General features: G+C 32.6%; 11 protein-coding genes, 1 long non-coding RNA gene and 1 other non-coding gene across 22 annotated transcripts in view; 8 read left to right on the top strand and 5 right to left on the bottom strand.

Annotated features, from left to right (window-relative positions):
* The window catches only part of LOC137822741 (VAN3-binding protein), a 3,811-nt gene extending 3,557 nt beyond the window's left edge, over nt 1–254 (top strand). For both annotated transcript variants that reach the window (XM_068627724.1, XM_068627723.1), the window contains one exon: nt 1–254. This exon is cut by the window's left edge and continues 21 nt beyond it. In XM_068627724.1, coding sequence (XP_068483825.1) covers nt 1–179 — 179 coding nt within the window. In that variant the 3' untranslated portion in view covers nt 180–254.
* LOC137822742 (lactoylglutathione lyase GLX1-like) lies at nt 59–3,316 on the bottom strand. Of its 2 annotated transcripts, none has more exons than XM_068627725.1 (9): nt 3,107–3,316; nt 2,831–3,008; nt 2,620–2,744; nt 2,449–2,513; nt 1,840–2,052; nt 1,706–1,753; nt 1,147–1,254; nt 897–1,037; nt 59–411 (listed from the first exon to the last, which is right to left on the bottom strand). In XM_068627725.1, the coding sequence occupies exons 1-9, from the start codon at nt 3,216–3,218 to the stop codon at nt 370–372; spliced, it is 1,032 nt and encodes a 343-aa protein (XP_068483826.1). In that variant the 5' UTR covers nt 3,219–3,316; the 3' UTR covers nt 59–369. The 2 variants fall into 2 exon arrangements, with proteins under 2 accessions (XP_068483826.1, XP_068483827.1); XM_068627726.1 differs by having other exon boundaries at nt 3,113–3,296.
* Nucleotides 3,317–7,677: 4,361 nt separating this feature from the next.
* Nucleotides 7,678–8,986, top strand: LOC137822743 (aquaporin TIP4-1). Its single transcript, XM_068627727.1, has 3 exons — nt 7,678–8,144; nt 8,217–8,455; nt 8,527–8,986. Exons 1-3 carry the CDS (start codon nt 8,018–8,020, stop codon nt 8,899–8,901), a joined length of 741 nt encoding a protein of 246 aa, XP_068483828.1. The 5' UTR covers nt 7,678–8,017; the 3' UTR covers nt 8,902–8,986.
* Nucleotides 8,987–11,502: 2,516 nt separating this feature from the next.
* Nucleotides 11,503–12,961, bottom strand: LOC137822739 (protein JINGUBANG-like). Its single transcript, XM_068627721.1, has one exon. The coding sequence runs from the start codon at nt 12,910–12,912 to the stop codon at nt 11,563–11,565; it is 1,350 nt and encodes a 449-aa protein (XP_068483822.1). The 5' UTR covers nt 12,913–12,961; the 3' UTR covers nt 11,503–11,562.
* A 4,959-nt stretch (nt 12,962–17,920) lies between these two features.
* Nucleotides 17,921–19,465, bottom strand: LOC137823016 (putative RING-H2 finger protein ATL12). The gene has a single exon (XM_068628086.1). It carries the CDS (start codon nt 19,390–19,392, stop codon nt 18,187–18,189), a length of 1,206 nt encoding a protein of 401 aa, XP_068484187.1. The 5' UTR covers nt 19,393–19,465; the 3' UTR covers nt 17,921–18,186.
* A 7,597-nt stretch (nt 19,466–27,062) lies between these two features.
* Nucleotides 27,063–31,930, bottom strand: LOC137822744 (carotenoid 9,10(9',10')-cleavage dioxygenase 1-like). Its single transcript, XM_068627728.1, has 12 exons — nt 31,588–31,930; nt 31,421–31,523; nt 29,273–29,532; nt 29,007–29,186; nt 28,812–28,890; nt 28,653–28,734; nt 28,524–28,586; nt 28,291–28,429; nt 27,926–28,175; nt 27,748–27,812; nt 27,513–27,674; nt 27,063–27,413 (listed from the first exon to the last, which is right to left on the bottom strand). The coding sequence occupies exons 1-12, from the start codon at nt 31,885–31,887 to the stop codon at nt 27,303–27,305; spliced, it is 1,794 nt and encodes a 597-aa protein (XP_068483829.1). The 5' UTR covers nt 31,888–31,930; the 3' UTR covers nt 27,063–27,302.
* Nucleotides 31,931–41,890: 9,960 nt separating this feature from the next.
* On the bottom strand, nt 41,891–47,236 carry LOC137822788 (carotenoid 9,10(9',10')-cleavage dioxygenase 1-like). The gene is made up of 13 exons (XM_068627786.1): nt 47,013–47,236; nt 46,770–46,907; nt 46,561–46,663; nt 45,112–45,371; nt 44,384–44,563; nt 44,216–44,294; nt 44,023–44,104; nt 43,424–43,486; nt 43,184–43,322; nt 42,815–43,067; nt 42,639–42,703; nt 42,408–42,572; nt 41,891–42,321 (listed from the first exon to the last, which is right to left on the bottom strand). Exons 1-13 carry the CDS (start codon nt 47,121–47,123, stop codon nt 42,169–42,171), a joined length of 1,791 nt encoding a protein of 596 aa, XP_068483887.1. The 5' UTR covers nt 47,124–47,236; the 3' UTR covers nt 41,891–42,168.
* Nucleotides 47,237–53,526: 6,290 nt separating this feature from the next.
* LOC137820981 (probable glycosyltransferase At5g03795) lies at nt 53,527–57,828 on the top strand. Of its 8 annotated transcripts, none has more exons than XM_068625344.1 (7): nt 53,527–53,828; nt 53,949–54,129; nt 54,221–54,357; nt 54,963–55,737; nt 55,836–55,966; nt 56,362–56,710; nt 56,881–57,828. In XM_068625344.1, exons 4-7 carry the CDS (start codon nt 54,970–54,972, stop codon nt 57,544–57,546), a joined length of 1,914 nt encoding a protein of 637 aa, XP_068481445.1. In that variant the 5' UTR covers nt 53,527–53,828; nt 53,949–54,129; nt 54,221–54,357; nt 54,963–54,969; the 3' UTR covers nt 57,547–57,828. The 8 variants fall into 8 exon arrangements, with proteins under 8 accessions (XP_068481445.1, XP_068481448.1, XP_068481450.1 ...); XM_068625347.1 differs by having other exon boundaries at nt 53,531–53,828; nt 53,955–54,129; XM_068625349.1 differs by having other exon boundaries at nt 53,554–53,828; nt 54,072–54,129.
* Nucleotides 57,829–67,928: 10,100 nt separating this feature from the next.
* On the top strand, nt 67,929–71,775 carry LOC137821747 (probable glycosyltransferase At5g03795). Its single transcript, XM_068626488.1, has 4 exons — nt 67,929–69,002; nt 69,096–69,226; nt 70,031–70,379; nt 70,933–71,775. Exons 1-4 carry the CDS (start codon nt 68,289–68,291, stop codon nt 71,596–71,598), a joined length of 1,860 nt encoding a protein of 619 aa, XP_068482589.1. The 5' UTR covers nt 67,929–68,288; the 3' UTR covers nt 71,599–71,775.
* Nucleotides 71,776–72,568: 793 nt separating this feature from the next.
* On the top strand, nt 72,569–73,325 carry LOC137821748 (uncharacterized). The gene is made up of 2 exons (XR_011082875.1): nt 72,569–72,744; nt 72,923–73,325. It is a non-coding gene; the product is annotated as an uncharacterized lncRNA (long non-coding RNA).
* Nucleotides 73,326–77,503: 4,178 nt separating this feature from the next.
* LOC137821659 (uncharacterized) lies at nt 77,504–80,823 on the top strand. The gene is made up of 5 exons (XM_068626359.1): nt 77,504–77,688; nt 77,853–78,043; nt 78,432–78,557; nt 78,664–78,734; nt 80,415–80,823. The coding sequence occupies exons 1-5, from the start codon at nt 77,535–77,537 to the stop codon at nt 80,665–80,667; spliced, it is 795 nt and encodes a 264-aa protein (XP_068482460.1). The 5' UTR covers nt 77,504–77,534; the 3' UTR covers nt 80,668–80,823.
* An 11,947-nt stretch (nt 80,824–92,770) lies between these two features.
* LOC137820845 (dehydration-responsive element-binding protein 3-like) lies at nt 92,771–93,882 on the top strand. Its single transcript, XM_068625127.1, has one exon. The coding sequence runs from the start codon at nt 93,065–93,067 to the stop codon at nt 93,647–93,649; it is 585 nt and encodes a 194-aa protein (XP_068481228.1). The 5' UTR covers nt 92,771–93,064; the 3' UTR covers nt 93,650–93,882.
* A 36,208-nt stretch (nt 93,883–130,090) lies between these two features.
* Nucleotides 130,091–130,190, top strand: LOC137823229 (small nucleolar RNA R71). The gene has a single exon (XR_011083088.1). It is a non-coding gene; the product is annotated as a small nucleolar RNA R71 (small nucleolar RNA).
* The last annotated feature ends 13,989 nt before the right edge of the window (nt 130,191–144,179 follow it).

Below are 144,179 nucleotides of genomic sequence, written 5' to 3' on the forward strand. Positions count from 1 at the left end.
ATGATATCCCAGCATGGCCTGGACGGGAGAGGGAAGACATCAATGAAAAGAGGGCATATTTTGGAATAAAAACAACAGACAGGACCATAGCATTTGAATGTGGAAGTAAAGGAGACAAACAGTTCTGGCTTGAGGGTATCCAGTATATGTTGAATTGCCGTGTCAAAGTAACATTATAAAAAAACATTAGGATTGACATTGGGATTGCTGAATATATGCCTTTTTTTCTTCCGCTTTCCCTCTCAGCGATTGGAGAGTTACTTTATAAAGGTGAAGAGTTGACAGTGCCGCTCTAAGATTTCGTTGACAACATTACTGAGACTTCAGTGATTTCAGTGCACATGTATGGAATCTAGAACCATGCTATTGTCACTCTAATTCCTTCAGAAAATCAACATTATCAACAAACACCTGCATGAAGCAATTAACAAGCCATGTTATAAAAAAAGAGGTTTGCAAGTGAACTTAAACATAATAGGAAGGATTCCATTAGTGCATTATGCTACACAAGAAGTCTTTCGAGGTAAATAGAGAAGGATCAGTAGAAAGATTTGGAAAAGGTCTGGCATATGAATTTTACAGTACAAATCTTTTTAGTTTGGTGCTGAACAAAAATCTTTAATTTATCTGTAAGTCATTCCTCTGGCAATTATACTATCTTCTTACGCATTACAAATTCCACCAAGCAATTCGTAAACTCTTTCATTGGTGCAAAGTATCTATCACTAGTTTTGTAAATTTGTTGATGACTAATCTCTGACAAAGAACCTAATTGGTGGCTTGGAATCACTCCTCAACCTCCAGTCTGTTGGCATTAACTCATCAACATAAACATTTATGACTTCATTGGTGGGATGTAGGCAAATTTTATTAGTGACAAGGTTAAAAGGTGATACCAATTTCCAACCATCAGGGTCCAAGCAAGCTACAATCTTGGTGTTGATACCAGGCAAGGGCCCAGGTTCAAGGATAATCTCCCCCCCACATAACTTGATTGCTTCAGCAGTCTTATAGACATCATTTGTGCCTATTGCAATCTGTTTAAACACAAAATGTGTTGAATTCTTACAATGCATACAGCAAAATTCGCGGAAGCCATACAAACGTCGTAAACTTTCTCTTGAAAACAGAAAGAATAGAATCTACCTGAGCATAACCATTTCCTTTGTTATAATCAGTGACGCCATAGTTATATGTTAGTTCTAGAACAGTATTCTTATCTTCAGGACCATAGCCCATAAAGGCTACTGTGTACTGGAAAAGAAAACACAACAGAGAATTATCACAGCAAGAAATTCACATTTACAAATATCCAAAAAAGTAATTAGCATAAAATACTCAAAACATGAACTAAATTTCTGAAACTTCCTAGATTTTCGTATTAATGCCTACCCTTCCAAAATAGTAAACAGTTTTCAACAGGGACAGACCTATTCTCATGTTCATGATTTAGGCAGTCTATTTATCAGATGAAATGCACAATTATAGATGTGTTTCAATGACCCTTACGTTCAGTTGAAAGTGAATCCGTTGTGAGTATAACATTCACTTGAACGTGCATCGGAAAATGTGTTTTGAGCAAAAACAAACACACACAATATAGTCAGCACATCACACACTAAGATTTCTCAGGAAAACACTATAAACATAAATAGAAGAGATTTATGTCAGGAACTCAAATAGCCACACGTAAAAGTTAAGTTACCTTGTCCTGAGGATTGTCCTTCTTGCGAAGAAGTTTCATTCCAACAGCCTTTGAAATCAAACAAAGACAAGGAAAAACAGTAAGGTCATAGTGATGAAGGAACCTTCACGATTAGAGTAGTAAAAACCACTCACTCTTTGATAGAAGGCTATGGCACGATCGAGATCGCCTACTCGAAGCATAACTTGGCATAGAGGTTCAGATGTAGGTCTTCTCTCCAAAAGTTCAAACTTATAACCATCAGGATCTTCAATGAAAGCAATTTCTGAACTGCCATTTCTAACAGGCCCTGGTTCTCTTGTAACCTTTCCTCCTTTTGCCTTTATTATATCTACTCTCTTGTAAATCTACGAAGTTTCAGTAGAAAACCATAACAATCTTAATTTTCTCAGAACAATTCATAAAGCATAGATTAACACTGACACCAAAAATAGTTGTAAATTCGAATAACAATTTCATTCCTTGGCGATAACAAAAGCATTTAACAACACAGCTTGACTAAAGACTAAATTAATTGTAGATAAAGGCTCTGAAGTCATTCAACAATTGCAACCAAAAAAATATAAACAACAAGGAACTTGAAAATTCAAAATCACAGCTGGAGATAAGTTGGTTTTCCACATTCAAGAAAAACAAAACCCAGAATGGATTAATGAAAATTAAACTGATTCTGTGTTTTGCATTGCATATGCAGTGACAGTTGTAAACAATATTGCATCATTATCTTTCATTAAATGGCTTACATCTTCAACTGCAACACCAAAATGACCAAAGCCACTTCCAATGTCATAGTTATCCACTCCATAATCTGTTATCTCCATAAATAGTAAGAATGATGAGAAGCCATTTTGTGATGATGTTCGAGCATACAAAATAATCACACAGAAAAGAGTGGCATTCGAATCAGAACTCACTGTAAGTAAGTTCAACTGTAAAATTAGAATCTTCGGGCCCATATCCAAGAAAAGCGTTAGAATATCTATCTTCAGGTATATCACGTTTTCTCAATAGCTTCATGCCAAGGCATTCAGTGTAGAACCTGCATCCCAGCAATGTAATCAAATTCCAAACATTTACATTAAAGTATCAATGAAGTATCATTTCTCAAATTCAAGTATAGCATACTTTATAGTCTTCTCCAAGTCCCCAACACGGTACACAACATGGAGAAATCTTCTGTTGTCATTTTTAACCCAATCAAACAAAATTTTCTCTGGTTGGGCTACATTTTCTGCAGCAGTAGCCTCTGCTACTTTCAACAACTCTGATCCTTTTGCACCAAGCAACTTAAATTGTGGGAGAGCTGAATAACCAAATGGAATATATAGCAGAGAACCAAGTTATAACTAATGATTTGAAGAGTTTGTGGGTAAAATGGAGAAGGAAAGTACATGTATGTACCAATACCACCAGTGGTGACAAGGTGAAAGAGAGCAAGTCTTCGTGAAGTAGACGATGAAGTGGTACATGGTCTCAGCATTGAAGCAGTTGGTAACATTAAGGATGATGCCATTGCTAATCAAACAATGCTCCTTTTGTCTGTAAATCAGTGTCAAATTCCACCCAACATCTGTCTCTCCTATCTGTAAGACTTTTAATATGCTATGTTCCAATTGGCTCTTGCTATATCCATCTTAGGCTTCTTCTTCCTGCACCTCCATTACTTCTTCAGCCACCTCCATAAATTTTTAAATTTCCAAAATTACCCTTCAAATGAAAAAAACAATGTTAACAATATGGATTATATAATAAAAATTACAGCTTCTACATTACGTAATTCAGAAGTCAAAAATTATAACTTCTGCATTACATACTCCAAAACCTATTTGACATCATACAATACCAGATTATGTAATTCAAAACTTATTTAAGAAAATAAATATACTGAATTATATAATCTGGAAGTAAAAAATTAAAAACTAACAATACCAAATTACGTAATTTGAAAATGGTAATTTTTAACTTCGGGATTACTTAATCTGGTAGGTTTATCTTCTTAAATAAGTTTTGGATTACATAATCCAATATTTTGAGTTGTTAAATAAGTTTCGGATTACATAATCTCTGAAAATTGTAATTTTTTTCTTTCAGATTACATAATCTGTAATATAAAACATTGTTTCTATTTTATTTTTTTATTGAAGAATAATTTTGGGAATTTAAAAATATATGGAGGTGGCTGAAGAAGTGATGGAGATACAGGAAGAAGCCGTCTCCATCTTATTGGGCTGTTATATTTGGAACATCATAAATTGGACTACTGGCCCGATATAGTTTAAAAACAGCCTATTTCTCTCTCTACCCCATAATTTCAATCTACACCCCCAATAAATTTGAAAATTTCAATTTATCCATGTGGAATTAAATCCATCATAGTGAGTATTAATTGTGTTGGTGTTGAGTGGTTGTACATTTAATTTTTTTAGTTTTCAAATCTATAATTCAAAATTCATAAAATTTTATGAATACAAATTTGTATTGCGGGTTGTATATTTAAAAAAATAAATTTATATTTTTGGATTGTATATTCTAAAATATAATCCAAAATAAAAATTTATATTCTATATTCAAAATGTTTCTATATTCAATTTTTTTTTATTTTAACATTTTTAATTTATTTTTATGTTTGTATCATAGTCGAGTGTAACATTGCTTTGCACTCATTCCATAAATATCTTTTAGCAATTATTGTTGAATATAAAGATGAAATCTTGATTTTTGACTAAAATATCAGATAAAATAGATAAGTTATCTTGTATGGAGGAATATGATATTATAGAGTTTGTGACAATTGAAGATGAATTGGTTCAAAAAAAACTACATTTGCCTTTTTAGAATACACAAGGTGAGTAGAATTTCATATCACTTATGTAAAAAATATGACACATTCTAACAAAGCAAATGAAAGGAACTACAAACACGATTTGGAGGTCACAAGTCGACAAACACATACATTACTATTGAGTTGTTAGCAGTTTATTAAGAATTAGACTTTAAACATAACTCAATCTCATAAATCTAGTTTATAAGGTGAGGTTTGCATACACTTATAAACTATAAAATGTTATAATTTTTATTCGATGTGGGATCTCCAACACACTACCAACTCTATGTGAGACTATATATTATGGGTAGTCCGATAACAGTCTGATAGCGGATGACTTGATAAACCTAACAAAATTTTGCTATGATAGAATCTAAATGAATCTGATATCATATTGAAAAGTGGAATTTAAGCTTAACTTAACCTCATAAAATTGGCTTAAAAGGTAAGGTTTGCACCCACTTATAAACTATGAAATAGTTGAGCAAGAAAATAACTTATTTGGGCTTTTAAAGAACTTAAAGGTTTACTTTTGAGATTAAATGTGCTCCTTCCAATAGTGATAAAGATCTTGTTTTAATAAATTTAAGTATTATTTTTTTAAGCTTCCATCATTATATGTCAATTTCATATTAATAAAAAGATTAAAACAAAGTGTAAAATGTTAATGGATATATACCAGCTTGAAAAGTTATTATGGATGCATGGAAATTTGTGATACATTTATGAAGTGTGTGAGACATTTTGAAGTTGTTTGTTTGCTATGATCATCATTCTCTGAATATATTAATGATATATAATTCATACGCACAAGAAAAAATCTGTTAAGTCATGGATATAAAAGGTGAAGCGTTTGGGGACTACAACATCAAATAGGTATGTTAGTTTGTATTCATTAGTTATTGTTAATAAACAGGTAAAACTTGTCAATTTGATATTCTTGTTTGTTTTGTAAATGCACTATTAATTGAAATTGATGTGAGTACTTTAAAATAACATGAGAGACTTGCACACTTGTTGGGATGCAGTAAACAACGTCATAAGACTATAAAATGAAACTAAGGCATCATTTGAGAAGAATCTACACATTGTGGTTTAAATATTTGCATAAAAGATTGCAATGGTTCGTATCTAAATATGTTTTGATGCATATGATTGAAGAGTTTGACCGAGTTAGATATGTTGGTATTAATAATGAATGTTGTGGTTATACTGAGACGTACGTTAATTGGATGCAAGTATTTATCCAATTACTATCCATATTTGTTAGTCTCGCAGCTAATTGACTTGATTCTTGTCTATTTTGTGGATTATTTTAATTTATTGATTTAAATAAATTCTAGTTAAAAATGTATTGTGATTTACGACTATCTTATAGAATACATTTATATGAAGTCAAAATAAATAATGTTAAAAAACAATAACAAGTTGTATAAAGTAAAAATATAACACAATTTCAAATTAAATGAAATATATTATTAAAATGATTTTAAATTCACATACAATTTTTCCTTGAAGTGGAAAACAAAAAAAATATAAATGCACAACATAATTAGCTAACTATTGGACTTAAGTCATCTTTCGCGTATAATATGTGAACATCCAATATAAATGACCCCTTCATCCATCACTTCATGGGCCAATAGGGGGCAATCTAGGTTCTTTCCCATGCTGAAGTATCTTTAAACATTTTTGTCCACAATCAACGACTTTTGTAATACTTTGACAATCTTCTTGAATATACCTTGTAGTCATCCAAATAACATATGTCAGTGAATATACTAAAATAAACAATAAAAGTAAATAAATAATACATATATAATACTATAATAACTTACCAGATTAGTATGGTTCTATTGTACACGAGTTTGTCTCTATCATCTTGATTATGAGGGTGACAATGTCTCCAGAGAATTTGTCTTACTCATCATGTTCTACTACATATGCATTGATCACATCAACACCACTACCATGAACAACTTGTTCATAATCTCTTCTACGGACCGACATCGTAACTCTCTATTTACCATTATCTTAAGATGCACCACCTCTTGTCCTAGTCAAAATTACATATTACATAATTCTTATATCAATAAAAAAATAATTTAGTAAAGTTATTTTTCAAAAGATGCATTTTAAGTGTACAAATCATAATATATTACGTTATTGAAAAATACATTACAAATTGTCTAATTCATAACACATTTCCAAGTATGGAATTGCATTTGGAATTGTGTAATCAGAAATATATTTTCTAATAAGATAATACATTCTGAATTATGCAATTCAAAATGTAATTGCAGATCTAAAAATGTGTTCTAGATTGTATAATTCAGACTATATACAAATTTTGAAAAATATATGGATTGTACAATCCAGAAACTTCCTAGAATGTCAATTCAAAATAAACATACACAATAACATGAATGAAAATCAACTATAAAAATCAACTTCTTCCACCAGTTCTAAGATGATTCCTGATAACAAAAAATGGTTATAACAGTGAGTCTAAAACAATAATTCAAGGAGGATCAACGGAAATGCCCTTTACAAACTTGCATGACTATTTCTTTCTCTAGTCCTCCATATGAAATGTGCTATAGTTTAACAGAACAATTAAAATTATAAAATTATACCTTAACATCTTTAAATATATTTTATTTTTTTAATTACATGATTTAAAATTTTTCTCTCAATTATGAAATCTGAAATATAATTCATAATTTTGAATTAATCAATTTAAAAGGAGACTAGTTTAGAAAGTTTCCAACTCATTAAAAATTTAAACTTAAGAAACAAGGATGAAAATATAGGACATTGAAGAAAAGTTATTGACCTTTATCGGATTGAGCTTAATTGGATGAACAATAACTCATTTATGAATAGTTAATAGCATTTATGTTTTTAATCAATTAATTACATTTAAAGTAATTAAAGAAAAAAGGCTATGCCTAAAAATCCATTGACCTGAGGTCGATGTTATTAAAGAAATGATTAGGTTTCGTCGCTTTCAAAGAAAAAGAGGTCCATTAAAAATACAAAGTCGATGTGGTACAATGAGCCATGAAGTGACATGAGAAGAGAAAGTAGAGGCATGGCACTACCGTCATCATGCCTACTTATTACTAAACTAAACCCAACCTTAACTCTTTCACACATGGCTGAAGTAGCCACCATGTGCAATGACAACGTTAGACCTAATTATCAACAATAAAATATTTAGACATTTCATGTGAAAGAAACACTGGTTGACAATTTTATTTTATCAATGTAATAATAATAAGATGCATCAATAATTGGGCTTAGAAAAGGGAAAATGTGATGAAAATATGGTGTTATTAATATATATAATTGTTGTTAGTGAATAAAGGTGGTGGTCAACGGGTGAAGTCCAATAGGGTTGCATTAACAGGGCTTTTCGGTGGCATATAAATAAAATGGCAGCATGTTTACGATGAGTGTGGAAATTGTTTGTGGAAGATAGAGGCATGGCGAAAATCGCTCTCGGAAGCGCCAGAGAGGCCACTCGGCCAGACTGCATTCAAGCCCTTGTCGTTGAATTCATCGCCACCTTCCTCTTCGTCTTTGTTGGCGTTGCTTCTTCCATGCTCACTGGTATGTATCTACTCTACTCTATAACAACGCAACGCAATAATCATTCATACTAACGTTACATATGTGTATCAGAGAAGCTTGGTGGGGATGCACTCGTGGGGCTGTTTGTTGTGGCCGTCGCACATGCACTTGTGGTGGCCGTCATGATCTCCGCCGCCCACATCTCCGGCGGCCATCTGAACCCCGCCGTCACCATTGGCCTCCTTGCCGGCGGTCACATCACCGTCTTCCGTTCCATCCTCTATTGGATTGATCAATTAGTTGCATCCGCCGCAGCTTCTTATCTCCTTTACTTCCTTTCTGGAGGACAGGTAACGAACGAAGCTCGTCAGATCTCTCTTATTTATTTATTTATTTTTGTTTACTGTTTCTTCGTTTGCAGAAAACTCCGGTTCATACGCTGGCCGCCGGAATTGGGTATGGTCAAGGGGTGATTTGGGAGATTGTGTTGACCTTTTCTTTGCTGTTGACTGTCTATGCCACCATGGTGGATCCAAAGAAGGGCCCACTTGCTGGGCTTGGCCCAACTCTTGTTGGGTTTGTAGTGGGGGCCAACATCCTCGCTGGTGGGGCTTACTCCGCTGCTTCTATGAACCCAGCGCGCTCTTTTGGGCCTGCCTTGGTTACTGGCAACTGGACCGATCATTGGGTTTACTGGGTTGGGCCTCTCATCGGTGGTGGGCTTGCTGGTTTCATCTATGAAACTTTCTTCATTGATCGATCTCACGCTCCTCTTCCTCGTGATGAAGAATTCTAATCAGTAGATCATCAAACACTATTTGTTTTAAAACTTCTCTTTATGTGTAATATATCTCCCAAAATAAGATCAACCATTTACTTCACCCTGGATCTTAAATCTTGTTTTAGACATATTTCTCTGCAAGTATTAGTAAAACTATTCCGTCCTCAGGTATGAGAGATAACATCGTTAGGGTCAATTACCGCATTCGAAGTATTTTCTGTTTTAGAGGTTCGTACTCCGTCACAATTTTATCCTGAAAAGACGTCACGTTAAGTTGAGGAAGTATATAAACTGCCATTGACCTCGACTTTTGAGTGATGTAGTACTATATTGACATACGAGAAAAAAAAACAAATTACATAAACCTGATGCAACAAGAAATGTTATAACAAAGAAAATGGTAAGATGAAATCACACAATCTTACTACTCTTAATCACCTCATTACATAAGCTTCATTTGTTTCTTATACATGTAATTGTTTTTTTTTTATATTCTTAATTTAACCAGATTAAAAAATATTTTATTTATAAACCAAATTAAGAGGGTTCTATATAAAGACTATCTAAAACATGCTTAGAAATTAAATTAAGAATATGTGTGCAATTTTGAGGTAAGGTAGATGAGATTTAATCAGACAGATTTTGCGTATATTAACCGATTTAATAAATATTGACGATTATAAAGGAAATTGATAATTTGATATAGTATTAAAAGTAAATTATATTTTAACCTATAACAATAAAATGAAGTATTTGGAAAATTAAAACATTAAAAAATGATTGTTCTATGATGTGTACATTACTGCAGCGTAGTCTCACGAAGCCAAACCCGGCGCCACATTTTCTTTTTTGTATACAATTGTTATTATTAAACACATCGTCCTTTTATAAAGCAATTATGAGTGTATTACTGAAATTAAATATGAAACTAAATAATCTATTTATATATTCAGTTACACGTGGCAATTTGTTCGTGTATCAAGTTTTTTTCCTTTACCTTCTAGGTCTTAATAAAACATTTTGTTACTAAATTATTATCTTTTTTATAATTTTGTCATTTATTTTTTTTTCAAACTTTAACTTACATAATTTTTATAAATTTTACTGATATGCTCATTTTAAACAAAATAATAACTTGCACGGGGAAGAAGAAAAATTGAAAACTAGAATGACTATTTTTTTATGAATTCTTACAATATAATATAATTTTTATGTACTTTTATTTTTTTTTCTATCACAAATTTAGCTACCGCTGATTGAGACCTTCTTAAACGTTGGATTCTTGAGTTGTTTTCTTGGACTAGCCCTTAAATGTTCTTTAAATGTGTGGGTAGTTTGATTTTTGGTTAATGTTTAATTAAGACTATTAATGCTCTCTTGTCTTCTTTATGTCAATAGCTAGAAGTAAGTTTCGCAAATGTTTAAAATGTTTGGGTGATATATAATGCTTTGAACTTTTTTTCGAAGTCATGTTTACATCATAATCATAATCTCAAACATAATCATAATTTATAAGATTCTACGTTCATGTTTTATATTTATTTATTATTTTTACTGATAAAAATAAATAAATTGAGTGGATCATTAAAATCTATAAAAATTTAAACTTTTGATAATATTATTCATATAACATATTTTTACTTTAATAAATATTTTTTATAATTTTTATTTTCAAGATAACTTTGCAGATAACTATTTTATTTTCCTTTCTTTAGCTTTCATTCCGAAGATATAATTCAGTTCTTTTCATTTTTGTAGGTAAAATATTTTTCTTTTTAAAAGTTTTTCCTTTTATAATCAATTTTTAGTTTAAAATTCATAGATGGTTGGTAAAAAAATTAAATAATACTAATATTTTTCTGTTACATTGATTTGATTATAATTAATTGAAGAAACAAAAGCTTTTTATTAGCGTAGGAAAATGATTGTTTGACACGGATTACTCCACCTACATTTCACTAAATATTAATATTTTAATTATTTTTAATTTTTGTAATTTTAATAATTATTTTAATATTTTACATTTTGTTTATATTTTCATTAAAAATATTTTTTAATTTTTTTTATTACAAATATTAATATTATATTATAGAGGTAAACACCAGGTGTCAAAAATATAAAATTACAACAGTTCTCTTCTTTTTATTACTAACATCTGGAGTAGGATGTCATATAGATTGTATAAAGTGACGATATTGATATCTTCAAAATAATAATAATTTGACAATTTAATATAAATTATTAATATATACTACGTAAAATTAGAAAATTTCACTCCATTTGGTTAGTATCCGGAAACATTCAGATTTTGACAGGAATTGTGGCATATTGATCAGAAACGGAATGGGTATCGTTATACGAGTGAGCTGCTGTGACGAAGAGAACCATTAATGGCAAGTCTGCACTCTGCAGTAGTTTGTTACCTCACCACCACGGATCAGCGTTGGTACGTAAGTGTTCATAAAGCAGATCAAAGTACACTGAAACAGACACTACCACTTACATATGCATGTGTGTGTATATATATAGATATAGATAGATATATATAGTTTGTTATATCTAAGCTAAGCGTAAGTGCAAGAAGAAGACGTGACAAGAGATGAAAGAGACATGCTTAGTTGTGGTTATCCTTATTGATTAATGATGATTATTAGTGAGTAATTAATTACATTAATCCTACTGAAAATAGCTACCTTGAAGTTTCTTCTCCACCCATGAAGGCGAGAGAACGGGGCTCATAGAGTAGTCCCTAATCTTCACCCTCTGGGCTTCACACTGCTCACTGTAGTCCATGCACATTTTTTCATCCGGCAAAACCTTAATCCTCCAGACTTTGAATGTTTGGTCCAAACTAGCACTGTACACCAAGAACCCCATCACAACCTTTTCCATCTCGAGGCATGCAGCCAAGCATCTAACTGGTCCTCTGTGTCCATCCAAAACCGTCAAACACTCGTGGTAGCAGCTTCCTTCCTCTCTCCTCCACACCCTAATGGTGGTGTCCTCTGACCCACTGAATATCATGTTCCCTACTGTGGCTAAACAAAGAACCGCGAAACGGTGACCCTGCAAGAACCCTCCATGGTTGAACCTGTAGCACAACCTTTCCTTCTCCCAGAAGTTTATCATCCCGTCGGAGGAACCCGAATAGAGGAAGCAGTGGTTGAACGAGCAACTCAACGCAAGAGCATTGACGGGGGAGGGTTGGAATTTGAGAGTCATGGTGAGAGTGTGCGAGTCTTCAGTGTACACCCTTCTCCATATCTTCACCGACCCGTCGGAGGAACCGGTGAAAAGACAACCATCGTCCTGGTTCACCAATATGGCGTTGACGTTATCCTCGTGTGCGCCGAACGAGTCAACGCATTTTCTGTCGGAAACGCGCCACGCCTTCACTGTTCTGTCGTGGGAGCCGGTGTAAAGGAGACCCTCGGAGTGGTAATACGCCATGCAAGAAACGGAATCTTTGTGCTTGGGCGTGTTCTTCCCTCTGGAGGGGAACATGAGGATGGAGGTTTTTCTAGGGAGAGTGCCTAGTTTCTTGGACTTGAAGCTATCCGAAGCGGTGAAAGTCCATATCCTTATTTTGTGGTCCTTGTGCGTGGAGAAAAGCATGTTGCTATAAGCGAGAATGGCTCTGACCTCACCGGAGCTGGCTTTGAGATACCCTCTGTCCATGCAATCCGGCTGCTTCCAGACACGGATTCTGCTGCTGTTGGAGCCGGTGAAGACCAAACCCTTTGAAGCAGCGATTGCGTAGATGTTACCTTCGTGGCGGTGGAGCGAAGCGATGCAGTGGTAAAGCAAAGAGGACGAGGGGGTTGGGATAGGGGAAAGTGTCCATGGTGAATCCGGCATGATAGGGAACATGCCGTCGGAGCTTGAAGGCCTTGGGGGACTGAACTGAAGGTCTTGTTCGCTTATCTCTCGGTGGGTTTGGAGATGAAGGTGAAGAGGGGATTGCGGTGGTTCTGGCTTTTCGTTGTCCATGAGGCTGAGGAGGGTGGCCTTGCCATAGAAATCCATGGCGTGTTGGGAAGAATATGTGCTTTGAATTAAAGAAACAAAAGTGGTAGCTATAGTAGTAATTGGGACATTACAAATTATCCCTCACAGTTGGGCTATAACAAACGTAATAAGGGTTTGGACGATGGGTGGAGTGTATTTATTAAGGTATAAATGTTTCTCAACTGTTCTCTCATTGTCGTGCTCCCTTCTGCATCATTCCACCATGTGACCCCTCTTTGCTTCACTTTCTCTTTTTCTTTTCCATGCCCCTGCAACTATAAGCAACCTATTATTCATTTCTCTTTTATACGATAAATATTTAATTTTACATTTAAGATTCAATCACCTAAAACAGCTTTATATTCAACTCATGAAAGAGGAAAACTCTGAATAAATTGATTCTCCAAATTTTAGCATGCAGCTATGCCCTTAAGCACTATATATTTAATTAGTTTAAAAATGTTTTTTTTCCATTAATATAAAAGTAGAATTTAGTTTGAATGTTATCACACTTGTTTTTTTTTTTTACAGTGTAAAATAGATTGCTAAAATTACTGATAATATATGTAATATTGTTACATCTATTTACTGTCATTTCTTTAATAAGTACTATAAAACTCATATAAAGTAGTTAGTTTTACTTTGGCAGTTAAGAAGGAGGTTCCAAGAGTTTTGGACACTATTATAATATCTTAATGAATTGAATAAGTTCTTGGTATTTCAACATATATAGTTAATATAGAAGGGAGTGATTTAGAATAGCTGTTTTCTGAATTTGATGGCTTGGTTGGACATTTCTGCTTGCTATGAACTGGTTTGTCGTGTGGCCTAGAGAGGGAGCAGAAAGGTGGAGATATGAATGGGGTAGTTCTCATCATTGTCATCAAGCTCATCACTGAACTTTCTCCTTTCTGTTGGTATGGATGGTGGAATTTTAATGTTTACTATTGAATTTCGTAGATTTATTGCTTAACTTCTTGTCACATGTCCAAGTAGAAACCACTATACATTTAATATTTACCTTATGAAAATGTCACCAGAAAATTAAGTCCACTATGAATTGTTTGAAAATACTATTCTTATGGAAGTTTATAAATTCACCTCTTATTTTTGTTTATCATCTTGTTTATATTAGTATGGTGTTTTTTTTTCTCTTTCTATTTTATAATTATAAAAAAGAGATTGGGTGTTGAGTTATGGTGCTACAATAGTATATATAGTATGGTGAGAAAGAAAGAACAGAGTGCGGCTGAGACTGAAATTGGTGTCAGAGTTGGTTGGTTGAGTTGCAACTGCTGTTATAGCATCGAAAGTTAAACAGTTGTCGGCATTTGATGCGGTGGATGAGACTACATCCAACAATCTACATTTTCATAAGAAAAATTTAAAATATATCACGAGGTAAATTTCGGGTTTTGCTACGTGAACTACTAAGATAAGTATTACAGTGGTGAAACACAAAAGTTTCTGATAATTATATGTTGGAGATGGTACATCTTCCATCGGTGTATTTTTCATCGGTATATAAGTGAATGCAAACCTCACCTCATGAGCCAGTTTTATGGAGTTGAGTTAGATTTAAAATTCACTTCGTAATATGAGATCAGAGTTATTTCTAGCATATCTTAGCGAGTGTTTGTTGAACTTATCAGGTCACCTGCTATTGAGTCGTTATCAGACCACTTATAATATATTATCTCACGTAGACAAAAAGTCAACTTCGTAATATGATATCAAAACCGTTTAAAGTTTATCCTAACGAGTATTTGTTGGGCCTATGGTTCCACCTACTATCGGGTCGTTATGAGACCACCCATAATATGTTGTTCCACGCAGCCTTAAAGTCCACTTCGTAATATTATATTTTTTATCTTATTTTTTATTTTCATTTATTTATATACAAGAGATTTAAATGCTTGATCCTAAACACAGACAGCAAGAAAGTTTTGGTAGAAATGAATAAGGAATGAATGCAGTGTGAATAGAGAAAATAAATTTGCCATGCTGTATGTACTTTGGGATACAGTTTCATTAAAAAATGTACTATTTATATTTTCCTTTGTAGAGAAACCACTGTAAGTTTCAACGATCACAAATTATCTATTTGTGTTCCATAACCGTGTTTAAGGATGATATATATCTGTTGTTTTCTTAGGGTGAAAATTTCAAACCTATCATGAAATGTGTGATGTGCAAACTATTTTTCAGTACTTTTTTTTGCATAAATTAATGTCTTTCATGAATATAATAAAATCAGAATATAAAATGGGCAAGTAAAAAAAATAGAAATTAATCCAGAAACATAACAAGAGGATATATTCTAAGCGTTAAAAAGAGAAGGAGAAAATACATTCCTTCATAGTTTGAAATTACTCCAAATAGTCAAATTGATAAGAAGGTATTGACAAGTCATCTCAATTATTTTTAAAAAATCTATTATTGCAAGGAGATTTTATTTCTATGTTCTAATACGGTAATATATAGTAAATAAATAAGGTCACGAATATGCAAAATAAAGAAGGCAAAATACATTATCCCTGAATGGCCAAACAAAAACTACATATAGGTTATGAACGATCAAACAAAAATTACATAGGTTATTAACAAAAATGATATGAAAAAACATTAAGGACATGTCTTTCATTCGCTAAGATATGTAGTTTGGTATTGACGTATAATAATCTTAAATGATATGTAGGGTTGCTAAAATTAACATCTCAATATCATTAATTTAAAATTAAAAAATAGAATAATTATTAGAGTTAAATTCACATATTAATGTTTATTCTCATTCATGTTTTTTTAGTTTTGTGTATGTATAGGACTCTAAACAAGGTGATGATTTAGTCTCAATAATTCTTCTTTCTTTCTTGTTTTGTATAATGGAGTACTCCATGTGTTTTTTCTATTTAATTTGTTTCCGCTAATAAAAAATGATTGAGAATTAAAATTATTAAATTCTTCTATGAAGTTCAAATTTCTATATGGACCGGTTAAGGAGTACTAATTTTAAATAATTTGTTGGAGCGAAAATTTGATAATATATATGAATGGTTAAGGAGTACTAATTTTAAATAACTTGTTGGAGCGAAAATTTGATAATATATATAAAAATATATGAAAATAAATATTATTTTATAACATATAATAATTATACTATTTAAATTAAGATCATTCCCAATTCTTTTTTTTTCTAAGTTTTGCGTAACCAAGTCAACAAAGAATAAAATAATAATAAAAAAATTCAGAAATATCACAACCAATGCATGAGCACCCACCCTCCTTACCATTGCTGCATTGCAAGACCATCTACAACAAACTATAACTACTGCATTACTCGAGAAGCTGTAAAGAGGACACCCTGATGTTACATGAGTTTGGCAAGCATAGTTTATATTTTAGCTGCATAAATAGATATTGCAGAAACACTCATAAAATTCTGCATTGAATCTGACCCATCACACAAACTAAAAGCCGTGGGATATCAAAAAATGTAACCCGTATAACATCTTCACAGAAAATCTGAAGTGGATTGGTACACTTTCCAGAGTTGGTTTTGCTCCAGCTGCATAAAGGGTTTAGGTTGGAAATCACATGAGATCGGGAAAAAGTGAGTTAAATGAGTTCATTAAAAGTGTTAAGTAACCACAAAATTTACTCAATTTAGAGAATATTATCAAATGGTAATCCTATAGGGAATATGTGGTGATCCATATTACACTTCCTGCACATATCCAGGAAATTTTTTTCTAGAAATGGAAAGTGAGTGTTGGTGTTGATTGTAGTGGGACATGAGTTAGGGACAAAGTAGTTTAATTGAAATCTTTAGAGGGCATGAGTGTAGAGAAGTGTGAAGTGGACACAAAATTTACTCAACTAAGAGAATATGGTGATCCTACAGAGAATATGTGATGACCCACAATACACTTCCTGCATATATCCAGTGAAACTTTTTCTGAATATGAAAAGTGAATGTTCGTGTTGGTGAAGGGTGGACTATGAGGTGAGAAGAAAGTGAGTTAAATGAATTCTTTAGAAAGCATGAGAGTAGGAAAGTGCGAACTAACTACAAAAATTCATTCAACTTAGAGAGTTGCAAATTTAGTGACTCTAGAAGGAATTTGTGATGATTATAATCGGATTTCTAATGGAAAATTCACTTAAAATTATTTTTTCAAGGATTATGATAGTTTTACGGCTATAAACCTCAAACAACTGCCATTTTTTATTTTTTTTATATTTTAAATAAAATTTGTTGAAAATAAACTCTCATGTACTTCTCTTTCGTTCATCACCGCCAATCCCTGCCCCAAATACCCTGGCCTGAACCCGGGCCTCAAGCACCACCGCCACTCTAATTACCACACGCGCCTGTCACGCGAGAGGGTTGCCATCACCGACGAGGCTGACTGTACCGCGATAATCATTGAGTCCAGCGTGCCGTACCTGCTCCTCAGCATGCTGTTTGAGTTCCAGTTTACCTACTCGAAGATCGTAAAGATGAAGCCGATCGCTAACGGAGGAGGCATCGAACGGAGGAGAGCGAAAGGAGCATGAACTGCTGCAAATAGAGCCATTAACAAGAAGGAACAATGGCGGTTAGACGGACAAGAGAAGTTAACGGAATAGGTGTGGGATTTATTTAAAACATAAATAATAAATTGAAATAAAATAATAATAAAAAACATGTAACAGTTAAAATTGATTATTTAATATTTTGTGAGGGGAAATAATCATTTTTTTTTCAAACACAAATATCATCATCATTTTCTTAAAAGGGTGATATATTTCTACATCTTCTTTCACCTTACATCTATAATAAAATATTAGTATTTATAATAATAAAAAAATAATTCTTTAATAAAAATATATCAAATTGAAAAATATTAAAATAATTTTTAAAATTAAAAAATAAAAAAAATTAAAATATTAATATTTATTGAAATATAAAAAAATTTGTTCTTAAAAGTGTGTTGATTGCATTCTATGTTGCACAGACACTAACATGGTCACTATACGACACCGACATAGAGATATTTAAAATTTCTAAAATGTAGGACAAGAAACACAAATTTGTTTCTTAAATTTATAATCATAATAATAATTTATACAATAAAATTTAAATTTTTAAAAAATTAATGTAATTTTTTTTAAAAATTATCTTAGAACCGTAATAAATTTATCATAAATCAAATAAATATTTTTAAATTATATATGTGTCTTATGAGTTTCATCAAACACAACACCGCCATTTAAGTGTCTCGTGTCTTAGCTTCTTAGATTGCAGCAACATCAAACATTTGAAGCAGGGGTTTTGTATTCTAATTCACTCCGATTCCTTTCTTGTTTGGCAATCCATTGGAGCGTTCTTCGTGCAATTGGCAACCAAATTCTCCCCAATCTCTCACTAGATCTCACACTTCCTCCGATCCTATTCTCCTTCTCCATTTCTGCATACCTCGGAACATTGACAATCTCAGACATGCACCTCTTCTCACTAGGATTCAGTTCAGTAAACCACTTTCCTTCCTCCTTACAACGCCAAGTTCCGTGAACCTTTCCACCGTCTTCGGTGGATTCCAGAGAACTGAAACAGAATCTCCTGCAGCTAACATCATTAAGCATCTGGCTGCTCAACGACAACATGTCCGAAGAGTTAAGATCACTCCACCTGCTCCTCGTAAAAACATCAGAGATAGTTATTTTATGGTTTGTCACATGAACATGTTTGTTCCACTTTGTGGCACCACTACCGCCACTGCCATCACCAATAAGCAGTTCTTGTTTTTTGCACTTCCCCGCATCCTTAAAGCCTCTTCTCGATGACCCTTGATGAGAAGGCTCTCTCTGAACGAAGATTTCAAGGTTTAGATCCTCGGTGAGATTTGAAGGAACTCGGAGGAAGCTTGAGCTTAGGGAGTAGTTGAGGTTCTTGATGTCCCCTGCTTCAACCCTGCGTCTACAGAGAGGGCATGTGGAGTGGCTTTCAAACCACTTGTCAATGCAATTCATGTGGAAAGCGTGCTTGCACTTTGGAAGCAATCTTAGAGTCTCCGTGTCCTCGAATTTGGAGAGACAAACGGTGCATTCTAGGCCTTCTTTGAACCCCTTCAGGGATGAAAACGTGAAGAAAGGAAGGGTTTTAACTACTTCTTTGTCAATACCACAAACTCTTAAACTTGATCGAGATAGGCCCTGAGAGTTTTGGAGATTTGAGTTTCGGGTAAGAAGTTGATGAGGGTTGACTCTACAGAACTTCACATATAAAAGTAAGATAAGTGTAATGGCAAACATGGTGGAGAGCACTGCTATCACAACCCCCTTGCTTGGATGAACGGTTTGAGGGTCTTGTGGCAGGTTCTGTTCTTCGTCTTCCTTGTCTTGAGATTGAACATTGAAGGGGAAAGAAAAAAGCATCATGAACATTATTGGCAAATGGTTCTTAAAGGGGTTGAACATGATGGTGTTACACATCTTCTGAAGTGGAGATGTTACCATATTTGGTTCTCTCTTTTTGATTTTTTTCTTCCTAAATAAACATTAGTGAGAGGAAATCAGAAATGACTGCTACTACAGGATAGGCATAGCATACTTCCACTGGTGTTAGTCCAATGGACGGATACAAGTTGTTAAGCATTCAATTCTGTCTTATTTTACTATAACAGTCCCTACCCTGCATGCTTTTATTGTTTGGTAGTATTTTTTGGTAGTGCTTGTCTTTGACAATTAATTAGAATATCTTCTGGTAGATGAATACAAAAGCATGCATCAGCTTGGAGCCCTCTCTATGACTGAAAAAATGTCTCCATGATTGACATATCATACTATCGCAAGATGTGATTAGCATGCATAGTTTGTTTATGTTAACCATTATTACCTCAATTGTTACTTACCATATTTAGTTTTTCTTTTTTAGTTATTGAGTTTTGTTTGTTTGACCCAATTTTTTTTGTCTGTTTTAGTTAGGTATTAATTTTTTTTTATATATACTATGTATTTTACTCTTTAATACATAAATAAATAAGAATTTCTTTTGTATTTTATTTTCTCTGTTTTTTTTTTTATGTTTAAGTCATTATCTCTTTTTCATTTGCAATTAGGGTTCATCAGAACCTCCCTTTCTCCACTGCGATTACGTGCGTTCCATTTGATGTACCACATCAGACAATGAATATTCATCTTCATTAACTGTAATATGGTATCAGAACCATTTCGAACTTATCCTAGCGAATATTTGTTGGGTTTATCAGGCCACCCATTATCGGGCCATTATCGGACCACCCATCATATGTTATCCCACGCACGAGCCTTCACTTTCGGCGTGAGGGAGTGTGTTGGAGATCCCACATCAACTAGAGATGAGGACAATTCATTGTATATAAGTAGGTGTAAACCTCACTTTATGAACGGATTTTATGGGATTGAATTAGGTTTAAAATCCACTTTTAATATAATCCTTCCCTATCTCCAAATTATTAGATTTTTTTTTGTCAATTATTCTCAACCATTATGATTTATTCTTAATCTAATCTTTTTCTAATGGTCCAAGTGTTAAGAGAAGTTCAAGATTAACTGTTAGTGGGTAGCTTATAAAGTGACTAAAGTTAGAGACAAGTAATCAATTCAAAAGAAATAAACGTGAATTAACAATGAGAGTTTACATCATACGGGGTTAATCTTATGATTACTCTTCTCCTAACTTAAACTTTAGCTACACCTGTTAAAAGATATAAAAATTACTAGGGATATCTTCATTAGTGTTTTTTTTTTTTTATCTAAATATCTCTAAGATTTTTTCCCTTTTTTTTAGAATATTTTGATAAGAGTACAAAATCGTATAACTAACAAAATATTAGGTTGCATTTACAATGACTTGTGCGATCATTAGATAAATAAAATATTATTTCCAAATTATAAGAAATAAAACAATAAGATAACTAAATATGTATCAATTGCATGAACAATTATAAATTGAATGAATTAAATAATTGGAGTTTAATTAAACTCCCTAACATTCAATCAATCATTTAATTTTATTCAATTAAAATTATGTTATCATCCAGTTATGAAAATTTTAAAATCTTACTCTCTTAAATTAGTCTAATTAAGGAATTTATATTAAAAAAGTTTAATGATGACCAATTCGCTTTACATTTTAATTGTCTTTTGTCGTATCTACAACTTAAAAGAAATTTTCAATTATAATATAAATAATAAAATCATATAACTATTCTATGTTTTTAATTAGAACAACACAAATGTCAAACATTAAACAGAAAAAGTATAATTTTTAATTAAATTTGAAAATAAAAGAATAATGATAATTAATAAGCATCATCAAGACCGAGGATCGTGTTTCCCATTATGAATATTTTTAATTTCTCCATATAGTGTTGGCACTCTAATCGATAGATAGAGTTGAAATGAGTGTAAAATTGTTTGGTGGACCACAGAAAATTCTGACTACCCATGCTATAACATCCAATTTGGTGTTAATGGATATGGAAACACCTTTTATAACCGTTCACTTGATTATACAAAATAGGAAGAATTTACATGGTAGAGTTGTTGAACGGGTTGGGATCGAGAGATTTATAGTCCTTCTCTCCTTTCTTGGTCGGCATGTACTTCAATTTCTCTCTCGCAAACTCATTCTTTCTACTTGTTCTATTTTTCGGTCTTTTTGTAACCCGGTTCAGATGATATCCGCAGAAGATACTCCGACACTCAAGTCAGTTTTAGTATTTGATACTCGGTAGTCAGAGCACACTCGGTAGTCAAAGCACTGTATGATAACGTACCTGATCCTTGGAATTTGTGCTATTTATATTATTTTAGTGGTATTTCTTATTGTGTCAGATTAGAGAGCTTTGATCATGTTTAGAAGTGTATTACCTAAATCTTGATTGCTGATTAACTTCATTAACTCTGCTGAAGCGTAATTGAATTTGTGGTATCGATCATGAAACGCCGAAAAATACTAGTTTTTTCAAAAGTTATTTAAAACCGTCAGTAATCTATTAATGACACTGGATGTTCTAGGAGAAAAACAAACTGCATATAATGCAATTAACATAGGTTAAAACCATCAAAATGTTAAATATAACTCCGTTAAAAATAACCTTTCTCATAGTGTTTGATGAGAATCAAATAAAGGAGGCTTTTATTAATGAAGGAAGAGGGCATTCACCCTCACATTTGAAGTTCTTTCTTATAGTCTTCTCAAAATTAAAAAAAGACATAAAGAGAGGATCAAGCCTAACGCCAAAGAAGTCTACAAGCTTTCAAGAATGGACTTCAATTAAATATCTCTCTTTATAGTTTCTTTTAAATTGTAAATAATAGAGAATATTGTTTAGAAAGGTGCTTAGAGGGAAACATTAGACACCTCTTTTGTAAAAGCATCTTTAGGCTTTAGTTTAGGAAAATTATAGGAAGCTTGGGGGGTGTGAGCTTAGTAAAGGAGTGTAGACGTAATAGGGAGGTGCCAAACTAAGAAAGGAAGTCACACCTTCCTCATGCTCTAAGTTGGCGCCACTTTTATGTCATTTAGGGGGTAATTTGAGTTTAATTAGCTTTTCATTTCAGCACCTCTTAGGCTATAAATAAAGGTGCTTGCCTTTGTAAAATGGAGATTGGAAATTGGTAATAGAGAAACTCTACTCAATTTGAGAGAGAATTGTGAGAACTTGTCTTCTCCTTCACCTTGTCTTATCTTGAGTGCATTTGGTTCTCTCAAGTGGCGGCACTAACTCACTTATCTTGGAGCCTTCACCATCTAAGTGGCGTGATCATCAAACCAAATCCTTCATCTCCATAAGTTCTTCTTTCTTTCATCTCCATATTCATATGAAGCATAAACATGTCTTAGTTTCTTTTGTTCAGTTCATCTTTCTTTTCTTGCACTTATGTTCGGCTATTTTCAATTGCTTCTGTTTTAATTCGGTTCATTAGCTTCTTTTCATGTTCTGTTCGGTTCATTTGCTTTCTTAAGAGTTTCAATCGGTTCATTTGTCTTTCTATACATTTTAATCGGTTCAATTGGCAATAGATGGATCTTCTATGTGAGTTTGGTGTTTGGTGCAAGTTTTGGTGAGTTCTTGAAACATAGAACATTGATCCAATTCTATTAAAAGTGCCTAAGCTATCTCCAACTCAAGTTGATTCCATAGAATGTCAAAGAATCATTTACATCTTGCTATTGGAATCATATCATGTGGTATCTAGAGTTTAGGTTTGTTCTTGTTTAATTTTGAATTGTGTTGCACTTTTAATTCAAGAGCTCTATAATTCTTGTTGTTTACCTTTCTGTTTTTAGGCTTATTTTGAGTTTTATTGTTGTTTTCTTAATTGTGCCTATCAAGTGTTTGTGTCTTTTCCTTTTTGTATCCATACAAGTTTTGTCATAGTCATGTTTTTCCAATAATTTCATCACTTCTTGTAGTACTTTTATTGATTTTTTTTTGTTTCTTGCTTTGGTGTAATACAGTTTCTGAGTTTAATTCTTGATCCTTTGTGCATTTTCTGTTTTAGTATTGAGTTCATACTTGTATTTTAGACCTATACAAGTTCCTATACATCATTTTCCATTATGTCTTTGCTAGTTCTTAATTCTGTTTTTCATTCCTGTTAGGATTCCTCTTTTTTTCTGAAGAACGTGCTCACTGTTTCGATTTATTGCAATTGATTTACTCAGTGGAAATTTCTGAAATTCTGGATTTGTGTTCTTTAAAGTGTTATCAGAAAGTAGAAAAAAGAAGTACTTAAAAATTCCAAGTACAAAAAAAATGATAAATCAAAAACAAAAAGTGTACAATTCTGCCGAAAAAAATACGATAATCTGGCAGCGATTTTCGAAAATTTATCTCAATTAATTGGCTTACTGTTTTTGAGTAATTCCAGTGCCATTGTCGAGCTAAGATCTTGAACTTTCTGTGGTTAAAATTTCATAATCCAGTTCGCTTTATATCGTTCCAGTTAAATTAGTGAACATTAAGCACAGTTTGCATAAAAAAAATATTTTCCAGTAGCTCTGTTTTTTTGTTTTCTTCATCTACTCTAGTGCTTTTCTTTAGGTATCTTTTGTGTGCCTTCTTTTTCATTGAGTACCTTATGTTCTTGGTTGTCTTTTATTCATTACTCTTTGAGTTTGTCATACATCTAGTATTCCTTTTGTTATAGCCTTTTATTGCTTGTCTTTCATTATTCATTGGTTTTGTGGTGAAGTACTTTGAAGATTGTGTGCTCTTGCTTTGACATATTTCATTTGAGATTACTCAAGGCCTCAAGATCAGCTTGGTCAAGGGAGTATTCTTTCTTTGGAGTGATTTAAGTGACACTTCACTTCAGCAGTTTGGTTCCAATTTATTTTTGCTAACTTTGTTTTCTTAACTTTGTTTGCTGTTTTCTTTTTACAATGGCTTCATATTACAGCAGTGGTTCTTCCAAACAACATTATTCTAGCAAAGCTTCTGCTCTTGATGAATTAAAAAAAGCAAAACGAACCATTAATCTCCAAGATGAAGCTATAAGAAAGTTGGAGGAAAGAATACAAAGAAATGAAATGAAGCAAACTAGGTCCTCTAAATCAATCAATGGAGAAGAACGTCATTCTCATACACCTTCATCTAGAGGTTCTTCCAATGATTATGGCCGTGAAGAAGAACATAGAAGAAGGAGACCTCAACCCCACTTTCATGGATATAGACCTCATGCTCATGAAGATAAACGTGAAGATGGCTATTACCGAGATGCAAAGGCCAAGCTCCCTTCGGTCAAAATTCCTAGTTTCAATGGGGATAGTGATCCTAATGTGTATCTAGATTGGGAGGCTAAATGTGAACAGATTTTTGACCTCCATGAGATCCTAGATGAGCACAAATATAAGCTAGCCACCTTAGAATTTAATGACTATGCCAAAGAATGGTGGCATAAAATTGTAATGGACATTATATATCGCAATAAACCTCCCGTGGTTTCTTGGAATGATTTGAAAGAGTGTATGCGCGTGAGGTTTGTTCCTCCTTCTAGGAAGGAACACTTGTTGAAGTTCCAAAGGCTTCCTCAAGGACATAGGATGGTAGATGAATACTTTAAAGATTTTGAAACAACTTTGACTAAAATGAATATGCATGCTAATGAAAAGTCAAAGATAAAATGGTTTGTACGTGGTTTAAGAAGAGATATTAGAGAATTTATAGAATTAAATGAGTACTCTTCTTTGAAGCAAGTGCTTCGCATAGCCATCTAGGTGGAATTATATCTTTTGAAAACCACGTCTACAAAACGAGTTTCTACTACAACTTCTTCTACTCCTAAGTCACCTACCAAAACTTCAAATATAAAATGTTTTAAATGTTTAGGTTTTGGGCACATAGCTCTTCATTGTCCACAAAAAAACCTTAATGACAAACAAGGTAAAACAAGACCTACCTCACGTAACAATGACAAAGACAAAGAAGGCCAAGTTGACACGAGTCTTATCCTTTCACCTCCAAGGTGTTTTCCTTCCTTATCTTTTTCATTATCCAAGGTTCCTATTTCAACACCATCTTGGTTAAAAAATGTTAGGGATGATTTCATACCTCCTAATGGTTTTCACCATTTAAGAGGTCTTTTTCCAAAACATATTGTTATTCCCAAACAAATTTTTCCAACTTGGTCGATTTCTAGAACCTCCTTTTCTGAAATCCCTTTTGTTTACAAATGCTAAGTCATGTTTACCTTTTTCTTCCACTTTTAATTGTAAAAATAAAATGACTTTGTTATGTGCAGGGATTCAGAATTCGTGGACGAATTCTCTCCAACTCGAGGAGTATGATGATAATCAAATAAATGAGGCTTTTATTAATGAAGGAAGAGGGCATTCACCCTCACATTTGAAGTTCTTCCTTCTAGTCTTCTCAAAATTAAAAAAAGACAAAAAGAGAGGATCAAGCCTAACGCCAAAGAAGTCTACAAGCTTTCAAGAATGGACTTCAATTAAATATCTCTCTCTTTATAGTTTCTTTTAAATTGTAAATAATAGAGAATATTGTTTAGAAAGGTGCTTAGAGGGAAACATTAGACACCTCCTTTGTAAAATCATCTTTAGGCTTTAGTTTAGGAAAATTATAGGAAGCTTGGGGGGTGTGAGCTTAGTAAAGGAGTGTAGACGTAATAGGGAGGTGCCAAACTAAGAAAGGAAGTCACACCTTCCTCATGCTCTAAGTTGGCGCCACTTTTATGTCATTTAGGGGGTAATTTGAGTTTAATTAGCTTTTCATTTCAGCACCTCTTAGGCTATAAATAAAGGTGCTTGCCTTTGTAAAATGGAGATGGGAAATTGGTAATAGAGAAACTCTACTCAATTTGAGAGAGAATTGTGAGAACTTGTCTTCTCCTTCACCTTGTCTTATCTTGAGTGCATTTGGTTCTCTCAAGTGGCGGCACTAACTCACTTATCTTGGAGCCTTCACCATCCAAGTGGCGTGATCATCAAACCAAATCCTTCATCTCCATAAGTTCTTCTTTCTTTTATCTCCATATTCATATGAAGCATAAACATGTCTTAGTTTCTTTTGTTCGGTTCATCTTCCTTTTCTTGCACTTATGTTCGGCTATTTTCAATTGCTTTTGTTTTAATTCGGTTCAATAGCTTCTTTTCATGTTTTGTTCGGTTCATTTGCTTTCTTAAGAGTTTGAATCGGTTCATTTGCCTTTCTATACATTTTAATCAGTTCAATTGGCAATAGATGGATCTTCTATGTGAGTTTGGTGTTTAGTGCAAGTTTTGGTGAGTTCTTGAAACATAGAACATTGATCCAATTCTATTAAAAGTGCCTAAGCTATCTCCAACTCAAATTGATTCCATAGAATGTCAAATAATCATTTACATCTTGCTATTGGAATCATATCAGTGTTGATATATAATTATACTTTTTGAAATATAAAAAGATAATTTCTCACATTTTTAAGAGATTTACATTAAAGATCTTCAACCAGATTTAAAATTGTGACTAAGGTAATTTGAACCTTTCTAATAAGTATTATACTCGTCTTAAGATATTGTGAAAAGAATTGAAGAAAGGTTAATTTATATTTAATTCAATATCATAAAATTGACTTGTAAAGTAAGATATATACTTTATGAATATGAGATGTACAAAATAAATATATATATATATATATTATATCTATAAATTTATTGTATAATAATCAACCACCAAAAACACAAAAGTGACACTATATAAAAAAAAAAAAAAAAGCAAAACAAGAAAAGCTGCTAATTACTCTAAGAAAAAAAAGTATAAACCTAATATTTTATTTTAAATAATGATAGCAAAATGGATAATAACACGATATATAAAACAAACATTAGTGACAATAGTTACTAATTAACTCGAACAACACATCTCAACCCACCACGGCTAAAATGAGATTGACACAAAAGCTCCATGAAATCCATATGGAACTCTGCAAGGTATTGCAATTTTGGCAACTGCCTCTCCTGAAAACTTCTTTGCGTCAATTATATGAACCTAGAAAAACAATAAAGAAATTAAGCAGATAATTTGAGTTTAGCAGGATCATAGATCAGTTAATTAATTTATACTTGCCACTAACTATTATTGACCTACTTGAGATATCCCAGTATCTTCATTGTGAACAAAAGTGATTATCCAACCATCATCTTCTTCAACGCCACCTTCCTTCCGGACAAAGGCAGATCCAGTGCAAAATACATTTCTTTCAAACCTATGATATTCTACCCTTATAAGCTCTTCTCTTCGAGTCTCTCCCTGGTTTACACATTTGAATTTTTAATAATTTTAAGAAAAAAAAAATATACAAAAGGAAAGTAATAATATTTACCATAGGTGATTCTGAACATGGTTCTCCAAAGTATAGCTTTGCTAGAGCTCCGTATTTAGGAATATCTAACATGAAACATAGTATGAATTATGAATCTAGGTTCATGGTAAATAAGGTTGTTGCAACTTGCAATGGTTGAATAGTTAAAGAATAGTGAAACTTTGTTTTAAAGAATTACCTGCAGCAAAACTTGCAGTGGGATCAACCACTTGGGTGTATCCGTATCTATTCTTAATTCCTGTAAAACTTGCATTAATCATTGGAAAATCCATAAATTCTTCTGCTCCAGTGAGATATTTCTCCTTAACCTCCCCACTTTTCATGTTTAATCTCCATTCATAACACCGAGAGAATAACTTAGATTCCCTTAAACCATCTTCAGGTCCTGGAATTATTGAGTCTAGTGCTCTACAACCCCACAACACAACCTGCTACAATGTAGAAAATTTCTCAACTTTGCAGCCAATTGCTAACTTGTTCGAGTATCTGAAGAAATTCTGGGTAAGTTTGTTTAATATCAATGATTTGTGGATAAGATACGACCTCATGACCATCCTCAAAGGAATTGATGAGATGAAATGTGCAATTAGGTTCCACCTCAAACCACTGGATTGAGTTAGCATCACCATAGATCGGCATTATCCCAATCCTGGCATATTTCTCCTTGTCGAATTTGATTAATCTACGTGCAATAACATGGAAATAGTTAACCTACAAATATTCTGCGAGGCCTTATCATCATAGTCAATATATGAGTACTAAATATATGTACTCACTGGCCTCTTCTAAGTAGTCTGTTTGAATCTACAATCAGTGGAAAATCCAATATCGCTATATACCTGCTAACAAAAACATAAATGAATGCACTAGTTTCATTATTTTGTTTGTAATGAATGTTATTATACCTGCTTGTGATACCTATGTCATGGCATAAACAGCTTCTGTCTAGTTTTACATCTGCTTTATGAACCAGTTCCTTTCCATCAGCTGAAAATGGTTACACTGATGGGTATGTTATCGATATTACATCCGTTTTTGTTATTAAGAATTTAAAGAATACATACCCGAAACTATTCCAATTTCAAGATAAGGTTTAGTTGCATCTACTCCAAAAATAACCAGTTCTCCTGTACCCAAAACTTTCTGCATTAAGAGTGTAAAAAGAGAAAATTTCAACTATCATTAAGTAAACTGACTTTTCTGTATAGTTAGGGAAGAAACTCTTGTATCTTATGCAGATATTATTAATTGAAAGAAACCTTGGGGTGACTTGCAAAAGGACGATTCCATGCGCCATTGACATCCCAGTATTTTAAAGTATTTAGTGTGAAGATGTCAATCTCTTGTGGGATGTGATTCTCCGAAATCGAGTACAACTTCTCTGAATGCTCAAACACATTGGTGTTGCTATAATCTTTATTTAGTTTTCCGAATCTCAGCTGTAAAAATAGTAAATCTTACATGCATGCATAATATAAAAGTTAAATTGTTTTTGGTACATATGCATTATTAAAAAAATGCTAACCCAGTTTAGAAGCATAGAACACATAACAGCCAATGAATCTCCTTTTACTGCAGGGAGAAACAAAGGGTTGGTACTTTGTTTCTCAAGGTTGTATGTTACAGTTTGAACGTATCTGTTGTTGTAGAAGATGGTGTAGCAGCCGTCATTTTTCCTTTTGAAATACAAAGCATGAAGCATTCCTTCTCCTTCCACCCAGACACTCTTTGTCCTCCCCATCATAGACTTGGATGATTTCAATCCTCCAAAGAGTGGGTTTGATCCTGTACATCATGTGGTGGGCCAAGTGACAAATGATCAATTAAATAAGTACAAAGCTTTCGATTTAACTATTTTTCCCTGCCACGGTGTGTAAAAGTAAATTCTGATTAAAGACGTGTGTTCGTGATTAATTAACAGCAATTTGTTCGGAGATCCCTTTTTTAATTTAATATGAGATTATATCAATGAATATTGATAATATTATTGTGAGGAATTGAATTATTGATACCCTCAATTAAGTCAATTAAAAAGGAAAATCATGAAATAGAAATCAATTTTTAAAGACCAAAATAATTAGTTGCAATAGTAACTAAATTAGAGACAATTTTAGAAACTAAATAAAAAATTGGTTTCTAAATTAGTTTCTATTATTGTTAAATAATTTCTAAATTGATATCTAATTAGCAACCAAGGTTTTAACTACCAATTATTTAGTTTCTAAATTTGGTCTCTAAAACCTTGGTTGCTAATTAGATACTAATTTAGAAACTATTTAACAATAATAGAAACTAATTTAGAAACCAATTTTTTATTTAGTTTATAAAATTGTCTCTAATTTAGTTACTATTGTAACTAATTATTTTGGTCTTTAAAAATTGGTTTTTATTTCATGATTTTCTTGTAGTGATAGAGAGAAAAAGAAAGAGTAGATATTCACCATAATGGTGAGATTAGAAATCTTAGTGAGATGTTAGAGAGACTTTGTAAACTCACTTTCATAGTGAAGGCATTTTTACCATAATGATGAGATTAGAGATCTTAGTAATATGCTACAGAGACTTTGTATTTCATTCTTGTTGTTGTGTGAGATTGAGTGTTATCCTCACTGATATTGTAATCCCACTTTCATAGTGGAGGCATTTTCACCATAATGGTGAGATTAGAAATCCTAGTGAGATGGTAGAGAGATATTGTATTTCATCCTTGTTGGATGAGATTGAGTCATAAAGTGAGGAGAAACAAATATTGTAATTCCACTCTCATAGTAGAGACATTTTCACCATAATTGTGAGATTAGAAATCCTAGTAAGATGCTAGAGAGATTGTATTCCATTTGACAAATTGTATTCCATCATTGTTAGGTGAGATTGAGTGCACTGATAAGAAACAAAATATTATAATTTTACTTTGTACTAGGTTCCGTGGGTTTTACTTCTCAATTTGAAGAAGGTTTTCCCACGTTACAAAATTTCTATGTATCATTATTCTATTTGCTTTATTTTCTATTATTTGTTTATTATTTTCGCAAGTATCCATCTTGTATCTACATCAAAGAGGGAGAATTAATTCTAAATTTTCCCAACACATGCAAACACTTTATATAATTTATGGCAAACTGTTAAATGTACAATCAATCGAACAATGATTACAATTTCATAATCACAAATAATGTTTTGATAATAATAATAATCTAGTTTTAAAGTAATTCTATTGTAAAGAAACTTGATTGTGACATAACAAATTGAGAATTGAAACGTTGATTTCACTCTTATTTATTGTTATATCAGTTTTATTCAAAAACTAATACTCAGACATTTCAATCGATGAAATTGACATACAAGATTTATTTTCAATTTGATTCTCTTTAAATTCTATGCATCCAGATAGAGTTAAAAAATTGATAGTAGTTTAAAAACTAATTGAAAGAAATATCATAAGGTAAAAAGTCGTAAAAACTAATTAAACATAATTACAAAAGATTGCAAAACTACATGACTGATTCTTTTATTTATTTTGATTTACTTCAATAATATATATAATAAGATTATGAAACCTATAAAATAAAAATATTAACAGCCCATAAACTGATCATTAATACAATAATAACGATAAATAATTTAAAAATAATAAAATCAGAATTAATAATCAACTACTAACAAATGTACATACCATTTCTAATGTAGACACCTTCTGGAAAATGATGTGGTATGTGGCCTTCAATATCAGTGATATCCATGGCTTCTCCTAATTCCTCCACAGGAGCAAAGTTAGCCTGCAAAATACTATAATTAATAAACTCATGCATATTATAATGATGAGTAAAACACTTGAACCACCTGAGACGGAAGCACTAGCTGGTCGACAAACTCAAAGGCTGAATCCACAATAGCGTTAAGAAAATTGGTTTTAATGTCTGTGATGGCTTTGGAAACATGAATCTGGAGCGGAATTTGAGGTATGGCTCTTAAGATCTGCTGCACATGAAGTGAACATGAATGTTTTATATATGGAAGTGACTTAGGTTTTAAAAATGAAGAGGCAGAGTTAATTGAATTTGAGGAAAGTCCCAGAGTAATGGACTGAATGGAGCGATTAGGTGAGAGAGTGGTGAATGAAGCTGACATATGCGTTTCCATTAATTATGAATTGTCTCTGGACACAACGCTACCACACTCTACCACCTCAATATAAATACTAAACCAAACTCAATATTTTGCATTAACTAAAGACAGATAATTTTACCATATCCATCAATGTCTTACAATTCAGTATTCATTAAAGGTATAGTGTAATATTTTTATTTATTTTTAATTTAAATTGATATTTATGAAAGCCATTAAAAAACTTTATCAGTGGGTTTGTTAGGGTTTGACATTGGTCGAATAATTATATGTTTTGTATATGAACAATATATATTGACATCTTGTTCCGTTATACAATTTCTTATTAATAATATAAAAAAAAATATTTTTGTCATTTTATATAAAATTTGAAATTTTAAACATAAAGAGGGTTGTATAGTAGAGTAAGGTTGTCAATGTATCATTTTTCTTTGTATATAAATGTTTGAGAATAGATATTATGATAGAGTAGTTCTTTTTGCGGATTATACTAGTTTTTTTATTTATTTATAAGTATGTTTTCTTATTGTTTTCGGAATGATAGAAAATCTAGTTATGTCCTGTTGTATTGTATAAGGATTTGTATATTCCTGAAATATTTTTATTATTTTTATTTTTATTTTTAAAAAGAAAACAATTCATTACTCGTCTTTGATTTTAATCTGTAATTGTGTTAAATATTTGAAAATAAAAGTTTATCATATACATTATAGTTATTAATCCCTTCCAATAAAATGATAGAGTCACAGTGGTGAGTAATAATTTTTTGCTAGTGTCTTGTTGTAGCGATCTTGTAGTGAAATGGTGGTGACTAAAAGAGAATATATATATATATATATATATATATATATATATATATATATATATATATATATATATATATATATATAAAAGAGCTAACTAAGAGATAAAAATGGTGGAGCACAAAAACAAATGTTCTAAGAAGACCTTTTTATGTCACTTTTAATTTGAATCGACACATTTTCTTTTTATATTTTCAAGTTCGTAATTGCTTAACTTACTATGATGGTTGAGTTAAAATGATCATAATAAATTATCATTAAATTTTATTTTTTCATCAGTGACAATAATACACCCTTAAGATCATCTTCATAACTAGTGTCTTAAGTTTAAACTTAGTTTTATATAAAAAAATCATTAATGTATGTTGTTGATGAACATGAAAATAATAATAAATTTAAAATTTCAAGTTCTAAAAAAATAGTTAAAATATTATATCAATATTTTGAAGTGTAAATGAAGTATTATATAATTATGAATCTTAATTATGATGCTCTTGCATTTAGTTAAAACTATAGTAAAAACATTTACATAATATTAAAAAAATAATAATGTTTAATGAAAAGAGTGTTGCAATTAAATAACATTAAAGATCACATTTTTTTTATTGATAAAAAAATATTTAACTTGTGTTGTATAAAAAAAGACATACTCGTACGAATTAAAGGAGAAAATTTGAAAATTATTAACAAAATTATTAAAAAATCTTAAATATTAATGATTTACTATTTAATAAAAATAAAAATGAAACATAAAATAAAATTAATATTCATACTTAACGTGTATAATACTAATAAATAATAAATAGAAATATTTAATAATATTCAATACAAATAACTATACAAGAATAAAATGTTAAAAAAATTATACATATTGTGAGGGGGATCAACCTATATTTTAATACACATGAACTAAAAATTAGAGAAAATATAACTCACCCACATGTTCATAACAATAATAATGGAGTATAGTCTTCTGACGTTACTAGTACATACATAAATATTCTGACGAAACTGTATAACTTATAATGAGACTGTTACTCAGGTCAAATTGATACAGTAATTATAAAAATAAATAAATTTAATATATAATTATAATAGTGTAAAAAATAAGACTGCTTTAATTTTAATTAAATTGTTGTATTTCTTGTATCTTTCTAACTGCATATGGAGCTTTCTCTGGGATTGGAATATTCCTCTCCAAGTTGCGTTTTTCAATTTTGATGTTTTGTTGACACTCTCTATATCAACTAACATAAACTTGACATCGCAGACGTGATATTGGATGAGGATGTGACAGTGAAATTTGTTGTAATTTTGTGGGAGTGATGTGACAGTTTTGTAAGAGCATAAGAGTTTAGCGTTTGAGTGCAGGTGCGGAAGTGGAAGCGAGAAAGTTTTGAACAAAAGGGAAGGTCGAACGAAAGGGAGAAAGAAGCAGCGACTTCGTCGGAGGGAGGGAGAAAAAAGCAACGGGAAACACATATATTACACCGGTTAGATGGCTTAACCGGTATAATATGGGCCATGTATTACAGCCACCCTATCATAATTGGTTACCCAACCACATGTTCTAGCACAAGCAAAACTAACACTACAAGAAAATCATGAAATAGAAACCAATTTTAGAAAAAATAAATAATTAGTTGCTAATAGAGACTAAATTAGAAACAATTTTAGAGACTAATTTTTTTTTTTTGATTTCTAAAATAGTTTATATTATTGTTAAATGGTTTCTAAATTGGTATGTAATTAACAACCAATGTTTTTGCTACCAAATTTAGAAACTAAATAATTGGTAGTTAAAACCTTGGTAGCTAATTATATACCAATTTAGAAACCATTTAACAATAATAGAAACTAATTTAGAAACCAATTTCTTTTTAGTTTCTAAAATGGTATCTAATTTAGTTACTATAGTAACTAGTTATTTTTTATATCTCAAATTGGTTTCTATTTCATGTTTTTCTTGTAGTGTAGTTACTCGTGTGCTCGTAAGTGATTACTTTTGTGACGTTTATAGCCACCCACTCTTCATGAAAAAAAATTCAAAAAGTTTTTGAATATGGGTCATATATTACACCGGTTGGATGGTTTAACCGGTGTAATATGGGTCATATATTACACCCATGGCAGAACTGGATACCGACCCTTCCAGAACTGGTTACCCAACCACAAGTTCCTCCACATGTACTGGCACACGCAAAACTGGTTAGTCGTGTGTCTGTAAGTGGTTACTTATGTGATGTTTATGGTCACTCACTCTTCATGAAAAAAAATTCAAAATTCTTTTTTAATAAGGGTCATATATTACACCGGTTAGATGATTTAACCGATGTAATATAGGTCATATATTACACCCATGGCAGAACTGGATACACATCCTATCAAAATTGGTTACCCAATCACAGATTCTTTCACATATACTGACACATGCAAAAATGGTTACCCGGTTGTCTGTAAGTGATTACTTATGTGACGTTTATGACCACAAACTTTTCATGAAAAAAATTCTAAAAGCTTTTGAATATGGGTCATATATTACACCGGTTAGATGATTTAACCAATGTAATATGTTCTTTTTACCCTATTTTAAAGTTCGCGCCTCACTGCTTATTCGCGTTACTACCATATTTTAAATTTATCACGTCATTGTCACATCTGAAGTGTCAAATATGTGTTACTGTCAAACGGTGTCAATATATCGAAACTCTTATAAAAAAACAATCCATTTCCCATTTCTATCTAATATATATAAAGTTTTATATTATGAACTCATGGGATTAAAATTTTAAAATATATATAATATCTAAACATCAATAACTTTTTACCAAGTATACATATTTGTCGATGAAAATAATAAAGAAAAAGTTTTTTTTTTTATAAATTGAACTTTATATTCTTATAGTTTTATATATTTTTAATTCATTCTCAAACTTTTTCAATAAATTCCTTTATGTTATATGCTTATTAAAGGTTAAATAGAGAAGTGTACTTTTTTGGGTTATATATTTTTTAATTAGGATGTCACCCATTGGAATAATTTAATTGAATATATTGACAAAAGAGAGTATCTTAATATCAATGAAGTGGAATCAGAGTGTCACAGGAAATGATGGAATTGTGACTTCGTATACTTTATCTAAAAAATTATTTAAAAAAGTTTGCATATTCTTCTTAACCATAGATTAACATATATTATGACGAAAAATGCACGCGCTCCTCTCTCATGTGACAATGATGCATGTGCTTTTGGCTTATGTATTTATCATTGGTGTTTGTTTTCTCTTCCGAGTTAATATTGTGATGCTTCCCGTGTGGTTTGTTTGTTGGTTTGTTTGGATATGAGCTGTGTTTTGTTTTCTTATGTTTTCTACATCCAAAGAAGACAATTTTTTTTCTTGCATTAATTGGAAAGTATCTTATTTGCCACTTCATTGTTTCTAATAAGCACAAAAACGAATCAAATTAGAAAGTTAAAAACCAAGTTATTGAATGTAGTTATTGGATTTGGCTTTATTTGGTTTTTGTATAAGCCAAGATAATAAGCTAATCTACAAATAGTAATTAACAAAACTACTTTGGCTTATAATGTTGCTATAACCGTTCCTTCTGCTGCATAGTTCCGTGAGTGTATGCTTTTGGCAGCTGCAAAAGCAACGTTTTTGGATATGGAGTAGAAGGAGGAGGATACACTAAAGTGAAGGTTTAGAGTGATATTTTCTAGGAGGTTTTGTTGAAAAAATTCAGAATTAATTATCCTATTTGGGGTATTCTCTTTTTTCTCTTTATGTTCTTCTTCTTACTTGCTTAGACAAAGAATGAGATGAATATTTTTATCATAAAAAAAATTAATGCTCATTACATTTATTTTTAATTTTTTTTATTATTTCCCATTATTATATATGTTATCATAATTATTATTAATGTTGAAAACAAACTGCATTGGAAGGGACTTGCTTGAGGTATCAAATAAGCTTTAACCACTACACTAGAAATTTTATTTTGTCATCTTATGATTTTTATTATACTTATTATCACTATTATTATTAATATTATAAATATTAATTATATATTTAGTTATTTTTTAAATAAATTTGAAATAAATTACATACAAATTTATCCGTATTTAACATTTTTAGTTATTTTTTAAATAAATTTAAAATAAGTTATCCGTATGTAACACTCTTTATTATTTTTAATTAAATTTGAAATAAATTACATACGAATTATATCCATATATAATAATTTCTGTTTTTTAAATTAAATTTTAAATATGTTATATACGGATAATATCCGTATGTAAATTGACTTTATATACGGATTTTTATTCATATGTAATAATCGGTATGTAATTCCAGATTTTCTTGTCGTGTACAATTTCAAAAAACTTTTGAATGACCATCATTGAATATATTTAATGGATTAGTTATCAATATTCATTGGTCATAATCTTCCATTAAATTAAAGAGAAATTTCCAACAATTCTCTTCCTTCCTCCTGACTTAATTTAGAGGTATCAATAGTTAATAATTAAACTTCTCCACAAAAATGTTACTTATATTGTCCCAGCTTTGGTTGCTCTGAGTGAAGCCATACAACTCACTCATGAGAACAAAGTAAATCTGCTGCTGTCATTAGGAAATGGAATAACAAAAAATTAGTTGGCTAATTAACAGTTTTAATGTTGTTAGTGAGGTTTATAATGTATAAACAAGTTCCTGTACTACTTGAGAAGACAGGAAAGATCTTGTTGGAGCTAAATGGTTTCAAGGTTTTTTAATTTGTCTTGGATACTGGATTATTTTTTTACTTCTTTTTATCAATAAAAAATAAAATAAAATTAACAAGAACATTTTTAGGAATGTTTTAACCTTGGTACAATAATCAATAATCACATAAAAATTAAGACATTCAAGATAACAAAACCAAACAAAGAACATAATCTGGTTTTGGTTTGCCATGGTTGCTGCAAAATTATGCAGAAAAATTGTCTGAAAAGTGCTTAAAACCCTTTTAATTTGCCATGGTTGCTACTAAAAAAATTTGAAAAACCAATGGATACTGGGTTATGCTACTGCTAGAGTAATGGTAGAACGGTTAAAGAAGCCTAAACAAGCTAGACTTTGTCCTTAGTTATCTTAGTTACACTACTAGAAGAAAATATGAAATAAAAACTAATTTTTAGAGACCAAAATAATTAGTTGCAATAGTAACTAAATTAGAGACCATTTTAGAAACTAAAACAAAAATTGATTTTTAAATTAAGTTATATTATTGTTAAATAGTTTCTAAATTAGTATCTAATTAGCAACAAAGGTTTTTAGAAACTAAATATTTGGTAGTTAAAACCTTGGTTGCTAATTATATACCAATTTAGAAACTAACAATAATAAAAAGAAACTAATTTTTGTTTTAGTTTCTAAAATGGTATCTAATTTAGTTATTATTGCAACTAATTATTTTGGTTTCTAAAAATTGGTTTCGATTTGATGATTTTCTTGTAGTGTTATGTAAGATACTCTTGAGTTTCTCATTCTTTTGTATAAAGATTGATTCGTCTTTAAAGTATCTTTTTGTTTATTTATCATTTTTTTTATAAACATCGAGATATTTTGATAAAAAAATAATGTTACTATAACCAAGTTAATATATTAAAAATATATGCTATTCTCCAAGCATCATGTTGATGAAGACAACTGCTAGAATTTGAAACTCATTAAACTGATCTCAATTTAGAATTATTATACTAGTTTAAAGGACAATGCAAAGTAATTATTTTAACACAAGTAGTGGTTATTCTAAAACAAAATTGTCTTTTGCCATGGTTCTCTTAATTCTAGTCAATTGATGGATATTATTAAAGTACAGTAATGGTTTTGGAAGCATGTTTTTGTAAGAAAATAAATGTTTTGTCCTTTTCGGATTGTTTGTATTTTTGTTGAAAAATAATTTCTTTGGTGTAGATATAAAATGGGCATGTCTAGAAGCAATAAATAAACAATAAAAAATAGAAAAAAATAAAATATTGATACTGAAAATCTTCAATCTTTTCAATTAAGAATTTAAAACTCACCGTCCTACTCCAGAAAATGTGAAACTATGAAAATAAGATTACAATATTTATTTCTCTCACTCGAAAGGTAACACTTAATCTTACTCGACAAATGATGTAATACAATATTTTCTTTATAATCTCTCACTAGTATTTATAATCTCACACTATAGTGAATATTAACTTTGTCTTATATTTTCTATGTTGTTCTTCTCACTTGCATATTAATTAAGAAAGAATTTCGATGAAAAATTGTACTTTACACTTTCAATAAAAATTCCACTCACTTAACAACTATTTAACAATATAATAATATACATTGCTATTTTAAGTTAAAAATAAAATAAATCTAATTAAAATTTTAATATTATAAATTGTATAATGGATGTATTTTAATTTATGGATGTGAAACTATCATCTTTTTTGACAACTTGAGGTTATTGTTAAGAATAAAAAGGAAAAAATAAAAAAAGTCATTGTTTGGCTCTTAATAAGTTGCTTTGAAGTCAACATCAACGTTGTGGGTTAACATACAATACAATGTCACCCTGTATATATTTTACTGTTGTTTCGTATATATTCTCCACTTCTTTTTGCCCTCTGTAGAGAGCAAAGAATCTTCTTATAGATGCGAAAATAGCAACAACAAAAAAATAAATGTTTCGAGAAGGAGTTAAAATAAAGCTCAAAACACTTATTTTAAATGTCGGTGTCGAATACACGTATTCGATACTGACACTCATAGAATAATATCCGTGAAATGTTCAATTCAAAGAATTTTTTACAATTTTAACACGATTTTAACACAATTTAAAAAAAAATACATTAATTTTTTAAAACTCAAACTTATTGTATGAATTTTTATTATGATTATAAAAATAAAAAACAAATCTTTTTGAACCAATTATGAAAAATATCTTTTTGCTCCAAAAAAATATCTGGAACATACTTGTACACATAAATCTTTATTGTCAATTTATATAATTTATAATTATATAAATATAGATCCGTGTTTCCATATTCATATATCATATACGTATGTCCGTGTCAGTGTCTATGCTACATAGGTTAAATACTTCAAATTGTTGGTATCAAAGAGATATTATATATTTTTATAAAAATTAATTAAATGCGCTAAGTGACATGTAAACGTCCTCCTCCTCCCCTGTTTGACTGTTATAATCTATCACATACGTTGATTTCAAGTTGTATTCCAAATTTCTCTCTCTTCTATTCTCATTCATATGAATTCCCTATGTGTAACTTGTTTATTTGCCTAGAAAATTCTTCCACCATTGATTATAAGATTGAAGTAAGTAACTACGATAAAAAAAATACATTTTATTTACATGGCATGTGATGCGTTCATTTGAAATATAATACCCTTCATTTTCAAAATAATTGAATGGTTAATTTAATATTCAGATTTCATTAAAAGAAAATCCTTAAATAAAAATTAATTAGTTGTTATATTGACTAAATTAGATACTATTTTAAAAAGTAAAACAGTTATTGGTTCATAAATTAGTTTCTATTATTAATAAATAGTTTCTAAATTTGTATCTAATTTACTAATGTTTTTGCTACCAAATTTAGAATCCTAATTAGATACAAATTTATAAACTATTTATCAATAATAAAAAACTAATTTAAAAATCAATCATTTTTTTAGTCTCTAAGATAATATCTAATTTAGTCAATATAATAACTAATTATTTTTAATCTTTAAAGTTAGTTTCTATTTAATGATTTTCTAGTAGTGTTTCCCACTTTTTTTTATCCTATTTTCTATTTTCTTTTCTTTTTTCTTTCCTCTAAAAGCATACTTTCATTCTCATTTCTCTTTATCTTTTTTATGTTTTGATTAATCTTTGTGGAACTCTAATTTGAACTTTGTCTTATGAAATTGTAATTGAAGTTTGTGACTAGATGGAAGGGAAGAAATTAACAAAAGGGATTCTGGGCACCATCACAATAATCGGTAATTTTCTTTGTGAAACACTAATTTGACATTTTCTTCAAAGCAGTTAAGAAAGCGGTTTTTTAATTTTAAAAATTTATTTTATTTATTATTTGTTAGATGTGGACTACTTTATTCAGAGAGAGTGGAGAAATTGGTAGGTTGTTGTTCTAGACTTATTTTTTTTTTTCAATTGCTATAATGTTTTGAATTTATAAAATTTGTGTGGGTTTACACGGAGTGTTTTTAATCTGATTGATTATGACATGATGCTTCTTAATACTTTTTTAATTTTCAATTTGATTCAAATTAATCACGAAACAGTTTGATTTTGAGTTTGGTCTATTTGTTTTGGAAACTGCTTTTTTTTTTCTTCTCTATTTTTAAAATTAAAAATATTTGTAAATTTACCATATATAACTAATATGTTGACTACATTTCCTTCCCAATACATCAATAGAGTAGGTGCACTTAATTTATATGTCTTCTCATGTATATTCATATTTATTAAAATATACTATAATAATAATAATATTTATTCAAATTTTAATATTAAATATATATATATATATATATATAAATGATCAAAATAGAGAATGCATATAAGAGAATTTAAAAATAAAATAAAAAGTATTAAAATATTAATTTATTATTATGTAAGGTGTATGTTTTCCCTGATTATGGTGTTAATATATTACCTTCCTAACCGTTACTATCCAATGATATTTAAAATTTTACCTTAATAATATATGCTGTATTTAATAATACATAAAATATAAGTTATTATAAAACTTCAAATTTGGTTTAAAAAATGTACATATTATAGTTTATATTAATTCTGTCCTTAGTTTGGGCCAGTATTATATAACATTGCCGAATGAAAACATATTTCCAAATCATTACAGAAATAAGGTAGAATATATTCGTAGCCTACAAATCAACAAGATCATGAGATATTTCAGCAAATGGATGTAGCCTACACTGATATGAGTGTGACTGTGGAAAGCTAGATTGTGATGGAAAAAAAGATTATAAGCTTCATAAAATCAGTTTTTGTTTCAGTTTAAGATACATAAAAATCCCCAGATACATAAAATCATTCACCGACAACATGATCAGATTGCCACGGTCTGCAAATGCTTCTTCGAGGTTTTTTTTCTTGGTCTACCATGATATAATCCAACTTGAACTGTTTAAACAGTCTAACAAAAAGCAAAAATCATATTTTGACATCCTCTATAATTTAAACATTCAGTTCATAATTTGATTTTAACAATTTAGTAATATGCAGATCATTTGTGCACAAAATATGTATAGACACATCTACAAGAAAGCATCTTCACTGCGAACCATAAGAGGAAATGGATATTGCAAGTAGAGATCTATGAACATGATGTAATAGATACAAAATTAAGACTTTACTTGGCGTTACTGTATTTGGCAGCTTGGATGGAGGAAAATTTTTGGAGAAATACAGGTTTTTAAGGCGCTTGTTGGTGATACACACTGTTGTGCTCCTGTGCCTGAAACGAATTTTGCATGAAAGCTCCATGAAACCCATATGGTACTCTGCGAGGCATGGTAATTTTGGTAACCATTTCACCACAAAACTTCTTTGCATCGATTATATGAACCTGAAAGAAAAGTGGATAAGAGGTGATTAGTGTATGTGTAATACTCAGCAAGACCCATCATAGGCTAAGGAGTAATATCAACTCACTTCTGATATGTTAGTATCTTCATTGTGAACAAAAGCTATGATCCAACCGTCATCTTCTTCAAGACCCCCTTCTCTGGGGACAAAGGCAGCCCCACTGCAAAATGTGTTCTTCTCAAACATATGGCACTCCACTCTTATAGGCTCTTCAGGTTGCTCTTTGACTCCCTGAATCACAAAATCCAAGTTATGAAATTGATATCAGTAAAACGTGTTGTGCAAGCATTCTCTTACCATGGAGAACTCTGTACATGATCCTTCAACGTAGAGTTTTGCTAAGCCTCCATATTTTGGCGCGTCTAAATGACCCAATGACATAGTCATGTTATAGAACGTTTATATAACAAATATGAAAGGCTATTTATAATTCTTGAGGGGAAAAAAAGACAAGAAAATCTTCAATAATGTACCTTGAGTAGAGCTTGCAATTGGATCGACTACTTGGGTGTATGCATATCTATTCCTCACTCCTATGAAGTTTCCATTGATCACAGGAAAATCCATATAAACTACGTTGGCTCCACAGATATCTTTCTCCTTGACTTCTCCAGTGTGCATATTCAATCGCCATTCGTAACAGCGAGATAACCACTCGTATTCCTTCAAACTTAGGACAGGTCCAGGAATTAGTGAATCTAGAGATCTGCAACCCCTCACCACAACCTGTTGATACACATTCATTTATATTTTCAAAATCTTTTCGCACCCCTTTTGATCACAAATCTAATAATTTCTTTTAGTGCATGTTTGGTTACACACAAGAGATTCATATAACTTGCCTCGTGCCCATCCTCAAAAGAGTTGATAATGTGAAAAGTGCAATTAGGTTCCACCTCAAACCATTTGATTGAGTTGGCATCACCATAGCGTGGCAGTATCCCAATCCTTGCGTATTCTTCCTTATTGTACTTTATTAATCTACACGCAGACAAGAGATACTCAGTTAAGGATATTTTTGTATAACTTCATCGTAGATTAAATTGAAGGCATGATCTCTCATACAAATGAGATGCACTCACTGGCCTCCTCTAAGAACTCTGTTTAGATCAATAGTTAGAGGAAAATCCATGATCACATTGTACCTGAAAAACACAAACCCACAAAATACATATTTTATAATGCAGATTTTAAATAATAATTAACTCCAAGGGATAAGTCTGCATGTTATGGCCTCCTATTGCTTGGTTTCTGTGTTTTTTTAGTGCTGCAAGTATGCCTCTATTGAACACACAACGCACGTTAACATTGGAGTTGGCACCTCATATTCTTGTGCTGTTACAATACTGTTGCTATAGGCTGGCTTCAACATACTACAGATTGAGAATCTGCAGTTTTTTTAGTGCAGATCTACCCTTTTACTTTGGCCATTCTGTTTTTGTAAAAGCTCTGACTGAAGGGTGTGTACCTTATCAGGTGTTTTTGAGTAATCAAACTCTAGCTGAAGGGCAGGGTGTTTATGAATGTAGTGCTTTTTGATATATTTTTGTGTTAACATGGGAACCATTCTCAATTGAGGTAGGTTTTTTTGGTAGAATTACTTGGAAATATATGTATATGGGTGGATCACCCCAGTTTTTATTGCTGATAAAAAAACTAGCACAATAGTCAGCAATGCTACCTCTTTGTAACACCAATGTCATGACAAAGAGTGGACCTATTGAGTTGGAGGTCAACTTTTCGAACCAATTTCTCTCCATCAGCTGAAAAAGGAGAGGAAAAGAAGCATGTACTTAAAATCTCAGATATTACTCACTACTGCAAGCAACTAATGAATACACTTTGTTTCTTTACTTTTACAATACAAGGAATACCAGAAATAATCCCAGCAACTGCAAAAGGTTTGGTTGCTGCAACTCCTAATGTAACTAGCTCCCCCGTATCTGGAGCCTTCTGTGATAGAACATCAAAGAATTTGAGAGCAAGAATACAATTTAGAGTGCTAAAACTATTGATTTGTTGATATGCATAAAAAGAAAAACCTTTGGATGACTGGTAAAAGGACGATCCCAGGCGCCATTGACATCCCAATTTCTTAAAGTTTTTAGTGTGAAGATATCAATCTCTTGAGGAATGTGATTTTCTGCAACCGAGTAAAACTTGCCAGAATGCTCAAACACATTGGTGTTGCTGATGTACTTGTTTGCTTTGCCAAATCGCAACTGTTAAATCCACAAAATCTACAAGATGTCACTAATTGTGGCATGCCAATATTTGATATTGTGTTTTTTTCTAACTGCACATAAATGCAACTAACTGCATAAATGCAAAGATAATGAATATCTTTTTCTGTTTGTTTCACTTAATATATTTTCCTATTTCAGTATTTTATTTCCTTCATTTCTTTGTTTACCTTTTATTCCATAACATCAATAATTAAATGCGTCCAAAATTTCATCAAATTGTTGCTTGATTCTTCATACTACTACGAAGTGAACTTTAAGCCTAACTCAACCCCATAAAATCGACTCATAAGATTGAGGTTTGCACCTACTTATATACAATGAAAGACTTTAATCTCTAGTCCATGTTAGATTTCCAACACTTCACAAATGAGTTTGATAATTAGACATGTAAATGCATGAATGTTGAGAAGAAACAAGCTTTCTATGTGTACTACTGCCAAATTTTAGTGAGATCCTCATTATATTATTTCTTGCAAGCAAGTGTACTTTAGTGTGCTAAGAATCATAACAACTAGTAGGCTGACCCAGTTTAGCAGATAAGCAGACAAAATGGCGAGTGAGTCGCCTTCAATGGCCGGTAGAAACGATGGTTTGCTGAGTTGCTTTTCAATCTTGTATGTATCGGTTTCAACGTGCTTGTTGTTGTAAAGGACCTTCCACCTCCCTTCACTTGACCTTTTAAAATAAATTGCGTGAAGCATTCCCTCTCCTTCCACCCAAATGTGACTTGACCTCCCAAAGATAGAATTTGTTGATTTTAACCCTCCAAAAAGTGGATTTGGTCCTGCAAAATATGTACCCATTAGCACTCTACACTGAACTTTAAAAATAGTTGGGTTGAATATATGACTTAGTTTTCTACATGTGTAGCAAAATCTCATATTAAGCGCAAATCCATAATATTTATACATGTAGATATCTTTAAGAGGTTTTACTTATAAAATTGAAACAGTGATCACAAGAATTAAATAATGAACTTAATCAGTAAATGAAAAGCAGACTTATCTGATGTTAATGGGGATTCTAGTATGCTCCTAGATTAACTAATTAATTAATCTAATCAAACAGTGACTTCCTATCTTACTGTACACTAGCCTTGACATTTTGATTATGTTGTATTGCAGCCTGCAACTGTAGCTTATGTCGTTTTCACTGTTTTCTCCGCAATCTTATTAGAAGAAGAATATAAGGACTGAAAGCAATGTAAAATTCTCATTTTTTCTCTCAGAAATGGAGTTTATAGAATTTATTGAATTATTAAGTACAAAGAAGGAAAAATGCCAAGGAGTCTAAGTTTTTTTTTACCAATAAAATGATATAATATGTACAGAAAACTTTGATACTCCAACTCTTATATCTTTTTATGAAAAGAAAATAAACTTAACTTAATCTTATAAAATCTAAGAGTTAAATTTATATTTATATATATCAAATATCTTTGCCTTTCAATCCAACACAAAGAAAAAGTTATCCTAATCAACCACTCCCAAAATAAGCACATGGGATCTTCAACCAACAAAGAAAAAGTTATCCTAATCAACCTCTTCCAAGATAAGCACATACTAGAAGCATATTCCTAAGAGAAAACAGCTTCAACATCCATATATTCCTCTAAGCCAGGTTGCTATTACAGGACACTACTTGGATCAAGAAACATCTACTCCAAAGTGTCTATTACAAAGAGGAAGACATCAACAAAAAAATTCAAAAGCATCTGATATTCAACTACCACCTGCAGCAGCACCACATACTTTCACTGCTAAACTAGGTTTCCGCTGACTTTTCATTCCAATACATAAATATTTTTTTCTCAGGATCTCCACACCATTTGTGTGTGCACATAATCTCGATCTGCAATAATATACATGCGTATAACTATGCTACATATAAACTTAGGGGCCTAGGGGGCTTATTTATTTATATATCGAAATGATGTTGAGTTAATAATACAAAAAGTTCAAAGGAATCCCCACCATTTCTAATATAGACACCCTCTGGAAAATCATCTGGAATTCGTCCTTGGATGCTGGTAACAAGTATGGCTTCACCCAACTCCTCCACCGGAGCAAAGTTACTCTGCACAGTTAATGGAACAATGTTGATTAGAGGCTTAAAAGAACCTATATATGTTGTGCTTTTTACATGAATGAAGCAGAAACACTTCCTTATCGTACATAGGTACCTGAGATGGAAGCAGCGGTTGGTCAACAAATTCAAAGAATGAATCTACGAAAGCCTCAAGCAATTTAGCTGCAGTGTCTGTGATAATCTTTTGAACATCAATTTGTAAAGGGACTCCAGGCAGAATTTTCTTGAGTGGCTACTCAATAAATCACACATTTACTTACAGTTAAAGTGGAAAAAGCAAACAAAAACCAATGTGTCGTAAGGGATACATACATACATAGTTAGATATTATGTTTACCTTAAAGGCAGGGAAGGGTGGAAGGTTGAAGTGAGGAGATTTGTCTGAGACATGGGAGGGTCTTTTCTGAATGGAGCAATTCAATGGGAATGCTTTATATGAAGTGGCCATGTATGTGTTGGTTAAAGTAGCTTGGTGCTTCTCACACTTTGGGTTAACTTCAACACATGTACCAAACTATGTCTAGAAAGCACTGGCATATCGTGGACATCTAAATATGGTGTACTGAAATTGAAATCTAGTGGGAATTTATATTTCTCTACCTAACGTGAGTTTATATTTTAGTAATAAATGCAGTAGTTATTATATATAATATATATCATAATGAGTTGTATTTTAAGTGAAGTGAGCAAGGTGTAAAAATGTGATTGAGCAATGGGCTCAGTGATGATAGCATTAGTGGTTCACTTCGATATAATAGGAACTCTAGAAGAGTTAATAATTAATAAGAAACTTTGGTTATGGTATCTAAATATATCATATTCAATGATACTCTTTCTTCTCCATTTAGAGAGTTACAAGTTGAGAAAGAATAATCATCTTTTGTTCATGTTTGTAGTTATCAAGTCTACCACAATTAATCCATATTTATTATTAGTTTTATTTAATAATGTAGACTCATGTGAGAAGGTGGATAAATTTTGAAAGATTGAATGTCACATGTCTTTCAGTATACAAATGTAAAAATAATATTTTCTATTAAGTTAGGTATCGTAAAATAATGATACAAAAATTTGGTTTTCTCATATTGAATAAAGGTAATAAGAATTATGGTTTTATTACAACAAGTGGTGATTTTCATTATTTAACTGTTAGGATTACAAATTTACAACTATTAGATTCTTGGATTAATATTTTATGAATGGTTTTCACTTATGGTTATATATTAAAATTTGAATGCCATACATGTATATATATATATTCAATTTAACTAAGGTGGAGAACGGGTTCGTTTGGGAGGAGATCAAGTAAATCAGCTTTTAGAGACGATTTCTAATAGGAGGATGGAGTCAGAGATAGGGGATAAATGGGTCAGGAAGGATAGTGAGACAACCGTGTTTTCAGTCAAGTCTACTTACGGGTTATTAAAGGGAGAAGACGAAGAGGAAGATTCAAGATTTTACAAATCTTTCTAGGCGATTAAAGCGTTGCCTTCAGCTCATGTCAGAACTTGGAGGGTGATTGAAAACAAGGTAGCCTCCCAGGTAAATCTGAAAAGACGAGGGATATAGATTGAGAGTAATCTTTGCAGCTTATGCAGGTTATCAGAGGAGACAACAAATCATTTATTCTTCGGTTGCAAGGTTGCTTGGCTAATTTGGGACCTATGTTATGAATGGTTAGGAATGAATTCGGTTGATCTTATTGTTCTCGGGTCACATTTTGAACATTTAAAGATTTTGGATGCACCTAATTCAGTTAATCTTACTATGGGTAATATTTGGATAGCTTTGGTCAGTGAGATTTGGAGACACAGGAATAATTGTTTGTTTAAAGTAGGAGTGGTTGATCATATTGAAGTATTTTCTCTTGCACAGGTCAAAGTTTGGTCTTGGATCAAATCAAAGATACCGTTAGTGAGTTTCTCGTTCTCTGAATGATGTCTTTAACCCTTGGTATATATGTACTCGATTTAAGGTTGATGCGTTGTTTTATTCTTCAGTTATTAGTGTTGGGAAAGGAAGTAGATGATTAATCTGTGGATTTTAAATACGAAGGTAGAAAAGAACTTTTATCTTTTATTCTCTGTATGAGGGTTTGACCACCTTTAAGTCAACCGATTTAATTTAATTTATTGTCGATGAAAAAAATCAATTTAATTAAAAAACATTTTTTATTCTTATAATATAAGGTCTTTTAAATTTTATATTATATCAACCTATTTCAATAAATACTTTTTTATAAAATTCAGATATTAAATTCATAACTTTATATATGAACCTTACAATAAAAATGTCCTAAAGTTTCATTAACATATGTTGCTCATATGAAACACTTCTACACGTACACGTGTTTCATATATGTTCGCTGACTTGGTTTAATGAGAATTTCCCTCTATTATTTATTTATATTTTTTTATCAGCAATAGTTATTTATTTATATTTACTGTTCATGTATTTGATATTTTACGAAAGGTAAATTTAAATATCAGTTCATTAATAGTCTTATTTATTTATGTGCAATATTTGAATTACAATTAAGAATTTTTAAACTGATCTCATAGAAAATTAAATTGCATGTAATTTTTAGGTTACTCGTTCATGTTTTATTTGTGATAAATGTATTAATAATAATGATTTTTTTATCGATAATAAAAAAATAAATAAATATGAACCATTTTAGGGGTGATTCAACCTTATGCATGAAACTCAACCTTTAATCTTCTCCTCTTATCTAAATTTGAGAAAAAAAATTACCTAAGATTTTCACTCATACACCTAAAAAGGGGAATCATGAGATCATCCCAATGCAAACCAAATGATCAAGGTACCAATCAGAAAAGGAAAAATGCGCAGAATATGACTTGAATGTAACCTCAAGACCAAACTTTAAGTTGAACCAAAGCAAACACTTCCTTACCTTTAATTCTCCTTTAAAAATTACATTATTTATTTTACACTTCCAATACATTGATAATAATGATTATCATGGTTTAATCATATTTGAATGCTGAAAGTTTCAGTGGTTGAATTATATAATATATGATATGGAACATTTTTTGGAAAAGTGAAAATAAATAACATGCATAAGTGTGTTTAAGAAATTCATGATGCAATTTGTTTGAAGAATTATGGTTACATGTGAGAGATTTTTTAGAATTTGTATTTGTTATATAATAAGAGCCTATACTTTAATAATAAATATATTAGTTATTTATATTTACTGGATTGAATTATGTCCTAATGATTTTTACTATGGTGTTATGGAAGTATGCTTCTTGTAATGGATGTAAATGATGAAGAGGACGTTACCATTGGAGTAATTGTAGATAGGGATATTCAATTAATTAATAAGAAATGGGCTAATTAGGTTGAAATGGAGGATATTCTTACAAAGATGTATGGAAACAAAGTAAAAAATAAATAGAATAAAATACTTACCAAGTCAAGAACTAGATCCAAGAAACAAGAAAATTTTTGTGGAGATGAGAATCTAAGGATAGGAAAATAATATGGGTCAAAGGAGAGATGAATAGGAGGATCTATACATGGTAAAGGGAGCTTACACAAAACTGTAAGAAAGCAACACAGGAGAACCAATTGACTCCTTCACCTTACTATGGAATATAAAGGCATTAGCATCAACATAATACTATGCTTGGAAGGTTATATTAAATAAGGTAACCACAAAACAAAATTGGATGCAGAGGTGCAGGGAAATGTAACAAACCATTACACACTTATTCTTTGAGTGCAAGATAGCACTGTAGGTATGGAAAGCTTGTGATAAATGGGTAGGTGTAAACAATCATACAAAATTTGTTATTACTTAGTAATAATTTCCAATTTCATAGATAAATAAGCACTTATATATAGATTTTACTTAAAAATTATTATTCTTAAGTAAATTCTTAAGTAAAATCGAGTTATTCACAACTTTTTTATATATAACAATTGTTTTCGTCGGTTGATCTTGGTCAGACTAGGTGGTGAGCTCCACTTGATTTATCTTCAATGGATGCTTTAAGATGCTATTGCTTTGTGAAAGAAAGGGTTCTACCGATTGATCTCATTCCGACAATTAAGTCAGTGAGAACATTTGAACTATAAAATTTGTTTTAGTCTAAAGTATTCAGAAAAAAACATACCTTTACCCGGGGTCTTAAACCCTTTTTATAGACATTCCTTCAACAATTTTCATCAACCAAAATATTGTTTCAACAACAAGAATATAATCTCAACAACAAGCATATAATTTCAACAGTAAAACATTATGTTAACATGCACCTTTGTTTTTCGGGTGTTATGTCACATCATTGCTAACAACTTTCATTTGTATTTAAAAGATATATACACTTTAACTAATTCAGTTATTCCTTCTGTTATTTTTACTTTAATTATCTTTTACGTAAAGGCTACCAATCATCTAGGTCTACCTCGTAACGTGCCATTGGGCCCACACCTGCCCCAGGCCGAGCTGGGTATAACTTCATCCAACCGAGCTTACTACGCTTAAGTACTTGCTTATCCGCTACCCTTGGCATGCTTAAGAGTTCTTTACAAGATACTCGAAATTTGGGTCTGATCTCCGTCTCCTCCCTGGCCTTTGTTTTAGGTTCATCCTTCTTGGCGACATACAAGACATACATCGGGTTCATTCTCTTTTCGATGGATGCCTCATTGCTCTTGATGGAACGATCTCGGCTATTTTCCTTGTGCCTGGGTTGCTTCGACCGTGAGCTGCCATTTTTCCTAAGCACGGCCTCTTCAACCTCGATATGGGCGGTAGCTCGTTCACGTACATCAAATAACGTCTCCCTCGGATTCCTTATTAGTTATTAGTGAATCGTTGAACGGGCTTGTTGTCATCCCTTGTACGAAAGGGACCACCACCATCTCTTCATCCTGGGTTCGAAGTCTTACTGAGACTGCACAAAATCTATTCAAGTATCCTTTTACCGACTCTCCTTCGCTTTGTCTGCCATTGAACATATCACACAATCATGGGGGGTTGACCTTGTTAGTCGAGAACCACTCTTTAAACAGTCTAGAGAATTGAGGGAAAGAGGTTATGTGTCCATCTAGGATCCTACTAAAGCATTGCAGGGTTGTCCCTGTGAATGTACCCTTGAGCATCTTACATCGAATTGCATCAGACCCCCTAGAGATGATCATTTGAGCCCTGAACGCCTTTAGATGACTTTTAGGATCTTTTACACCAGAGAGAAAAGGCGATCTTGGGTGTTATTGACACAGGCTCGTCCATGATTTGCTAAGAGAACGACTTGGCATCATCCTTGGATGACAAATATGGGGAACGTTCCGGGACGGGACGTCGACCCTGTTGGCGCAAGCTCCTCTGTAGCTCCTCGTTGGTCTTGTGCAACACCTCATTGGTTTGTGCATGCTCCTCCACAGTTATTCAGGAGGCCTCAATCTCTGCCATAAGGTGAGCCTGAAGGCGCTTTTAGTCAGCTCGGGCTTATGCTCGTAGCCGTTCTTGCTCGGCCTTGGCTTATTCTCAGATTCGCTTTTGCTCTCGTCGATATTCTTCGTTTGCCTCCTGGAGAGCCCTCATGGCCTCCATGATTTGTTGCAAGGCGGGGACCTTGCTTCCTTCAGATCCCATTGATCCTTGCCTCGTGTTCCTCATTACATGGAATGCTCAGTCGCAAATGTGGGTGAGATTAGGTTTTATCGGGTCTCATGGTGGGCGCCAAATGTTCTCGTTGGTTGACCTCGGTCGGACTAGATGGTGAGCTCCACTTGATTTGTCTTCAATGGATGCTCCGAGATGTTGTTACTTTGTGACAGAAGGGGCTTTAGATGTTGATCACACTCCGACGATCAAGTCCGTGAGAGCATTCAAACTATAAATATTGTTTCAGTCTATCAGAAAAAAAAAACATACCTTTACCGGAGGTCTTAAACCCTTTTTATAGACATTCCTTCAACAATTTTCATCAAGCAAAATATTGTTTATACAACAAGAATATAATCTCAACTAATTAAAAATAAAAAATCAACTTAAGGAAATTAGAAAATTAGACAAAAATTACAGTTGTTTTAAAGTTTATGAACTAAAACCACGGAAAAGAAATAAGAACTAAAATCACAAATCAGAAATAAAAAAATAAAAAAAAACGAAAATTTTAATTTAGTCTAATATTTTTCATTTGAACGTTAATATAATAAATATTTAAATTGTAACGTATTCGAACTATTTTTCTTTATTAAATCTCGTCATCTTTGTATAATAAAACATATCCATAAAAATGTTAAATACATATTTAAGTCATTCCTATCATTACACAACATTCTAATTTTAAACTAACATATAATTATTTATTGATGTTATTTAATTGCTTAATAATTTATAATAAATACCTAATTTTTTGGAAGGTTTGTTATAATTTATACAGAATAATAATACATTCATAACCCATACTTTTTATACTTAACCATTCTCAATATTATTATTTTAATATTTTTTCATATATTTAATTCTAAACTTAATCTTTATTATATATTTTTATGATTTATTTATGAAAGTATCATTTTCTATTTATATATGAATTTCTGATGTAAATAAAACGTCACATGTACACGACAAGAAGTTGTCATGTGAAATGAAAAAAACGTGATGATGGGTTAATCAATTACCAAAATGGATTTTATATTAAGGACCCACCGCTCTTAAACTCATCATGATACTCAAAATTCTTCTATTGAAAAAACATAAATAAAATATTTATAAATAATAGTGAAAACAATATTTTATCAAATAATAGCCAAATAAAAACAAACAAAACGTTAGCGAATAAAAATAAACAATTATGATAATGTTCAAATTTGAATGACTGCGACCCATAGGACAAGGTACCACAGAGTAGTAATTGCAAATTGTCGTTTGTTTTGAAAGTGGAGGTAGTGTTTTTACTTTTTACAGTTATTGATGAAGAAAGAGAGAGAAGGAAGAGAGTAACTACAAACTTTGGCTGCTGCTGAATCTTTGAAGTTGGTGGCGTTCGGCGTCTTAAAGGGATCACGGTCCACCAAGTTCAAGTCAGTCTCTGTTTTGCTTCGTCGCTTCAACTTCGAACATGAAGGACCAGAGTTAAGAAAAGAATCTTCCAACATCTTCTTTAAATGGCAGGTACAGTCTTTGACATTATTTTACTTGCTTTTTTTTATGTTCAACCTGGAACATAGAACAGCTAGAATGTTTATTTTAATTTCTTACATCCCAATTAAAAGTAAATATTTAATAATATAGTAGCAGGGACCTCGATCTGAAGTTTCCTAAAAGAGGGGAGAGGAATTAAAATGATCTTGGAATCGAATTTTACAACTGGCCCTTGAAATCCACAAGTTAACTGAAACGTGAAGTGATTACCAGGTGTTTGTGACTGTACTAGAGCAACCTGAGGAGGAGTTGAATGCTGTTTCTTTTGTTGGTGAAGTTATCTCATTGTGTTCTCAATTCTCATTTTCCTTCATTTCTGTCCTAGTTATTTGATTTTCTTTATCGTTTTATGCTTTCTGTAGGAGAATGAGAAGCAATTAATTTGGAGCTGGACTTTTACTGTTCATGAGGGTAGCATCAGAATAGAGAGATGGGTTTTGAGGACACCGACTTTGCACTGGTTCTGAAATTTTGAACTTTGCACTGCGTCTGTTAATTTGTATGCTACTTTTTTCCCTCACCCCTTTCACAGTGTTTTTTTAGTTTAGGGCCATTTGCTTCTATGAACTTCAACTTCAAATGACCATCTCACTTGTTGTAGACTTGTGAGTAAACATGCAGACGGTGGATTAGTTTCTTAATTAGGACATTCATAGAAAAGGGAATTCATATGTGGAATGCTGCACGATGATTTATTCCACTGATATCTCTGAAGTTGGCAAAACGAGAGTCTGTTTTACTTTACCTTCTTGCTAATGCCAATTTTTTGTGACACCATGCATTTAAATTGGGTGCATTTGAGAAGTTAAACAGTGTATTCCAATGCGCATGTACACTAACTATTTAGGTTCATTTTGTCTCCACCAATCTGTGTAAACTGGGTTTAAAGTGTGTAACAGTCAATCCCTTCAAAATATGATGGGAATTCCCTTGATCTGTTTTACACACTTCAAGGTTATCAACAATGGTGTTTTACACAACAATAACTTCCTTTAATATTTATATGTTCTATGAATATATACATACTTATGAAAAGATACAGCCTTTTATTAATTTTGAAAATCCCTCACAAATTACACAAAATTGTACCATTTTCTTTTGCAGAGTTGCCATGGCGATTGGACAGCGACAGTTGTTCAGTAATTTTAGCAGAATGGGTCAAGAGTTGTTTTCAATATTTAAGCTGGAAAAAAAGAGATTGTTAGGGTTTATCAGCATTACAATTGCAATAATTTTAGTATTCCAGTATTTGGAACTTCCGTATGGTGCTGTTCAACCCACTGTATTCTCTGGCAACATGACACCAACGTTGGATAGCACTAGATTCCAAGTTGTAGATGTACCATCCAACTCCGAAACGATTAAAAATATGACTTTTTTTAATCAAGCAAATTCAACTGGCGAAAATGCCCGTGAGATTGTTAATATAACCAAGACTTCTGAGGTAAAAGACACTATTTCAAGCACCGGTTTTATCTCGGAACCAGCAAGGGAATCAGGCAGATCTTTAGAATTTGGTGTAACTGATGAAAGTTCCACTGAAGAAAGTACTCAGAAATCAAATAATGGTTCTGCAACAGATCAGACAGGAAATCTAGGACTGAGTATTTACAACAATAATGTGTCTCATTCCCTTTCTCATTTGGCTCCTCCAAGTCCAACAAATGTGAGCCAAAATATTACGCCTCCAATGTTATCAAATGATTATGATGAAACTGAATTCACGGAGGATGAGAGGTTCAAGCTAGTAGGAAATAATTCTTCTATCAGCAGTATGCCTAAGGAGACTAAAGGTTCTCAAATACCACTTCTAGAAGTAACAACAATCTCTGAAATGAATGAGTTATTGCTTCAGAACCGTGCCTCATATCGTTCTATGGTAAATGATTTAATGCCATTTTTTTTTTCATTTTATGACTTATTAAGTTATTAATCATATTCTTGAGTTTTGTTCTAACGTTTCCACCTTCTTTCTAGAGGCCAAGGTGGTCTTTGGCTGTTGATCAAGAGCTGCTGCAGACCAGATCAGAGATTGAAAATGCACCAATTATAAATGATGACGTAAATCTTTATGCTCCGCTGTTTCGAAATGTTTCCAGGTTCAAGAGGTATCATTTGATCATTGTGGTTCTATATTTTGTTTCAAAAAACATGTTTCAGAAGCATCTCCGGGAAGAACAATTCTTATGGATAACTTTGTGATGATAGTATGAGCTGTAATTTTTATGGAAAGTGAGGGAGAGTCGCTATTTGTCATTCCGTTAAGTCATAACAAGTAAATTCATCGTACAAGATTTAGTATAATTCATAAAATTGCTCAATTTCTGGATGTTAAAATTTCTGCTGGCTATTCAGAGAAACATAATTGTTCCAAAAACATGGCAGATATGTGCATTTGTATAAATTGCAGCAAGAAACAATGATATATGAAGCAAGATTCTTATAGAGATATACTTTTTGTTTAAGATTGGTATTAATTATCTCTTCGCTGTCTAATTGCCAGGAGCTATGAATTAATGGAGAGAACACTCAAAGTGTATGTGTATAGAGAAGGAGCTAAGCCCATAATGCATTCACCGTATCTTCTGGGAATTTATGCTTCCGAGGGATGGTTCATGAAGCAGATGGAAGCTAGTAAGCAATTTGTGACCAAGGACCCAAAGAAGGCCCACCTATTTTACTTACCTTTCAGTTCTCGGATGCTAGAGGAAACTTTATATGTACAGAATTCACATAGTTCTAGGAACCTGGTTCAATATCTGAAAAATTATGTAGACATGATTGCGGGTAAACATAATTTCTGGAACAGAACTGGAGGTGCTGATCATTTCCTAGTTGCTTGCCATGACTGGGTATATGTGCTTTTCCCTACTTCAATGAATGTGTCTTTTCTTCTGTATCAGTTTCTTATTTGACAATCATTGATACTACTACCACTTTTATGGCATGCATTGTTAAATATCATATTAGTCTTCTCTGTCGTATCTTTTCATGAAATATGCCTCTTGCCTACACTATGCAGGCCCCTAAAGAAACAAAGAAAGACATGGCTAGGTGCTTAAGAGCCCTATGCAATGCTGATGTGAAAGAAGGTTTTGTCTTGGGGAAGGACGTGTCTCTTCCTGAAACTTATGTCCGCAATGCTCAGAGGCCCACTAGAAACATTGGTGGAAACCGAGTTTCAAAGAGGAAAACTCTGGCGTTTTTTGCAGGGGGTATGCATGGTTATCTTAGACCAATCCTGCTTCAGCACTGGGAAAATAAAGACCCTGACATGAAAATCTTCGGGACACTGCCAAGGTCTAAGGGCAACAGGAACTACATCCAGTACATGAAGAGCAGCAAGTACTGCATTTGTGCGAAGGGCTATGAAGTCAATAGTCCAAGAGTTGTGGAGGCCATTTTCTTTGAATGTGTGCCAGTAATTATATCAGATAACTTTGTGCCTCCTTTTTTTGAGATGTTGAATTGGGAATCCTTTGCTGTTTTTGTGTTGGAGAAGGATATTCCAAATCTGAAGAGTATACTCCTTTCCATCCCACAAAAGAGGTATCTTCAAATGCAGATGATGGTGAGAAAGGTGCAGCAGCATTTCCTATGGCACAGAAACCCTGTCAAGTACGATATATTCCACATGATACTGCATTCCATTTGGTTCAACAGAGTTTTCACAGCAAAAGCTAGATAGATCATCTTGGAGACGTCAAAGTAGATTGAAAGAAGTTTTTCTTTAAGGAGCAAAACATTCTTTGGAGGACAAGAACAGACGTGTTGGCAATTAATCAGGTCAGGTCGTTTTTGTGTAATTTTTTATGTAATTAAATTTGTATATTTACTGCCACGTTCTCTTGTATTATTCATACATAAATGTTTGGTAGTCTGTGATAGGTTAAATTCAGATTTTATTTGTTCAATTAATGGTGATAGTACAAGTAACATAACACTGACAAGCAAGTGCAGGTTTTTGTTCTATGTACCTTCTGCTAGTTATGCACAACACAATTTGTGTTGTGTGCTGATTGATAATGTAAGATTGCAAGTACAGATGCTCAACATAACAAGGTCAAATATACTATCACAACACCCATTTTGTTGTATAAATATGTTTTATTAATACTGACATCGCTTGTGTGACATTAATTGACGCTGCAGACATGACATTTGGTAAGGATGTGACATTGACTCTATATTATAATATATGACCCGTAGCACACACAAAACTGGTTACCCGTGTGTCTGTAAGTAGTTATTTATGTGACGCGCACGCAATACTGGTTACCCATGTGTGTGTTATGTGACGTTTATGCCCACCCACTCTTCATGAAAAAAATCAATTTTTTTTAATAAGAATCATATATTACATCGGTTAGATGACTTAATCGGTGTAATAACCCTACCAGAACTGGTTACACAGCCACAGGTTCCTCCATATATTCTGGCACACGCAAAACCGGTTACTTGTGTGTCTAAAAGTGGTTACTTAAGTGACATTTATGGTCATCCACCCTTCATGAAAAAAAAATCATTTTTTTTAATAAAAACCATATATTACATCGGTTAGATGACTTAATCGATGTAAAAATCATATATTACATCGGTTAGATGACTTAATCGATGTAATAACCCTACCAGAACTGGTTACCCAGCCTCAGGTTCCTCCACATATACTGGCACACGCAAAACTGGTTACCTGTGTGTTTGTAAGTTGTTACCTATGTGACATTTATGACCTACCCACTTTTTATGAAAAAAAAATCATTTTTTTTTAATATGGGTCATATATTACATCGGTTAGATGACTTAACCGGTGTAATATGGGTTATTCTGAGTAAAAAAAAAATATTACACTAGTTGTTACTAAGAACTGATGTAATATATTCTTTTTTACCCTATTTTGAAAGCTTGCGCTGCTCATTCGCGCGCAATCTCACTCTGACACGTCATTGTCATGTCTGCAACTTCAAATGTGTGTTATTGTCAGAAGATGTCAATATATCAGGACTCTTTGTTGTACAATGCCTTTTGACATTGTTAAAAAGGATTATTGCAAACTTTGATATTTTTTTATTATTGTCCACATAATTAATTATTTATATATTTAATTTTTATGCTATATTATAGAGTGAATTATGTTTCCTTTCATCTTATATTTATTAAAATATGTAATTTAGTTCATTAAATATTTATAAAAGTATTATAATAATATCAATTAATTTATATATTGGGGTGTAAGTGTCTTGCACCAAGCCCACTTAACTCAATCTAGCCTAATAACATTTTTGGTGAATTTGATCATTGTAATACACACAATTAAATTTTATTGGATAACATCTTTATGAATTTTAAATCGAATAATTAAACCAAATTATATAATAAAAGTATTAGTTTTCTAAGAATTTTACTATAAAAATCATTATATTTTTATTATATAAATATTATATATATATATATTCTAAAGTATAATAGTTATCTTAAAAAATTAAAAATTTCAAGGTATTGCATTTTATTCAAAGGTTATTTTTTAATGACTTAATCTAATAGTCAATTATGATTGAGTTGTGTTGGATAGGATTTGTTTGAATTATATTTAATTGAGTTGCATAACAAAATTAACGTACTGGTAAGGGTCGTATGACTGATTATATGTCTCGGTTCTCAGTCATGGACTGACTGATATCTCAGAACCAGTTACGCTTAAAATAGTCAGTAAAGTTAATCCACAATTAGGAATTAGGTAAGGCACCCTTAAATGCATTTCAACTTCCTAATCTGGCCTAATAAGGAAAGTCCGTCAAAAGTAATATAAATAGCACACATTCCAAGGTTCAAGTACGCCATCATCTACAAGGCTTTAATAACCGAGTGTCGGACACCTTTACTCACTTGAGCGTCGAAGTGCCTTTTGCAGGTACTCTCCGAGTCTGGATTATAAGAAGACCGAGAAGTAAGACGAGTAAAAAAGAGTGAGGAGCTTGCAAGAAAGGAAGTTGAATCCGACCGACCGAAGGTAGAAGAAGAATCCTCTCAATAGTTCTTTGGGCCCAACCCCCGTTCGAGAACAATTGGCGCCCACCGTGGGATTGAGAGAAATCGAGTGAAGAACGCTAGTAAACGGTATTAACCCGCAACATGACAAGTGAGAGGATGAACGAAGCTGACTAGTTGATGTCTTTGCAGAGAGAGATGACTGAGCTGAAGAGGAGGAATGAAGAGATTATAAGGAAGAATAAGCAGCAAATCCAAGCTCTCCGGAGGGAGAATGAGGATATGAAGAAGAAGTTGGTCGAGGGAGGACCATTCGTTATGCCAACTAACCTTATCGGTAGGTCAATCACATCCCCTCCCAACCCGAGGGCAATCGAAGAAACCAAGGACAAGATCCCCACCCAGGAGATGGATGGTGAGTCCTGTCCTAACAAGTCGGTCCACACGACCAGGACCCTAGATTCGGTGCGCCAACATCCTTTCACCAATTCTATCATCGGAGTTCCGTTGCCGGATAAGTGGAAGGGCTTCAACAGGGATCACTATGATGGCACGACCGACCCAAATGAAGACATGGACGCATACACTACGCACATGAGCCTTTACACCTCGGATGACATGGTCTTATGCCGAGTGTTTCCCACATCGTAGAAGGGAGGAGCTCTGAGCTGGTTCACCAAGCTCCCTCCCAACTCTGTCGATAGCTTTGCAACGCTGATGTCCAAGTTTGAGACGCAGTTTGCCACAAACTGATCGCACCCTGACGTCCATTGCCCTGGTTGGCATCCGCCAAGAGAAGGGAGAGTCCTTGAGGACCTTCATCGACAGGTTCGGGAAGGTTGCAATGAGCATCCGGAACCTTAGTCCGGACGTGGCCATGCACCACATGTTGACGGCCTTACGGTCAGACCGTTTGCTAACAACTTTTGCATGCAGTCGACCACTAGCTTGGACGAGCTCAGGAAGAGAGCTGCCAAGTACATGCAGTTGGAGGAACTGAGAAAGTTCCGTAACTAGGCCCGAGCGGAAGTCAGTGGCGAGAAGGGAAAAGAGGAGAAGGAGCGTCAGGGTCGATCAGTCGCTCAGGGAGATAGGCGCAAAGAAAACCGGGGCAGTCGGTTTGCAAGATACACCCCCCAGACGACCGAGAGGGGAAGAATCTTGGACGAGACCCTCAACGCTGAGCTGATCCCTTCACCCAGGAAGGCATCAAGTCCGGAAAATGCCAACCGTAATAAACGATGTCAGTACCACAAGAACAACGGACATTCCACCGAGGAATGTCAGGCTCTCAAGGATAAGATAGAAGAGCTTATCCAGGTCAGACATCTACGACGGTTCGTTCAGGGGGGCCGAGGCACAAGACGGTCCCCCCGGAGAGGCGAAACCACAAAACGAAAGAATTACTTTCCTCTAAGAGGATGAGGAGATGATCGCCGACCCAAGCGTCGACCGATGAGGGATGACCTTCCAAGAAGAGAAGACCTCCCAAGGGAGAATGAGAGGAGGGGTGACTGGGAAATCATAAACACCATCGTCGGAGGGTTTGTCGGCAGTGGAAGCTCCAATAACACCTACAGGAGGAACCTTAGAGCAGTGCACCAGGTGAACGCAGTGTCATTCCGACCGAGGATGTCACGCATCACCTTCACCAACGACGACTTTAAGGGTGTCGATCCCTCACAAGACGACCCCATGGTGTTCTCAGTCGACATTGACAAGTTCACCGTCATGAAGACGTTGGTGGACCAAGGATGTTCAGTAGATATTCTCTACTAGAAAACTTTTAAGGCGATGAGGATACCATAGGTTGAGATGATGTCGTATCATGACCATGTTGTCGGCTTCTCAGGCGAGAGGGTTGGTACTAAAGGCTACATCGAGTTTTATACCACCTTTGACGAAGGGAAGTCTAGCAAGACCATCAAGATCTGGTACTTGGTGATTGATGCCAGCATCCTCTTGGGACGACCGCCTATCAACCGGCTAAGGGCGATCGTCTCAACACCTCACTTGACAATGAAGTTTCCATCATTGTGAGGGGACATTCTCACGGTGCACGTAGATTAGAAACTTGCACAAGAGTGTTACGCCGAAAACCTTAGGGTGGAACAAATGCGATACAACCGGTCCCCTAAGAACAAGTCCTCTCAGAGACGAAAGTCTCCTCATAGACAAGTGGAGCTTGCATCGATGGATCACACGGTTGCTTTGATGGATCTAGATCCTCGAACGACCAAGGACAACCCCTTCTCGACGAAGAACACAACACCTATGTCGGCACAACTATAACAGCCGTCGAGGCCGAGCTAATGCACGTCATGTTGAAGAAGAATGTGGACCTCTTCACGTGGACAACATCTGATATGTTGGGGGTGAGCCCAGATATCATCATTCAAAAGCTCTCAATGTTCAAGGAGGCGCGCCCAGTAAACTCGCAGCACAGTAAAAACTGACTACATTATTTTTAAAAATTTATCTAAACTCGACCTTGCAGAGCGCATGATAGCGTGGTCCGTAGAGCTTTCCGAATTCGACATCCGCTACGAGCCAAAAGGTGTCATAAATTCTCAATGTTTGGCCAATTTCTCCGCCAAGCTCACACCTCTGTCGGACCTCTTGGCCGGATGGACTATATATGTCGACAACTCCTCAAACAAGACCGCATGTGGAGTGGGAGTCGTCCTCGAAGGACCTGGTGATCTTCTTTTGGAGCAAGCCCTCCAGTTTGGGTTCAAGGCCACCAACAACCAAACCGAGTACAAGGTTTTCCTCGTCGGGCTAAACCTGGCGTACGATATGGGAGCTCGCGAGGTAACTTGCAAGAGCGACTCCCAGGTTATGGTCGACCAGATCAAAGGGGAGTTCAAGGTAAATGAGCCTTTGCTCCAAAGGTACTACCATACGGTCAACAACAACATTGTTCGATTTCAGAAGGTAACGGTGGAACACATTCGTTGACAAGAGAACAAGAAGGTCGATGTGTTATCTCGATTGTCAACGACCAAGAAGAAGAGCCACCACAGGTCTTTTATGCAGATTTGGCTAAGACAACCTAGTGTGGCTGAAATCGAATGCCTAGCAATCACCGACGTCGAGGTCGAGACCTGGATGACCCCAACCATCTGATACCTTGGGCATGGCAAGTGCAAGCCGGAAGAAGAGAAAGTTATGAAGCAACAGTGTTCCAGGTACACCATGCTGAACCAGGATCTCTACCGTACGGCCTACTTAAGACCATTGCTGAAATGCATCACCAAGGACCTGGCCGAGTATGTCCTCAAAGAAATCCATGAGGAAATATGCGGCAACCACTTGGGCGCATGGACAATGGCTGCCAAAGTCCTCAAGATCAACTATTACTTGCCAACCGTTCAGGGAGACTATGTAGAGTTTGTGAAGAAATGCACAAAATGTTAGGAGTTCGATCCCCTACACCACCTAAAGCTGAAAGCACTACATAGTATGACATCCCCATGGTCGTTCGTCATCTGGGAGATGGACATTGTTGGTCTCTTTGCCACAAGGAAGGGTCAGAAAAAATTTCTCCTGGTCAGAGTGGACTACTTCACTGAATGGATCAAGGTTGAATCACTCGCATCCATTTTCACCAAGAGCGTGCTAAATTTTGTATGATGAAGTATTGTATGTCGGTTCAACGTTCTGCACACAATAATAACTAATAACAACTGACAATTCATTGACCGAGGGCTCCAGTCTTTCTACAAGAACCTCGGTCGAACACCCCTAGACCAATGGGCAAGTCGAGGCTGCAAACAAGGTCATCTTGAACGAGCTGAAGAAGCGACTCAACAAGGTGAAAGGCCGATGGACCAAGGATCTAGTGGAAGTCTTGTGGGCATACTGCTGTACACCCCAGATGTCCACACAAGAAACACCGTAGCCTAATGTACGAGATCGAATCAATGATTCCGGTCGAGGTAGGCGAGCCTACCATCCGAAGGCAACTATTTGACCTAACTCTAAATCAAGAGAGTCTCTCGGTTGCCTGAACCTGATCAACGAGCTTCGTGATAAAAACAAGATTCGGGAGGCCATATGCAAGCTTCGGGCAACAAGGCACTACAACACGAAGGTTCGACCAAGGAGTTTTCAGAAGGGAGATTTTGTGTGGCGAATGAGAAGCGAAGCGAGGAAGAATGAAGGTAAGTTCTCATCCAATTGGGAAGGACCCTTCCGAATCTGAGAGGTTGCAGTTGGGGGGCAGACCACCTAGAGTGGTTGTCGGGAAAAATTGTGTCGAGGATGTGGAATCTCACGCATTTCAAGTTTTATTACAGTTAAAAACAATAAAACTTACACACTCTTTCCTCACCCAACTATTTTTTTTCTAAGGAGGGTTTTCGGTCGGACAGGTTTTAACGAGACATTTTCTCTCCAACTTTTTGAAATTTAAAGTCAAATTCACTCATCTTTCAACGCTCGATTTGGTCTGGATGAAGCCATACCCTGCCAATATCACAAAACTTTGGTTCGGTCTGGATGAAGTTAACTGGCATACCATGCCGATACCGCTAAGACTCGGTGCAACCAAGGATGTAGCATTTACCGGCATACCCTGCCGACACCACAAAAATTTGGAGCGGTCAAGGACGTAGTCTTAACCAGCATACCCTATCGACACCTCCAAAACTCAGTTTTGTCTGGATAAAGCCTTAACCGGCATACCTTGCCGAAACCTTAAAACACGCACTACAAACACAATCGAACCGATCACTTAACTAATTCAATTTCCTTTGTTCAATTAAGTTATTCCAACCGAGAAGCTTAAATTGTTCAATTTTCTTTGTTCAATTAAGTTATTCCAATCGAGGAGCTTAACTTGTTCAATTTTCTTTGTTCAAATAAGCTGCAATATATAAGAAGACGACCGTTTCATATATGAAGAAAGCGAGGAGGAGGTCACACCCCGACCTCAAAGGAAAAGCAGTAAAAGGTCACATCCCAGTCGAAGGAAACAAAAACTAAAGCCTAACACTCAGAGGTCTTCGTCTTCAGCACCCTCGATCGGCGCAAGTTGCACTGCACTCTTCAAGATCCAACCCTCGAACACATTCATGTTGGGGTCAAAGTTTTCAGACGCTGGTGTCGTCAATAATTTTGTCCAACTCCGCCTCGATCGACCCCTTATCGAGCAATAGCTTAGAGTTCTTGGCAAGCAGTACCGAGTTCTTGTTATCTGCCTCCTCCAAGGCCTTCTTCAGTCGAGCAATCTCGGTCACTTTCTCTGCCTCCCTTCACTTGAGCTCAGCTGCTCGACCCTGGGCAATCTTTCGTTCGACTGCCTCCCGAGGAAGCTTCTCCGAGTAGGTAGTGTTGGTCGCAAGAGATTGCTTCAAGTTCCCTGAAGCCTTAGCCAGCTCGTGCTCGAGCCGAGAGATCTCTTCAGCATGACGGCTCCGGTCCTCGGAACCCAGGTAGGCCAGGACAAGTGCTCGTCACATCATTTTGATGTTGCCTTGGAGCAGGTTGTCCGAGGGGACGACCCAGATGAGCTCTCACGTCGGCATGGCCAGACCAATCTGGACCCCCTTCGCGAATTGTAAGTCACCCTCAGCACCGACAGGGGTGACATCAAAACTTCCAGGGCAAGCTCGACAGTAGGGAGGGGGGACTGGCCTGTTGAAGTCATTGGTTGACGGGGAGTCGATGTGGAGGGGGAAGTGTCGACATCGTGCCCGGGGAGCGGGTAGTTGTAGGGATGTTACCCCGTCCCTCACTCTTTTCTTGCCCTTGCCGAAAGGACCAACACAAGCGATCAGCCCCTTCCATGCAGGTAGGGCCTTAATGCTCAGACGACCCCATTGTTAAGCAGGTCATTCGACAAGGGCACTTCCTTATTCATTATATCTGCATCAATGAGAAAAGCGTCAGTTCAAGACTAGACATCCGACCGAGGTTAAAAGAAAACTAGCATACCCTTAAAAACCAGCCAGCGGAGTGATGACGTGTACATGACTATCAGCTTCCGTGTGGGAAGCTTTCTCAGGAGCATATCAAAGAGAGAGGGAATCTTTTGCTCCTCGGCACTCGAGGTTGGACGAGGCCATTCCTTGAACTTTTGAGCTTCCCAGTCCATAACATAGGAAGCCTCGATCGAACGACTTCATAAAAAAAGAATGGCATACCCTCCATTTGGATGATAACCTTGAAGAATTTTTTCTTTGAAGTTTTTATATGAAGTGGTGAAAGAACCAAAAAGAACGTTACCCGACTGACTGATCAGTGAATGCCACAGAACAGGCTCGCCCGGGTGGGATGTGTAATAACTCAGAAAGCATGAAGGGGTAGGATGCAGACAGAGAACGTCACATATCAAGCAGAAGGCCTGAATGGATGCCCAGGTGTTTGAGTGAAGCTATGTGGGAGCCACATTTAGCGCCTGAAGGACGACTATCGTGAAGTTATCAAAGGGTAAGGAGACGTGCAAATCCAAAAATAAACATGAATACATATAGAAGGAAGACGACTCGGTTGGAGATCGACCCAGACATATGGTCTCGATAGATATACAAGGCTCAACAGACACAACATGTTTCTCATTTTTTAATCGTCAGATCTCATCCATTTTTTTATTTAATTGAAAACTTAATTCAAAATAAAAGTTTCTGTTTAAGTAACTATTTAAAAATTATAATTAAAAACAATTATTTCAAAATTTCAATTATAAATAATTATTTAAAACATCAATACAAATTATTTCTTTTTATTAAAATTTTCAATTTTTTCCTGATATAACTAAAGAGTTAATTTAAATAATACATAAATAATTTTAATATTTTTTTCAATGAATTTTGCATAAAAAATACTTCCCCAGTTAGAAAATATTTCCTGTTTTATTATTATTTAAAATAAAAATTAATCATAAATTAACCAAATTATTCTATTCTTACATTTTTCGATTTGATTCCAAGTGCATACAACATAACATCAAAAAAATTGCTACGAACCATAATCAAAAATAGAAATCATCAAAATATGGAATCAGTTAATTATTTTAAATGTCTTTCGGATACATTTTCAAATAAAAAATATGTATTGCAAACTGTCAAAATGTGTCTCTAGTCTTTAAATTTTATTTAACAAAATAACAAATAAAAGTAAGAGAAATATACTGAGGCTCGAACACTTCTCTTAAATGGTGTGTCCGTGTTAGACACACGTATCAGATATCGAGTTACGACACTTGTAGGACGGTGAAATGTCCAAATCCAAAAATATTTGTTAGAGTTCTGACAATTGTAACAGTTTTAAAAAGAAGAAATACATTAATTTTCTAAAAACTCAAACTTATTGTATAAATTTTTATGATAATTATAAAAATAAAGAACAAATCTTTTTGAACAAATCATGAACATCCTTTTGCTTCAAAAAAATATAAAACATACTTATGCATATAAATCTTTATTATTAATTTATATAATTCATAATTATATAATACATAGATCTGTATTCTCGTGTCCTACATTTTAGATATTTTCGTGTCCATATTTGTGTCGTATTAATATCCATGTCAGTGTCTATGTTACATAGTTTATCAATAGATAAGAAGATTTTTGTAAAAAATTATAAAATAAATAAATAAAAGTGGTTTATCACTTCGCAGTTATAAAAAACCGCTATAGATTTACTTATAATTATCAAATTGTTTATTAAAATTTAAAATTAAAGAAGATTTTAATTGTTTTTTATAAGGTATCTATATCATTAAAAAACAAGATTTTTTTATAATTAATTTTTTACACAAATATTTTTCATTTTCCCTTTTATGTTTTCTACCCTTTTTATATATAGGTTTTTTTAAAAACTCAATTAACTATTCTCAATAAAAATATAACAAAAATAATTTATTTTGTGCATAATTTTTTTATAAATTTAATAATATTTTTATTTTAATAATTAATAATTTTATTTTTTTGTTATCATAAAGGAAGAAAAGTGGATACACTGAAAAGGCATCTGTTCTAGTAGTAAAAATAAATAAGATAAAATATCTTTGATAAAAAGGTATAGTAAAAATATATGTTCTTTTTATTTAAATATATGATTTCACAATTAAAATTTGGACTGTGTCGGAATTATTCGCATTCTGGTTCCTTAATTTACTCTGATCTTCCATTCTTATGTTCCTTCATTCCTTTCCTAATCCTTAACGTACGACACAGATAATCACAGACACAGATCTCATCACCAACCTATGCCCTTTGTCGTTCCGTTACTCCAATCATCCTGTTACACCTTTCTCCTCTGTTTCTCTAAACTAATAAATCACTCTCTTCTCTCACTTTCACCTCCCAATTGAAAACCTTCTCAAAAGTTATTAACTTGTAACTGTCAATCTCTATGGGTTTGCTTCCATTTCTTTCTCTGATCTCTCTAGAATGATGAGTTAGCCAGCCCTCCTTTCTTTTCAGAGATTTTTTCATGGATCGGGGGTTTAGATTTCTGTGTAAGGCTGAAACTACGAGATTAGTTTCATTTGTAGGAATAACAGTGGCTATAGTTTTAATGTTTCAGTACTCTGAACTTCCTAGTAGTAAATTCTTATCTACTGTTACTACCAAGATTAGTAGTTTCAGAATGGATACATCTTCGGCTAATTCTAAAGTTGAGGGTAACAACATGCTCCTAAATGGTTCAAATTCAAACTCTAAAGATGCACTGCAAGATAATGCAGTTAATCCTCAGGGCTCCCTCTTTCAGAATGGTAGAGATTCAATTACTGCCCCTGCCCCAGAGAAAGCTAAAGGACTTGATAGTGTTGTCAATTTCACAACCAGAAATGATGGTTCTCCAATGGGTAGTGCTCAGGGAATGCAGATTAGTTTGACATCACAAGGGGCTGCATCGCCACAACCTATGGTGCCATTGCCCAACAGAACATCCTTAGATTCAGAAACGGATTCAAGAAGTCCTGTGGTATCTGTCATTTCAGCTGCAACTTCGGTGAAATCGGATACGACTGGTTCGGTTTCCAAGGATGGAAACTCAGGTTCTTTGCATGGTAGTAGCAACATGACAGTCAATAATGGTAAGCCTGTGAGTGTAAAGAATGCCAAAAGGAGACCATCTAAAGTTGTTTCAATATCTGAGATGAACTTGTTGTTGCAGAATAATCATGCTTATTCCCAGCAGGAGGTATGTTTAGGATGATGATTGGCCATGTATGCAAGTGTAGATTGAATTATATCATTAGATGAGTTTTCTAATTTATTCAGCTATTGTTTGTAGAAACCAGCAAGGTCTTCAGCTGTTGATCTAGAAATATTGCATGCAAAGTCAGAGATTTTAAATGCACCCATCACTGTGAATGATTCAAGACTTTACCCACCATTATACAGGAATGTCTCCATGTTCAGAAGGTATGGTAAATAAATATCGTTTTCAGTGCGCGGAATCTACTATTGAGCCAAACCACTGCAATATGGTTGAGTGGCCCAAATTCTGATTGAATTATGTTATTATCCTGATCTGACTTATCAACTAATTATTTCTGAAGAGTGAACTGAATCTAATCAGTTATAAAAGAAGCAGCTTAATGTATATCTTAATGGAAGACTGCGTTTAAAATCTATGAAGCACCGACAGGGCTCTCCAATGACGTAGCTCCGTGTCCTACAACACTTCTTACACACTCCAATGAAGTGTTGAATTTAGAAAAACATTTCTTTCTGCTACATCCCTCCTCCAAAATATTGTTAATGAAGGTAGACACAGTGTTTGTGTCGTTGTGTCCGTGCTTCATAGTTTAAAAGGGGTTGACCTGTTGGAATATTGTATAAATGCATGAATCTGGTTTAAGCTCACCATTTCCTATAGATTTTTCACCTTTATATACCTCTGAGTTTGATAATTGAACATTTGAAGTTTGCACTTGCTAATTTGGTTTCAATGAAATGTGTCATTCATTGCCAAGCTAGCTTTTTCCGTGTCACATACAACACAATTAAATTAGCAGAATATATGACATACACAAAGATATGTAAGTAGGTTACATCAAGTTATTACGTGGAAAGAGCACAAAGAACAAGACTTAAGATAGGAAGATTCTGTTTACATATTGTTTAATTAATTTGTATGCATTCCTTTGCCTCCTATAAGTTGAGTACCTTGCTGTGAATGCTCTTCCTACTGGAACTTCAACTAACAATGTGTGCATTCTGCAGAAGTTATGAACTAATGGAAAAGATGCTCAAAGTTTACATCTACCCGGATGGAGATAGACCAATCTTTCACGAGCCCTTACTAGATGGAATATATGCATCTGAAGGATGGTTCATGAAATTAATGGAAGCAAACAAACAGTTTGTCACTGGGGACCCTGAGAAAGCTCACTTGTTTTACATACCTTTCAGTTCTAGATTGTTGCAGCAAACTCTCTATGTACGTAACTCACACAAACGTTCCAACTTAATTGAGTACATGAAAAATTTTGTGAGCATGATTGCTGGAAAGTATCCTTTCTGGAATAGAACTTCTGGAGCAGATCACTTTGTCGTTGCTTGCCATGATTGGGTACGATTCTGTGTTTATGCAAATTATGATTAATGCATTTTCTGCTTTTTCCTTTCCCTTTCATTTGTGTGAAATTTGTAAAAGTTATTAATTTTTTTTCAAATGAATTTTAACTAAAGTCTTTTTTAATAATGATAATGATTCCTTATTATACAATTTATAATGATGTAATATATAAATTTGTGTGTCCCTTATCTTATATTTTAAAGATTACATGTGTGAAATTGTCTATGTCGTGAAATTGTCTATGTCGTGTCTGGTGCTACATTAAAGATTACATGTGCGCCTTTGTTCCATTCTCCCTCTTACTTAAATTGCAATCTGTAACGTAGTCTCACTCATGTTCAGGAAAATTCTCCCCCAATGTAACCTGTAAAATGTTTGCACTAAAAGGTTGTGACAAATAGCAATTGCAGCAGTTCATATTATTAGTTATGGACTAGTATTTCCAACATTCACATGCCTACACCATTATGATTGAATCATTAATTTCTGTTGAAGCAGTATCACCAGTAATTGAGTGGAAGAGTATTTAACAAGCACCATTTCTCAGGCTCCTGCAGAAACAAGAGGGCGCATGCTTAGTTGCATCAGAGCACTCTGCAATGCTGACATTGAAGTAGGATTCAAGATAGGCAAGGATGTTTCTCTTCCAGAAACATACATAAGGTCGAGTGAGAATCCTGTCAAAAATATTGGAGGCAACCCTCCTTCTCAAAAGCCTATATTGGCTTTTTTTGCAGGAGGATTGCATGGTTATGTTCGGCCTATTCTGTTGAATCACTGGGAGAACAAAGAACCTGACATGATAATATCTGAGACCCTGCCACATGTCAGGGGCAATAGAAACTACATCCAGTTCATGAAGAGTAGCAAATTCTGCATCTGTGCAAGAGGTCACGAGGTTAATAGCCCGCGTGTGGTAGAGGCTATATTCCACGAGTGCATTCCAGTTATCATATCTGACAATTTTATTCCTCCTTTGTTTGAGATTTTGAACTGGGAATCTTTTGCTGTGTTTGTCGCGGAGGAAGATATCCCGAATTTGAGGAACATACTGCTATCCATTTCTGAAGAGAGATACTTAGAGATGCATAAGAGGGTGAAAAAGGTGCAAGAGCATTTTATCTGGCATGCTGAACCTGTAAAGTATGATTTATTTCATATGCTTCTTCATTCAATTTGGTACAATAGACTTTTTCAAACAAACCAGACATGATCATGTATGAATTTAGTAGAAAGCTCATTTTGTAGGATTGATAACTTGTGTTTGGTAAATGGCATGAGTTATACAAATGAAGCAAGAAGAAAATGATTGGAGAGCAGAACGCATAATAGTGTTTGTCCAGAACGATGTTATTGTTTGAAGTGAAATCATGAAGATCGTTGTCTTAAATACTTTTCAAGTTATTTAGCCAGAATATAGTCGTGTTTATTATTGACATTAGAACAGAAAACTCACTTGCTATTCATGAACTGCTTATAAATGAAGAAGCAGCTCAAACACCTTGTTTCCGATTTGCAGGACCATGTTTTTAAATTTCATGCAGTACTGTTAAACGCAAAATTTTACCAAAAAATAATGTTGGATGCAAAAGTAGTGTTGTACCGGTATAGGCGAGGCCGACCCCTGGTCTCCTTGACCGAGACCTGATCTACTTGGCCGAGACGACGAGGCCGACGGTCTACCTGGCCGAGACCTTAGAAGACTTGGTCGAGACGACCGAGACCAGGGGAATTTGGTCGAGACAACCGAGACCAGGAGAACTTGGCCGACGGCCGACCCCTATTACCGTTAACGCTCAAATCAAAGTCAATGAAGTTAATCCATCATTAAGAATTAGGTAATACAACCCTAAGCGGTATCCACTCCGATAAGCGGGCCCAACAAGGTAGGCCCATTAGAATAATATAAATAGCACGCTCCCAAGGAGTAAGGTATGTCATTTATTACTGTTCACCTACCTGAGAGCTGACCACCCGCTTGACTGACTTGCATCGGAGTGCCTTCGCAGGTACCCCACCATCCGGTGTTCACCCGAGATCGAGTGCCGAAGGAGAAGCAGGAGGATGGGAAGAATCCCAGCTCATCACCCAGCAATCTGACCGACCAAAAGAAGGAGAAGAAGACTTCAATAGTTCTCTAGGTCCCATCTCCCTAGTAGGAACAATTGACCAAGGGTCGGCCTCGCCCATACTGGTACAAGTGTCATGAGTTTTTGAAGATTTTTGTGCATCATAAGAAAATTTATGTACTGGCATGGACCGTCCATGCCATAGTTCGGTCTCCTTGACCGAGCTGATGGAGCCCAGTACGTCCGTGTAATTCGACCGACACACCCAGTCCATTAATGCTCAAATCAAGGTCAGTAAAACCAAACTACCATTAAGAACTAGGTAATACGTCCCTAAGTGTGATCCACCCACTCCACTAATTCGACCCAATAAGGTAAGTCCATTAAAATAATATAAATAGCGCATATTCCAAAAACAAGATACGTCATTAGTGCCGAATATCCCTTTTGCTGACTTGAGCGTTAAAGTGCTTTCAACAGGTACCCCATTCGACATTCACCTGAGATAGAGCGACCGAGATCTGAAGGAGTAGCACTAAGACAAGAAGGAGCAAACTGAAGTTCTGGTAGACTGCCTGATAGGAAGGAAGGAGACGAAGTCAGTCAGTTCTCTAGATCTTATCTCCCTAACCAGAACAATTTCAAATACAAGTAAAAAGTAAAATATAAAAATATGAACTAAAAATATTTAAGAAATATCAATTTAATTGGTAAATTTCTTTTTTAGTGGTTTGATAAATATTTTAAGAGTAAGTGATGTATTGGAGGTACTCAAATACAATGTTTTGAATTCAAATTTGTTGAGACTTCAAATTTGTTAAATTTGTTGAGATAATATTGATATAAATATTGTTTATTTTAGAATTTAAAACTTTATTATTGTATTTAAATTATGTTTAACCTTAACTCTTAAACTATGTATTTAAATTATATTTAATCTTAATTCCTAAATTATGTACTTAAATTATACTTAACTTTAACTCCTAAATTATGTATTTAAATTATGTTTAACCTTAATTCCTAAATTACGTTAGACTTTTAATATTATAATAATTTTATAATCATTCTATAATTTTTTTAATCAATAACGCCTTACGTAAGACTTGTAATACTATAATAATTTTATAGTCATCCTATATTTTTTTTTTAAAATTGATTAAAAAAATTTAATCATCCACTAAACATTAAACAAAGTAAAAATCTCTTAGATAAAAACTTAATTAAAGAAACGTACTTATTTGATTAGACATAAAAATTATGAAAAGAAGTTAAAAGAATTAATATAATTAAAGAAACATACTTATTTGGTTTGACATAAAAAAATTATGAAAAGATGTTAAAATAATTAATATATTAGAAAGAGTAAATACAGTAAAAAAATTATTTCCAGAATTTAGCACTAAAATTCGTCGTATGTAGATAAATTTTCAGAATCAGAGTTTTCTAAATTTATGAAATCTATGACTGACAATGACCCTCATCTTGACTGAAAAAAATGGATAAAATATTAAAGTAAAAATAAATGAGATCTTCATTTTTCTTTATAGAAAATAAAATCTTTCTTTATAATTAATATAATTGATTATATTGCAATGAGATGTTATTATTTTTAGTGACTATGGGTCAAAATGCTGATTATAAATTCTTTTATTTTCGTTTTTTAGGACAGTATTTTCCTTTTCTTATAATAATATAAATAATTAAAATAACGTCACTACTAAAATAATGTAATTTAACATTAAAAATAATTATAGAAAATTTTAAATTAAATATTTTTAATAAACTAACCTTTGTATTATTTACAATTTTATTTATTTTCAATTAAATATCCTTTATTTTCACTTTATTTTTTTAATATATTTCTTCAATTAAACAACTTCTATTAATTTTTTTATCTTTAATCTCTTCATTCTTCATCTTAAACTTTTTGTAGCTTATAGGGATAGATAGAAATGTCATATATATATATATATATATATGATTGTTTTTAAAAAAATTAAGACCAAATTAGTATTGAATTAAACCAAATTAATTGTATGAAAAAATTTCTAAATTATTTTAAAAAATAATTAATCAAATTATTTTAGGACATATAAACGTATTCTCTTATTTATGATAATAAAAACTTATTACGTAGTTCTGTTTTTATATTAAGCAGGTTTTCCAATCTTTCACCTAGTTAAACTAAATCATTCAAAATAATCTATCATAATGTTCTATTTATTTAAACTGTTAAATAAATACTTAAATGATTGCAAAAAAATCAACAAGGTAGTTAAGATAAAAAAAAAAATATCTATTCAATAATTTGTTAAAAACTTATGTATCACAGATACGGATACGAACACTAACACGACACGGATACGAATACGGAGATACGTATAATCTTGAAAGTGTAGGATACGGGGACACGGATCTATATATTATATAATTTTGAATTATATAAATTGAAAATAAATATTTATGTGTAAAAGTATGTTTCAGATTCTTTTGGGAGCAGGAAACTATTTTTCATGACGGGTTCAAAAGAATTTGTTCTTATTTTTATAATCATAATAAAAATTTATACAATAAATTTGAGTTTTTAGAAAGTTATTGTATTTATACCTTTTAAAATTGTGTTAGAATCGTGCTAGAATTTTCAAAAATCCAACAAATATTTTTTTGAATTAAACACTTCACCAATAAGTATCATACGAGTGTCGACACAGATACGTGTGTCCGACACGAATACACCATTTAAGAAGAAGTATCCGATCCTCATAGAAAAACACAATTATCAAGTATCTACAACACAACTTACTTAAAAAAAAATACTGTAATTTATAATCTTATATAAGATTTTGGCTTGAAATAATACCTGATATTCTTTATCTCTTTTTTAGCAGATACTCATTACCAGATTTTCATAAAAATTTCTATCAATATCTTACCGGAAAATATTTTATATTATCATTTTTTTTATAATTCCATTTAACAACCATAATATTATTATTTTATTTCAAAAATATAATTATAATAATTGTTATTAGAAGATAGATTTTCTCAACTATTTAAGGGGTACTTTACATTCACAATCACACTGTTTACCTATACACGTTGATAACTAAAAGTAAAGTTTTCACTGCAAGTTCTCCCAATAGCGACTAAAGAGAAACTTGTTATCTCCATACGTGTGCGGTAAATAAACTTCTTATGATCATTATTATTACGATATTAAGAGAAGAAGGAATGAATTTTTGAAACATCCCTACTTAAAAGAAACAGATATTTTTTTTGTAATTTTTTATTAGAAATTTAAGATAAGTTAAAAGTTTAGGCGGAAGATTATGTTTTGATTTTATATATGTTTATAATTTATTAATGTAAAAAAATTTAAATTAAAAAAAAAACTAATATCAATTTTGGATTTTAAGTATGAGTTTGATCTAACTAAAAATAATCTTAAAAATAATATATAAGAAAAAGAGTTTATGTATTTATTGTCTTGAAACTTTGTGTTGTTGTCTTAATTTTTTTTAAATATTCATAATTTATTGATGTTGAATTACTCTTACTTTTTTTATCGAAAAGTTCTAAATATTCATATGAAAAAGTTTCAAGTATTCAATATACAAAATGTTTATAACTTATGCGGAATCACCCATACATTTTCTTCACATACAAAAAAATCTTAGAATATGTTTTCAATCATAAATAATTAGATTTATTATATATAACATTAAGAAAGATTGTCTTTATAATTATAATTATTTGTGCAGTGTGTTCATGTTTATTTTACCATTTTATTTGTTATGTTTGTAATTATTTTATATAACTTTTTTTACTATTTTTATCTTTATAAACATAATTAACTTTATTGATTTTACTACCTATAAAAAAAGTATCCACAAATGAATAATAGATATTTATATGGATTTAATATAAATTTGGTAATACTTTTTCATTTTAATATTATCATAATATGTTTTTAAAATATATTATATTTTTATTATTATAAAAAATGACGGTCACTTACTATTTTTACTAATATATACCTATATATAAAGGGGATTCTCCATTATAACCGCTTTTTGGTCTACACATTTTTTTTCTGATTCTAAACCCTTATTTAATATATTTCATTTTATTAATATAATGGAGTATTTTATAATTTCATATAAATTACTTAAAATATAAAATCATTTATTAATTTTTTAAATTAATATTAATAAACAGTTTTTATATTCATTCACCCACTTTTCCTTTAATTCCTTATTTTAAGACAAAATATGAAGAAAGAAAGAACATACTTTCACACGTTTCACATCAAATCTCACAAATCAAATAAAATAACATTTATTTTCGATCACTCCCTTCACTCCATTTCAAACAACTATATTCTTTTGTAAAATCATTATATTTTTTGTACTATCATCAAGTCATTCCCAACCTTAACGTGAACATCATCACACTCTCGATCTCAAAACTACCAATGAAAGAAGAGAAAAAAATTGAAGAAGAAGAAAAATATTGTTTAATCAATTCATGATTTTTCTTTTACATGTTATTTCAAAATTATTTTTGTAGGTATGTTAAATTTTTATCATTATAAAAGTTGAATAAAAGAGAAAAATACGGATACACTGACGCAATAGCACTTGTATTTCCGCTAATATAAGTAAATACAATAAATCGATAAATTTGCACAATTACCTTAATACTTTTTTAATTATATTTTTGGGTGTATGAAATTTTAGATAATTTTAATTTTGATCTTCAAAATTTATAGTAGTTTTTTTAATTTATCAAAATTAATGAAATAATATTTTAGTCTCCGAAAGCTAAATTTAAAATATTAAAAATGATTTTAAATTCTAAACCCATAATTATAAATCTTAAAAATTATACTAATCTCTCAAATTTAATATTTACCCAAAATGTAAAGATGAAAATCAAAATTACCTTAAATTTGAAGATTAAAATACAAATAATGTTTTTTTTATGAAAGAAAGAGACATGAAGGCGTATGTGTACTTAAGGTGTTACACGTGTTCTGTCCACCATATGTAAAAATCAGTGAAAAAAACAATGTTTGAAAATGCAAATAAAGAGTGGTCCCCACCTTAAAGATCTTTCTGTTCTTCATGGTCTTCCAAGATCCAACCCCGTTTTGAATCCACCTGTGTTTACTCTTTTGCTACTTCCAATCAAATCCCTTTCGCACTCTTATGTTCTTGTTTTTACTTTTCAAGGTAACCCTCTTTTTTCTCTCTGTGTTCTGTATCTTCACAAAGCAAAGTTAATAAATTCACTGAGAAAGCCAAATCCAAAGGTGGCGATGGAATGAATAAGAACAAATCTGAGATGAACAGGCTTTGAATTGTGTGAATTGGATCTAATCTATAGACTATTGTAGGTAATTGGCAAAGGCGTGTTATGGCTACAGAGATCAAAAGCACTATGATGAGGGCCAAATCAAGTGGCCAAGATGTTTCTTCCAAGCCAAAGATTGATTCTTTAGCTCTCAAGAAGAAGGTCATCAGCTCAAGCAAACACACACCTGTTTCTAAGATGAAGTCTGTCACCACCACCGTCACAAAATCTGAGGTATCATCATTCTCAACAAAAGTTAAAAATAAGAACACCCCAATTCTTTTTAATTATTGAATTGAATATGGGTGGTTTGAAGTTAGGATTTTGAATTTATGGGTTCTGAATTCAGCAGCTGATCTTCGTTGACTGTTGGAAATTGCATTGACTGTTAGTTTTAGATGTTTCTGTGCTTACTGTTTAGGGTTCAGGATTCCATGATGTTCCAATAAATACATATGATCTAGGAGAACTTGCATTTGATTTGTGTTATATATGAATTTACTCTTTTTTTTTCCTTAAAAAACATGGTACCATAAAGCATTTATTGTTCAAATATAACCAGTTAATTTCAATTGGAAAGGGTTTTATTGTAACGTATCTTTTCTGCTGCATAAACTTGAAGGTTAAATCAAAACCGACCACAACATCATCGGCATCCTCGAAAACAATAATAAAGAAAACAACTTCCAAAGTGAGAGAAAAGAAAGTCTACAGTCTGCCTGGCCAGAAACATGATCCTCCAGAACAGGTATTGAATCTACCTTAGTTGGGTCATCGAATTCACAGACCAAAGTCTACATATGGAATCGGCTTACACACATCCTTGTGTTTTTTTTTATGATTTTTGTTAACAGAAAGAACCCCTGAGGATCTTTTATGAATCATTGTCAAAACAGATACCAACAAGTGAAATGGCGGAATTTTGGTGAGTTTTCTATCAATCAAGCTATTATTAAGCACCCATTTTCACTCGTGTTCTTAGATGTGTGTTTTTTTTGTCATCCATTGCATCAAGTTGCCTTAATTGTTTGTAAAAATCCTGTACTGTCTACTGATAAGTGACTTTGGTTAACAACATGCTACGGTCTCCATTTGTATCACTAACATCATCAACAAGTGTGAGTAAGAAGTCTTTATCTTTTTCTAAAAAACATTCGAAAGATTTGGAATTGAAAATTTTAATTGTTTTCCCAACAACACCATGATAAAGTATGCTAGGCCATTTTCCTCTACTTTGCTTCTCTTCATTTCATAAAGAGTGAAATTTGTTGTAGAAAAACAACTAGAACTATCTGTTCACCTGACGAACTTGTTTCCTCAGACATGTATCTTGATAGGTATACAACTTAGTTAGATACTTATTCGATGAGCTTTTTTAAGAGAATAGCTTATTCATAAGTTTAAATGCTGAAATAAACTAGAAAGAGCTATAAAAGATCCTTACTTCCTTATTTAAGTTAGAACAAGATCTTTCAAATTCTTAATAATAGCTTTAAGCTTCTGGGCTTATCAGTTCATGATAGAATATTATAGCTTTTATGACTAAGTGATGTAGAGTTTGATAAACAAAATGTAAAATGTTGGCACAAGTAACTTGTACATTATCCAGTGTCCACCCCTCAAGCATGTAAGACTCTTGCATAATGGGATTTGTTTGAGATGTATCATAGAATTATTCATAAATCTTTACCTGATAACTTAAGCTTTTAGGATCGATGGTTCATGACGACTGTAAAATTCTTTGTTGGCCGATTCCATTGTGCCATGACCAATTGGCAGCGACATACCCCTGAGATCTTGGAGTGTTACTTGCCCATATACTTGAATTCGTTATAGATTATCTGCCTCTCCCAGAAGAACCAAAAAGTTACATTTTTTTTCCTGAGAAAATTACAAGATTATATATTTTGTTTATTCCTTTTTTGGGAAAAATTACTTCATTTGGTTTGTTTGACCTTATCTTACGAGTTTTTGTGTATTTATGCCATCTCTGTAAAATCTACAGACTAGTTCATCATCATTCTGTTTATGTCATAATACATTCTGTAAGGTAGAAAACCTCTTTGTTATCACAGAACAGTATGTATTCCAAGAAAAATACTGCTTGCACAATTTCATTATGACACCTCCCTATGCTTTCTTGAACCAAATTTTTATGTTAACTTTAAATGAACTAGCAACTTGACTCTCTAATGGTAAGTGGTGACTAGAAAGGTTATCAGCATACAGAACAAATTATAAATACAAATTACTAGGAGCATGAAAGATCCTTAAAGTTACTGGGGGCAACTTTTGTTAATAAGGTATCCTACTAGGAGAAACATTGTTTTAGCAAGGAATATCGTTAAGAATATTTTAACAAAAACCAAATTTATAATTTGCTAATATATTCATTCTTCTGAAAGCAGAATTTTGATTGAAATTATGACCTCATAAATTCAATGCTTCTTTCATAACAGAGAATTTGTTTAAGCAATATACGACTCTTGAACTATGGTGCTTTGTATTGTATTGTATTGTATTAGGAGTCTTGTAGTTTCATTTTCTTAATTTCTTGTGGATTAAGTGTTGCTCAGAAGTTACAAATCTTAAGGTAAATTTGCAGGTTAATGGAACATGGGTTGCTATCTCCTGAAAAAGCTAAGAAAGCATTTGAGAAAAAACAGAGGAAGCAAAAGGAGCTTCGAACAGGAACTCCTGTGAAGATATCAAAACCGCCACCTAAAACTGCAACTTCACAGAAACAACAACAACAACCGATATCAAAGAATGGCGACATAAAAGCCAAGAAAAGGATTGTGAATGAGAGTGATGATGATGATGATTTCATTTTAAGTCATAAAAGAAGAAAATGGTAAGAGGAAGGAAACACTCATAATGTTTATTCAAAAAAATAAAAATAAAAATAAAGGAAGAACTACTGTACCTTGTAAGACAATCTAAAAGTTCTTGGATAAAAACATTCTCCATGTTTTTAACTTATGCAATTTACAGTGCCTTGGGATTCACCAACATATTTTATTCTATTTCCCAATTTGACTACCTATTCTTTCTTCTCACATACCTAAAACGTTTTGGTTTAATCCAATCGATATAATAATTCTTCAAACCAATTAGTAACAAACATCTTAACCAAAGAACATCCGTTTACATAAATAAACATCATTATTCATAAACATAATTAGAAAAAAAAATATCTTTTCATTGTCAGGAAACAAGTGCAATGTTATAACTTTTCATAAAATACCTCAAATTTAACTAATGTAATTCTTCTTGAATAGATACTAAGTATTTACAAACAAACTTATTTATTTTTGCCATGCATAAGCTACTCTTCATCACAATATTTTAATGAAAAAATTACCATTTATAAACCTCATTATTTTCACTAACAGAAACAATGCCGCTTTTGTACATGTGTATTTACTTTTTTTTTTATTATACATATAGATAATTTGATATTTAAAATATACGAATACACATATATCTATTTAAATAAATATAAATGTATATTATATATATATATATATATAAACATTAAATTTTTCTTTAAAGAAATGATCAAATAAAAATAAAGATGATATTCAGAATGTCTTTCTGCGTATTATTCAAAATAAATAAAGTTGTTAACAAATATCTTCATTATTTAAATTATAAAAATAATCAAATTGTATAAAATATATCATTCATTTTTTTTAACATTTGTGTATTCTTATCGAGATTAAAATAAATAGTTTGCTAAGTATTATGATTTATTTGATTTTTATAAGAAAAATAAAAATCGAATTGCAACCATGAAATAAATAAAAAAAAAGTAATAAAAAGGCATAATGTGGGTGGGAGAAGAAGAAAAAACAGGAAAAAAAATATTGCTTAATGAAACATTTTTTAAAACAAAACTATAATATCATTCTTAAAGTTATAAAGAAGAATATAATAATAAAAAGAACAAAAAATAAGAATAAGATGAGAAGTTCTATAATAAATTTTAAGAAAATATATATTTTTTTCTAATCTCGTCTCTACAACAATGTTGTATTCGAAACACATTTATCCTCCCGGCACACATCAATAATGACATCAAGATAATTTTGCACATGTGCAAAATTCTGAATGCTCTATATTCAAGTAACGGTTTAAGATGTTTTGTTTCTCTATCTTCTTCCTTTTTCGCCTTCATTTGCTTTACAAAAATGAAAAGCAGAATAAAAAAAATGAGGTGCATTAACAATTAAACAATCAGAATTTATACCACCTAAATTGATTGGTCATAACAAAATAAATAATAATGACATGACATTAGTTCAATAAGAAATATCTTTCCGAGAATGGAAAAACAAACTAAGCTTTTGAAGTTTACATTCATTTTTTAATTATTTTTTTTTATTGTTCTTTTTTTTTTATAAAGTTTTCGTGTTAGGTATCACTATGCAACTTGACATCTCAGTTAAGCTGACACCTCAAGTAACAACAATTATTTGCCATCACATGAAAAAAAATATTATTAAAAAAAGAAAAAAGAAAGAAAATACAAAAATATGGGGGGGACTAGACCAAAACTCATATGTTAACACAAACGATACATAGGTAGATTATACCTATTCATAAAGAATTCTAAGAACAGACTAGCTGGGAGTCTATTATACCAATGAAATGATTCTCTATGAATAAATCCTAAATTAGCCAACTTATCAGCACACGCATTCCCTTCACGAAAAATATGAGTTACCCTAAACCTGATTGTCCCACAAAAATTAAGACAAGTATTCCATCGATTCTGAAGCATCCACGGAACATTAGTCCTAGCAGTAAACGCAACACAAACCAAGGCAGAATCACATTCAAGCCAGACATTAGTAAGTCCCATTTTTTGAGCTTCCTCCATAGCATGTATAACTCCATAAAACTCAGCAACAAAAGCAGTTTGAACTTCAAGAAACGCTGAAAAAGCACCAATAAATTCTCCCATACTCCCACGAAAAATACCTCCACAAGTAGCAAGACCAGGATACCCCCTAGCAGCCCCATCAATATTAATTTTGACCCAGCCTGGTGAAGGAAATTCCCATCTAATAGGAAGAGGACGAAGAACTTTACCACTACGAGTCTTAATACCGAAAAACTTAATCATGTTGAAGTCCAACATATCATTCTTCATTGAAGCTTTAGACGAATTTCCCACTAGACAAATTAAATCTTTAATTATCAAAATAGCCTTAGAAACCCCAATCTTATCCTGAAATCTAGCATAATTCCTCATACGCCATATCATCCATATAGAAAAGGTTATCACCGCAAGCTTAATCAATTTAACCAAAGGACTACCATCACTCTTAATAAAAGAAAGTAGATCATCCTTATTAGAGAAATGAGAAGTAAGAAAAATTTGTCGTACCCAACTCCAAATATGCAATGCGTTAGAACATTCAAAAAATAGATGTTGAATAGATTCCTCTTGCTTTTCACAAAGCGAACACATAGAACATATATGCAAACCCTTATTCTGAATATGTTGATATGTAGGAAGTCGCCCATGAAAATTTTTCCAGAGTACTAGAGTTTTGGAAGGCGGAATAGATGAAGACCAATGAATTTACCCCAACCACCTGGAACTCATGGTTCCAAGAAAAAAGTCCTAGCCGATTTAAGAGTGAAACGACCAGACTCATTTAGAATCCAATTAGGAATATCATGTTCCTCTCTAATCATGATATGATTAAAAAAATGAGGCATCTACTGTAAAGAGAAGGGAATATTCCAATCACAACCTGTCCAAAATTGAGAGACTGTATCCGAAATGCTAACACCATCAGATAACCCTGCAATATTTGCTAAAGAAGTAGTAGAGCACCATTTATCATTCCAGAAATTAATAAAAGAACCTGTACCAACAGTCCAAGAAGTATAGTCAAGTATGGTAGAATAAAATTGCTTAATTCCAGGCCAGAGAGAGGAAGATCTATAAATCGTTCTAAATTCATATTTTGATTTAATAACCCTGACTTTCAAGAGTAAAGACCAAGGTTTGTCGCTATAAGCAAAGTTCCAAGCAAGCTTAAGAAGATATGCATTATTTTCATGATGAAGATTAATAATATTCAAGCCTCCATCCTCAAGAGGTGAACAAATTTTCCCCCAATTAACGGTAGCAATACCTTTTTTCAGAATATCACCTGTCCAAATAAAATTCCGACACCACTGCTCAACTTACTTAATAAGTGAAACAGGCCACTTATACATATTAAAACTATAAGCTAGAGATCCAGTAATCACTGTATTGACCAGCTGAATTTGACCTATCATGCTAAGAGATTTACCTTTCCAAGATGCTAGCTTCAATTTAACTTTATCAGCCAAAGGTTGAAGAAACCGACACTTTGGAGCACCAACAAAGATAGGCACTCCTAAATAATTGAAAGGCAAACAACCATGACTACAGGAAAGAATATTTTGAATTTTGGTGACAAATCTTGGAGAATTATCCATGGTGAAGAAACTACTTTTAGAGTTATTAATATATTGGCCAGAAAAATCACCATATGTTTTAAGAAAAGAATTCAAATTTCTAAGAGACTTAATATCCCCCTACAAAAAATAAATATGTCATCTACATACAAAATATGAGAGGGAGTGAGATAACCTTGCTAACTGACCATATTTAAAATCTTCTTATCATTCACAAGCTTAGAGAGACCTCTACTAAGAATTTCATTTTCTTTTGTACTACTATACCTTTTTGCTAGAAGGAATTAAAGTAACTAACCATCAAATCAAGTTTCAATTCAAAGTTTTATTTAATTTATTCTTTTCAAATAAATATAGTATACGTCTCTTGAAGAATTTCTTTCAAATTTAAGTAATTATAAAATAATAAAATAACCAAAATAAAACAATAAAATAAATATTGATATAAGAATAGAATAAGAACAAAATTTATATATAATTAAAAATTAATATAAAAATAAAATAAAAACAAATTTATATATAAGTATAGATAGCTTTAGTTTTGAGTACGCAAATCAAACTCATTGGTTTCCACGTGCAACCGAAAATATCCAGAGGTTGAAGACGCTTCACAGATTCTTTCCCACTAACTTAAGTTTAGGGAGAATATAACTTAAAAATCAAGATATTTAAAATAAATACAAAATTTTAAAAAATAACTAAATAATATAAAGGATGCAGACAAGAGATATGGTTTAATGCGAGTGGAAATCAAGCTTAAAAACGCTTTTATTTTAGAATAAATCGTGATATTGTTCTTATTTAAAAATAATTTCTTTCCAGACAAAGATTCAAATTTAAAAAAGAAGTGAATCTGAATTATTTTTTTCAATAATATATGTACATTTATTTATAAATTTGAGAAGGAATCAAATTATTATAAGAATAACTTGAACAGAGTTTTTTTTATATCTTAACAATTTATTCTCTTTTCATTTCATACTTATATATAAATTACCTTTTAAATCGTCAAATAAAATGAAAATAAAATATTATAGCCAAACAATATATATATATATATATATATATATATATTAATATTTTGAAATACCTATTTTATAGAATTGCTAGTTAGTATGTTTTTAATAATTTATAATATTTTTAAAAATTTAAAGAATTCATATGTTTTGAGGAACTTCGCTATAAATTCTTATAAAAGGATAAAAATAAAAATAAAATTGAAAATTGACTTTTTAACCTGCTAAAATTAACCTTTATATAAATTTTAAAAAAAAATTAGAGAAATTGTATAAAAGAATTTACATATTAAATTATATATAAATTAATTTTAACTCGTAGATAAATTAATTTTGATATTTTTTTTTCTAGTTAAAAAAACTTGTGGAAATATATCCTTAATTATTCTCTCGTACTTTACAACAGATGCTTAAAATTCACAGACAAAAATTAGGCATTTTCCCCTAACCTTGCCTCATCATAAAGATGGAGATCTCATGATTTTATCAAAAAGTTAAGTAGAAGTTAAATCACGGTACTTATTTAACTATATCTAATCTAATCCAAGTTGTTAGGTTAGGATTTAGGGTTTATAACTTTAATTAAACATCAATAAACAACATTTTTTGGCGTTTAGTGACTTCATTCTCTATACACAAATTTAACTTGAATTTAATTTATGGAACAAATATCATAATTTGGATTCTTACAAACAGTGATGGACTGAATATAAGTTAAACTGGAATATGAGGAATTAAAAACAATGTGTACTAATTTGCATTCAGAAAATAAAAAACATGTCTTCCACATTTTTATTCATTAGCAAATGTTCCCACGACACTCACGTTGGGAGAACGTGTTCCAGGAGCACCAAATATTTCCTTTACGAGGGACATTATCAATTTTCTGATATTTGGATTTTGGGGTATTCAAATTTTGGGTAAGATGATTGCAATTAAACTCACATTTAAGTCAATTTTGGCCGAGTTAAGAATATATTTTGAAAGTCACATATTTTTTATTTTTTATGATTAATGTTCACCTATTTATAATATTTATAATGTTGATAATGAATTCATATATATTTTGTTTAAGTAATTAAGTTAAGTCCTAGTGTTGTTAATAATCATGTTGTTTACCTTGTGATTCTTGTTTACTCTCTTAGGTTGGTAATCTTAGCCTTTTAATAATCTTGATAGTACATTATACTATAAGAAAATCATTAAATAACAATTAAATATAGAGATAAAAATAATTAGTCACTATATTAACTAAATTAGATATTATTTTAGAGACTAAAAAGTTATTGGTAATCTAAAGTGATTTCTATTATTAATAAAAAATTATAAAATGGTTTTTATATTGGTATCTAAATTAACTACCAAAGTTTTAACTGCTAATGTTTTAGATTCTCAATTAGTCTCTAAAAGACTAATAAAGACCAATTTAAAATATAAAGTAATAAGTAGTTAAAACTAGCTAATGGTTAGATATTGGAAACTATTTTATAAATTTTATAAATAATAGCCAACTACTTTAGATACCAATAAATTTTTTAATTTAGTCAAATAGTAACTAACTATTCTAGTCTAAAAAATTAGTTTCTATTTAATAATTTTTTTGTAGTGTTGGCCTCCTAGGCTCAAGCAAAGATGGAAAATCTTAAAAACAGTCATTTCTTTATCATGTCAACATGTTTTTGGTCCTCTTAGGTATATTAACCCTCTAGACTTGAGTAATTGATGACTGCGAAGGGTCTAGAACATTGAAACCATCATATGTGTCACATATCAATGGATGTGAAGAGTCGCACGATCTAGGTCATTGATCATGAAGTCATCTAATGGTTGAGGTGATTATGATAGTTCATCTTTGTCCATTTTCTACACCTATAAATAGTGTGGATTGTGGATTCCACATTTCACTCTATTTGCTTCTCATTTGTCCAAGATCCCGAGAATGTACAAGTCGAATAGTCTTCTTAGAGGTAACCATGTCTTCCTTCTTCTCCTTTGATAGAAGTACATTTTCGCTTAAGTTGTGTGCTATCAATAGGGGGATATCAGAATATTTTGTGAGTATATCTAGGTCTAGTGACTCTAGGAACACAAGTAAATTGTCTCGGGATTGCCGTAAGTCGGGTGTAGTAGGTAAAATTTTGCGGCAGAATCCTCTCTCCAGGTATTGCTATGTGTGGTCGAGGAGTCCAATGAGAATCTTGTTCGACTGTCTGACTATATGGGTGGATAGATGAGTTGTGAGCGTACTTCTCAATATACGACACACATCCATACTTCAATCTCTCGCGATCAATGTGGATATAATTAAGAATGACGCGTCATACCATATCATCTCCTTGTGCAAGTTCAAGGCTTCTGATACCATGTGCCTTGGATAAGAAGTTTCATCCCAAGGACTTTTTCTATTTTTATTATTGTTTTATTCTTGGTAGAGATTTGTTAGGTTGATGACGACCTTAGCTAAGAAAGAGAGCATCTTCGTGTTGTTCTCGTCAAGGATTCACTTAGGTGCATTCGTCTTTGGCCGAGAATGTTCACACTTGTTCATTTCTCGCTTTTGATAGGGATTCACAAGTGAATTCAACTTTGTTTGAGAGCATTGACATTTCTTTTTTGTTTTTTGTTCTAGGTAGGGATTCACTTTGGTGAATTCAACATTTACCGATAACATTGGCATTTTTTCGTTTATTATTCTTGGCAAGGATTCACTTGGGTGAATTCGACCTTGATTGAGAATTTTAACATTCTTTCATTTCTCATTCTTGGCAGGGATTCACTTCGACCTTGGTCGAGAATGTTAATGTTCTTTCATTTGTTATTCTCGACAAGGATTAACTTTGGTGAATTTGACCTTGGTCGAAAATATTGATGTTACTTCGTTAGTCGTTCTTGGTATGACGATCTTAGTCAAAAATATAATTCTATCTACCATATAATAATTTAATAATTCTATTATAACCTAAAAACAAAAATAATATAAATTTAAATTTTAAAAAAGTAAAAATTATAATAAATAAAAAATAAACAAATTAATAAAATTTAAAAAAATTTAAAACACCACTAACCTTGTGTGTGAAGGCAACGGTGGTGGTGAAAAGCGGTGCGACAACGACGGACCAAATTGGGTACAATGAAAACCCAAACACCAACGTGACAATGAAACAGTGGTGACCTTCGAGCAATGGCAGAAAAGAAACAAACTAATGGTGAAGAAGAAGTAGAGAGCTCGAAACGAACTTACCAATGTCACAAAGAAGATAATGCAGGCTCGAGGAAGACGAGAGGAAGCAACAAAGCAGAAGAGCAGAAGAGAAAACGAAGTCCTGAGAAAGGAAGTATGAAAGCGTAAGTAGTGCGTTCTGTGTTAGAGTAAAAAATAGTCTAAGAGGGCGGTTATTTGGTATAGTCGCCTTCTTAAATAAAGCACTATGTTTTAAGAACGCGGCTATACCAAAGAACCGCCCTCTTAGAGGAATTTAATTTAGAAAATGCCACTGCGTTTTGAATGACAGCGTCTGACTGTAAAAATGCCTTAAATGTGGGGTCGTGGTTTTGATATTTTGTACTAGTGCAGCAAAAACCTTTGTTGCCCCCATCAGGGGGGAGGTCCCACTGGTTTTGAGTTTTTGTGTCATGTGGGTATTTTCCATCCTGAGGGTGTTCATCTCCTTTGTGTTCTTTCTCTAAGGGTCTTTATCTCCATCCTGAATTCCAACATCATTGTCACGATATCGTTTTTTTTATCAACAAATAATAAAATGAATAAAAAAGGATACTTCAGAGGTATCCCAACATGTATACAAAAAATAAGAGTTATAATAATAAACCAAGAATGCAACTCAAAACAACCCAAACAACACCAGGAGCTGCACAATCCTAACTATTAACATGAACCCCACTAACTAGAGCTACAATAACAAGCCATAGTTACACAAGACCCTAGAAACACGAAAACATAATTATTGCAGATTTAGCACGCTGTAAAACTGCATGCCACAACTTTCTCTCCTTCCCCTACCAATTTTGGTTTTTATTTCCTACAAAGTGGCCAAGTTGGTAGGCTTAGTTGAGGTGTTAACTACTGAACAACAATATAACATAAGAAAATTTGAGCATATAAGGCTTAATTTCCTCCCCCTGCTAACACTGGTTTATATTTCTTGACCCTACACCACCCCCAGCATCTTGCATTTTTGGTTCCTGCACAACTACAGAACTTTGCAGCAAGCTTAAGAATCTTCCTTCCTCTATGATGTCCTCCATCCTTCCTCTTTTCCTTTAAGGCACCTCTTCTACTCGTTGCTATTTTCTTTTGAAAGCTCCGAGTTTTCCTGCAATTCTCCATCCTTACCACATTCCCTTTCATGCTTATTTCTTTTTGTTTCCCTTCTTATACCGCATATATAAACAGAAATCATTGTCTAGCGTCATTCCAATACAAATTCTCAAACTAATTACACATAAGCAATCACAACTAACCGGATCAAACACTAGTATAAATATCATAAGGAGTATAAGCAGTTTAGAGGATATAGTACACAATCAGAGTAGGCAAAACTAAAGGATTTAATCTTCCTCCTCCAAGCCTATAATTGTGATAAATTAAAAATCTCTTCAGAATCCACCACCCCTTCCCTGAATACATTGTCACGGGATCGTCTTGGTGATTCTTGGCTGCTTCTGACGTGCGTCTTTCGTTGCCCATCATATTTCAAGTGGTTATCATGTGCCTTTTGTAATGTCATATTTACGCTCATGATTAACGCCAAAATATTCCAGCTGAACCATATATTCTCTTATGTGTGGTATTCTCGATCTCTGGATCTTTGGGGCTCGATAGTAATATCTACAATTATACTTCGACACTCCAGTTAAATTTTGTCTGAGTTAAGAGTATATTTTGAAAGTAAAAGATTCATTATCTTTTATCTTTAACATTCAACTATTTATAGTGATAAAGTGATAGTATTAAAGTAGCTAGTGTGAGTAATTAGGTTAGAGGCATATAGGTCCAAGTGTTATTAATGATGATTAGTACGTTGTTTAGTGCGTTGGTTCTTACTAATTGTGCTATTAGGCTGATACTTGCTTAAAGGTCTTTGTGTCGATATATCAGGATGGTGAGTGAGAGTGAGATCTTGAAATATGTGATAGTAGAGAACCTATCATTTAAGTTGGGTGAGCATGCCTAAACCTTCTACATTGTAGTCAGATCACAGATTGAGCATCGAGGTTATGAATAAAATGTGTCCTCTGTTTCACTCACATTGGTATAGCGAATTCAAAAGTCAAAACAATAATGTGTCCACTGTTCGTTTCAAAAACATAAAAATTATGTGTTCACTGTTGCTGTTCACCTCTCAACAAAACCACAGGAATCCTGGAACAGAAGCGAAATGCATTCACCAACTCAAAGATCTTATCTGGGGTGGCCTTGTCGGACCTTAGGCCATGCCTTAACGTGGCCCAGATGTCTGATTTAAGTTTCTGTAATCGTTTTCTTATTTGATGAGAAAAGAAGAGAAGAAAGCCATGTGTGGCAGCGGTTCGGTTCCAAGAGTGTTTCTTTGTACCTGTATATGTGAAGAAAAAAGTTTCTTGCGTTACCAGAGCTATGTAGCAAACAAAATAAAAAAAAAAAATCATGTCATGGGTCCAAGTCCAAACAAGTTAACAGGTACACCACAAAAGGTAACAGCTCATTTTGGAGGTACAATATGATCGTCTGGTAGTGGATACTTAGGGAAAATATGGAAACGCAAGTATAAAACAATAACACCATGGAAGGATTATTTTCGTCGTTAGCAAAGCATAAAATGTAGAGAGGCCCTAGCAGTGGCAGAGGCTATAAAGTTAAGTTATCTATCGTCTTGGGCATAGATAGATAGACTTTGAGGGTTATCACACTTAATCAATAATAGAATTAAGGTGCTGTAAATTGTAAGGATTTGTTACGTGTCTAATCCGAGTGATAGGAAAAAATGGGCCTTTAACCTGTTTGACAAAGCAATGTCACTTTGAAGTGTGGGGTTCGTCCATTTATTAGAGTTAAGTCACTGTTGACAAAGTGCACGTGGCAAGATGGAAACACCTATAGCGCACCACCAGTGCCAACACAAAGGGTTACTCGGTTGGGACGCACACGGAACAAAACAGTCCATAGGACAATATGAGTACAATAAAATTTGTTTTTTTTCTTATTATCTTTCCAAAGCATAGTGTAGGTAGCATTCTTTAGTATTTTCACTATTTTGAAAGCTACTTTTTCTAATGAATGAGAGAAAAAAGTACCATAAGATTACCGTCTCTGGTGTCTGAAATGTGAGTGATGATGAGATGGAGACAATTACAGACCATGAATTGGACAACATGCCGAGGAATACAGGGCTGGCCCCATCAATTTAAGAGGGATCTAATCGCATGGTAATAATAAACCGAAAAGGAGTAGGAATAATAAGGGAAGAAATAATTGCTTCTTCTTCTACGAGGAGAGCCAAATAAATATATGGTAAATGAATGGGAAGAAATATTGAAAGAAGGGTCCAAAAACCTAAATCATTGCTGGCCCTGACTCTCTAGTTTTAAAGGCACTCACATGCAATGGTTGGAACTCCATCTGTGCTGATGATTCATGGGAGTTATACAGATACCGAATTACATGTAGCAGTACAGCATTCCCTCTCAACCAAATCTTATAATTCTAATAATCAACTAATGCTTCCACTGTTAATCAGCAACACCAAGCTTGAATTAATGACTTGTAATGGAACAACTGATTTCATTGGCTTCTACTTGAGAGTTGGAGGTACCCCAAGAAAGGAGAAGCACGTTCATGTTGTTTTGACCTCTCCCTGGGGCGGGAACACCTTATGATTTATCCACTGTTTTTAGCTTTAGAGATGATATGGAGAGAGAAATGAAATGTAAACAGTGAAGACGTGACAAAATATAAAAATACGTATCACTGACATTCAACAAGTTGTTCAAATAATAAATAAATAAATAAAACCAGTGTTATGGATACCTACGTCTACATGCAAAGACAAAGGAACACAATTTAACCCATCCCGAAAGAAGAGTGAAAATGAGCAGGGATAGTCATCATAGAAAAAACCCCAACTAGACTGAGAAATTAAAAAGTACACAAGTGGTGGTGGAGCCTTGGCACCTCTCGTGTCAACCTTATTAAATTTGACTAACCAAACCTGTTGCAGCCAGCAGTACTTTTTACAGTGGAAAATACAAAATAGCAAATTATTGGCGATAGGGAGTTTAGGGAAACGATAATAAAGCACAACAGAAGAGCCTTGATATGCATTGCTTTGGTGAAACTTTGTAACAAAAAGATAAGGGGTAGATGAACAGTGAGGGTGAAAAAAAAAAAAAACAGGAGGGTGGTTAAAAAGGGTAAGCATGAATAAATACAAACACAACATATATAAAGGAAGGAGCAAAGTTAACAGGAGGTTGCGTGGCAGCGGAGAGTGAAGAAGGTATTAGTATTAACTATGCGTTTGCAGGGTGAGTGTCGCGTTTTTCTCAAGTGGGTCCATCCTCTTCTCCTCCATGAACCTTTATAAGTGTTATGTGAGTCACTGAGAAGAAGTGACAAAGAAAGAAAAGAAAAGAAAGTCGTAGCTATTGAATTTCACTTGCATGCCAAATCAGAAGAGCCTTCTCCTCCTCTTCTTCCTCCAAAAATAACCAACTAAACTCCACCATCGCTGTAGAAAGAACCACATAGTGATACTTTAGTTTTCTTTGACTATAAAGAATGAGAGTTTCGGCGGAGAAGACGACGTCGTCGGAGACCGAGGCGAGCCCAGAGACCAAGAAGATAAAGCGCATTCGTGACTCGAGCAAGCACCCGGTGTACCGCGGCGTGCGGATGCGGAACTGGGGGAAGTGGGTGTCGGAAATCCGCGAGCCGCGGAAGAAGTCGCGGATATGGCTAGGCACATTCCCGACGCCGGAGATGGCGGCGAGGGCGCACGATGTGGCCGCTCTCAGCATCAAGGGCTCCGCCGCCATTCTGAACTTCCCCCACCTGGCGAACTCCCTCCCACGCCCGGCCTCCCTGGCGGCCCGCGACGTCCAGGCGGCGGCGGCGAAGGCGGCGCACATGGAGCCGTCCTCCCTCTCGTCCTTGGTGTCGGCAATGGACCTGTCCTGTGCCTCGGAAGACTTGACTGAGATAGTTGAACTCCCGTCCCTGGAAAGCACTGATGATGGGTGTGTGGAGTTGGAGAAGGAGTTCGTCTTCGTGGACTCGGTGGACACGTGGATGTATCAGCCAGCAGCCTTTGATTTTGACGCCGAACGAGACATTGTCTTTGAGGGTCTGGTGTGGAATTACTAGGTTCTTCTTCCCTGTCACCTCGTGTTGTATAAATATTCAAAATCATCTCCCTTTTTATGGTTTGGTTGGTTGGTTGGTGTGTGTTGTCTTGGCAGTGAGAGCAGCCACTTGTGGTTTTTCTTTCAGGGGCTGTTACTCTTCATTGTCTCTGTGTGTCTTTCCTTAACTCCTCTCATTTTAATTGTAAATGGCTAGAACAAATAAAGTAAGAGGACAACATTAATTTGTGTTTCTATTCTGCGTCTGGTCTGGTTTACTCTTGTAAAGTTTGCGCAATCCATTCAATTGTAAGCCATATCCGATATGCGAGCGTTTTGGTGGAAAGAGATAGAAAGGGGAAATGGGAATATTGAGGAGGAAGAGGATGACGATGATGATGATGTTATTTGGCCACACGTTTTATTTTGTGTATATGTCTTTGCTTGTTTTGATCATCTTGGTTTGGGTGGTCGTTGGCAGAGATTTTTGCCTTTAATATTAAAGGATGCGTGTGTGTGTTCAGCTTGGTTTGGTTTTGCTCTGAGAAATCTGAGAGGATGGTGGGTGTGACCCATAAAGATTTGTGATTACCTTTGGGCAGATGGAAGAGTATGATTGGAGCAAGACATGTATGGGACAGTGACAAATTCATTTTCATGTTCATTCATATTCATAATCAAAGGGGTTACACACTAAGTAAACACATTTTTTGATACTCCATATTTCCTTCTCAATCTCACTTCAAATGTGCAATGTCTCCTCCTCCTTCCAACTTCTTATTTCCTAGTGCATTATAAATATGCATTTCATATCCATTTTTTATTTGACAGAATAAGATTTAAGATCTAACCGAATAGTATAATATTTGTGAGATTGAATGGTATAGAAGATAGTGGTAAAAGTAATGAAATAGGTTAACAGAAGATTCCCCGGGAATTGCGTAACTGAAATAGAAAATAGTTTTGATGATGGGGGGCATTGCAATGTGTAGTGAGCTATCAAGAAGATTCAAAAATCTCTTATGTTGAGACTTAACATGGCATTGAGACCACAAATAGCACAACGAAAATGTGGTATGATTTGAATGGAAAGATTTTCCTGTTAAGAAGGATCCACGATAGTAATCATTAACCATTTCTCCAAACCAAATTAAAAGTCAGAACACCAACGTCACAATAAAAATTATATACATCTTTTTTAAAATAAATTACAGTTTCTCATTTAAATTACAAATTATCTGCCCTCCTAAAGGACATCATCCATCACTATCATAACTATATCACTTTTGTAACGCTTCCATAATATATATATATATATATATATATATATATATATATATATGTATATATATATGTATATATATAATACGCAGTTACATCATATTTAAAGCACATTCATACAATTATTAAAGTAAATGATTACTATATATAACAAAGTCATTTAAATGATATAAGCAAATAATAAGATATAAGTTCTCTTTAGAAATTCACTAAGGAAAATTTGGCAAGTAACCATCAATTTTACACAGATATAAAATGATGCCTAATATGACCAAAATATATTACAAATCGATTTATAAGATTTGAATTAAATTTAAAGTTGAATATATTGAAATAATAAGATTTATTAAGTTTATTATGTTACTTGTTATGAAGATTCATTTAATCTCACACTTAACATGTTTTCTTCAACAACAAGAGATATATTAAAAATTTCACATCAATTAATAATAAATATAATCAAATTCTAAACAAATTTAGGAGATTGGGTTAAATTTTAAGTCTATTTTCACAAAAATAGATTAAGCAAATTTTAGTATTTTTTTTATTTCTCACTTACGAAATTTTGCTAAAAAAATTCTAGGATTTATCTTTTCAAAACTATTCCACTAAATGAATTTAGAAAATCAGAATGTATAACAGTAAAGATCAAAACTCAAGTAATTTCAACACAATTATATATATAAAATAATTAAAGTTCCACCTTTTTAAAACAGCTTCGTATATAATTGATTACGTCAGTATAATCATGAATACTTCTTCTACTCTGTCAACAAAATTAATACAACCGCTTCTCGTAACACGAGAATTCTAAATTCAAGTTCCTCAAATCATCATGAAAATATAAGCTATAAAAAATATTCAAAATAATAACTCATGTCAAAATAACTATCAATCACCTTAAAACATCATTAAATCACACTATTTAAATCGAAATTTGACACTATAAATTCTCAATTCCTTTAATTCAAACTTTCATTTGAAGAACAAAGTCTAATTCAAAAGTTACATGTAAATTGAAATTTTCCAAATTGAAAGTAGAACACTCTTCAAAACTGAAATTTAAATATAAGTAAGATTTTAGCTTCCTTTATCTAAAAAAAGTTCCTTTTGGATTTAAATATACAATGGTATGGTGGTTCTGAATCACACACCCAAAAAAAATTATTGATTAGTTAAAAAACTCAGTATCCTACCTTAGAACAATTCCTGTTAATTGAGATTTACACTTTTTTTTTTCTCTCACTAGATTTTCACAAAACTTAAAAAGAACTTGCATGAATGAAATTTATTAAGAAGGAGAAAGAAAAGAGAGCACCTTCCCAAAAGAATGAAATATTCTAATTTTTTTTATCCACATATACTAAGAGATCAAATAAGGGATGAGAGTTTAGTATTTTGTCGCTTGGTGAGATGAGAATGATTTGGGAGAGAATGAGATTATTAATGGTTAATCCATTTTCTCGAAGAAATAATTTTGATTTGTACTATTTTAATTTTTTTTCCCACTTTTTTTCTTTAATTTTATTAATTTTGAGCTTTTAATTTAATCAAATTTAATCCCAAAATTATTCTACCACCCTCAACCCATTTATAATGCATAAAATACAATTGCACGTAATTCTAAGTTGTAAATGTTTAAGTTCATTAATTACTAATTATGCTAATGTAGATGATACAATAATAAACATATTAATTAAATCAGAATTAAACATATTTTACGAGTAAAAGTATATTAAAACTTAAATAGTGTAACTAAAATATTTTAAAATGATAAATTGAGTAAATGGAAATTTTAATTGTCTCTTAGGAGATGTATTTCATATTAATTTTGTTTCACATTACAAATAAATAATGCGCATGATAATATATAAATGTGATTCTTATGAAAAAAAACAAAATTACTGTTACACAGTATCACCACAAGAAAATTATTAAATACAAACTAATTTTAAAAAACAAAAAATTAATTAGTTGTTATAGTGACTAAATTAGAAATCATTTTACAAACTAAACAAATGGTTTCTAAATTAGTTTTCATTATTGTTCAATGGTTTCTACATTCTATCTAATTAGCTATCAAAGTTTTTACTACCAAATTTAGAATCTAAATAATTGGCAGTTAAAACCTTGGTAGCTAATTAGATACCAATTTAGAAACTATTTAACAATAATATATACTAATTTATAAGCAAAAAGAATTTGTAGTATCTAAAATAGTCTCTAATTTAGTCACTATAACAACTAATTATTTTTTGTGTCTAAAATTAGTTTTTATTTCATGATTTTTCTGTCGTGTGTATATATAGGAGAAAAACATAAAATATATTACAAATATTTCTCTTAAGAAGAGTAGGGTAAGGGTGGTATGTCGAGTTCTGAAATGCTTCGTCTTTTTCCGTCACTATTAATATGACAACAGCCAACCCAGTGCTTTAGTTCTTGAGTGACAATGAAATATGGTGGGAACCAACCCATTGGAAACATTGTTCCATACAATTCCTATCATACATCCATCTCTATAAATCCAAACAAAAATCACAGCTCCTTATGATAAAGATTGATCATGTTCAGGAAAGTTTATTTACTATCCATTAAATTAAGTGGTAATAAGATAAAGTTTAAACAACAATACATTATTATAAAAAAAATATTTTTTCCTCTTTAAATCCTTCTAGTCTACTTGCTAATAGGTTTCCTAGGCTATATGATTTATCTTGTAAGCGAAATATGAAGTTAGATGAATAACACATGGATAGGGTGCATCCATTGGAGGTGTAGACGGTTCCAATGGGAAACATAGCAAGTTATTAGATTATTACAAAAGTTAGAAGGTATACAATTAAGTAAAAATGGGGAAGGTGAATGACATAGGAAGGACAACGAGATGTATGTTTACACAGTAAAATCAACATGTAACAATCTTCTACATGTTTTAACTGAGAAAGAGATATTTTTATGAAATCTTTTGATAAAGTAAAGTACTCCCAATTGTTCACGTATTTTCATGTGAAGATTGTTAAAAAGTAGAGTAATAATGAAAGATAACTTAGACGGTAAAGGTGTAAAACTTGACAATTTACTATGCGTAATGTTGGAGATGAGTAAGAATCGGCAAGTCACTGTTTTTAACATATGTGAAGTAGTTTTGTTAATATGGAATATGTGTTATAAATGGATTTGGGAGTGTAACAAGGTTGAAATCATTTTTGGAATATTTTTTTCTATTCACAAATGGTTTATTAGTTGATTTTGTAATTATAATATGTGTATTTTTTTTTATAAAGGTTGAAGCATCCTCAAGAGATATAAAAAAATATATCTCTTTTTTTTATTTGTCATACTATTATTCACTACAAGAAAATCATTAAATAATAACAAAATTGGACACCAAAATTAATTAATCACTATATGACTAAATTAAATACTATTTTAGAAACTAAAAAATTATTAGTATTTACAGTAGTTTATATTATTAATAAAAAATTATAAAATAATTTCTAGATTGGTGTCTAAAGTAGTTTCTAGACTAGTTTAGAATCTAAAACATTAATAGCTAAAATCTTAGTGGTTACTTTAGACACCAATCTAGAAACTATTTTATAATTTTTTATTAATAATAGAAATTATTTTAGATACCAATAATTTTTTTAGTTTATAAAATGATTTCTAATTTAATCAAACAGTGATCTCTAAAATTAATTTTAATTTAGAGATTTTCTTGTAGTGATTATACATGTTTATACATGATAAAGTAACAATCGAAATTCAAATCAGCAATGGAATCAAATTAATAATGAAACTTGGAATAAATTTTGTGATAGAAATAATTATTAGTGCAGAATTACGAAAAAAAAATACAAAATATCAATTCAGGTCAATTACTTTATATAATTTCAACAGATTTAGACCCTTCATATAATTCAGCTCAAGACTTGATGACTATTTTGTGTTGATCAAACTTATAGCAATGGAATGAAATTAATACTGAAAGTTATAATAAATTTTCTGATGGAAATAATTATTAGTGCAAAATTATGAAAAAAACATTAAAAAAAATCTCAATTCAACTCAATTACTTTATATAATTTCAGTGGATTTAGACCATTCATATAATTCAACTCAAGACTTGAAAATTATTTCCTGTTGATCAAACTTATAAGTGTTAATTTAACAATCAAAATCAAAGATTTTATTTATATTTAATATATCAATTTCTCTTTAAAAACCTAAAAATATGCTATTTGAATATTATTTTATTTTAAATATTTTTTTTTTGTAGAGAATTAATAAAAGAAAGAAAAGGAAGAGAAGAAATTTTATTTTTTACAAAAATCATTGCTTGAGCACTAGAATTGCGCTCAAGCAACACAAGACAACCAACTTAATAAGAATTAAGTTACTTAAACGACCACCACATCTTGAGCTATGAATAACAATTATGAAGTATAGCAAAACTTACCAGTTAAGTGAATGGATGGACGCTTAAGCGATGTACTAAAAATCAATTCAAGTGACACAAAGTCAACCAACTCATTAAGAATAAGGTCCCTTAAGTGATCACCATAGTTTGAGTGGTGAATGACCAACTATAAAACATACTAGAGCTTATCGCTCAACTTGTCAATCTAGCGCTCAAGTCATGAAGAACCTATATATCTAAGCAAGAGGTCACTAGTGCCCAAGGAACATGAAAATTCTCATGAGAAAGACAATTTTTGCTTAACCGACTTGAAAGTACTCAAGTGATATCATCATACCTAACACAAAAGTAATAACCTCGCCCAAAAACCCAATGGATGCTAAGCGAAGAATTGTAAGACTATAAATAGGATACTTAACCCAACATCGAAAGACATTAAATTTGTGGGTTTTTTTTGCTCATGTTTTTCATTCCTACTCAATATGGGATACAAACTTCCACTTGGATTCTTAACAATCTCCCTTTCAAGTTTTAGCTTCTTCCACATTGATACTTGATGACTTTTTACAGCAAGTGTCGTGTTGTCAAAAGTAATAATTTGTCCTTAAGGACGGATATCGAACCCACAAGGAACAGTTGAATAATCAAGTTAAAGATTCACTTAATATTAAACGGAATAATAAAGTTAGTTGGAGTTTGTTAAGATTTCCATGATTAATAAGAAAACAAGTCAAAGACTTTGTTGCTTCAATTGGAAAAATAGGGATTGTGGTTCATTTTTTTCACTCTTTTGTATTTTGATTAGCATGACAATATTGTATCCTTTTATTGATATTGATGTTTGTATAAAAATAATTTATATCACTAAGATCAGACGTTGGTAGCAATTAACATTTCAAATATATTCCTAACATTCAAATATGTTAAGCATTATCATTTGGTTCAGAAACTTATAAGCATTATCATTCCAATCAAATCTAAATTTTGAGATCAAGGCAAACAAGCATTACTAACAAAATAATAATACCAATCATCAATCAATAACAAAATATTATGTTTAGATATCACCTCAATACATAAGAGTTTGAACATATTACTCTCAATCCCAAAAGGTAGAATTTGTCACACATGTTGGCTGTTACAAACAAGGAGAGGTAGAAAAGAAGATTCTAGACTTCCATCATTTCTCCTTGACGGCTACCTCCTCTAAGATTTTCTAATACCTTCTATTCTCCTAATTGGATTACAATTCACTCAATGGTGTTTTCCTCTCAATCACTGAGGTCTAGGGTTGTGCCTCAAGCCTCCTATTTAACATAATTTGCTTAGGCTTAAGTAACTTCTCGCTTGGGCGTTAATGGGCTCGTTTGGGCGAATTTCATGTAAAAAGGCCCAACGCTTCTAGAGCAATCTCGCTTTGGCGAGATTGAGCTCGCTTGAGCGAGATCCACTGGTGGTTTTTGGCTTAGGCGATTTTGGCGAGCTTTGTTGAGTGTTGGAGCGTTCCAACTTTCCTTTTTTAGCTTCGTATATTCTCCTTTTGTCCAATCATCTCCATTCTTCCATATAATTCTGAAATTAACACAAATTTGGTAATAATTGTTCTTATTTAAATTAAAATCACAAAATATGTAAAAATATATAATTTCATAAATTAGGGATTATTTTATACTTATTTTAACAATTAATACCCATAAGTTCCTATATTTTAATATGAAATATTACTGAAATTTAGCATTTGTCAATACTTCCCTTTAAGCAATAATGGTGACCCACTTATACCATCATTTTTGCCACAATGGGATGTTCACTTGAAACCCCTTGTCACTATTTATTAGGTTATTGCTAGGAGAAATGTTGGGGAAACTTGACACTAATGAGATAACTCTATATAAGAGAGATCAAGACACCATTTTCAAAAAAAATATAAGACAATGAGTTTTTGAGTCATCACTACAAAAAAAATCATTAAATAAAAACTAATTTTATAGACAAAAAAAATAATTAGTTGCTATATTAATTAAACTAGATAATATTTTAGAGACTAAAAAAATTATTGGTATCTAGAGTAGTTTCTATTATTAATAAAATTTATAAATTACTTTAGATAATAGAAACTACTTTAGATATCAAAAAATGTTTTAGTCTTTAAAATAATATTTAATTTAGTCAATATAGTAATTAATTATTCACTACAAGAAAATCATGAAATAGAAACCAATTTTTAGAGACCAAAATAATTAGTTGCAATAGTAACTAAATTAGAAACCATTTTAGAAACTAAAACAAAATTTGGTTTCTAAATTAGTTTATATTATTGTTAAATAGTTTATATGGCAAAGTTTTAACTACCAATTATTTAGTTTCTAAATTTGATCTCTAAAACCTTGATTGCTAATTAGATACCAATTTAGAAACTATTTAACAATAATAGAAACTAATTTAGAAACCAAATTTCCTTTTAGTCTCTAAAATGGTCTCTAATTTAATTACTATTGTAACTAATTATTTTGGTATCTAAAAATTAGTTTTTATTTCATGATTTTCTTATAGTATTATTTGCTTATTGTTTTCACAAGTGTTCATCTTGTATCTACTTCAAAGAGGGAGAATTAATTCTAAATTTTCTTTTTTGAATTGAATGCTAAAAAAATCAATTACTCTTTAGAATCATTTATATTAAGAAAAATAAAGAATCAGAATAAAAAATAACTCTTATTTGTACGGTTACTTCTCCACAGACACACACCATGTGTAAACATATTAGGCAAAAGTCTTACTTATTGTAAAACAGAAATAATTAATTACAACTATTTAATTAAAAATGAATGTATATGTATTTAACTATAAATCTGGCAGAAGCAACTAATGATGAACATGGAGCAACCGCCATGGCGGTTATATATAAAAAGAAGATGATTGGAAGAAAGAACGCAGTGAGATGAGTAGACAAAAATGGGAAGAAGTTGAGACATATTATGCAGTTTGGTGTTTGTTTGTTTAATCGAGGTGGTTACTTATTAATATTAATTGTCAGGTATGGCAACCATCATTGTTTTCCACCTTTATTATATTAAACATTAAGAACAAAACCATACATTTTTCTTTTCTTTCTTTAATCAAATGGCCTAAAATATTATTGACCAGAATAGAAAGATGTGATAAAGCTGGTATCTATGAATTAATAATAATACATGTTTCTACTATAAAAGGCAATAATTTCAGTGGCCGTACCTATGCTATGATGTGCTTTGTTTTGTGGTTTGGCTCGTTTCTTGCTACCTACTTAAATTAATTTTCAGGTATACCTTTCTACACTGCACTTCTTCAAATAATAATAAACACCATTATCAACAAATCATCTACATATCTTCTATATTATTTTTATATTCACCTCATAAATTAATAAGGAATCATAAAACTATCATTCACCATTCAATTACTCCAGTTTTATAAACGTCAGCATTGTTGTCTTTCAATCCACCACACGTTTATATCCGTATACGGTTTTACGTACGTCATTCGTAACGTATACACTCCTTCGTTATCATACGCGATACAGTGGTGGGCTCTGTTTGTTTTCTGTGTGTTTCATGTGAAAGCTTTAAATTACTATTTTAGGTGTTTTGTTTTTTTATCATTCATTTTTAATTATTTCAAAATATTATACAAGCATTCTTTGATTATTTTCTCAATATGGTGGAATCACCATATTGTCGAAGTTACAACAAAAACAACAATAAAATTATAAGACATTGTGTATAAGTTTTTAAAATATATTTATGCATTTTTTTTCTTTAGTTTCTCATTGTACTATAGAATACATAAAAGTGAGAATAAACTATTTAAGGCAAATTAATTTTAGTAATTTTCCTTCATTCAAATATATTTCATGTTCCTAAAAATTTCTTTATTTTATTTAAATAAGGACATCCAGTCACAGAAAAAAAGTATCATTAAAAAAAAAATTTATGTCAAAGAAATATTTTATACCAATAAATATGAATGAATTATTTTCACAATAATTAATAATAAAATAAAATAAAAATTAAATGAAGTAAATAAAAAATCTTAAAAGTGAGAAGATGACGTAACCGAATTTACCATAAAATAAACTAAGACTTCGTGTGTGTATATATATATATTATCAACAAAGAATAAATAAAATAAAATGAGATATTTCAGAGGTGTCTCAACTCTTATACAAAAATTCATACCAAATTTTTTAATACCTATTAAGGAATATATAAGTAATCATATGATGTTATTAGTCATTAAATGACTTATACCTACACTTCTTACTTGATCACAATCCTGAATCACCTACACCTTCTGATGACTTTCTACGACAAGTGAACCATGTTGTCAAAAATAATAATTTGTTCCTAAAGAACGGATATTGATCCCACAACGAACAATGAATTATCAAGTACAATAATCTCTAAATATAAAACATAACAATTAAAAGTGTGTTGACGATGATCAATAAGAAAACAAACAAAGAATTTGTTGCTTGAAGTTGAAAAAAATAGGGATTATATTTCATTTGTCTCACTCTTATGTATTTTGATTAACATGTTAACATTATGTTCTTTGATTGAAATTGATGCCCGTATAAAAAGTCATTTATATCGATTCCTCGCATATAAAATTCTTAAGAATGTTTCCTAAATATCGATCTCTCGCATAATTATAAGAACAACTTAGAATCAAGCACATACATTAATAACAATTAACATTTCAAGTTTATTCCTAGCACTCAAGTATGTTAAGTATTGTTACTTAGGTCAAAACCTTAAAAATACTTTCCAGTCAGATTTAAGATCCTCAAACATGTCACAAATATATTTAAAAGCAAAACAATAATACCAATAATCAATCAAGAACAAAATATTGTATCATAATTAAATATCACCTCAATACACAAGAGTTTGAATAGATTACTCATAATTCCAAAGGGTAGACTTAGCCACATATACTTCTAGCTCATTCCACTCTCCCAATTGGTTACAATTCACTCAATGGTGGTTTCCTCTCAATCTGACACACTAGGGTTGTGTCTATAGCCCCCTATTTAACATAATTTGCCAAGGTTAGGTGACTTCCTGTGTTGTGCTTTGGGCTTGTTCATAAAAACATAAAATTAGCCCAATTAATCTGACACGTTCTCGCTGCTCAGTTGGACTTTTTTTCTCTCTTTTGTGCGTTCTGGGCCTTCCAGCCTTCTTCTTTTAGCATATATCATTATTCTTTAGTCTAAATCTCCATTTTGCCCTAGAAACCTGCAATTAACACCAAATTTGGGAATAAAATGCTTTTATTCAATTAAAGATCATAAAAATGTATAAATTCATAAATTAGGAATTTTTTTATATGTAAATTAACAATTAATACTCATAAGTACCTATATTTTAATATGAAATATTACGAAAATTAGGCTCTTATCACCTTCCTCTGATGTTGTTATTCCAGAAACCTCATCCCTAGAAACAACCATATCATCCTCATCTTATTCTCCATTGCCTACTCTTCTTCCTCACCTTCCGCGATGTCAGAACCTTCCAATTTGTCACCAATTTTGACCCTTGATGAACCTCCTCTCCGTCGTTCCACTCATCATATTCAACCTCCTGCATGGAAAAAATACTATGACATGTCTTCCTACATTAATCATTCTTCGACGCAATCAAGTTCTCGTAAAGGTACAAGGTATCCTTTTTCTTCTCATTTGTCTATTTTTTGTTTTTCTCCTCATCATCGTGCCTTTTTAGCCCTCCTAACCGTACAAAAAGAACCATCTTTCTTCGAGCAAGTTGACCATGATCCACTTTGGCACCAACCCATGTTTGTTGAACTTCAAGCTCTAGAACGCAACAACACATGACAAATGCTTTCTCTTCCACCAGAGCACGAACCAATCGGTTATTGATGGGACCATTGAACGATATAAAGCTCGTTTGGTCGCCAAGGGCTTTACCCAGGTTGAAGGTATAGACTATAAGGAAACTTTTTCTCCTACTACAAAGTTCACCACTCTTTGTTGTTTATTAACTGTTGTTGCTTCCCGCAACTCGTATACCCATCAACTTGATGTGCACAATGCATTCCTTCATGGGACATTACAAGAAGAGGTGTATATGACTCTACCTCTTGTTCTTCGGCGATATGGGGAGAATCTGGTATGTCGGCTCACAAATCTATTGAAAGTTTAAAACAAGCATCACGAAATTGGTTCTCAACTTTTGCAACTACCGTTAAATATACTGGTTACATACAATCAAAGGCAGATTATTCACTTTTTACTAATTCTCAAGGTAAAAAGTTTACTTCTATTCCATATACGTTGATGACATCCTGTTAACTAGTAATGATTTACATGAAATCAAGTTGCTGTCAAACATTTTCTTATTAAAGACCTCGGTGAATGGGGATAAAATTCTCTCGTTCCAAAAGAGGGGTCTTTATGTCTCAAAGAAAATATGCATTGGATATTTTATAAGACATGGGATTATCTGTGTGAAGCCAGAAAAATTTCCAATGGAGGAAAACTAGAAATTGACAGATGAAGATGGCAAAATACTTCATGATCCAAGCAAGTATCAGAGACTGGTTGGAAGATTAATATACTTGACAGTTACCAAACCTAACATAGTATATTCAGTATGTACCCTTAGTCAATTCAGGAACACACCCCGAAAACCACATTGGGAAGCAACGTTGTGGGTTCTTAGATATATTAAAGGGACGTCAGGTCAAAGACTTTTTCTACCATATGAAAATAATTTAACTCTTAATGCATATTGTGATTCAGATTGGGGAGGATGTCGTACTACAAGGTGTTTTGTTTCTGGTTATTGTGTTTTTCTCGAATAATCACTCATCTCTTGGAAATCGAAGAGACAAACGAATGTATACGTTCGTCGACAAAAGCAGAATATAAAGCAAATGGAAAATACTTGTCTGGAAATGGCTTGGTTGAGATATATACTTCGGGATTTGAAGATTGAATTGCACAAACCGGCTTCGTTATTTTGTGATAATCAAGAAGTTTTACATATTGTAGCTAATCCAGTTTTTTCACGAACGTACAAAACACATTGAGATTGATTGTCACATAGTTCAGGAAAAACTTCAAGCAGATGAGATTCATCCATGTTATGTTTATACAAAGATGCACTTGACAAATATTTTTACAAAAGCGCTTGGCAGAGAGCAATTTAAATTTTTATGCAGCAAGTTGGGAGTTCTTGATTTGCACTCTCCAACTTGAGGGGGAGTATTAAAGAATATATCAGTTATCATATGATAGTATTAGTCATTAAGACTTTGATTAGTTATTAAGGAAATTATATATCAGTTATCACATGATATAATTAGTTATTATGTATTGGGTAGTAAGTTATGTAATGTTAAAAATTAATTTGATTATCCAATTTTTTGTTGGATAATCAAATTAATTTTTAACATTACATAACTTACTACCCAATATATAAACAATAAAATTAAAAATAAAAATTCAGTATGACATGGCAGAGTCGTGTCTAATTAGGACGAGTTGTGCATATGAAGTTGTGCCAAATTGGCACGACTTGCCTAAATTTGTAATTTTTTTTAAACGGACTTCATTTTGGTAAAAAACAAAAAAAATAACCCCATCATGGTCAAAAACTCATATATATACCACACTCCTTTAATGAGAATTCATTCCATTTTGAAACCAATCTCTTTATGTTAAAGTTGGAGGAAGCTTCTTCCCTACCAAGGCTTGATGTGTGTTTGATGAAGAAAATGGCTTGAGAGCTTTGAAGATTGTAATAGGTTTTTAGATTCATTTGTAATTAGGCTTGTAAGTGTGTATGATTGCCTTTTGCTGTGTAACCTATCCTAGATGCCTAACCAAGTCTAGATCAAGCACATGATGTGGTTAAATGGTTTTTGAAAAGCCTTTTGAAATGTTTTTAACAGTTTTAAAACAGTACACAAATAAATCTGTTTTATGGAGAAAGAATTTGTTTATTTCTTCTCTGTTAAAAAGGCTTTCGTTAAATAGTTTTTGAAAAGCTTTTTGAAATGTTTTTAACAGTTTTAAAACAGTACACAAATAAATCTGTTTTATGGAGAAAGAATCTGTTTATTTCTTCTCTGTTAAAAGGCTTTTCTAAATTTCTGTTAAGGCACCAAGGGAAAGCTCAGTTCGTTATTTCAGTTAAGCTGAGCTGGCCTGTGCGTTATACTTTAATCTGTTTCACTGTGAAAGAACAGGTTTATTCCTTGGTGAGTTGAAAGGTTTTTCACAAGTTAGTTAGGGCTCCAAAGGTACCACTCAGACAGTTATTTCTGTTAAGCTGAGTTGGCAGTTTTCACAAATAAATCTGTTAAGATTCAAAACTGAATCTGTTGTTTTCTTAACTGCTTTTCAACTGTTTTTTTAAAAGAAGTTAGAAACTGTTTTCTATATAAACAATGTCTCTCTCACATGAACAAGTGCTGAGGAATTACGCTTTTGACAGAGATCAAACAATTTCCATGTGAGAAGAAAGATTGAAAAGAGTTTTTGAAAGGTTTCCAAAGAGATTTTCAAGTGTGCTTGTTCTAGGAAACCTTGAATCTTGGTGAAGGTGCTGGTGCAGTTTCTGCAGCAAATTGAACTACTGGTTTTGAGTTCTTGCATCTTCTTTTCAGGTGTAATCTTTCCTTTATTCTGTTTTGTAAAGGTGTAAGTGTTAGTCACTCCTTGATAGGGTTTCTTGGAGTGCAAGGTGTGCTGAAATAGGGTTTTTCAGCATTGTATGTGGTGTTCTTGTAGGGTTCAAGAACTGCTGGTTTTGTAAGTAATTGGCACTGTTTTTTAGTGAATTCCACCTTGGGGTAAGGTGAGACTGGATGTAGCTCTGTATGAGTGAACCAGTATAAAAACGTGTGTATCTTGCATTCTCATCCCTGCACTCTTTTCTGTCTTTGCTTAATCCTGTCAAGAACTAAATCTGTTCTTTTTAAATTGAATCTGTTAATTCTGGGTTAAGTGAAAATTGTTCTTCTTGTCTTGTTAAAGGTTTCTGATCATAAACTAGGTTGCTGCATATAATGGCTTAAGTGAATTGTGAACAAACTGACCATTCATTAAAACCTGTGAAAGGAACATTTTTTTTTTAGATCTTGTGTTGTGTAATTTTGGTTGATCTCTAAGCATAGCTATATCCTTTATCCTCACAATAATAAGCTGATCTGGTTCTGTTCTGATTCTCTGTTGATCACAATTTTACAGTGAACAAAATTCAGATTGTGCCAATACTGCTCTGAAAAATCAATCTGTTTCATGTAAAATCAATCTGTTCTTTTTGCCTCTGGAATACTGAAAAATTGTGTGTTCTTGCGAAAATTTTATAAGCTCAATTCACCCCTCCCCTCTTGAACTTAGACACTAATAGACCCAACACTTTATTCTTGACAACCCAACCAACTAGGGATCCAACATACTTTACAAAGCATCAACCAGAGTGATATAAACATGACAAGACTGATATAGTCATGATCGCATCAAAATACAATTATATCATCCCTCTAAAGGAGACACGTTCTCACAACACAAGACAGAATACCATTTTCCAACAACTAAATAGGATCTTTGCCAGCAAGCAGAAATAAATCAAACATCCAAAAGTCATAAATATCAACCCAAACTTGCAAGAAAACTACTGATGTGATTCCAATAGCCACATAGAACAAGATTCTTGACATTTTTAGGAATCACCTTGAGCTGGAAAATATAGAGGCACTTTCTTAGAGTTGGATCATGGTTCTAAGTCAAGAACTCACCAATAACAAGTACCAAATCCCAAACTCATTTGGATGAACCAAATATTGTCAAATTGAATCAACAAAGGAATTATAAAATGGATTGACCGAACAGAATTAGGCAAGAAAACATATGAACCGAACATAAAAGGAATTGAAAACAAAAACAGAACATAGGTGCTGGAAAATTAGAATAGCCGAACCAAAACAAATCAAAAACACAAGGCAACAAGAACAATTGAAAAGAAGAAAGGAAGGAGAAGAGAATGCTCATGAAGATGGAAGAATGGTTGGATGATCACGCCACTAGAAGTATGGATGCTCCTAGATGAGTGTGCAAGCCGCCACTTGAGGAAACCATGGTCCTTCAAGATAAGACTAGAGTAGAAGGCTCAAAAGCTCTCCAAATGCTCACTCCAATTTTGAGTATAGTTTCTTTAGATGAATTCAAATCTGAATTTTACAAGGAAGGCACCTCTATTTATAGCCTAAGGTGCTGAAAAAAGAAAGCTAAAACAATTCAAAATTCCCTCCAAATCAAACTAGAACCGGCGCCTATTTGCAAAGCAAGGAAGGTGTGATCCTTTCCTTCACTTTGGCACCCCCTATTCTACTCCTACACCTATCTACTAATACACCCCCCTAAAGCTCCTAACTAAAGCCTAAAAGATGCTATAACAAAAGAGGTTTCTAAAGTTTCCCTCTAAGCACCTTCAACTAAAGAAACTACAAAAAGAGAAAATAAATGTCCTCTAGCTCCCAAAGCTTTGAACATGCTTCTTGTAATCCTTTGAGGTGGACTTTGACCTCCATGGGCGTCCTCCATTTGTGCCTCCACCTCTTCTTGAGCTTGATGAGTGGCCTCCATGTTCTCTTGAGCTTGATCTCCATCATACTCCCCGAGTTGGAGAGAATTCGACCACGAATTCTGGAGACCTACAGAAAAAGGAGTTAGATCGCTGACATTAAAAGTATGACTACCTAAGAATGTATCAGGCATATCTAACTCATAAGCATTGGCATTAATCCTCTTGAGGACTTGGAACGGTCCATCCCCTCGAGGCATTAGTTTGGACTTCCTTTGAGTAGGAAAACGATCCTTCCTCAAATGAAGCCAAACCCAATCGCCCTCATCAAACAACAATGCTTTTCTCCTTTTATTGGCAAGTTCAGCATACTTGCCAACCTTCTTCTCAATTCTCTTCTTGATGTCTTTATGCAAAGTTTTCACAAAAGAAGCCTTTTCATCCCCATCTTTGCACAAGACATCTTCAAGAAGGGGAATAGGAAGAAGATCAAGAGGTGTTAGGGGATTAAACCCATAGACTACCTCAAAAGGAGAATGAGAGGTGGTAGAATTTACTACTCGGTTATATGCAAACTCAACATGGGGTAGTAAATTCTCCCACACTCTAGGATTCCCCGAAATAAAGCATCTCAATAGTTGTCCCAAAGTTCTATTCACCACCTCGGTTTGACCATCAGTTTGTGGGTGGCAAGTGGTAGAAAATAAAAGCTTAGTTCCAAGCTTGCCCCACAAGGTCTTCCAAAAGTGACTCAAGAACTTAGGATCTCTATCGGACACTATAGACCTAGGAATCCCATGCAAGCGAACCACTTCTTGGAAGAAGAGGTTTGCAATGTGGCATGCATCATCCACTTTGTGGCAAGGAATAAAGTGAGCCATCTTTGAAAAACGATCCACTACCACAAAAATGGAGTCCTTTCCCTTTGATGTCTTGGGTAAGCCTAAGATGAAATCCATAGATATATCTACCCAAGGCATTGAAGGGATAGGAAGAGGAGTATAAAGACCATGGGGATGCATTTTAGATTTAGCTTTGCGGCAAGCTATGCATTTATCACACAAACTATGAACATGTTTATGCATATGAGGCCAAAAGAAATGTTCATGCAACACATCCAAAGTTTTAGCAACCCCAAAATGTCCCATTAAGCCCCCCTCATGAGCTTCTCTAACAAGAGATAATCTAATAGAGCATTGGGGAACACAAAGACGTTTTCCTTTAAAAAGAAAGTCATCTTGAATAAAAAAGTCTTTGTGTCCTCCCTTAAGACACTCTTGATAGAGGAGAGAAAAATCAAGGTCATCATGATAAAGTTCCTTAATGTGATCAAAACCAAGATATTGAGAGGTTAAAAGATTTAGCAAGGTGTATCTCCTAGAAAGAGCATCCGCCACAATATTTATTTTGCCTTGCTTGTGTTTGATCACATAAGGAAATTGCTCAATGAATTCCACCCACTTAGCATGCCTTTTGTTAAGTTTGTTTTGGCTTTTCAAATATTTAAGAGATTCATGATCACTATGTATCACAAACTCTTTGGGAAAAAGATAGTGTTGCCAAGTAAACAAAGCCATAACAAGTGCATATAATTCCTTATCATAGGTGGAATAGTTGAGATGACTTCCCTTCAATTTCTCACTAAAATAGGCTATGGGGTGGCCCTCTTGAAGGAGAACAGCCCCAATACCTATGCTTGAAGCATCACACTCAATCTCAAATGTCTTAGTGAAATTAGGAAGGGCCAAGATGGGAGCATTAGTCAATTTTTCTTTCAAAGTATCAAAAGCATTTTGTTGTGCTTCTCCCCAATGAAAGACCACATCCTTTTTCACTATGTCATTGAGTGGTGCGGCAATGGTACCAAAGTTTGGGACAAATCTTCTATAGAAAGAAGCAAGCCCATGAAAACTTCGGACCTCATTCAAAGATTTCGGTGTAGGCCAATTTTGAATGGCCACCACCTTTGTTTTGTCCACATGGACCCCTTTACAACTCACAACAAACCCTAGGAATTCTATATGGTCAAGAGCAAACATACATTTAGCAAGGTTAGCATACAAATGTTCCTTCCTAAGGGTTTCCAAAACTTGCCTAACATGCAACCTATGGTCATTCAAAGATAAGCTATAAATGAGAATGTCATCAAAGTAAACCACAACAAACTTACCAATGAAAGGTCTAAGAACATGATGCATGAGGCGCATGAAGGTACTTGGTGCATTAGTTAAACCAAAAGGCATAACTAACCACTCATATAAACCAAAGTTGGTCTTAAAAGCCGTCTTCCATTCATCACCCGGTTTGATACGGATTTGATTGTAGCCGCTTTTAAGATCAATCTTTGAAAAGATTTTTGAACCATGTAATTCATCCAACAAATCATCTAGTCTAGGTATGGGATGCCTATACTTAATGGTTATGTTATTGATGGCCCTACAATCCGAACACATTCGCCATGTGCCATCCTTTTTTGGCACTAAGATGATAGGCATAGCACAAGGACTCATGCTATCTTGCACCCACCCTTTCTCAATCAAAGCCTCAACTTGTTGGCGAATTTCCTTGGTTTCACTTGGATTGGTCCTATATGCGGGACGATTTGGTAAAGAAGAGCCCGGTATCAAATCAATTTGGTGCTCAATCCCTCTCAAAGGTGGAAGTCCATTTGGAGGATCTTGAAACACATCTTTGAACTCTTCTACCAAATTTTCCAAGCAATGAGGACTATCAACAAGTGATTCTATGCTAAGAGTTCTAGGGATGGCTAAAAAAAGAGGATGATGAGCCACTATTTCCCTTTCAATGTCACGCCTAGACACAAGGAGTGTAGGCTTAGAACTCTTATCTTTTTTATCTTTTTCACTCTCCCTCTTTTTCTTCATGATAACTTGGTTCTCATGGACTTCTCTTGGAGAGAGAGATTTTAAAGTAACCTTGTGACCATGGAATTCAAAAGATAATTTGTTGGTAAAGCCATCATGTAAAACTTTTCTATCAAATTGCCAAGGCCTTCCCAAAAGAACACGAGTGGCTTCCATGGGCACAACATCACATAATACCTCATCTTTGTATTTTCCAATGGAGAAATGGATGAGGACTTGTTTATTAACAATTATTTCTCCTACTTCACTAAGCCATTGTAACTTGTAGGGCTTTGTATGAGAGATAGTAGGCAATCCAAGCTTATCTACTACTCTTGTACTAGCCACATTTGCACAACTACCCCCATCCACTATCAAGGAACAAATGTTATTTTGAATAAGACATCTTGTATGGAAAATATTTTCCCTTTGACTTTCATCAAAAGGTTGTGAAACTTGTCCAAGAAGTCTTCTCACAACTAACAAGTCCCCTTCAAGTGGACATTCGCTCTCTTCCTCACTAGATGCATGAGAATGCAATGAATGCTTTGGAGAATCCGAATCATGCTCACTAACTACAATGCCCTCATGCATGTACATACTTCGTTTGGAAGGACAATTTGCAGCAATATGACCATAACCCATACATTTAAAGCATTTAGTGTTAGAAGCCAAAAACTTGCACTAAATCACCTAACATAAATCACCTAACATACAACATAAAGGTTCCAAACACCAATCCAGATAAGAGGAATCAATCAATCTTTGTTTTACCGTAACCCAAGACTACGTATTCTTTTGTACCAGAGTAAAAATCTCAAGTAAATCGTCCATTCTTAAAAACAACCATATTCCTATAATTCCAAATTTTACCCATATTACCAACCCATTCCCCCAACACCTAATAGTAATTATATATGTACTGAAACTTTAGTGAAAATTGAGACAGTGGAACTTTAACTTTATGCAGGGAAGAGTGATTAGTTGTAACCCTTGTGGATATATACTTCATGTTTGATGATTGATGTCTTCTGGTTTTCTTGCAACACATGCATTAAACCCTCTTCATCTCCTTTTTTTACTTCTTCAAAACACCAGCGCTTATATTAAGTTTGCCATGAAGAATACCTTTATTTCTCAAAAACTACTTATCATTTGATTTAAATTTGACACAGTGAATTTTGATTAATTTTGTGGTGAGAAATTTTGACATTTTACCCATCCTGTGGAAGGAAATTTGTCTGTCGAAGTTGTACCTGTGACAAGTAGTATCAGTCTTTCAGAGTTGGTTCGCTGAGCTTCCAACCATGGTGCAGAGGGGTCAAAATATATCACAATCAGTGTCTGCCACAAATTCGTCATTCAATTTTATCATTGAATATATAAAGGTCTTGTATATGGTCCCCTAACGTTAATAAATTCATGGAAGGAGTACCCTACACCCTTTGATATTATTATTTAAACATATATATTAATTTTCCCTGTGCATGTTGGTCTTCATCTACGTTCATTGGTCAACATTTTTCACTTGTTGTTGTCTCAACAAACTTGCACAAGCACATATACACCATGTCAGATAAAGAATACCATATATTTTTATAAGGGCTTAAGAAGCTCAATAATTGAAAGCGAAATTGCTTTGTGGGAAGAACCATTCCATTTTTGTTTGCTTTGTGGATATCACTGTTTGATAAACAGGAATGGTTGTTCCTTCTATTCACGTTGACATATCTGCTACATGCATGACCGACCAACAACAAACAAAGATGAATAATGTTATACGTAACGTAGTCTATGATCATTGAACGTAAGTTCTAGTTCAACGCTGTTTTCTCTCTTCTTCTGCCTTCCATCTAATTGCACGCTGTCTACCAATATCCTCAAATAGACACCCATTTCCCCGCATCACATACACAAAATTACAAAACCTAGTTTATCAAACTAAATGCCCACTGTACAATGTTATTATAACATCCTAATCCTGGTTTTATCCTGCTTGTCCCACTGATTAAGAAAGTATCATTTTAGAAGACATAAAGGATTTAATTATTTCATTTTCCTGTTCTCCTTCCTTGTCTTCTTTTTTGTCCCCCACTTCATAACTCGGATAACCAGTTTCACGTCACTATTAATTTAAACTTGTACGTTCTGATTAACTGTTGTTTTTTCAGTAATGCAAACTCCTGCACAACAATCCTCGATATTCAGCACAACAACCCCCTTTTCTAAACATAAAAGTTAGATAAAAGAAGATGTTTTTCATTTCGTAGGTTTCAACCGCAAACCAGACACAGATTGTATTTTAATATTATAATATTATAATATAGAAGTTTAACATTTTTCATAACCTTTGTGTTTGTTGGATTGATTTAAGTTAAAGGGGAATAGCAATGCAGCAGAAAAAAAGGAGATATCAAATTGTGTCTTTGGGAAGAGAATCCGCAGAGCGAGATAGGAACTGAATTAATTCGAAACAAACAAAAAAAAAAACTTCATGATTATGATGATCATGGTAAGAGCACTTGGTAGTGGTTTTGAAAAAAATATTGAAAGAAAATCATTAGAGTGATTCAGCTTATAGATTGCGATAGGATGAGGGATCCAATTGTTTAAGAAGTGGTGGATCTTTGTCCTTTTTATCAATATCAATTACTGTGAACATGATGACGTATTCACTGCATTATACCTGCGTAATTTTTTATCACCACGTGCTTTGCCCTTTTCTTAATCAGAGATAATCTTGTAGGCTCATCCTTCTTTTATCTGTGATATATATGTTAAGATAGAAGAAGTCATTGGTGTCGTCACTGTGTTTGAAGATATTTGTTCAATTTTTTTTTTCTTTTTTGTCTCTTGTTGTTGGTTTATTTTTTATTATACTCTTTTATACAAATTAAAACATTAAAAAATTATAACTACTTTTAATCTATTTTAATCTTTTCTATAATTAATAATATTGCTTTTTTTTTATCGGCAAAGAAAAAAATTAATTAAACCATACGAAGAAGTAAAACTTTAATCAAACTAATGTTATGTTTCTGATACAAATTTAGTTTAATTTTTTAAAAAAAATCTGTTTTTTGGTAATTTTTTAAAAGTTTAATTATTTTGATAAAAAAAAGTCCATAATATATATTATTTTGTAGAAGCACATGACTATTCATTTACATATCATTCGGGACTATGATATTTTATATGAAAGTATTTAAAAGAGAAATTAATATAAATATAATATACGATTTTTAGTGTGAGAATTACAGATTATAGACTTGTGTTTCTATTTTTTTTTAATTTTTAATTTAAATTGTGACTTATTACTCACCAATAAATGAATGAATAAATTAATTGAATAAAAAATGAAAAAATGAAAGAAAATTAGGAAGGTGTCATCCATCAATGTACTCATACCTATGTTATAGGTAAACACACCAACATCTTCTACTCAACAAACAACACAAGCGTAGGACGAATTTAAATAATATTAAAGAGATTTTAATTTAAGTTTACTAGTATAAAGAACTAGGTATAAATTTTTATTTTATTTTATTTTTTTATCAGCACAAAGAATAAATAAATATGAACCAACTTGAGTGGTGGTTCAACTCATATACATACCAACAACTCCACTCAAAAGAGAAACCATGTAACCTTGCTAGAATCTACCAACTCAAAACCAAAAAAGACACCTAAAAGAACAGCACCATCAAACCAAACTACTCAAACTAACAAACTATCAAAGACTTTTGATCATAAGCAAACAAGTCAACCGATCAAGACGTCAATTAGAAAAGGAAAAACAAGCAAAAGCAAAATTAGATGCAATCCAACACCAAACCTTTATTTGATACAAAGAAAAAAAAATTCATAATGATGAATCACTTCACCTTTAAAGATGTGTTTATTTTTATGCCTCCAAATATCACTAATGACTGCAATCCAAACACTTCTCCAAGCAACGTTTACACAGCCTGAAACATTAAACAAATTAAAATGTAAGAAATGTGAACCAAAATCAATATGATCTACCGACGTTACCCTAAGCCAAGAATAACACTGATTCCAAACTAACCAAGCAATTCTATAGTCAAAAAAACAAATACCTTATTGTCTCCTCTTCTTCCCGACACATACAACAAGGGATATAATCAATTGTGACCCCTTGCCTTACAAGATTGGCCTTAGAAGTGATCGTATTACCCATCACCCTCCAAGTTGTAAAGCGAGCAAAAGGCAAAGCTTTGATCTTCCAAAAACTATCGAACAAGGATGAACTTTCTCAATCACAAGAATTCCTTAAAATATTGTAGGCCGAACTAATCGAGTACCCCGAGGTCACGTCGTCCATCCACACCCAGCAATCTTCCTTACCCAAGACAAGTCGAAAGCCAAGAAGCACCTGTAGAAGTTGAAGTTCTTGAGTCTTCTCCAAATTATATCCCAATTCCAAGAGCCGAAAGGCCACTCCCCAAAAGAATCCAAAAAGGTGTCTTTGCTATTACTTAAAGAGAACAATCTCGAAAATCTGCTCTTCAAAGCTTCAGATCTCTCCACCAGAGAGACTCCTTATAGGAACTCCTATTCTCTTTCAGGCTCCTCCAACCACCGTATTTCGATTCGATAACCTCTTTCCACAAACCATCCTTGTCTGAGCCCAAACACAAAATCTATTTATCGAACATAGCCACATTGAATAACCTCACGATTTTATTATAAAATAATATTTATAAATTTACTTAACTAGGTTTCAAGTTCATTGTAAATTTGAATATTTTTAATTGAATCCCTTTTAAAAAAAATTAGGTATATTAAGTACTTAAAAATTTAATATTTTTCAATTGAGTCTCAATCATTTAGTTTCTTCTGTTAATTAGATGACATGAGCATAATCTTCCACCTTGTAGTTGTCTTCACATATTATTTTGTATTAATATTAAACGATGTAATCTTGCGATTAATATGATGTGACTTTGTTGTTGGATGAGGATAAACAAAAACGAAAATCTAAACATGGTGCTAAAAGAATGCAAAACAAGCATGGGGTGGAGCAAACAATAACAACATAATAAGAATTAAAGTCAAATGTAAGCAAGTTGGTTATAAGTTTTTTTATCCTCCACTGCTAGAGATCTCACATTGACTAAAAACAAGAACATTTTATAGTATATATGCGGGTGTAAACCTCACCCTATAAACCAGCTTTATAAGGTTGAGTTAGACTTAAATTACACTTCTTAATATGATATGAAAGTCATTAAAAGTATAGGTCTTAAAAAAAACTTAATTAAGCCTTATAAATTATTTTTAATATTAATTTTTAAATGTAACTTTGAGGCTCATCAAACAAAAAGAAAACTCATAATTGTACGTTACTAAAAAAATTCAACATTTAATGTTTTTGACCATTAGTCTAATACACGTTTAATTTGAGAATAAAAATGTTATGGTAATTAATTGTACGGCAATGGTAAGTATAATTTACTCTTGATTAAGATGATTAAAAGAAGATGCTTAATGAATAAATGCATATATATATATATATATGAATAAAAAAATATTACTTTGTTAGCGCAATATATCGAAGCAAATCTTGAAAAGTCAAAACAAAAGGGAGAAAGAAACAAAAGAGAATATTTTGGATGACATTAAGACACTATAGTAGTAGCTATCGTTGAAGGTTAAGCAAATTGCAAAGAAGCAAATGAAGAGTAAGGGGGAAATTAGTTACACAGTCATTATCATCATCATCATGCTTTGCTTTGCATTTCTCAAAACCCTTTCCAAGTTTAACAATGTACACATCAATCAGTATTCCATTTCAATTCCCACTTTCTTTCCCTTAACACTTTTAGTCCATACACTTATCACCCATGGCCCCATCTCTTGTTATTTTTACTAAATTATGCCAACCTATCCATCATCACTGCACCTCTAAACCCTAACCCTATGCTCAATATATTAATTCTAATCAAAATTATTAACTTTATGCATACACTCAGTTAAGTAATTATTCAATCCTTATTTCTTAAAATATAATCAAATAATATTATTCATTAAATTTCTATTTCCTATTCAATTTCTTATTTCGTTATGCCTAATTTATTATTATATATTTTTAATTTCAATTTCAAGTTGTTATTAGAAAACTAAATTTTTCTTTCATCATCCCTAGGACAGACGCCAGAGGAACAGTGAAAATTGTCGGCTAATCATTGGAGCTGAAAAATGGTTCATATACGGAATAAAGAGAATGATAAAAGGACAAATGAAAATTTACACAATAATCTCTTAACAAATCTTAATGAAGGTTTCGTGAGTACGTACATCATATAGCATAAACTTGACACAAATTTGGATGGTACGTGAAGAAGACGATATTTTATAAATTTTAATACTAACAAAGTCCTATATTAGAAAAAAAAAAGTTATTTAATATTAATTTTTAATAGAAACGTTAAGTTATAGTTTGTTAAAGGTTTAACTAATAAAAAACATAGAATTTGTATTTTTTTTATCATGTCAAGAGTCCCTCGCGCTTAAAAATATGTATTCGTAAATATTTAAATGAATTTTATTGTTAACGCGTTGATTTTTTTTAAATAACTATTTTTCAAGTTTCAGTGTTGTAATAAATTAATACTTTTAAATTAAAATGACATACCAACAATAAGTAAATTATATTTAAATTTATGGTAGATAATTTAAATTGTGATGTAAGATCACTTTAAACTGTTGTTAAATTTATAAAACACCAACAATGATTTAGAAATCGAGATAAAAAAATTATACATCCAAACATAAGAGAAAAATATATTGATATTTATACGATTAAAAGAAGGAGAATGAGAATTCCCTCTTCAAATTCTAATTTTGTAATGTAAAAATAAATAAAATTATTGTGCCAATCTAAACATCAAATTTTCATCATTTTCATTTATCTTTGATTCGACACCCTTTTACTCTTATTTCATTAATATGATTGTACTTGTCACTCTCAAAATTATTTTTATTGTATGTGTTTATCCTATATATTTGTCATTTTGTGTGTTTTACACAAACTAGTGAGAAATTGATTTTGAGTTACTCTCGTCACTATAAATTTACTCTATTGTTTGGCTTGATATTTGGATCCTCTGTGTTGTATAAAGTATTTGAAAAAAAATATGTTTTGCAAACTGTTTTAACTATATGTCCAGGATTGTTGGATTTTTTATGCCGATTCTTTGTTTCATGTGACTCTCGGTCAGGTTAGTATGGCAGGTAAAGATTATAGATTTGAAGAAAGCATACTCTCTTGTTGAGTAGGCTTCTTTGTGACCTCTTGTTGGATGAGGATATTTGATTGTCTTGTATGTAATATGGAGTAATGTCATTGTGAGTTTTCAGTTGTTACTAGGGGATGTTTTGTGTGTATTGTGTTTTCCCTCTTTTGACTGAATATTGGTTATAAGGACCTTGATAGGTTATTATGAGGACTACTGAATTCTTTTGATGGGACCTATCTTTTCTTTTCATGTATCTTTGAGGTTGGTTTGTTGATTTGTAGAGTCTGATGGATATCTGTAGGTCAAGTGTTAGCAGGTTGGCCCTAGCAATTTACTGTATAAGGGTTGGAACATATTGTAGTGTCTCATTTTATTTTATTTATTTATTGATGATAAAAAAATAAATTTACCTATTATTTGTGTTAACACTACATTAAAAGAGTGAGAATAGAAAGTGATAATTGCAAAGTGTTTCTACATCAAATTATTTAGAAATTAAACCATAGATGCATTTGATTAAATATGGTTTAAATAAGAAGGTTGGTACCCATTAAAAATTTAACTAATTAGTGTTAATAAAATTGACTTAATTTCAATAGTATTTAAATATGAAAATCAGCTACTTTTAAGAACATTAGTAATGTAATCTTATTTGATAATATATAATATTATATTGGTGTAACCTTAATGTTATACTCTGTCTAATATCTTATTGATTGCGTAATTCACGATTAGAACCGTTGATATTTCATTTTCACGGTCTCACTCTCTCTATTAAAAGGACCTATATGTGTAATATAATGCTTTAACTTAAGTACATTTCTTCTACAAAAAAAATGAAAATTTAAACATTGAAGAGAAAGGAAAATGTGAATTGAAAGTGGTACAAAAAATGAAGAAGAGAGAAATGAGTTAGAAAGTCTCCTAATTCATTCTTATATAGTTTTTGTGGATAATGAATATGGTCTTTGGGTAAAAATATTAAAAGAAATTAAAATTTTAGAATTTTATAGGATTAGTGGGATTACTCAATTAATATTAAAGACTTTCAAATTAAAATTATTTATAGTATCAAATTCTTATGTCTTCTTTTGATATTTTTTATTTGATTATGTTTGGGATATTTTTTATTTGATTATGATTAGGATGTCGTTGTTTGGTTAATACTAAGACATTACTTGGATGCCTATTTTTTTAATTCATGTGGATTAGAATTTTTTTATTGATTTTGGTCATTATTAATTTTTGCTTTAGATTAATGTTACTTTGAGTCTGAAACCAGTACGTCTACAATGATTGTTTTATCATAATACTAATGTTACTTTTTATCAATAGTTTATTTAAATTATTTTTCTAATGCAAACTAGGAAAACTTTCCATCAACATTAATTAGGATTTTTTTTTTTTAATGTAGGCCAAAAATTAATTCATTTGACACCGATCAAAAATTCGAAAAAAAAATCAACCAACAACTTCATAAAGTAGGATCAATCTAAAAAATCTTTAACAAAGTTTCACAAAAAAAATAACATAAAGTAAGATCACATATATTTTTTAATTATTAACGATTATTTTATATTTAAATGTTTTTAATTTAGTAGAAATACTTTATCCAAACAAGAAAATTAAAATTTAATAAATCAAATTTTTTTATTAAAACAAGATATTTAAAAAAATCGAATAGAAGTGAGGAAGTAGGTGTGTAAAAGAAATGAAAGAAAAAATGAGAGTGGAAAAGAATAGGTAGTTTTGTGTGTATGAATCATGATGGAACCTAAAAGCCTATGACCAACATGAAGACATGGGTACCCTATCCATTCGGTTGGGGTGAAAAGGAAGTAAGGAACAGTGCTGGAGCTATAAAATATCCCATATTAAATAATTATAAAATAATAGCTATTAATAGGAGTGTCACCGGCCACCAACTTCGCATCGGGTCACACTCTTTCTCTCTGTGCTCACACTTTACTCTGATACCGACTGTCGGCACTCTCCTGAAGTGACACGCGTCATTTGTCAACCCGCTAAGCCGGCTTCCCCTACAATGTTACTTCCACATAGGACATCATAACATAAGAGAACCTAAAAAGGATTAGGCAAAATAATGTTTTAACAAACATAATATTTTTAAAAGAAAATTTAACGCATGAATTCAATGCATTTTTTTTTTCTCTCAAATAGATTTATCCCAAATAACTATTCTTTCAATTATCTATTGTCATTATAATCGAATAACTAAATCAAGTTATAAAAATCATCAATCAATTGAAAACTCTGACACTATTCAATACAAATACAAAACAATACTGAGGTCACACAAATGATCATAAACCATTGAAAAATACTCAGTTTGTTCACCCAAATATGCAATATGAAAAATCATTCCCCAATATTAAATTCTTTGTCCAAATCAAAATCAAAGACTTGCACAATACTGCCTCATGAAATAATTCGGGACTTACATGTTAGTATGTACGTTGACTGTTACGACATAAAAAAAAATTATATTTGATTAAATATGTATGAATTTCATTTTACAACTGTATTGTTTAAATAATAAAAATTTGTCAAAAAAAAAAAAGGTTAAATTGATATTTTTCTCTGCTTTATTTTATATTTGATGTTTGCTGTGTAGATCAGAGTAAAGGATTTGCTTAGGATAGAGATGAAAAAGTGTCTGCAAAGTTTAATTCTATTTTAGAATCTTATGTTGGTGCAGGAGAAGGACTAGTGATGGGAGACTATATAATGTTGGTTTCCTCAGTTCAGTGATCTTATTATCGAAGATAATTAATTAGTGGCGAGAGTACCTCTTAATTTAAAATCATTTAATATATTTAATGATTATAATTCTAAACTATATCTATCTTGTAGATTATGAATCTCAACTTAAGTTGAAAATAATATTTTTCAAAGTATTTTGAAGATGTGATAAACATTAATCCGGGCAAACCAACCCTCCTCCAAGAAGAATTGTGATATGCCCTCCCAATCCCTATAGAGCGAAAGAGTTGCCTGGTGATCCCTAGCTTGCAGCATGTCCGGTCATTAACTCCTCGCGTCGTTGTCGCCGTTTCTAGGATCGACCGACGCCTCGCCTGCACAGGTACCTACGTAGTGTAGTGTCGATCACACATTTAACATAGCGTTCGGACTCATGTGCCTTCCAGAACCGGGGGTCTTCGAGCCAGCTGCGTACGAGTAGCCAGCCTTTCCATTATCTCTTTATGAAGAAGTCTTCATCTCATTCTTTATATAAAGAGAACTTGTAAGGAAGAGAAATGCAAGCAAGTGAGAAGATCAACCTAGAGAGTAAATGAGAGAATAGATATCCACCATAGTGTGAGATTAGAAATCCTAGTAAGAGGCTACACAGTTATTGTATTTCATCCTTATTGGGTGAGATTAAGTCTTATCCTCAGTGTGAGAGAAACAAATATTGTAATCCTACTTTTATAGTGGAGACTTTTTCTGGACTAGGTCTCGTGAGTTTTTATTTATCAAGTTGAGAAGGTTTTTCCACATTAAAAAATCTCAGTACATTATTCTATTTCGCTCTATTTTCTATTATCTGTTTATTGCTTCCGCAAGTACTCATTTTGTATCTACACAATTAATTCTGATTTTTTCCAACATCTACTTAGTTAGGAGTGTAAAAGAAAATGATATATAAGAAAATGATAACAAAAAGAGATTTTTTATTCTCTTGTGTTTGTATTTATATCACTTCATGTATAGGAAATATATACAAGTGTATGGAAACTTTCTCTTTCTAAATTACAAGCTAATTATGTAGGGACCCACTAATCATGAGATTCTATCATTATTAAATTAATTACGTATAATAACGTACAATATCATACAATAACATACAATAATTGCATACAATAATTGCGTATGATTTGATAATTATTATTTCCTTAATACTTCCCTCCAGTTGGTAAATGAAGATCATGAACCCCCAACTTGTGTCGCAACGTCAAAAAATGTTTTGTCCAGTGTCTTCATAAAAATATGTGCGAGCTGGTGTTGTGTCGGTACATATGAAGGATTGATTATCCCGACTTTTAATTTTTCTTGCACAATGTGGAAGTCTATCTCAATGTGGCGGGCATTCATGAAATAATGGGTTTGCTCATATATGTAATGTCGTTTGATTGTCACAGAAAGTTGAGCGGGCAAGTTACATGGCACCTTTAAGTCCTGCAATAGATGTCGTAACCAAACTATCTCCAAACAAGTATTGGCCATCATGTGGTATTCTGCTTCCACAGATGATCTTGATACGTTTGTCTATTTTTTTGACAAAAGAAGAACAAAGAAAAATGCAATAACCAGATACTGATCTCTGAGTTATCTGGCAACCTCCCCAGTCTGCGTTGCAATAAGCTGTCAATGTCAGATTGTTCTCGGATGACAATAGCAATATGTGTCCTGATGATCCTTTGATGTACTTTAGGACTCAAATTGCGGCATCGCAATGAGGTTTCCATGGAGCTTGTATATATTTACTTAGGGTCTGAACCGAAAATACTATGTCAGGTCGAGTAACCATGAGGTATATCAGTCATCCCACAAGTCGCCTGTATTTGACTGAATGTTTTAATAACCGTCCATCGTCTGGTATGAGTTTTAGGTATTGCTCCATTGAAAATTTGTCTGGACGAGCACCTGTGAGTCTCGTATCCTGCAAAATATCAAGCGCATATTTTCTTTATGACATATAAATACCAGTTTTAGAACAGGAAAATTCAATCCCTAGAAAACATTTTAAGTCTCCAAGATCTTTAAAGCAAAATTGTTGTAATATACAGTCTTTAACACGCTGAATTTCTGTCAAATCATTTATTGTTAAAAGAATATCGTCCACATAAATAAAAAGGGCAGTAAATGATGAGTTATCTTGTCTTGTGAATAGAGAGTAGTCCGCCTTGGACTCTTGAAATCCTGCGGATTTAATCACATGAAAAAAATGTTGAAAACCATGTCCGGGATGCCTGTTTGAGACCATAAAGGATTTGTTGAATCGACATACAATATTCTCCCCTGTCGATGATGCCCGAGTGGCAAGTCCATGTAAATAATTTCATGCAATTTGCCATGTAAGAAGGCATTTTGCACATCTAGCTGGTGAATAAACCAATTTCTGATTGCTGCAATGGTGAGGAGAGACCTCAAAGTTGTTAATTTCATTGTTGGTGAAATAGTTTCACAATAGTCGACACCTTCAATCTAAGTGTACTCCTCTGCGACAAGGCGCGCCTTATATCTATCGACATTGCCATCTGAGTTGTACTTTATTTTATAGACCCATTTGCATCCGATGGGTTTCTGCCCGGCAGGTAACGGTGTCAAGGTCCACGTTTGATTTAGTTGCAAGGCGAAAGCTCTTCGTCCATTGTCTTTTGCAAATTTGGATCAAGGATAGTTTGAGCATAAGTGTAAGGTTCTTTGGTGGTTGTGATGTTAGCAAGATAGGCACTATGTGTAGAAGAAAATCGTGAAGTACAAAGAAAATTATGCATAGGATACCTGGTTCCATCCGGTCTATCTTGGTAGAGGTCGAATGATTGGCTTGGGATCCCGTTACGTAGTTTTGAAGCCAGGAAGGTGGGGTTGATGTGCAACTTGATCGTCGAAAAGGAAAGTTGGATGGAGAAGGTTCGGTAATGGTGCAAGACTTCCTGGCGTGGGAGAAGAAAGTTGGTATGTTGGAGGTTCAGGTGCATTGTGACGAGTAGGAGAAGATGGTGGATCAAGTGAATGTTGGACAGGAGTGGGTAAGTCAATGTCAATGGCGGACAAAATATCTTATAATGGAGGTGAAGATTGCGCCTAAGAGTGTTGACAGGTGATGACTTTTTATGGCACGTGCACCGCGTTTGTCAAAAGTAATAATTGTCCCTAAGGACGGATATCGATCCCACAAGAAACAGTGAATTATCGAGTACAATAATCGCTAAATATAAAAACAGAACAATTAAAAGAGTTTTGAATTAATTGTGTTGGCACTGATAATAAGAAAACAAACAAACAAAGAATTAGTTGTTTCAATTGGAAAAATAAGGATTAGTTTCATCTCTCTCACTCTCAAGTATTTTGATTAGCATGTCAATATTAAGTTCTTTGATTGAAATTGATGCCCGTATAAAAATCATTTATATCGATTCCTCGCATATAAAATCCTTAAGAATGTCCCCTAACTATCGATCCCTCGCATAATTATAAGAACAACTTAGAACGAAGCTCAGTCGTTTAATAGCAATTAACATTTCAAGTCTATTCCTAGCACTCAAATATGTTAAGTATTGTTGTTTAGGTCCGAACCCTAAAAATACCTCCCGGTCAGATTTAAGATTCTCAATTTGTCACGAAAAATTAAAAGTAAAACAACAATACCAATAATCAATCAAGAACTGAATATTAATATATAAAATATCACCTCAATGCATAAGAGTTTGAGCAGATTACTCCCAATCCCAAAGGGTAGAATTAGCCACGCATACTTCTATCACCTTCCATTCTCCCAATTGGGTTACAATTCACTCTATGGTGTTTTCCTCTCAATCTGGCACACTAAGATTGAGCCTCTAGCCCTCTATTTATCCTAGTTTTCGAGGGTTAGGTTGTTTATTGTGTCGCGCTAATGGGCTAAATGATAAAAACATAAAAAGGCCCAATCTTTCTTTCTTTCTTTTTTTTCTTTCATTATGGGACCTTCTATCTTTATCTTTTTGGCTCAAATCATTCATCTTTAATCCAAATCTCCAATCTTCCTTAGAAATCTACAATTAACACCAAATTTGGAATAAAATACTCTTATTCAAATAAAGATCATAAAAAATGTAAAAAGGTATAAATTCATAAATTAGGGATTATTTTATATGTAAATTAGCAATAAATCCTCATAAGTGCCTATATTTTAATATGAAATATTACTGAAATTAGACACTTATCACTCTCCCCAACCTAGAATCTTGCTTGTCCTCAAGCAAAGTAAATGAATATATTTGAATTTAAATATCAAACAGCTTAATCGCTAAACAACAGATCAAATTAGAAACTTATGATGCTTCCAAATTCAAATATAGAAAATTATAGACACAATCAATTTCCAGAATCAAATCAAAACAAATAAATGACAATTCATCAAGGAATGTCTTCTCATATGCTCACGGGTAAGTGTTTGTTTCTCTCTATTTTCACTGAATCATAACAAATCACAATTGCTTTTCATTTAATCTTCAAATCACAAACATATTAGAAACCTGAATCTTGAGGTCTTTTCCAGGGTTGTAATGAGGTTGGGCTTCCAAAAAATATTGGTTTTTCTTAGATAACAAAATGCACATATTAAAGAAGAAGAACATATCTACAATTCAATTATAGAGAACATATATGTTATCTAATTACCACTTTCTTTCGATGTCACATTTTCCCTCATTTTCTTTCTGACTTTTCATGATTTTCATGAAATTTTTCTATCTTTCTTTTCTATTTATTTTTCTTCTCCTGTTCCTTTTTTTTTTTCTTTTCAATAATAGGAAAAGATTCTTCCTATTTTCAACTTTTTGACTTTCACAATTAGAACCAACCATTCCCTTTTCTATATGTATTGCATCTATGTTCTCCTTCCTTAAACATGCTAAAGGGTAGGAAATTATATCAATAAAGGTTAAGGTGCAATATTAACAAAAAAGTTCTTGGCCCAAAGGGGATAAAAAAAAATGGAATTCTAATATAAAGGTTGGTTTTTTGGCCCTGGCTCCTAATTAACACAAACAAATGCCTCAATCATCTTCATGCTCTTTTATGATGCAACAAAAATAAAAATTAAGCAACCACAACTGTCAATTCATCAGTAAAACTCTCAAACGGTTTAAGGTTCACACACTCACTTGGTTTAATTGGTCTAATTCCTTTTTGTCTTGTCATTATCTGTCCTAATCAATCATCCTGTTAAATTTATGTATCATACTTTTAACTGCATTTGAATAAGGATTCAATCATATTTTCTTTTCTAACATGTGTCTAATTCATCTCATTATTTAATATTTAAACACAAATTCTTTTTTTCCACGATTCAAAATTAATATTCTAGTTCTTTTTTATTTGAAAAAAATAAACTAGAAAACAAACAAATTAAAACTGAAGTTCATTCAAAAAAGATAATTCAAGACTTAAAACGAACAAACTAACAAAACATGAAATTTATTCAAAATAAGCAATATAAACAAACAAACTAAAAAAATAAGCAAATAAACAGAAAACAAAATAATCGAAAAATAAAATAAATAAAATAAGACAAAATTCAAATAATTGAAAAGAAAAGATAATTAGAAAGATAAAACCATATTTTTGCTCAATCCTCTCTTTTGAAGAAGTCATCCAACTTTTTGTTAAAATCTTTATCTACAGTCTTGCTTCATTTGCTGGATCTGCCCCCTGAATAATAGAACCTGTCCTCAGGTCAAAATACATAACCTGCAAAATGATTAGGAGGCATACAAGATTTTTTTTTTTTGAAAAATAAAATAAACAAAGGTAACAACATAAAACTAAAATGTGGACGGGGTTGCCTCCCAGTAAGCGCTCGTTTAACGTCATCTAGCTTGACGCCTGTTTATTTCAAGGTGGAATATCTCTGTGATCCATCCTTCTGTACACATTCTTCCCCTGCATTAAAATTTTTAAGACCATTAAAAAGATTTAAAGTTACCTCCTCATCTTGAGTTCTAACTTGAAGTTCTCCTTTGTCGACATCAACTATGATTCTAGCAGTCTTCATAAAGGGTCTTCCAAGTATCAAGGGAACCTCCTCATCTTCTTTCATGTCCATCACAACAAAATCCACCAGAAATATGAATTTATCCACCTTGACGAGAACATCTTCAACCACACCATATGGATACTTGGTTACTTGATCAGCTAACTTTAAAGTCATGTTGGTGGGTTTAATCTCCAAATCACCTATTTTCTTCAGCATTGCCAAAGGAATTATATTTACGCTTGCTCCCAAATCCAATAAAGCATTGGCTAATAATAAAGCACTTATAGACACGGGAAGGTTAAAACTCCCTGGGTCCTTGAATTTTTTAGGCAAGCCTTTTTGAATAATGACACTGTATCTATCCTCCAACTCTATATTTTTTTCTTCAATATAGCTCCTATTCTTTCGAAATCTTTCAAATGTTGAATATTGCTTCAAATTTCCTGTAAAATAATTTTTAGGGAGAAATTTATCAAAGAATTTTCTTTCCTTCTCGCTTTTTGAAGGAGAATGAGGATATGATAAATCTTTTTCAAAAACTCCTCTCTCCTTATTTTCACTTTTCTTCTTTATTTTTTCCTCCTCACTTCTCTCTTTCTCAACTCTCTTCCCCTCTATCTCATCTTTTTCTTCTTTTTCAGCCACTACATTATCGCAATGCTCTTTTGAATTGGTTTGCCTATTGACTGAAAACTGGCCACTTTGTTCCTCCATAATTTGTGCAATTTGTTTGGTCAGCTGTCTCATATGGATCTATACTCCTAATCATGGCCATGCTATTGTCCTGCGCTCTCACAATATTGTCCTGCGCGCTCACAATCTTTGTTAGAGCGTCTTCAACTTTATTCATTCTTTCAAGCATGGATGGATCCTCAACTTCAGGTGAATTGTTCTGATAAAAACAGTGACCATTAGGATGAACACCTCCACAAAAATCACACCTGATTGACTGACTTTGGCTTTGAGATGAATGAACAACATATAATTGTTGGGACAATTTAGCCATTTGTGCAGTTAGTTGCTCAATCTGCTGTGTCAGAATCTTATTTTTAGCCAAGAGTGCATTTTCTAACAACCCTTTATTTTGAAGATCTTGTCCATCATGTTGGGCTTTATAATCAGTTGATGCCAATGCATCAATAATTATTGTCGCTTGTTCTACATCAAGGGCCATCATTGTGCCACCAGCTGCAGCATCTAGGAGCATCTTTATGTCAGATCTGAGACCATTCAGGAATATGCTCAGTTGAGAAATATCTTCAAACCCATGATTTGGGCATTTTCTCAATATCATCTTAAATCTTTCCCATGTATCATAAAAGACTTCATTTGCTCCTTGTTTGAACATAGAAATTTAAGACTTTGCTTTGATGTAGCGAGAAATTGGAAAAAATCTTTGCAAAAATTTTTCTTCTACATCCTTCCAGCTAATGAGGCTCTGATTTGGAAGTGATTTGAGTCATTCCTTAGCCTTTCCTGCCAATGAAAAAGAAAACAAGCGCATATAAACATTTTCAAGATCACCTGATTGAAAACCCATTGTTCCTACCAATTCATAAAATGTATCCAAATGTGAATATGGATCCTCATGTTCTATTGCTGTAAATTGATAGGCACGGATGGGAGTGAGAAAATCGGGATTTATTTCCAAGGCCTTGGTAGTAGTAGGTATTGCAATACTAGAAAAATGTCTTGGTCCTTGGTACATGACATAATCTCCAAGTGTCTTCTTAGTAGGTGGTGCTTGTTGTTCTGTCATGTTGCTTTCTTCCTAAAAGGATATTAGTGGAGAGAAAAAAAAAACAGAGAACTTTTTTTTTCTTTAAAAATAATAAAATAAAATAAATTTGAAGATAAAAATAAAATAAATAAATAAATATAACAAAAAAAAAACTAAAATGACGTTAAGAGAAAATTAAAAAAAATATTCAAAAAAAAATATAGATAAAATAAAAACTAAAAACAGAATAAAAGAAAACTCTAAAAACAAAAAATAACGTACTAAAAAAAATAAAAAATAAAATAAATACTAGAAAGAAAATAAAATAAAATAAAATTAAATTAAAAAAAATGAAAACTATAATTGTAAACAACTAATATTCTAACTAACTAGCTTAGTAGAAATAAAAACTAAAACTAATAATAAAATATAATTAAAATAAATAAATAACAGTTACGTAAACATAAATAAAACTACCTAAACTAATCCTAAAAAAACTAAAATAAAATATAATAAAACAAAATCAAAATCAAAACAAAATAAAATAAAAATAAACTAAATTAAATAACGTAAAGAGAAGAAAAGAAAATAATATAAAATCAATAACTTTTTTTTTTTAAATAGCAAATCTATACTAAAATCAAATCAAATCTAATTTTAATAAAATAAACAAAATCAAAACAAATAAAAAAAAATTTACAATATTTAGGAAATTATACTCAACAAATCAAATATATTTCCCGGCAACGGCGCCAAAAACTTGATGACTTTTTACAGCACGTGCACCGCGTTTGTCAACAGTAATAATTGTCCCTAAGGACGGATATCGATCCCACAAGAAACAGTGAATTATCGAGTACAATAATCGCTAAATATAAAAACAGAACAATTAAAAGAGTTTTGAATTAATTGTGTTGGCACTGATAATAAGAAAACAAACAAACAAAGAATTAGTTGTTTCAATTGGAAAAATAAGGATTAGTTTCATCTCTCTCACTCTCAAGTATTTTGATTAGCATGTCAATATTAAGTTCTTTGATTGAAATTGATGCCCGTATAAAAATCATTTATATCGATTCCTCGCATATAAAATCCTTAAGAATGTCCCCTAACTATCGATCCCTCGCATAATTATAAGAACAACTTAGAACGAAGCTCAGACGTTTAATAGCAATTAACATTTCAAGTCTATTCCTAGCACTCAAATATGTTAAGTATTGTTGTTTAGGTCCGAACCCTAAAAATACCTCCCGGTCAGATTTAAGATTCTCAATTTGTCACGGAAAATTAAAAGTAAAACAACAATACCAATAATCAATCAAGAACTGAATATTAATATATAAAATATCACCTCAATGCATAAGAGTTTGAGCAGATTACTCCCAATCCCAAAGGATAGAATTAGCCACGCATACTTCTATCACCTTCCATTCTCCCAATTGGGTTACAATTCACTCTATGGTGTTTTCCTCTCAATCTGACACACTAAGGTTGAGCCTCTAGCCCTCTATTTATCCTAGTTTTCTAGGGTTAGGTTGTTTATTGTGTCGCGCTAATGGGCTAAATGATAAAAACATAAAAAGGCCCAATCTTTCTTTCTTTCTTTTTTTTCTTTCATTATGGGACCTTCTATCTTTATCTTTTTGGCTCAAATCATTCATCTTTAATCCAAATCTCCAATCTTCCTTAGAAATCTACAATTAACACCAAATTTGGGAATAAAATACTCTTATTCAAATAAAGATCATAAAAAATGTAAAAAGGTATAAATTCATAAATTAGGGATTATTTTATATGTAAATTAGCAATAAATTCTCATAAGTGCCTATATTTTAATATGAAATATTACTGAAATTAGACACTTATCAACAGGATGGGAAAACACTTTTGACATCTCGACTTGTAAAATAGTGTCTGCATCTATATCAAATAATTTGTATGTTTTTTTATTGTGAGGATAACCAATGAAAATGCATTTTCGAGCGCGCGAATCAAATTTTTGCTTAGGTGGAACAATAGTTGTGTAACATAGGCAACCAAAAGTTGTTAGATGAGAAAGTGAAGATGGTTGATTATATAGCAGCTCAAAAGGTGATTTATTTTTTAGTAAAGGTGATGACAAACGATTAATGATATATGTGGCGATTAAAACGCATTCCCCCAAAATTCTAATAGTAAATGGAACTGAAATAGGAAGGTTCTTGTTGTGTTTAAAATGTGTGTCTATGTTTGCGTTCTACTACTCCATTTTGTTTAGGAGTGTAGACACAAGTGCATTGACATTCAATACCTTTTTTGAGAAAAAAGTTACGCATTGAAATAAATTTCAATTTGTTGTCCACGCGGATAGTTTTAATAGTTACCTGAAATTGATTTAGTGCAAATGTAATGAATCATTCTAAGAGATGTTGGGTTTTAGATTTGTGATTCATAAGAAATAGCCAAGTACATCTAGTAAAGTCATCGACTATAGTGAGAAAAAAAACATTTTCTAAAATGAGTTGGGGTTTTATGAGGACCAAATGTTAACATGTTCTGTTTTTTATGTTTTTTCTATTCTATTTTAGTTACTGTAACTGTTTCTTAGTTATAGTTTTTATTTTAGGCTCTTCTTATTGTAACCAAGCGGCAACCCATTCCCTTTTGGCATCGCTTTAAGTAATATATATATATTCTTGTACCCTCCTTTTAATAAATGAGAAATCAGAAACATTTTTCTTTGCTTCTTCGCTTGCTATGCGATACATTGCTGCAATAGGGTTTTCATAATCCCTCTTTTTCTTGTTGTACCTTTCACCATGATCACTGTTCATCATCTTTCTTCAGGAATCATTACTATACCTTGATCTCTTCAATTGAAGAGCTCTGCTGCGTTCTCTGATATTTGTTCTTTTCTTCTACAGTTTCTTCTTGTTCATCTTTTTTATTCTTCTTGTTCTTCTTTTCAGTTATGGGAGAGGAACGATCAGACTAGACCTACCTCTCTCTACATCCAAAAGAAAACCCAGCGATTTCGTTGGTATCGCCAATCCTAGATTCTACCAACTATCATTCTTGGAGTCGATCGATGATGACAGCATTGAGCGCGAAAAACAAAATCGAATTCATCCTTGGGATGCATCCGTGCCCTACTGCAAATCACCCAAAATGCTCGGCATGGAAACGCTGTAACAACATGGTTGTTTCTTGGTTAGTACATTATGTCTCGGTCCCTATTAGGCAAAACATTATTTGGATGTACTTAGCCATAGATATCTGGAATGATTTAAAAACTAGGTATTCACAAGGGGATCTTTTTAGAATTTCTGATTTACAAATGGATGTTGCCACCCTGTGTCAAGGGGATCAATATGTAATTGAGTATTTTACCAAGCTTAGAGTTATTTGGGATGAAATCGAGAATTTTAGGCCTAATCCTGTTTGCACTTGCAAGATAACTTGTTCTTGTTCTGTTATGACTATTATCAATCAAAGAAAACTTAAAGATAGGGTTATGCAATTTTTACGAGGGCTAAATGATCAATATCATAATATAAAGTCTCATGTTCTTCTTTTGGAACCCGTACCGCCTATCACCAAAATTTTCTCTCTTTTGGTGCAACAAGAACGTCAATTGATCAATAATGTGTTGATCGCCAATGTCAATAGTGTTAGTTCTAATCGTAATTCTAGCATCACTTCTGTTACTTGTAATTTTTGCGGTAAAGTGGGGCACACCGAGAATGTTTAATGTTTGTTATAAGAAGAATGGTTTTCCAACAAAGAAAAAGGGACTTATAAAAGCAACAATAATAGAAAGATTTGTACTCATTGTGGAATGAGTGGTCATACGATTGAAAACTGTTACAAAAAGCATGGTTATCCCCTGGATACAAATCTTTTAATGGTAAACCCACTCAAGTCCATAGTATTGTTGCTACTGACACTGTTTTTTCTGAGAAATGCCAACAAGAACAGGATAATGGGAACATTCAACTCACCCCAGTGCAGTATCAGATTCTTGTTGATCTCTTCAAACAAAGTCAAAACAATGTTGAAACCAGTAATGTGGGTCAAGCACAGGTGAACCAAATAGGATCTTTCTCGGCTGATTATAGTCACAAGGTGGCTGACCCGTCTTCAACTGGTAAACTTCTTTCTTATAATAATTTACAATACCTAAAAAGTTGTTGGATCTTAGACTCAGGAGCCACTGATCACATTTGCATCTCCCTTGCTAATTTTGTCTCTTATAAATGCATTAAACCTGTTTTGATCAATCTGCCCAATGGTAACAAAGTGTTTGCAAATTTACTCTGGAACTGTTGTTTTGAACTACAAACTTCACCTCAGTAATGTTCTATATGTTCCTCAATTTGCCTTCAATCTTATTTCTGTTTCAAAAATTTCTTTTAATCTCAATTGTAGATTAATTTTTTCCTCCAATGAATGTGTTATACAGGACATTGTAACCAGCGAGAGGATTGGTATAGCTAATGCCATCGCTGGATTATATGTTTTTGACTCTGCTACTTTCTATGATACTGCTGCCAAAACTATTGTCTCTTCCATCAGTTGTCCTGATAAAAACTTTAATCTTTGGCATTATAGAATGGGGCATCTTTCTGATGAAAGATTAGGTGTTTTGAGTTCTCAATACCCTTAGGTTTCATTTCATAAAACTGTTGTATGTGATACTTGCCACCGTGCAAAACAAAAGAAACTTCCTTTTGCTTTAAGTGATACTCGGGCTACTCAAAATTTTGAATTGTTACATATGGACATTTGGGGTCCCTGCTCTATTTCCTCTATGCATGGTCATAAATACTTCTTAACCATTGTAGATGATTTTTCTCGCTTAACATCAATTATCCCCATGAATAATAAATCTGAAACCAGAACTCACATTCTCAAATTTATTGCTTATGCGGAAAATCAATTTCAAAACAATGTCAAAATAATAAGAACCGATAATAGTGTTGAATTTGCCATGAAAGACTATTTCTCTTCAAAAGGCATTATACATCATACTACTTGTATTGAAACCCCAGAGCAAAATGGTATAGCTGAAAGAAAACATCAGCACATTCTTAATGTGACTCGTGCTTTACTCTTTCAAGCAAACTTACCACCTTTGTTTTGGAATTTTGCTATCCTTCATGCCGTGTGTTTTAATAAATTGTACTCCTACTCCTCTTTTAAATAATAAAACACCTTATGAAAAACTACATACAAAATTGTGTGATATCTTTGTCTTACGTGTCTTTGGTTGCTTGTGCTACTCTAGCACTATAACTGCTAACCGAAAAAAATTTGATGATCGCTCTATTGCTGCCACTTTTTTAGGTTTTCAACCTAACACTAAAGGTTTCCTTTTTCTAAATCTGAAAAATCATAAACTTGAAATCTCTAGACATGTAGTATTTCATGAAAATATCTTTCCCTACAAAATAAATGATGTTCATAACGGTCCAAACATTTTATCTCTCCCTATTCCTTCTAACTATGTTAATGATCTTACTATTGAAAATTATACTGCTGGAACTGTAAACATTGATACTATTGATGAGAACCATGTGGTTGACCATACCAACAACAAAATTGATATTGCAGATGAAAACCATGGCACTGACCATACCACCAATGAAATCACTGCTGGTGTATCTGAAGAGCATCTCACTGAGAACATTGATGATATTGAAGAAATAACAGCCACACCACCTAAAAGATCTATGCGACAAAGAAAAATTCCAGCTCATCTGGAAGACTTTCACACAGCTTCTGCAGCAACAAAAAACGTAAGTACAAAATATCTCATCTCTAAGTTCATTTCTTATTAATCTCTATCTCCAAAGTTTAAAAAAAATTTCTTTCTATTTTATCTAACATGGAGCCAAAAACCTATGAGGAAGCCTCTAAACACTTATGTTGGAAGCATGCTATGCAAGAAAAACTGAATGCCTTAGAGGAAAACCATACTTGGACCATTGCCTCTCTTCCCCTGGAAAGAAGGGCATTGGATGTTGATGGATATACAAAATCAAACAACATTCTGATGGCACTATCGAAAGATACAAAGCCTGCTTGGTTGCAAAAGGTTACACCCAACTTGAAGGGTTGGATTTCTTAGACACTTTTGCTCCAGTTGCAAAGCTAACCACTCTTCAGCTACTGCCTGCACTCGCTGCTGCCCACCAATGGAATCTCAAACAGCTTGATGTCAATAATGCATTCTTGCATGGAGACCTTGATGAAGATGTATACATGAAACCCCCACCGGGAATTTCCTTTCCCACCACAACTAGTGTATGCAAACTGAACCGATCTCTATATGGCCTCAAGCAAGCAGAGAAACAATGGTATGCTAAACTGTCCACCTTTTTAATCTCACAAAATTATGTCATCTCTTCTGTCGATTATTCACTTTTCCTAAAACACAATGGCACTAACACTACTTCTCTTCTTGTGTATATGGATGACATTGTACTTACTAGCAATGATGCTGAGGAAATCTGTCACATTACCAAACTGTTGGATGAACACTTTCGAATAAAGAATCTTGGGGGCCTACAGTACTTTTTAGGACTTGAAGTGGCCCACAACAGTACAGGGATCCACCTAAGCCAAAGAAAATACACACTGGATCTCTTGCATGAAACCGGAATGCTTGACTGTGCACCTATGCCCACTCCCATGATTCATACCTCTCGGCTATCTTTGAAGAAGGCACACCAATATCTGAAATGGAGTCCTCTGCCTACCGACGACTCATTGGTCATCTTCTATACCTCACCAACACCAGATCGGACATCACCTTCAGCGTTAATAATCTAAGTCAATTCGTTATTGCACCTACAAAGGCTCACCAACAAACAGCTTTTCGAATTCTGAGATACCTCAAATCTGCTCCTGGATATGGTATTTTCTTCCACACCTCTAATACTGTCCAATTAAAGTCCTTTAGTGACTTTGACTGGGCAACCTGACCCACCACAAGAAAATCCATAATTGGATTCTCGGTTTATCTGGGCAATTCACTTATTTCCTAGAAATCTAAGAAACAACAAACCATCTCTCGGAGTTCATCAAAAGCTGAATACAGGGCTCTTGCTACCACCACCTGTGAGATACAATGGCTAACATATCTCCTTCAGGACCTTCATGTCTCTTACGTCAAGCCTGTTACTCTATATTGTGACAACCGTTCAGCAATACAAATTGCATCTAATCCTGTTTTTCATGAGCGAACCAAACACATAGAAATTGACTGCCATATTGTTCGTGAAAAAGTCACTGCTGGTCTTCTCAAACTGCTACCCATATCATCTACCATGCAAGTAGCAGACATCTTCACCAAGCCCTTACCTCCAACCACATTCAAGTTCATTCATTCCAAGCTGGGAATGAAAAATATATACTCCCAGCTTGAGGGGGGCTGTTAACATGTTCTGTTTTTTATGTTTTTTCTATTCTGTTTTCTATTCTGTTTTAGTTACTGTTTCTTAGTTATAGTTTTTATTTTAGGCTCTTCTTATTGTAACCAAGTGGCAGCCCATTCCCTTTTGGCACCGCTTTAAGTAATATATATATATATATATATATATATATATATATATATATATATATATATATATATATTCTTGTACCCTCCTTTTAATAAATGAGAAATCATAAACATTTTTCTTTTCTTTGCTTCTTCGCTTGCTGTGCGATACATTGCTGCAATAGGGTTTTCATAATCCCTATTTTTCTTGTTGTACCTTTCACCACGATCACTGTTCATCATCTTTCTTCAAGAAGCATTACTATGCCTTGATCTCATTCTAATTCCCAAATGTTACTATGCAATAAATTAAATGCATAATGAGATTTTATTGTGCCTAAAGAAAAGGGTAGTCTTGACTGTTTACTTTAGGACAAACACTACAATTATTATGAATAGAATGAGATTTTTATTGATAGATAATAATGAAGATGCAAGTTGTAGACGCGTCGGAGAAGGATGTCCGGGGCGCTTATGCCATAAATCAGTAACTTCCAAGATACCTTCTACTTGCTTCTTTTATTCTGATTGGTGTCTTGATTCTGGTTTGTATGAATTTGATTAAGTAATGTTCTAGTGTTGTTGGTTAGGTTCCTGGTTGGTGGTTTGATGTTTGCAGGTGTTTTGTTAGTTGTTGTTGGTAGGAAGTTAAAATTGTTTTTTTAGAAGAAGATTTTGGAGGTCTCTATCGATTTTTCGATATGTCGATTTGTCGATATGTCGATTTGTATAAGGACTGTATCATTCCTGAAGTTATGTTACTTTCAAATAAAATAAATAATATTAATATTGTTTTATTAAAACTATAAAAATATGAATATTTATTTAAAAATGAAATATGTATTATTTTATTAAAAACATATAAAAAAAGTGTGCAAATTTTAAAATTAGAAAAAGTGTGTGTATTTAATACCACTAAAGTAGTTTAATTGGAATTTACCCTATTGTCAATTCGACAAGGATTTATTGTTTGCTAACGTGTTAAAAAAAGCAAGTGAAAATCACACTTTAATGAAGTTGCTTTTAACAAGAAACTTGTTTAAATAGTAGATCCATGCAATTTTAAATGTTGTTGCTTGCCCACACGGTTACCTTTCATTTGGCTTTTTCGTTTATCATAAAGTATGATTTGAGAGAAAAAGTAAAAAAATATATATAACGTAACTGAATTATTTGTTAATATAAAAATCAATATATATATTTACTTTATGAAATAACTCTTATTTAAATTTTTAAACATTGAAATAAATAAAAGAGAATATTAATTCCTTTTAACTTCTTCTATAAGAGTGTTTGCTTATGTCATTATAACTGTTATTGAGGAAAGAGGAGATACGTGATATTTTTTCTTTTATGCACTTACAATCTCTACGCTCAAACTCTATTCCATTTTTATCATTTTGATATTAATTTTCTCATGATTATGTTATTAATATACAATATTAGTTAGTTGTGATTATAACTAATCTTTGTCATATTCATAATTTTGAATGATTTTTTTTTCAATACTTATTTAATAACTTTTCTAATTTATAAGATTAAGCTTGACTTTTTTATTTAAAAATTCGAAGCACATGTATTCACTCACACCATCTGTCGTCAATATTGTTGCAAATTGAACAAAGATATTACGAAAGAGTGGACTTTAAGTCTAACTTAACCCCATAAAACCGGTTCATGAGGTTGAGGTTTGCACCCACTTATATACTATGAAAGACTCTCATCTCTAGTTGATGTGGGATCTCCAACACACCCCCTCACGCCGAGACTGCCAACTCGTGCGTGGGACTATATATTTTGGGTGGTCCGATAGCGGCCCAATAGCGGGTGGCACGATAGGCCCAACACAAACACTCGCTAGGATAGGCTCGAAATGGCTCTGATACCATATTATGAAGTGGACTTTAAGCCTAACTCAACCCCATAAAACCGGCTCATAGGGTTGAGGTTTGCACCCACTTATATACAATGAAAGGCTCTAATCTCTAGTCGATGTGGGATCTCAAACAAAAGATGAAAAATCCATCATACCATTACTTTGAGTGGAAGACACGAAGGAAAATTGAAGAAGGTAATAGGCTTTAGACTTAATAGTGAGCTTTAGAGTTTTGTATCCATTCAATTATCTAAACGAAAAACTCTTGATCGATTGTAGTTGTGACAATTAATTAATTGTCTCTACAAAGCTAAAAGATGAATGAGAAGTGATTAAGAAGTAAATTTTAAATCTAACTTAATTTTATAAAATCAACTTATAAGATGAGGTAATATATATATATATATATATATATATCAAATGTTTTATCTCTAGTTAATGTATGATCTCCAACACACATCTCACGTCGAGACTGACAACTCGTGTGTGAGACTATATATTTATGAGTGATCCGATATTGACTCAATAATGGATGACCTAATAAACTCAACAAACTATCTCTTTATGATAAATTCTAAATGACTTTGATATCATGTTAGAAAGTGAATTTACTAAGTCAATCTTATAAAACCAGCTTATAAGATGAAATTTCACTTACTTATATACTATATTGAAATGTCCTTACTTCTAGTCGACGTTGAATTTCCAACAAATGTGTTGTTTAATGACTTGCATATATGGTAGAAGTATAATACATGAAAGCGAGAGAGAATTTTTTTTATCAGTAAAAAATAATAAATAAATATAGATAAATAAATAAAAAGAAAATTAAGATAGGACATCACACTCCAACCTAATCCAAACTCCAACAAAAGCTACCAACTAACCCTTATCCCAAGAATATTACATCCACAAGAATCCACCCTTGATAGCAGCCAGAGTATACCATCACAACAAACTCCAAAAAAACATAAAACATAAATAAACCACCAAGTATAAATCACCAACAACTAGAAGAACTTATAAAAATCTTCTTTATAAATAACACAACAGCTGTATAACCCACTATCTCAACACAAAAATCAAAGATAACTATTTTCACATCACAAATGTTCTTCCTTAGAATCTCTTTATCTTAAAATAAGAAAGAAAAACTCCTGATGAAAGCGAGAGAGAAATGCTTAAGCTTAAACATGAAATGTTATGTTAGTGTTGTAGTAGTTTACAAATAAAGAGTTCATAGTGAATAATTTATGTAAAGGGTAAGAGGGGAGAATAAAGTGAGAAAGGTATATAGGTATATAGGGAGGGATGATAAATAGATTGGGCAAATGCAAATTTATAATGGATGGTCATATTGTCTGCCTTTTACATCCAAAGATCACGATCAAAAGCACCCACCTGCATTTGTACCATAATGAGAGGGAAAGGATATTAAATACTTTGCATTGAATAGGATTTGGTACTCTGCTAGATGGAGGGGAGAATATAGAGTAGGTGTGAGGAAAACGTAGATTTCTTGTATTTTCTCCTTGCTTTGAACAATTTGCCTAGCCAAAACTCGTTCGGTTGTTCGGAACACAATTAATGAAGGCCACTACATGACATTGGGCGCAATTAATGCTCAGCAAAACTACTCCTTCACCAACAATTATTGCTTATCCTTTCGGTCACTGCATGTGCAATTTTTTCTTCACTCTAGGACTTCATGCTTGCATACACAGCATGCATATATGTATATCTATTAAGTTAATTCACATTAGTAACTGTCTAAATCTTCCTATAGTCAAACATTACTATTTCGTTACAATACTATATCTTATGTCAGTGTCCAAGATTATCTGTTCAAAACATCTAACTGTTTCTCTCATCTTATCTTAGCTCCATCACTAGGTTTTTAAGTTTTCTTTATGACTTTTCATCACTCTTACAATGATTATTCAATGTTGGTTTTTCTTTTTTCTTTCTTGGAGTTTTAAGGTAGTTAGGTATTTAAGAATAATAACTAATAGTTAAGTCGATGATTGGATATATAAGACGTGTCACATCCTCTGTTCATGAGTGGTTAATAATCAAAGAATCTTTTACAAATTATTTCATTAACCCTAATCATGAGGATATATATACATATCCTACCTTATTGTTTACTGAGATAAAGTGGTTCATGAAAATATTTCGTAGTTGATACACAACTAAGAGATATAATTACAAACACATTATTATTATTATTATTATTATTATTATTATTGTAAATTTTTAAGTAATCGTATAATAATTTTCAGAAACACATTTTATTCATTAATTTTTTAAACATTTATTCCAAGGCTCTAGCAAAGTAATAGTTTAAGTCTACAATAAAAAAAAAGTGAGTAGTTTTCAAATAAATTATAGATTTAATTTTTATAGGTATCATAGTTTATTCTAACTAATTCTTAAACTAATAAATTTATATAAGTAATTAGAAATGAGCTATATAATTTTCAAGTGTTGTTTTTTTTAAAAAAAATAATCTCTTAACGTAATAAAATTTATGAACTGAAAAGTTGTTTTTCCTTTCCTAAATATTTTCACTCACTCAATATTAGTTGGGTTTAGTTGATTTACTAATGCGAATTTGATTTTTATTTTTAATTCAAACTTTATCTATAATAAGAAAACTATTAGAATATTATTAATATTTTTTTAAAAAAAAAATTCAGCAAAAACTGTATTATAATATTATAACATTCATGGTAATGATGAGTATAAAACATTTTAACATCATTTATCACGTAAAAAAAGTGACAATAAACTCATTTAAATAATTTTTTTACTACACGTATTTAGAATATCTAAAGTTTGAATTAACGAAAAATATATCTAACCTTTATTAATTTCATGTTAAAGTTATGAATGACGATCCATTACGATAATGAAATAAAAATTTTGTGTATGGATTAATCTCTTGAAATTAAAGGAAAGTTATGGAGATATAAGAAGTGAGAAAATAATTGAATTCTCTTATTGGGGTTAGAACAATAATGTAGGTTGTAATCTGAAAGTTTGATAAGATGTGAGAATTAGAGGTAATAGTTGAACCACACAAGTTCTTATCAACCCATTTATGCTATACATATACGTATGACACTGACAGCTTATCTATTAGGGTTTATTTTCGGTATAAGAAGTGTTGACTCTTTAAATTAACCGTGTCTTGTATTATGGGCTTCGAGCCCAATGGGCCCCAGTCTGGGTAACGAATCTTGATCCAGGAGTAAATGCACATGCCAGTCTGGCTCTTCTTAGACAAGCCTCTGGAGCCAAAAGACAAATTCATTTATGAATCTTTTTAACAAACAAATATGATTTTTTCTAACTCTGAAACATACAGAAATTATATACACCCAAAAAATAAAGCACTACTAGTAGTGATAATAATGACTGTAATTTAAATTTATTCTACTACTAATTACATTGTTACAAGAAGAAAGGGCTGTTTAATTATTATATATATATATATATATGATAAATTAATTTTTATAAAATTTATGACAGATGTAACCAGAGAATATTTATTAATTAAAAACTTTTTTGGGATAGAGACATGGAAGGCAAGACACCATCTGGGTTATTATATATATATATATGATGAGAATGCATGGTGGGTCATGGATCATGATTGTGATGGTGCATGTCGATAATCAGATGCTGCTGCATCTTGAATAATCCAACAGTTGTTATCCGTCCGATCATGAAAATAGAAAGAGGAGGCATTGAGTCAAGTCGTGGCCCTTCTGATGGTTGTGTTTGATGTGATTGAAAGTTTTGTTTGTACGACAAGTTAGAAAAATCAGGTTTTAGAATTCCTACGGAACAAAATAAATACTCCAACATGTCGCAGTATGCTTTGCTACGGAATTCAATATTTCAATCTCATCAACACTAAACCCTAATTTCAGTGAAATCAATACAAAAAGTACATTAATAAAGGTCATGGTAATGAAAAAAAACAGAAAATTATGACAAAAGAAAGATAACATTAAGTTGAGATATTTGTTTGAAAAAAAAAAAAAGTGTTGATCGTCATAATAATAAAAATGCAAATATGATTATAAGAAAGTTAAGCAATATAAAAAGTTATATATTTATTATCTTAAATTTTGAATTGGAATTAGTATTGTAATTTTTTTTATAATTTTGTTCATAACCTATTAATAGTGAATCTATCTATTAACTTTTCTCTCAAAAGAAGAG

This window comes from Phaseolus vulgaris, chromosome 9 (genome assembly GCF_000499845.2).
Source record: "Phaseolus vulgaris cultivar G19833 chromosome 9, P. vulgaris v2.0, whole genome shotgun sequence".
NCBI classification, from domain to species: domain Eukaryota; kingdom Viridiplantae; phylum Streptophyta; class Magnoliopsida; order Fabales; family Fabaceae; genus Phaseolus; species Phaseolus vulgaris.

Coding starts and splice junctions, on each gene's coding strand:
- LOC137822742 (XM_068627725.1), bottom strand. CDS start 3,218: ATGGCATCATCCTTAATGTTACCAACTGCTTCAATGCTGAGACCATGT. Junction 3,009..3,106: donor TGTCACCACTGGTGGTATTG/GTACATACATGT, acceptor TTGGTTATTCAG/CTCTCCCACAATTTAAGTTG. Junction 412..896: donor ACCCTGATGGTTGGAAATTG/GTATCACCTTTT, acceptor TGCTTCATGCAG/GTGTTTGTTGATAATGTTGA.
- LOC137822743 (XM_068627727.1), top strand. CDS start 8,018: ATGGCGAAAATCGCTCTCGGAAGCGCCAGAGAGGCCACTCGGCCAGAC. Junction 8,145..8,216: donor TGCTTCTTCCATGCTCACTG/GTATGTATCTAC, acceptor TATGTGTATCAG/AGAAGCTTGGTGGGGATGCA. Junction 8,456..8,526: donor ACTTCCTTTCTGGAGGACAG/GTAACGAACGAA, acceptor CTTCGTTTGCAG/AAAACTCCGGTTCATACGCT.
- LOC137822739 (XM_068627721.1), bottom strand. CDS start 12,912: ATGGATTTCTATGGCAAGGCCACCCTCCTCAGCCTCATGGACAACGAA.
- LOC137823016 (XM_068628086.1), bottom strand. CDS start 19,392: ATGGTAACATCTCCACTTCAGAAGATGTGTAACACCATCATGTTCAAC.
- LOC137822744 (XM_068627728.1), bottom strand. CDS start 31,887: ATGGAAACGCATATGTCAGCTTCATTCACCACTCTCTCACCTAATCGC. Junction 28,587..28,652: donor GACATAGGTATCACAAGCAG/GTATAATAACAT, acceptor TTTTGTTAGCAG/GTATATAGCGATATTGGATT. Junction 28,430..28,523: donor AGACTACTTAGAAGAGGCCA/GTGAGTACATAT, acceptor TATTGCACGTAG/ATTAATCAAATTCGACAAGG.
- LOC137822788 (XM_068627786.1), bottom strand. CDS start 47,123: ATGGCCACTTCATATAAAGCATTCCCATTGAATTGCTCCATTCAGAAA. Junction 46,664..46,769: donor AACCGCTGCTTCCATCTCAG/GTACCTATGTAC, acceptor TTAACTGTGCAG/AGTAACTTTGCTCCGGTGGA. Junction 42,704..42,814: donor AATTGCAAGCTCTACTCAAG/GTACATTATTGA, acceptor TGGGTCATTTAG/ACGCGCCAAAATATGGAGGC.
- LOC137820981 (XM_068625344.1), top strand. CDS start 54,970: ATGGCGATTGGACAGCGACAGTTGTTCAGTAATTTTAGCAGAATGGGT. Junction 55,738..55,835: donor GTGCCTCATATCGTTCTATG/GTAAATGATTTA, acceptor CCTTCTTTCTAG/AGGCCAAGGTGGTCTTTGGC. Junction 55,967..56,361: donor AATGTTTCCAGGTTCAAGAG/GTATCATTTGAT, acceptor TCTAATTGCCAG/GAGCTATGAATTAATGGAGA.
- LOC137821747 (XM_068626488.1), top strand. CDS start 68,289: ATGGATCGGGGGTTTAGATTTCTGTGTAAGGCTGAAACTACGAGATTA. Junction 69,003..69,095: donor ATGCTTATTCCCAGCAGGAG/GTATGTTTAGGA, acceptor TATTGTTTGTAG/AAACCAGCAAGGTCTTCAGC. Junction 69,227..70,030: donor AATGTCTCCATGTTCAGAAG/GTATGGTAAATA, acceptor TGCATTCTGCAG/AAGTTATGAACTAATGGAAA.
- LOC137821659 (XM_068626359.1), top strand. CDS start 77,535: ATGCAAATAAAGAGTGGTCCCCACCTTAAAGATCTTTCTGTTCTTCAT. Junction 78,044..78,431: donor CCACCGTCACAAAATCTGAG/GTATCATCATTC, acceptor ATAAACTTGAAG/GTTAAATCAAAACCGACCAC. Junction 78,558..78,663: donor AACATGATCCTCCAGAACAG/GTATTGAATCTA, acceptor TTTTGTTAACAG/AAAGAACCCCTGAGGATCTT.
- LOC137820845 (XM_068625127.1), top strand. CDS start 93,065: ATGAGAGTTTCGGCGGAGAAGACGACGTCGTCGGAGACCGAGGCGAGC.